General features: G+C 45.1%; 9 protein-coding genes and 1 non-coding gene across 17 annotated transcripts; 6 read left to right on the forward strand and 4 right to left on the reverse strand.

Moving 5' to 3' along the window:
* Positions 1–6,811: 6,811 nt before the first annotated feature.
* On the forward strand, positions 6,812–47,269 carry cbfa2t3 (CBFA2/RUNX1 partner transcriptional co-repressor 3). 4 transcript variants are annotated; one of them, XM_076155729.1, is made up of 13 exons: positions 6,812–7,090; positions 7,419–7,678; positions 28,947–29,102; positions 30,778–31,019; positions 31,255–31,344; positions 32,407–32,588; positions 34,710–34,993; positions 35,549–35,631; positions 36,898–37,183; positions 38,106–38,174; positions 39,088–39,141; positions 40,993–41,183; positions 42,012–47,269. In XM_076155729.1, exons 2-13 carry the CDS (start codon positions 7,474–7,476, stop codon positions 42,393–42,395), a joined length of 2,226 nt encoding a protein of 741 aa, XP_076011844.1. In that variant the 5' UTR covers positions 6,812–7,090; positions 7,419–7,473; the 3' UTR covers positions 42,396–47,269. The 4 variants fall into 4 exon arrangements, with proteins under 4 accessions (XP_076011844.1, XP_076011845.1, XP_076011846.1 ...); XM_076155730.1 differs by having other exon boundaries at positions 6,812–7,036; XM_076155731.1 differs by having other exon boundaries at positions 6,812–7,678; positions 36,898–37,033.
* Positions 47,270–48,120: 851 nt separating this feature from the next.
* pabpn1l (PABPN1 like, cytoplasmic) lies at positions 48,121–51,480 on the forward strand. The gene is made up of 6 exons (XM_076155733.1): positions 48,121–48,435; positions 49,351–49,468; positions 50,048–50,115; positions 50,205–50,311; positions 50,437–50,524; positions 50,766–51,480. Exons 1-6 carry the CDS (start codon positions 48,340–48,342, stop codon positions 51,084–51,086), a joined length of 798 nt encoding a protein of 265 aa, XP_076011848.1. The 5' UTR covers positions 48,121–48,339; the 3' UTR covers positions 51,087–51,480.
* trnag-ucc (transfer RNA glycine (anticodon UCC)) lies at positions 48,981–49,052 on the reverse strand. Its single transcript has one exon. It is a non-coding gene; the product is annotated as a tRNA-Gly (tRNA).
* Positions 51,481–51,555: 75 nt separating the features above from the next.
* trappc2l (trafficking protein particle complex subunit 2L) lies at positions 51,556–52,899 on the reverse strand. The gene is made up of 5 exons (XM_076155919.1): positions 52,807–52,899; positions 52,416–52,588; positions 52,152–52,239; positions 51,813–51,892; positions 51,556–51,722 (listed from the first exon to the last, which is right to left on the reverse strand). Exons 1-5 carry the CDS (start codon positions 52,837–52,839, stop codon positions 51,677–51,679), a joined length of 420 nt encoding a protein of 139 aa, XP_076012034.1. The 5' UTR covers positions 52,840–52,899; the 3' UTR covers positions 51,556–51,676.
* A 379-nt stretch (positions 52,900–53,278) lies between these two features.
* Positions 53,279–70,482, forward strand: galns (galactosamine (N-acetyl)-6-sulfatase). The gene is made up of 14 exons (XM_076155289.1): positions 53,279–53,434; positions 53,585–53,708; positions 54,173–54,247; positions 54,355–54,457; positions 54,898–55,041; positions 55,820–55,886; positions 56,436–56,563; positions 56,639–56,778; positions 56,858–56,961; positions 60,128–60,285; positions 60,409–60,511; positions 64,164–64,285; positions 69,414–69,531; positions 70,239–70,482. Exons 1-14 carry the CDS (start codon positions 53,318–53,320, stop codon positions 70,323–70,325), a joined length of 1,590 nt encoding a protein of 529 aa, XP_076011404.1. The 5' UTR covers positions 53,279–53,317; the 3' UTR covers positions 70,326–70,482.
* A 274-nt stretch (positions 70,483–70,756) lies between these two features.
* cklf (chemokine like factor) lies at positions 70,757–72,554 on the forward strand. Its single transcript, XM_076155292.1, has 4 exons — positions 70,757–70,954; positions 71,368–71,523; positions 71,746–71,841; positions 71,974–72,554. Exons 1-4 carry the CDS (start codon positions 70,895–70,897, stop codon positions 72,085–72,087), a joined length of 426 nt encoding a protein of 141 aa, XP_076011407.1. The 5' UTR covers positions 70,757–70,894; the 3' UTR covers positions 72,088–72,554.
* Positions 72,555–72,628: 74 nt separating this feature from the next.
* Positions 72,629–78,079, forward strand: LOC143004428 (CKLF-like MARVEL transmembrane domain-containing protein 3). The gene is made up of 5 exons (XM_076155291.1): positions 72,629–72,899; positions 76,470–76,625; positions 76,710–76,805; positions 76,931–77,048; positions 77,821–78,079. The coding sequence occupies exons 1-5, from the start codon at positions 72,783–72,785 to the stop codon at positions 77,847–77,849; spliced, it is 516 nt and encodes a 171-aa protein (XP_076011406.1). The 5' UTR covers positions 72,629–72,782; the 3' UTR covers positions 77,850–78,079.
* A 1,160-nt stretch (positions 78,080–79,239) lies between these two features.
* On the reverse strand, positions 79,240–93,072 carry cmtm4 (CKLF-like MARVEL transmembrane domain containing 4). Its single transcript, XM_076155290.1, has 4 exons — positions 91,893–93,072; positions 86,580–86,756; positions 81,899–81,997; positions 79,240–81,761 (listed from the first exon to the last, which is right to left on the reverse strand). The coding sequence occupies exons 1-4, from the start codon at positions 92,076–92,078 to the stop codon at positions 81,597–81,599; spliced, it is 627 nt and encodes a 208-aa protein (XP_076011405.1). The 5' UTR covers positions 92,079–93,072; the 3' UTR covers positions 79,240–81,596.
* A 524-nt stretch (positions 93,073–93,596) lies between these two features.
* Positions 93,597–105,122, reverse strand: dync1li2 (dynein, cytoplasmic 1, light intermediate chain 2). Of its 3 annotated transcripts, none has more exons than XM_076155539.1 (13): positions 104,975–105,122; positions 104,176–104,249; positions 103,883–103,999; positions 103,551–103,781; positions 100,994–101,157; positions 100,067–100,160; positions 99,765–99,900; positions 99,453–99,564; positions 99,280–99,339; positions 99,030–99,074; positions 98,798–98,915; positions 97,965–98,093; positions 93,597–97,134 (listed from the first exon to the last, which is right to left on the reverse strand). In XM_076155539.1, exons 1-13 carry the CDS (start codon positions 105,058–105,060, stop codon positions 97,118–97,120), a joined length of 1,383 nt encoding a protein of 460 aa, XP_076011654.1. In that variant the 5' UTR covers positions 105,061–105,122; the 3' UTR covers positions 93,597–97,117. The 3 variants fall into 3 exon arrangements, with proteins under 3 accessions (XP_076011654.1, XP_076011651.1, XP_076011653.1); XM_076155536.1 differs by having other exon boundaries at positions 93,597–97,139; positions 104,975–105,121; XM_076155538.1 differs by lacking the exon at positions 99,030–99,074 and having other exon boundaries at positions 93,597–97,139.
* Positions 105,123–109,927: 4,805 nt separating this feature from the next.
* LOC143004917 (uncharacterized) lies at positions 109,928–115,086 on the forward strand. Of its 3 annotated transcripts, none has more exons than XM_076156095.1 (3): positions 109,928–110,146; positions 112,477–113,678; positions 113,721–115,086. In XM_076156095.1, the coding sequence occupies exons 2-3, from the start codon at positions 112,485–112,487 to the stop codon at positions 114,363–114,365; spliced, it is 1,839 nt and encodes a 612-aa protein (XP_076012210.1). In that variant the 5' UTR covers positions 109,928–110,146; positions 112,477–112,484; the 3' UTR covers positions 114,366–115,086. The 3 variants fall into 3 exon arrangements, with proteins under 3 accessions (XP_076012210.1, XP_076012211.1, XP_076012209.1); XM_076156096.1 differs by having other exon boundaries at positions 112,477–113,600; positions 113,649–115,086; XM_076156094.1 differs by having other exon boundaries at positions 112,477–115,086.
* The last annotated feature ends 12,535 nt before the right edge of the window (positions 115,087–127,621 follow it).

Genomic DNA, 127,621 nt, shown 5'->3' on the forward strand with positions numbered 1-127,621 from the left:
TCCCTCCCTCACTCACTCACTCACTCACTCACTCACTCACTCACTGTCCTCTCACTTTCTTCTTAAACAATTTTAACTTCCACATGGGTTTATCATGGTACATCCTGACTACACGAGTTGTCCTAACACACAAACCCCACCCATATGGCTCTGAGGAACAATAAACAAAGCATAAAAAGTATCTGCATATACTATTTGACCAGGTCTGTTTACAGATCACATGGCCTTAATTGGAGCTGTCAGCCCACGCTCACTTCCAGCCGATCCATTTCAATACTGAGACAATAACAACATTATTACATCAATAGCTCATACTCCTATGTGGCAACAATATCTCGATCTCTCCTCCTCTCAGTGCAAATCAATACAGTCAGATGGCCTTTGACTTCATTTTTCATCTTTAATATTGATTGCTGTTCTACTTTGGAGTGCACTGTCAGTCCAATTACAGAGAATTTAATTGATTTTTCCTCACAAGCTGGGTTAGATTGGATTGGTTTATGCAAAGCAGATCAAACAGAAGTACTCCCCCGACTCCCTTCTATGTGTAAAATACGGCTCTAATGAGGAAGAGCACCCCAGTCCCTCCCAACACCTTGTAAAAAACCCTGACACACACCCACGCCAGCGCACACTCTACTCCCACATGCACACAACAATATACAAGCATTAAAAAAGGGATGAATACAACAATGTAGCTCATCATCTTCAAAAGTAAATGGATGTCATTGCTTAAAGGAGCCTGTTGTATTTTACCCAGGGAGAGTTGGGCAGAGAGTTGATAATTCATACAATTATGTGTGATGAATAAAGCAGGTGTCTCTTTATTTGAAAATTCTACAATGACCTTTACAGGAAGCCTCCTCTCATGAAATATACATGACCCTGAGCACAATATGTCAGACAGCCAGACAAGGCTAATTAGCTGCAGGTAAATTGTGAGGGCCTCGCACACACACTTTCGCTCTCTCACTCACGCGGAAACACAGGGCTGCATGCAAAGATACACACACGCACACCCATACACACAGGCACACACACATTGGTCAGAGAGCCAGATTCCTATGCACCAGGGGGGCCACTCACCATAATGAAAGTATTGCTGCCTATTATGACTATTTTCCACTAAGTCTTGTAGAATCATGTTGTTGGCTCTGTTTGTGTCGTTTTCATTTTCTCAGGCATTGTAGTATGTCATCACGTCGAGAACATGAACTAAGCAATAAGGCAAAACACACTAGTCACATGTGGAAAGATTCTTGAAACAACCTGAGCTGTAACATCATTATTGGATATTTCAAAGAGAAGACACGATTTTAGGACCCACTAATAGATTACATAGATCAGATACTTATTGAGTCAACTAATACTAATACACATCTGAGTGTTGTATACTCAGGATGGGGGACTCAACCTAAAGCCACCACTGTACCCCCAACTGATTGATAATTATTTGCTGAAAGACAGCAGGCTAATCTTTAATGTATGTGTCTGGCATGTGTTAGTGTGACTGTTTGTTTGGTTGCCATAGAGAGGTGGAAATATGTAGTGCTGTAGCAGTCTATCACTTGTCTCCTCACTTAAATCTCTACTTTCACATCCCTGGAGGCGGGTATTGGAGCTAACACCCCTCCACCTCCATAGAGCCTGCGTGTGTGTGTGTGTGTGTGTGTGTGTGTGTGTGTGTGTGTGTGTGTGTGTGTGTGTGTGTGTGTGTGTGTGTGTGTGTGTGTGAACGTACATGTGTGTGAGACGGAGTTGGCGCTGTCCTCCATGTCGCTGGGTGCCCCCTTGCTGAGCTGTCATCACTCCCTGGCACCGGGTACACAGCACAGCTGCAGGGGAACCACTCTGCAGGGAACCTTCGTTTCCATCTGTCTCCAATTCACAGTGGCACCTATTTAGAGCGGCTGTGCATGCCACGAGCCACATGAGAGGGGAGTGGGTGGGTTTATGGGTGGGGAGGGGGTGGGGGGTCAAGATGAGGGCCATGGATAGACGACAGGTTTGGGTGGGGTATGAGAAGGTGAGAGAATGGGTTTGTAATTAGAGGAATAATAAACCTGTGATACATGACATTATCACATTCATACAGAGGCTCAACACATGTTCACATCATTTCAGATCTATTTTCTTAGCCAAAGCAAACACGATGACACAAATTCTTATTTTACTGCATTTAAGTTTAAAAAGTAATGTAAGCAAAACATTTTAAATCAATTCAGTGTTATATAATAAGGCTATAAATTAATTCAGGAGTGAAAGAAATTACACAAGTACAGTTATTTGGTTTTACCATAGAAACTAACTTCATATTATATATCTATAATACTATTTTCTATCTCTATTCTTCTCATTTACATTTGCTTTAAGTACTATCTTTCTCTGTCTATCCCTTACCTTGATCAGAATGGATATCAGCCTCTATATCAGTTTAATATTGAACATAAGTGAACTTGGGCGTACTTACATGCGTGTGGTTGGGAATGTGTGTGTGTGTGTGTGTGTATACACTGTGTATTCCAAAATTTGTGTCTGCGTGTGCAAGTATGAGAACGGGCTTAATTTAGCAGGTGTGCTTTGACAGTTCTTGAATGAGTGCCAAGTCTGCTGTAGCAGGATAAGAAGAAGGAGGCGCTCAGTGTGCATCTGTGTGCTGCTCGGCTGTGACAGATGGGGACGGTTTAACTTATAGAGTTCTGTTAAGATCTGGAGGTTTTGCTGAAGCTGTCTGTGCCAAACAGGTGTGTATTCTAAACACACCACCGAGAGAAAAGGTGAACAAGCCTCGACTGACAAATTTGTCTGGTAGTGTTGTTGGTAGCGACAACAGTATAGCAGGAGGATACCAGCGGAGGGGCCTCACACTACACTGGACTACTGGAGCTTATTGTTGTCGCTTCAGTATTCCACTTGATGAGATACTAGTCTGATGTCTGATATATATACTGTAGTTGTCTTGATATAAAAAGATATGGAAAAGAATATAAAGATCCGGTCCGTAGTCCATCCATATCCAGTCTATATTAGCTTCTTGCTTAATTCTGCCATGACCTGCTGCTTTCTAAAGCCAAAGACGACAATTATTGCCGACTGACACATCCAACAGACTCGCAACGTCATGAACAACCCACTGAATCAGTCCACCTGATGTATTAAAGTGCTACATTTGGGTTAAATATCTAAAATAGCATTACTTTTCTAGATGATTAACATAGCAGCCGTGTCTCAGTCTTGCGATGGGCTTATCAGAATCACCTCTCTGCATTTTGATGAGTTTATCGTGTATTTCCATAAAGCTGCAGAGTTAAATCGTTGCCCTCTAAGACAAAAACACTTGTACGTTTGTGGTACACTTGAGTAAATGACGTCTTGTGGTGTTATTAGGATGGAGTTGAAAAGTTCATCAGTTAGTAGCGTCCAGGTGTCTCCCAGGCAGACAGGACGCGTCACCATATGGCTCATTCTCAGCACCAGCCGCCAGCCGCACCAGCCGATGACTTTCACATGCTTTCTCTGTAGCTGAACAAGGTGAAAGGTTCCCTCTTGTCTCAGTCCTGATCAACAAGCTGAAGGAAGGTCTGTGCAGTGTGTGTTTGATACATAATGGGAATCTTGCCTTATCGGGATATGACAGTTCACCAGGAAGCAAATTAGAACAAGGAAAGAAGAAAGACCGGCTTGATTCAATTCCCTTTCAATTTTTGAAACAACCAAAAAGTTGCAGATTGTTTTGCAGCTCCCCTGCATGCTGATTATAGTTTTAAAGAGGTAATGAAGTCCTGATGTGTCCTCCTGCTGGGTTCGTATTTAGTGAGGGGTGCCTGTGTGTCGCTGATAGAGGGATCTCTCTGACACGGCTACTCTGGCCTGCTGCATCTGGGAGCCAGGAGCGGCAGCCGCCGGGGGGAGATAAGGCAAGACTAGCCGCTCGCCTGTAACGCACGTTTTGCCCCCCTCTGCCCTGTTCTCCTCTCCTCTCTGCTCCTCCCTCCACCCACCTTCCCTCCCCTCATCCCCCTGACCTTATCTCAGGGGAGAAGGCACCACTGGGTCGCTACTGTGATAGCACCTGCCAGAACCAGAGCTGGCCTCTGGTGATTATGGGGGAGTCATTATCTCTCTCTCCCCAAAAACTCATTTTATACCTGCCAACATCGGAGGGGTGGGGGCCAAAGAGCAAAGGCTGCTATAACAGGTAGCACCGGGGAAACTGTGTGTGTATGCTTGGGTATGTTTGTGTATTTGTATATGCAGGAGGCACACGCACACGGGAAAAGGCAAAAATACAACCAGCAAACCATTTATCTTGCATTTCCTTATCGTCAAGTCTGCTTTGAACTTGATATTAATGTGATAAGTTAGATAAAGATGGCTTCTGTTTATCTGCACTCAGACTGATCTATGTACTATCTACTTCAACGATTATAGTGCAGATACTCCTCTAATGTGTAAAGAGGGGGGGATATAGTTGTCAAGAGAAATAGGATCTTCGCGTAATTTTGGTCATTCTTATTATTTCCATTTTCTCTCTCATTTACACTCCTGACTTATCACTTAATAATCAATATGTTTACTTTATTTACTTGGATCCTGGATCTGTGTAGATCCGTTGTGTACATTCCAAACCACAGATCTACATGGGATGACACTGCAATCTTTTTTATTACAATTACTTTCTGTTTTTATGAAATCAAAACTGAAATTGCTGTGCTGGGTGCTGGGTCGTTTGGTATTTAGGTATATGTTGTGATTTTCATTCAGGTTTTGCTTTTGGTTTTTCAAACCCACAGTGGCAGAAGAAGGTTTTTGTTTAGTTTTTAATAAACATACACAGGTTGTGACCACAGGGGCTTCATTTCCCATTGAGATTGGACCAAAACTCCACAGCTTCACCAGCTTGTGGGCAGTGTGGGTGAGCTTGGGTTTGTTGTTTGTTGTTTGTTGCTGGAATATTTTGCTGAGCAGCTACTGATTTCTTTCCCATAATCAGGCTTTAACCTCTGGCTGGAGCCGGGGCCGGAACCAGAGAGTGACATGTTTAATCAATAGCACTGACTTTGTAAAGTCTAATGTCCTACATAAACCGTACACTTTGAATGAGATCCTGCATATGTACAAAATGCTGAGTCAATGTCTGATGCTTGACCAAAACAAATGTGTAAGTGTGGAAAACCCAAGGGGCATTCCATGTTTAAATGCAGAAAACACCTTTATGCCATCTACTTTGTTTACTGTAAAAAGAAGATTGAAATGGAATCCTCTCACCCTCTCTCTGTCTCTCTCTGTCTCTCTCTGTCTCTCTCTCTCTCTCTCTCTCTCTCTCCCGGAGTAGCAAGTTTCTCTCACTTCCTCTCCGCTGATGACCATCTGTGTGTTGGTTTCAGTCAGGCGCACGGCACATCTGTGTGCTCACATCCCCTCTCACTTCTTTCATCAGTCCATTACTTGTTCCAACACAAATATGAGTATGTGTTTGCATGTGTGTGTGTGTGTGTGTGTGTGTGTGTGTGTGTGTGTGTGTGTGTGTGCGCGCGCGTGTGTACATAACGGCATTTGGGGGGGGGGGGGTTGTTAATGAGTCCTGCAGATCAGAGGTCAAAGAGCATAGCTAGCTTTCAGCTGTCTTTGTTTACTGCATTTTCCTGCCTATACATTTGAATGGATTTGCGTTGTTTGATATTTGTGCCGAGAGATAGACAACATCCAGGGAATACATGTCAAATCAAAGCGGGATGTTAGAATAAAACATCCACAGGAAATGAAGACAGGTAGGAGAGATCATGGGAAATCGCAACACTGGTGAGAGTCAAGCTTATTCTTTAAATATTGGCACACAATGTTATCTCAGAAACATTATGTGTGTCTGTGGAATCCTTTAAGGTTAATGTGAGAGGTAAAGCTTGCTGGAGAGGGGAGATAGAGTGAGATGGAATAGAGGGCAACAAAGAATAGAGATGACAGATGCCACTGGGAAATCTAAATCATTAAAATGATATTCCACTATTATGGCAGTGGGGGGTCATGGTGACACTGTGTTGTGTGATGAGGGGCTTGAATCTGAATGGGACTTTAGCTGCATGTACTTCCTGCTGTGTATCACCCAATATCACACACCAAAAGAAATGAAAAAAAACAAAAAACAGTAATGAATGCAAATTAGAGTACGAGGGCTGATTTTAACCCTTTATACACAGATGGGTCCCCCTCCGGCCTCATTTGCATAATCCAATTTAAATTACTTTAAAATCTATCTTGTCTTTGTTTCTTTATGTTTTGTACATGACACAATTTATCACATCCTTTTAATCTTCTTTTTTAACTTTTATGGTTTGAGTTAATTAAATAGCCTTTAAGTTTGGCTTGTACAGATTGTTGGAGTATAAACCATTATAATGTTTCTATTGCAGCATATAAAGAGTTAAAATGACAACAAACTCAGGAGGGGGTGATGAAGATGCCATAACGGGTCTTATAGGAGGAAAGGAATGCCAAAATCTGGCCTCGGTAACAAGGATGAACAGGTGAAATTTGTAGATATGAAACTACAGAAGGTGTCATTACCACTGGAGGCAGGGTGCACAGAAGCTTCTGGGAAGGAAGGTCGTTGGGTGTCTAGCAAAGGGAGGAGGGAAGGAGAAGCTGCTGGCCACAGACACAGCTGGTTCCTGGTAGAGGAAGCCCAGATGGAGGCCCAGGTCCTGCTGTTTGCCACTATCACCACAGCCAGCAATGCTGTTTGGCCTCCTCCCCCTCCCCCCCCCACCCGAGGCTGCAACCCTGCACACACACACACACACAGGAACGCAACTGTAACATACAAACATAGCGCGGAGCTTCTCTTCTGAACGGCACAGGCAGGGCAGGAGGAGGGTTCAGCCGAGAGCACAGCCCCTCAACCAGAGCCACGAGACAAGCTGACCTGCCACTGACACACACTCGCCCTCTGTTACCTCACACACACTCGGCTGGAGAGAGCGCATGAAGAAACACGCGGAGGGGAGAGGAGAAGGAAATGGAGATGTACATGTGACAGGTACGCTTCAAAGAGACCGCAAGAGAGGCTGAAGAGACTGTTGGACATTAGCAGGTACCATGCATGCTTTAATATGACTCATAGAGACAAAGTTAGAAACTCCAAGAGGAATTCAGGAATAATACGACCAGGAGCAAGATCTTTGTTTGGATTCTATAAAGTTTAACTGCAGTGGACTCCTCACCTGTGATATGGTGGTTCAGGTGGTCACACGATGATCAACGAAGGCCCCAAAGGCAAACTGGCTGAGGCAGAACATGCGGAGCCTCAAGGACAGAGGAAGAAAATCTACCAGTTTGGAGCTAATTGCGCCGTTTAGTGTTTACTGCCTTGTTTATTACAACAACATTGTGTCACCTAATCACCAACCTCCTCCACTCAGATAACCCCACAAACTGGAGAGCTCACTGTGCTCTTAGCGGAGATTCATAGTGACAATGTCTTCCGAGGTCCATTTGAAGCGGCAGAGGACGGCCGAGCTGAGAGGGGAGATGTCCTCCTCTCCGCTGTTCCTTCCTCGCGTCCCTACGGTCACGCTGATCAGTCACAGAGAGCTGAGGGACAAACAAAGCGTCCGCAGACTTCTACCTGTCAGCCTGGATTCAAACCTGGCAACCTGCCGCCTCTACGGATACAGTGAAGGTAGGAGCTCGTCTTTCTTCCCGGGCCTGTTTCAATCTTTTGGCAGTGTGTTAAGGTGGTGAGTGATTGAAAGGTGAGGGTCCCCCGGCTGTCAGGTCGGCTCATTAAGTTAGCCTGAGTGACAGATAATCAGTTTGTGTTGACTTTGCGCTGTGTGCTATAAGGGCAAGGTGAGGTTTCATCATCTTGCTAGTAGACCTGTGATGGAAGCTCAAGTTCTAAGGTCAGAATGAGATCCTACAGTATCATCTTTGTGGCAATTTGTGGCATCTTTAAGTGTCCCCTGTGAATTTCGCCTTTTGTTGTTGTTTATAGGCCATTTGAAGGTCTGAACTGAATCGTTCAATCACCGTGGTTGGGTAGGTGAGGTGTGTGAGGGGTGGGGTTCTTCCTCTGGGCTTCCCCATACAGCTGCAGGGGACAGAACTAGATTCTGGGTTTCACTGTTCAGCTTCTACGGCTCTGCGATGCACTTAGAGGTCGAGGGGTCAAGAGCACCGCAGCCAAGGAAAACTTTAGGGAGCGTTTTCCAAAGAGCTGCAGACAGATAAGGGATACTTGAAAGACATCCAGGAAAGAGAGCAATGTGAAAAAAAATGTAATTGATTCTTAAAGTGGTGAAAACACTGAAGTAGTGCCTTTAGGTAAAAATGGAAAACCTTCACTTAAATCAGCAAAGTGTTTGAGGAGACTGAGATGCATTAAGAGCCAGACATTAAAAGCCTAATTTTATAGACTCTAAATATGTAGGAACTGTAAGCTTGAGAGAGAACTAATACCCAACATAGTGAATTACCTGCGGCGCCTGCCGTCTCTTGGCAGTAATGAGCTTTGTGAACGTTGCAGTGATAAGGCCTCTATAATTAGGCTTAGTCATAAGCATCCCCCCTGTAATTCTGTGATAAAAACCCAGTAGAACTCTGGTGTCGCTGTTCCAACCCATGCGTCTCACACACACACACATACACACACACTCACACGCTGAGGAAATCAAAATGTGTCAACGTGAACTGTAAACACACCTCTTTGTTTCAAGTACCTTACCTGATGTCTCTGTATGTGTGTCAGTGTATGGTCCAGCCATACGTTCACACTGCATGGAGAAGCTGTGTGTGTGTGTGTGTGTGTGTGTGTGTGTGTGTGTGTGTGTGTGTGTGTGTGAGGCGTTGTGAGTTGCAGCATAGGCTTCCTGTGAGGGAGCAGATGTCGCAGAGCTCAGGCACAGCTGCGGTGGGCGATAACCACGGTGGCAAGAATATGTCGGCATGCTGGCTCTTCTCTCTGGGTCTTATCAACCGCACGCAGCATGCAGACACACACACGCACACACACACTCACTCACACACACACACACACACACACACACACACACACACACACACACACACACTCCACAATAAGGAACTGCCACCTAGCACTTGCACACCCTCACAGCAGGCCCAGATAGAGGGAGGAGGGTAGTGAGAGAGATGGAGGGGAGCGAGGACTAAATCAAGGGACTTTGAGGGAAAAGGTGCAGTGAATCCTTAACAAAGCCTTGGCTCATGTCTGCTGTATCATAGACTTCATAATTCTGTGCCAATCCTAATCCTCTATGGCTATGAATAGGCTTCTCTTTACAGTTTTACCGCACAAAAAGGCCTGTAATCACTTCCAGGTATACAACTTTATCTCATAGTGTCACTCTATGCCAACATGTTGCAATATAGTCTTCTCCAGGTTACAAAATACAGATTCACCCTCTGAATTATGATAATCTGACTTCTCTCTTGACTTCATCATGACTTGAATCACACAGCACTGGGAAGTCTGCATTTAATATCACAGTTTTACATCGCAACTGTGAAATGATGATGTCGAGCTCGGTCTGCAGGTCGGTGAGTGGTAGAGACTCGTTTAAACCCTGATCTGATCGGTTGAGCTTCCTCTTTGTTTGTGTAATTGGTGCGTCAGCCCGTTGCTTCGTGCCACAGAAACAAGACAGGGACTTCAAGAACAAAGTTAGAAAATTGATGATGACGACAAACGTGGCACACACAAAAAACGGAGAGACGAAGCAATGCGGGAGAGAAGAGGGGAGAGACGGGGAGAGAGGGGGAGAGAGAGAGAGAGAGAGAGACGGGAGGGGGGCAGAGGATAGAGAGAGCAGTTATCCTCTCTATTTCCTCAGCACCAGCTTTGTGGTTTCTATGAGGAACAGATGTTCACAACTTGATACAGTGCCTCATCCCCCTCTACTCACTATCTCCAGTGCCAGCACCACCAACTGTCTGCACACACACACACAAGCATACACACACACACATCTCTTGGGTAACACAGTCATATCTCGCCGTGACTTTCTCATCTCGTGTGAATGTATGTGAGTGTGTTCACCTGCATGCTGAGGGCTTTTTTTTTTTTACCGCCTGCTTCTCTCTGTGCTCAAGCTGTATAACCTGCTGCTGCTTGTGAGTCAACACTTGATTTAATCAGGTGTCACTTCCTCCTTTGTCAGTTTGCACTTCTGCTGAGCCAATGAGACTCAGCCGATCCCGGTCCAAGAAACCACACACAGACAGACAGACAGACAGACAGACAGACAGACAGACAGACACACAGACACACAGACACAGCCACAGACACAGACACAGACACAGACACACACACACATCTGCCTGCCTATCTGCTGTAAAACTCATTATTATTATTTTATCATTATTATTATTATTATTTCTTATCAGATTTGGCTGTTGCAGATATTGTACCTCACAGTATAGCATTGCAAAAGATCATCCCAAATAAATCATGACTAAATTAAATAACCATAGTAATAGCCTGTGTGAATGTGTATTGTGTATTGTGTCGTGCTCTCACTGTGTTATTGTGTTATTGCTGCTCTGTGGTGAATCGAGTTCTGGAAGTCTGGGTATATCAGGGAACACGATCCTTTGAAAAGAGCACAGATTGAATTTTGAATTCCCATTACGTCCAGATGATACAAACAACTAACACTTTGCGCTCAATTGCAAACAGAATGTCAGGGGGTCTATGGGTGCAATCTGTAAAGCAGCATCCCAGTCAATGTGCTTGAGTGGGCGGGTCGATGATCCGTTACAACACACCATCTTACAGACGTCTCTCATTCTCTCTCAGCCTCTTTAATACCTAATGTTATGGATCAGCTTCAGCGCGTTCACACATTAAAGATGTTAACACACACAAAGTGAGACAGACCATCCTCCAAAGCACTATCAGAGGGAAATAGCAGCGCTTAAGTTTTAATATATATATACCGTGGTTACTCTCCTCTGGTCTGATCAGGTGACTTACACTCCTTAGAGAGGAGCGGAGAGGAGAGGAGAGGAGAGGACAGGAGAGGAGAGGAGAGGAGAGGAGAGGAGAGGAGAGGAGAGGAGAGTGCGGGAACACAATGGGTCTAGCGTTCCTTTCAGTGGGCTCAGGACCTTATCTCCTTTCAACACACTAGCCTGTGACTGCCACTATAGGAAAGGATTTACAATGTGTGAGTGGAGGAAATGCTGCAAACTTATCTCTTTCTCTGTCTCTGTGCTTCTCTTTCACACTGCTTGTATGCTAATAACACACACACACAGACACTCACACACACACACACACACACACACACACAGAAATGGCCTTTTCCATGGCAGCACAATGACCAGCCTGGTTCATGGATCTCAGAAAAAGTGCTCAGACCTAGGAGATACTGTCAACATAACAAAGCAAACTCCATAGAGGAGTCTGTGTGTGTTTGTGGGCGTGTGTGTGTGTGTGTGTGTGTGTGTGTGTGTGTGTGTGTGTGTGGGGGGCGGTATAGAGGGAGAGATAGACTGAAAGGAGGAGGAGACAAAGCTGTTTGTGTCATTAATGCCATCAAAGGGACCGCCAGTCACAGCATTATGGCAGAGAGAGTTCATAGAGGAGAGTTCCCACCTTATGTGTTTCATTGTGCAGCCGTGAGTTTATCAGGCCGGCCACATTGAGTGTCAAAGCTAACCCAGTGACCGCACAACAAAAGGCCAAATTAAGAGCGGCGAGAGGCTGTCGTACAGGGAGGCTGACAACTTGACTGACGGTGTTCCAGTGGAGAATAGCATCCTGTCAATCTCAGAGCTGTCACCTTGACAGGAATCCTTTCTTGGGATGCAACCCCCACCGCTGCGTCTTTCTGTCATTCAAGGCCACACACACACACACACACACACACACACACACACACACACACACACACACACATACAGTACCTCTACCATTTTCAGTGCTCTGTCTCAGTGCCACACAAGAAACAAATAAGCAACCTGACATATTAAGGGGACGCACACATTATGTTGGACGTGAAAAGGATTCAACTAGGGCCATAACTCTGAGAGAGAGAGAGAGAGAGAGAGAGAGAGAGAGAGAGAGAGAGAGAGAGAGAGAGAGAAAGAGAGAGAGAGAGAGAGAGAGAGAGAGGTTCATGAACACTCATCACCACCGTCCTTCCACGTCTCACTAACCCAGCTTGTAATGGCCAATGCATCTGTTTCGTGTGTTCTGCATGTGTGGATTGAGCAGTATGTGCAGTATGAGTGTGTGTGTGTGTGTTACACTGTTACAATGACCATACATTAGCGGTTTAGAGTAACACATTTTACTGCTGTATTGTGGTTGAACAAAAAAAAAGCAATGTCGGCTCTGTTACCTCAGGTGATCCTTTTTATGAGCCAGGCAGGAAGTGATTACGCTGTGATCAAAGTGCACTGGGGCTTCCCCCACACACTTGTTCACAAGGGTTTAATCACTATTGGAGCATTTTTCAAAAGTCCTCTCTGTTCCAAATTAAGGCAGCGTTTGTGGTGGCGGCGGCGGCTGGTGAGGATGGTGAGACAGGAGTCAGGGCAGAGCAGCTGTCTGTGTGTACATTACAAGCTGGTTCTGTTTGTTCTGTAGACACAGGAGAGGTCAGGATGGTGTCAGCTTTGTCTTCTGTCCTTCTCCGTGGCTGGCTGTGTGTGTGTGTGTGTGTGTGTGTGTGTGTGTGTGTGTGTGTGTGTGTGTGTGTGTGTGTCCGGCAAAAGAGATGCAGAGGGGGCAGGTGCAAGGGGCAAAAACACCAGCAAACCAGTACGGCAGGTGGAGGATTCTCAGTACAGAGGAAACAGATGTACCTGCCTCTCTCTCTCTCTCTCTCTCTCTCTCTCTCTCTCTCTCTCTCTCTCTCTCTCTCTCTCTCTCTCTCTCTCTCTCTCTCTCTCTCTCTCTCTCTCTCTCTCTCTCTCTCTCTCTCTCTCCTTCACTCTCTCCTTCACTCTCTCCTGTCCAGCAATTACACTCTCGGAATCTTCTAATAAACTGATGAAGACTACTCTGTCTTGCCCACTTCTCTTAACCCCATCCATCATTTTACACACTTTATGTACACACAGTATATACCTTTACACACACACACACACACACACACACACACACACATTTTTATATATTCAATCACCTGTCATATTCTCTTGCACGTCTCGAACTTGCAAATGAAATAAATAGACTCCAGTGTTATTGACTCGATGGTTTCAGGTCGGACTGACTGACCAGGTCTGCCCCGCTGTCCTCGTCGTCTTGATATGAGGAAACAGCGGCCCCCACTGGCAGACTGCGGGACAGTAAAACAACCCTGTTTCGCTCAGCTCTCCTTTGATATTTGATCAGTTGGGCTCAAATAACGCATAATGCAGAATTCTGAGCTACAAATTGTAATCCATCAATAAAAAATGAATCTGTTTGTGCGCTTTTACGGAAAATGAGACATAATGGTAAAACAAATAATATGTCAACCACATAAACACTCTCCACTGTTTTCTCATTCATATCCATGTATCCTCATGCAGACAGACAGGTTTTGTTTAGTCGTTGGTTTAACTTCATACAGACACAAATGCAGGAAGAAAGACATAATTTTGAACATTTATTACTCTCCAATAATTTAGCTAAATATATAATATAATATGACATAATATGATACAATAGAATAATATAATAATAGCTCTTGTCCTATTGCGATATGTGTGCACTTTCATCTTCACTGGCCTATATGCACAATGATCTTCATCAGTTTATTATAGGATTCCTATAGAAATATTTGTGGGGAGGGAGGACGAGAGAGAGAGGGGGAGGGAGAGAGAGGACGAGAGAGAGAGAGTGAGAGAGAGAGAGAGAGAGAGAGAGAGAGAGAGAGAGGGGTTAGGAGCTCCAGATGGTGTTTAAACGCAGACAGAAGGCTACAGCGCGGAGAGAGAGAGAGAGAGAGAAAGAGGAGGAGGAGGAGGAGAGCGCCGCGGTTACTGCACAGTGGACCCGCCAGCTCCAAATCACTAAAGACAACACAAGACTGAAAACCCTCAAATTGTGAATCGAGTGGCAAAGAAGCTGAATCGTGTCGGGCTGCTGATGTTTCTGGGGAGAAGTGAAGAGTGTCGGTGAGGGATCGGCGCGTCGCGGGAGGACCACAGAGAGAGGAGCGTGTGTGTGTGTGTGTGCGTGTGTGTATGCGTGTTTGTGTGCGTGTGTGTGTGCAGCCTGTTTACTGGCTCCAGACTATTGGTGCGCTGTTGAAAACAAAAAAGGAGACGAATCCATCTGAGCGGATGTGCGCGGACTTGTTCGCGGCATCGCAAAGTGCGTCTGATAAGTCAAGAACATGTTTTAAAGTTGTCACGGGAGGAAGACGAGAGGATCCACGTCTTCATCATCGGCGTTTTTACACGGGAGACGCGGGGGTTTGTGGACTTACAGTAAGATAAGCGAGTCTTACTTTTAGAGAGAGAAAGGACGCTTTTAATTGAACATTTGCTTTTATTTCCTTTCTTGCTCGCTGGGATGTTTGAAAATGAGCGACAGAGCGGATTTATCAAAGTGGGACAAGTTGTGATTTGTCACATCATCGTCAATCCAGAAGCTGTTTGCTTGATTTGAAAACACACAGACTCAGAAAACCAAAGACATCAACGTGCTGAAGGATCCCAGAGCTCCGGCTTTGATCTGTTCTGTCTTTCTTACCGATGAAGACTGAGTGAAGTGAAGAAGAAGAAGAGAAATACCTCATATTTTATTACAAATCCCTTTTGAGCTCCCAAAGGAAAGTTAAACGTCTTCTTTTGTGTTTCCTCTCTTTCAAAAAAAAAAAAAAACAAAGAAAAGGGAATAACACCTGAGTATTTTTTTTCGCACTATTTAGTCAAGGCTTTACCCCCTCGCCCCCCCCCTCCTCAAACGATGAGCACAGGGGCGATATAAAACCTGTTTTACGAAACTCTTTGGTGTGGATTATCACCGCTACTATTACCTCAGCTTGACCTTCACAAAGTAAGTGGCACACATTGTTTATTTCTACTGCAAAACTCTTTAATTAAGTGATTATTTTACCAGAATAACTAGAGTGAAATGGAAAATGATGATTTAATATATTGAACTTTAAAAAAAATAATGTTCTGGAGGCGGTTTTTAATAAATGTCATATACTGAAGCGCACGTTTGTTATCATAGCAGATCAGTCTCAGATAATTGATAAAGGTTTGTAATATTAAAGTGATGTAATGCATGAAGCCGATATGCACCGCGACGTGTTAATACGAGGGTTCATGTTCACACCGACTCCTCTTCTTCAACTTCATCTGCTTGCATTTCTATCATCATGTTGCCCTTCATCACCCGATCTCAGCTCCGGAGAGACTCTCAGTGGCAAAACTGCAAATCGAATAAGCACAGTCTCATCTACAGCCTTATGAGCCAAATGTGACAATGCCAAGGTGGAGAGTTTCTGTGTGTGTGTGTGTGTGTGTGTGTGTGTGTGTGTGTGTGTGTGTGTGTGTGTGTGTGTGTATGTGTGTGTGTGGAAGAGAGAGAGAGGGGGAAGAGGGAGTAAATGATGAGTAACATTTAAAATCTATCGCCCTAATAACAAGGAAGACGAATAGTTTTAGAATTATTATTATTGTTGTTGTTGTTCATCTTCTTTGTTCTTATTTGTATATATATTTTAAATGTAATGGTATGATGCTTTAGTAAAAAGATGGACAGAATGAAAAATGAGAACACAGAGAGAGAGAGAGAGAGAGAGAGAGAGAGAGAGAGAGAGAGAGCACTTGGTTCTTCATGTCAGTCGGTGCTGCACATCAAAGTGATGTTGACACGCAGTGATGACACTAAATCTTTGCTCTGTATGAACCTGGTGTCCACCTGGTCTGGATGGAGGTGATGCGCTCTAAAGGATGAATAGAGACGTTTGCCCCGGCCTGAGGTGGATTGTGCCTCTAGTGAAGCTCTAATTGTCCCATTTCACCTTCCACCTTCTGTATTGTAGTACATCACTACTATCCTCTCTGCCGGCGCCTCACCTGCCCCGCTCTCTTTCTACAAAACCTACAGACTCAGCTTGTAAACAGTAATATTTTTCTTTTTAAAGCGTACTATAAAACAAGAGACTCGTAGACAAACCCTGTATGGTAGAAGGGGACAACCCACATGTACTGAGGAGATGATAAAGCAAGATTGACAAGACAAAAAGTGAGTTTCAGAACAAACCATGTAACTTAAGGGACACTCCCTGTGAACCAACAAGTCAAGCCACTGCGTCTTCAGCCGCAAACTCTTCCGCCTCTTAAGTAGACCAGTAGAACGGAGCCGAGGCCATTTTCTCTGCAGGACGTGTGCCCTGTATAACCGGCGCTGGTAAATATCATCTGAATAATTGAACAGTTGATAATAGTCTCGAACAATAGATGGGAGGTTGCAGGGGTGAAACCGCACTGCAGACACCCTGCCTCACCGCACATTATACCTCCACCACCAACAACAAGCCTCTCTGCCCTCCGTCCCCCGTCCCCCCCGACCTCACGCCGGATGCCCTATAGCTCGGCCCGGCTCTGCTCGGCCAGCCGCCTGCTCAGGCAGATGTCCCCACTTCATCAATAAGTAGCTCTCTTAAAAGGCGGCCCATTCATTATGACCCCCAGCCTGCTGAGTGTTTATTCAATTTCCATCTACCACAGGTGCATGGACGGGGTATGTTGGGTTTTATATGCAGAGGGGGGAAAATACCATGTAACTCCAAAAACAGCCATAAAATGATAGATGATGTCTCCCAGCAGCAGACGTAAGACATAAGAGCAGCGTCTCCCTGAATCTCCCCACAGGTCAGGGGCAGATATAACACACACACTTTACTTCTCTTTGCTTCCTGGTGGGCTTCTCTGTTCTTTGTTGTTTATAAGCCCGTGTGATTCATGGCTGCTATTTTAGGCGCCGGCCAACATTTTAACGTCAAGGTATCTAAGGCACAATATTTTTTGTACTCCGGCGCAGGCCAAAGCTTAGCGGATAATTTGAGAGTGAGTTATGTATCAGGTGATGGACAGCAGCAAGAGCCACAGAGAGCCATTTAGCCGTAATGGAGATGGAAAAGCTCGGTGTCTTTTGTTGTCTCGTCGCCCGTGTGAACTGGTGCAGGTGACACCAGTGGTCGTATACTATGATCTGATGCTAGAGTGTGCAGTTTGTGTGCATGGAAGCGTGTTACGTGTGTACATTGTGTGTGTCTGTGTGTGTGTGTGTGTGTGTGTGTGGGCAGGGTATGAGTGAACATTGTGTGCGTGTGGTAATTATTGTGATCTAAACGCAGGCAGTGCAGGTGAAACTGGCTGTCTCCTAATTAATGAGCGGAGCAGATGGCCTTGGGTGGGCGGGTAGCGGCGAGCACACAGTGAGCCGGTCAGGTGGTCAACACAACACAAACACCTGGGACATCACAAACAAGGCAAGCCGCTCCTGTGCCCGTGTGTGCGTGTGTGTGTGTGTGTGGTTTCCTTACTATATCGACAAATAGAGTGTTACGCCTGATGGAGGGTGGGTGGATGAGAGGGTTAGTGCAGAAAAACCAATACAGCAGATCATTTTACATCCAAGCATTTTAAGTTGCGCGGTGCCTGTGTAACCTATTTGTTTGCGTCTGATTTACAATCCTGATTGTCTTACGCAGCTCTATGCATATATCAGATTAACCTGTCAACCTAATCCCCACTAATGCCCGTGTCCCACAAACTGTACACTAAACACATCCACACACAGGTGGCTTGAGAGTGTGTTTGCAGTAGGTGTGTGTGTGTATTCTGCAGGTGTGGATGTGTTGTTGTTGTTGTTGTTGTTTCTGTCACATCGTCCCCTCAGCCAAGCAGACATTAAACATCCACCAGATAGAAACATGGCGTGATAGAGGGGTTGTCATGGAATGGAAAGGTTCCCGGTTCAACCCCCAACCTGCTCCTGATGTGCAGGTTTGCTCCTGATTGCCTGTTTCAGTGTCGTGTTGTAAAGCACTCGGGATAAAAACACTTTATAAGTAGAGAGTTATTATTGTTAGAAACCAGCAAATGGCTCAATGGCAGGAAACCAAACTCCAAGAAACCATAGAGGTTTGTAATAGGAGTGCTGCTGTCATCGTTGGCCTGCGTGTACGTGTGTTTGTGTGAACGTGTGTTTGTGCGTTTGTGTGTGTGCTCATCGAAGAGGCAAAGCTGGCAGACCGCTAGAATGAGGAGGCCAATGAAGTCTCATCAGTATTATATGGTATTAGATTTAATGTGGAGTGTAATATGTAGTGTAGAAATGTGGGAGTGACTGAATAAGTGTGTGTGTGTGTGGGGTGGGGGGGAGTATTGACGGGATCGGTTCACAATCTCTATGGTTTCACTGCTGTTTGTCTTCATAAACAGTGTGAGAGACCAGTGTGGTTTTGGCCGCCTGCGTCTCTGTCTCCGTCTCCGTCTCCGTCCTGCTCTGCTCCGCTCTGCTCTGCTCTGCCCTGGTCTGTTCCACATGTGTTTGACATTACTGTGACACGGCTGCCCAGCCTCTCAGGGGAGAAGGGGAATGTCAGCGAGACCAGAGCAGAGCAGAGCAGAGAAACGAACAGCTTCCCAACATCTAACGGAATGAGAAACACACTGGCTGGACGGCCGGGCGGCTGACGCCACAGCGTGGGAGCGGAGCAGAGCAGAGCAGAGCAGAGGGTGGAGGCCAAGTGAAACCCCAAATGTGAAATATCACTCTGTCTCTGTCTTCATCTCTCGCTTTCTACTCCATCCACACAGATGCCATACACTTAGAGGAACACACAAACAGATTTTTACTTACTAGTGCGTCACAATACTGATTTACATCCACTGATTCGTCCATTTTCTCTGGATTTCCACGCATGCAGAGCAGGTGGACTGATTTAATCACCATAGCGATGACATTCAACTGTGAAAATTGACCGTTTATGGCTGAGAATCTATGGAACTTCATGCATCAATTTTTGTTTACATTACTTCAACATCAGAGGTCACATCTTTGAATGCAACTGGAGCTGCCACAACGCCAGGCAAACACTTCCTTCCTTCCTTCCTCCTCCTCCCTCCCTTCCTTATTGTCCGTTTCACCTCTTCCTCACCTTTTACTTCCTCACCTGACCACCAGCCTCTGACCTTCTCTTAACCTTCCTTCTCTTCCTTGTCCCTTTCTCCGGGCTCCGTCTCCTCGGCCCCCACCCCCTCCACTTCATGGGACCTCCCGGTAGGAAGTGTGTTCGGATCAGAGACAGACACAGGAAACAGCTGGGCTAATCTACAGTAGCGCCGAGCGCCGTTTTAATCAAGCCCAATGGACAGGCCGGCGCAGCAAATGGGAAGTTCATATCTCCGCGACTACCTGATATAATGATTCCCTCCCTTTCCTCCTGCCCCACAGCGCAACCCTTTATCACAGGCAGGGAGCAAACAGGCACAAAGGAACACAGACTGAAGTTATTAAGGTCTCCATTCCAAAGCAATTCACTCTAGGGACATATTGCAACGGTGCATCATGTAGGCAGAGGCTGGAAAAGCAAAGCATGTCTCTCCTCTCTCAGTCCCCCTCTCTCTTTTTCCTCTGTTCCTCCCCCCCCACGCCCCCCCTCTCTCCCTCACACACACACTCCTTGTACAGTATTTCTGAAATTAAAAAAAAGCTGTTATCTCTTGGAAACAGATCCAGCGCCACACAGATGGTTCCGTCTCTCCTCGAATGGGAGGCTGCGCGCAGTGTCGTTTTGTGTTACCAGTTAGCTCTGCAGACCTTAATCGCGGCTCCAGTCTTCCTTCCTCTGCCTCTTACTCTTACTCACAGGCGCACACACCCAGACATGTTCCACTCCAGATAAAGGCATTGCTCGCGTAAAGTCGTGATTTCACTAGGAATTGGACGTTTTAGTCTCCCGGAGTTATTTGAAGTGCAGAGAGGAAGGGCAGAGATTTTCTTGATGTCATGTCAGGGAGCTGTTGAGGAGGGGACTTACCATTACCATTTGGTCTTCGCTTTCAAGTCACCGGGAGCCTCAGCAGGGGGGTCAGAGCCGGGGTTTGATGGATTTGATTAGACGCTCTTGGATCTGTAGTGTTACCTGAGAGAGAGAACATCATGTCACCCACCTGCTCTCACCTCCATGAGGCTCTACAGAGGCCACAGACGCACAAATATGAACAACAATGCCTCTATGATTGAAGCAAATAGAGTGTAAGCTTCATATTTGACAGATTTGGTGCTGGACAGAGTTGGATTTACAGTACAAACATACATCTTAACAAGCCTTTACACCAAATCATCTTGATTACATCGTCACACAGCTTAGATAGTAGATAGTTCATAGAAATGGATCACTAAGATGTAAAGACAAAGCTGATCACGAGCCGACGGCGCTTCATTAGATCTCAAGGGCGAAGTTTTTAGAAAAACCAAAACAACATTCTGTCCTGAATGCGTTCTATTCTTCAGAAAGCCTCCCTAAGATATCTCTGCAGCATCTCCATTGACCCCCAGCGTCTCTCCTTCATATCTGGAGCAGAAATTGAAAGATTGTGCATTGGCAGGCAGCCAGGAGATTGAATAGATCTCATTTTACTGGAAATTTGAATCAAACGTGAATGCAGCTGGTGTTTGAATGAGCGTCTATCACTCTAAACAGGGTTAACCTTTATGGTAGGCAGAGCTGGGTCACACACACACGGGGTGTTTTGCTTTCCTACGGCAAACTAGACCTGAAACGAATGCATTTTGTTTGAATTAGCAGCGTTAATAGCAGAATATTCACTCTTCTGTGATTTCATGAAAGAGTTTGTCAACATTTGGTGAGGTCGCCTCCCTCCCCTGACATATTTTAATTTCGATTAAACATTTCCATAAGAAATATTGCCGTAAAAGGATATAAAGTGGAAACCTACGAGGGTTCCACTCAAACTATTAAACCACACAATTAATGGATCATTTTCTCCACTGGTGACGCGGTTTGTCAGCGGCGTGCGTTGACTTTGACCACGGCGTGACAGCGGGTCATCTTAATTAGCCAATTAGCTCACATAATCAGCATGTTATCGGCACGGCAGCCGCTCTATTTTCTCGCCCACTCGCTCGGTTTTTCACGGCGGCGTCTTGCAGGCGGCTCCCGTCCCAGAGGAGTGGCTGGTATTTATTTCTGCAGCTTCCAGCATGAGGTGACTGTGGGCTAAATGGAGACACTGTCAAAGCTTCCCCTAACCTGTCACATGATCACACACCCCTCCTCCACCCCATTCTGCATCCCAGTGGATTGTGAGTGGGTGAGGGTGTGAGTGTGTGTAAAAACGGTGGCGTCCTGCAAGATACTACTGAACACCCTAAGCACGCCTGGTTAATGTCAGGAGCTACTGCCGCTGTGCCTGTGGGCCAAATGAAGAGGTATGAGAGCGGCGGCAGTCAGGGGAGCAGTTGAGGCTGCAGACACTGACAGCTCCATGGTGACAAAGCGGACAGTTAACAGTGAATGAAATGAAATACATGACACCAAGCAGGGGGAAGACTAATCTGCTGTTTGTTTCCCTATCTGAGCTGTAAGTGACAGCTCAGTGTCAAGTTCTTAACAGAGCACAAGGCAACAGCGGGAAAAGAGAGGAGGCACAATTCACTCTTCGTCTATTTAACACATGCCAAGAGTCAGGGTTTACAGGGAGGAAGGACAGAGATGCTGCAGTTGCCATGGCGTGCTTGCCTGCCTGCGTTTGTACGTGTGTGTGTGTGTGTGTGTGTGTGTGTGTGTGTGTGTGTGTGTGTGTGTGTGTGTGTGTCGACAGGGTCAAATCGAAGTCTTTTGTGCTCCATAAATCAGCAGGCAGCAGTGGTGACGCAAGAACAAACAGAGCTGCTCTCTGCTGCAGCTGGCTGGGAAGAGGGAGAAACGGAAGAGGAGAAAGAGAGGGAGAGGAAAACAAGAGAGAGGGAGAGAGAAGGAAAGAGAGAGAGGGAGAGAGAGCAGGACAGCAGCTGTCAGGCCTCCATCGCGCACCTGTCACACAGGAAGTGAACACCAGCCACTGTTTCCTGGATACACCTCCTCAAACACGGCTCCTGGAAGAAAACGGAGGAGGGACATCTGCTCTGTGTGAGGGAAAGACGGATGAAAGGATCGATAGATAAGAGACATTTACCAAGTATGAGAAACAAATTGCCAAATAAAGCCGGGGGAAAGCAAAGAGAGGCTGGACTCAGGCCTGGCCTCTGGTGTGCGTGTGTGTGTGTGTGTGTGTGTGTGCGTGTGTGTGTGTGTGTGTGTGTATGTGTGTGTGTGTGTGTGTGTGCTGCTAAGAGGATGTTTGTGTTATGGTAGGACTCTGTGACAGACAGGTCACTCTGTAGAGACTCCAGCCTAACTCTCCCACAAATACAATAAGCCCACATGCCCTAAACTTAACAGCGGGACATTCCCACGCTTGCCCCCCCATACCCCTCCCCCTTCTCCCCGCCTTCCCCTCCCCCGGTCCCCAGTCTCTCTCGTCACTCAGTTCACAGTCTGGGTCTCCGTATCTCAACAGACCTGAGCAGGAAGTGATGTCACCCTGAGAGCCGGGGTGCAGCTGATGAGGCTGTTGTTGTCTCTCGTCCTGCTTCTCCCTCTCTGCCCCCCTGAGCCGCCGTGTTGTGGCTGCTGTTTGTAGAAAGCCTCCTCTTTGTTTGTCAGGCTTGTCAGGTTGGGTCCTCTGGAGGCCCCCCTTGCCCTATTCCCAGGCTGCCCTTCATGCTGCCTGTGTGCAATTAACAGAGTAATTAAAAGCCTGATGAGCTAATTGGTGCAGGGTGAGGCTGCAGGTGTTTGGATCCGGGAGCTTATTTATGGAAGAGCACTCGTTGTGACGACGGGTGGCATTCTGGGCAGCTCTTCCTCCTATTGTCTCCTTGTTTTAGTGCTGGATGAGCGTGAAACTCAGAGGACACAATGCTCTTTATTTGTGGTTTTCAGGCTAATATACAGGCAGTGTGTGTGGGGTCACAGTAGCCTGAGCTCTCAATTAAACAAATTAGTGCACATGGCTGACAGGATGAGCAAAAAGCAGATGAAGATAAGAAGGAACAAAGGAGAGTTATCACGCAGAAGAGGAGCTAAATCTGCTCTCTCTCTCTCTCTCTCTCTCCTCTCTCGCCCATCCCCTGATGTACTTGCACAGTCACTTCCTCAACGAGCCACATGTGTGCCTCTTTCTTGTCTCCTACTTCCTCCCCCATACTTCTCTCTCTCTCCCTCCCCTCTCTCTCTCGCTCGCTCGCTCACTCATTCATTTGCTCGCTCTCCGTGGCAGCTGTGCTGGTGATGGCTGTGTGCCCGTGGTGCAAGCTGGCTGTGGGGTCCCAGGTGGCCCACATGACAGTTATTGATGTTCAGGTGTTCAACTCCTCTCACACAGAGACCCTTGAGCCACACACACAACCACAACCACACACACACACACACACACACACGGATACATAATAACAGACATGCACTGTACTTTAGATGGCATCCAGTGATACTCATGTTCGTGCATGCATTCTGGCACAATTATGCACATATACCACATTCTTCCATTGCCTCAGAGAGAGTGTAAACAACACAGTTAACAAGTACAGCTGAGAATTAGTGCATACAGCTGCTAAGTTCAGTTTTCAGCCTGGCTGTGTTTCTGCATAGTGGAGATACATACAATCTGTCTGATGCAGTGTGGATAGGATGTCTATGGTCTGCTGTGTGTAACCAGAGGGGCTGTATGTTTTTGTGTGTATGTGTATGTGTGTGTGTGTGGGTGAATGTGTGTGTGTGTGTGTGTGTGTGTGCTGTGGTGGAATGGGCAGTGTTGGTACCAGTGCCCAGTGCCGTCCTAACACACTCCAGATGTGTCTGGCTAACCAGGGAGTTGTTCTTGGCGCAGACCGCCTCGGCTGAATGTCACAAATACTTTCCTTTATTTAGGAATGGCTTTGGGTTAGTGGCTGGAGAAAGGGAGAGGAAGGAGGAGAAGGAGGTGAAGGAGGCGAGGATGGATGGATGGAGCAGATGAAAGGAGCAGAGTAAATGATTATGTAGAAGAACGGAGGGGGCTAGAGGGTGGGGGGGGTTACAAATTGAAGGAATAGATGTAGAAGGACAGAAGATGGAGAAGGAGGAGAGCACGAGGAGGATGAGGAGGGAGCGGTGAGGGAGCAGCAGAAACAGCTCCAGTCTAGCATCTGGATTTTATTAGCAGCCGTTGGGAAAATCTGAAAAGGAAGTTTTTTCTCTGCGAGCACGTCGGCAGCAGTGATATGCTGCACATAACCACTTCACTGCCGACGAGAGGAGCCAGGCCCTCCCCAAGGAGAACAGATGGTCGCTGGAACTTCAATACAATTACATCAATAACAGCTTTCACAGATATAAGCACTGTATGACAGGATCCCTGCAGCTCAGAGAGACAGAAATACAACTCCTCTCCCCTTAGCACCTCTGGCTGAAGTGTCTTTAATCCATCCTCACTCCCTGTCTCCCCTCAAGTTAGCCTCACTTCTCCTCCGTTTGCTCATTTTGAAAGTAGAGGTTCTGACTTGAAAAACCTGAAACGTCAGCGAGCTACTGCTGCAGCTAATTTTATTACGTATATAATGTGGCTTTTGTTAGCGCTAATTAGGGAAACTCAACCCCCCCGAGTTTGTTTTTTTTTGTTCCGTGTGTTTATTCAGCCGGCGCATCATGTGTGTGTCACATACACTCTCAAGTAACATAGGGGGAGAACATGTTTGTGTCTGCAACGTGAGCATGTGCATTCAGCAAACTTCTGAATACGGGTGTGTGTGTGTGTGTGTGTGTGCGTACGGGTGTGCATTGTACGAGCCTGTCTCCTACCCTGCCATTAGTGAGAGCTTTAAAGCCTCTGAACTCTAAATCAGCTCAAGATGAAGTGGAGTCTGGGATCTCTCAAGCTGCCTGCATGCTGCACACGCACGCACGCACGCACGCACGCACAAACACACATACACACACACACACACACACACACACACACACACACACACACACACACACAGACACACTCGCTGTCACATCATACCTACGACACACTTTAGAGTTCTTTTGACAATCCAGCATTTTGTAACAGTTGAGTAGGCTCAGATGAAGAGGATGCAGCTCTTCTGTCAGTTGCCTGGAATGGAAGAAGAAGAGGCTGAGGCTTGATGGTGGTTTGGGGGATGTTGTGTCCTGTATTGGTCCCTCGGTGCTGTATCACTCAGTCCTGGGTCGAGGCCACAGCGCTACAGTGCCCATGTTTTGATGTGCAGGCCTGGTTGGGGGCTGGAGGCCATGGGCTCTGCTCTGTTTGTGTGGACTCCTCAACGGCCTGATAGGGAACAGATGTGGGAAGGCAGGCGGCCGGGCAGCCAGCCAGAGCAGCTGGGAGAAATTAAAAACAACAGCATTCCTGGAGACTGGGGGAATTACAGTGGGAGGGAGGGATGTAAGGAGCGAGAGAGACAGAGGGAGAGTTTTAGGGCTATGTGGTCACCGACGAGAGTCCCTGCGGAGAACGAGAGATTGAAGAGACAGGGGGGGATTTAAGGGGACTTTTCTGCATCGGTTAGCTAAAGCTAATAGGTTGCAGCTGTATTTCCAGTGGAAGCTCGAACACTAAAACACACACAACATGCAAACACATACAGTCAAAACACAATCATATGCCAACGTGAAATAAGACTCAAATACACTAAGATGCATTGGTCTCTAGGGGGATTTAATGAAGACATACATTCCTTAAATCTATAATGAGACCACAGAATAGCTGTAGAATGTATGACAAACCTCTGCACAGTGTGTATGCGTGCATGTGCATGGCTGTAGGGTTGTGTGTGTCTGGCAGCAAATTGTTTTTCATCTTGTTTCATCATGACACAAGGGGAAAGAGGAAGATAGAAAGCATTTTTTGAACTCAGACTACAGACTGTTTCTTTGGTGAGCAATCTTTGAGCCCTGATTACGTCAAGCATGCAGACATGCAGCTGCTCCGAGAGTCAGAGGAAGAGAGAGAAACAGGCACAGACAACAGCAGAAGAGGAAGGTAATTACTGCATAATATTGTTTTATATTTAGCAGTCAGCATAATATTGGGTGGAGTGCAGGGGAACAGACAGCACAGTAACAGAATCCTCAACAGATCTATTCTATTCCAGCAGCTGTATTGATCACAAAGTGGCTCCTCTCAGAAAGCCAGATAAAGACCTGTAGGGGGATATAGACAGGGGGATCATGGATCTGGACCTGGACCTGGACCTCAGCCACAGGACTCGCTCGCTCTCTCTCTCTCTCTCTCTCTCTCTCTCTCTCTCTCTCTCTCTCTCTCTCTCTCTCTCTCTCTCTCTCTCTCGCTCTCTCTCTCGTGCCATGACTGCTTCGTCCTTCAGCACAAAGCACAATGGCAGCACAGATGGCCACAGATGGGGTTGCAGACTTCCTAATGTATTAAAAGTGAAATCCAGAGCGTTGTGTGTGTGTGTGTGTGTTTGTGTGTGTGTGTGTGTCCTGTAGCCCATGTAGCTGGTCAGATTAAACAGCTGTCTATAATCCCACGGTAGGACAGACAGGGTAGTTCCCTTCTTTCCTTCTCCTTTCTTCTCCTCTCCTCTCCTCTCCTCTCCTCTCCTCTCCTCTCCTCTCCTCACTGCTTCCTTCTTCAGATTGACGTTTCTGTAATCGAATTTGAATAACATCCACGCTGCAGACCGAACACAAGCAGACGTCATTATAATGCATGTTACCATTTTGTGTTGAGAGCCGTATGCACACGCTGTATTTTATCTCATGCTTGGTGAAAATGTGACAATGTGAGGTTGTAGCAAAGTAGAAGTGAGTTGCAGAGGAGGTTTAGTGAAGCATATGGCCGCCTCCAAGCAGGGAGCTTGTTTATGTGTTTAGGTTTCTTTAGAGGAGGAGAATGGCTGGATCTATTTATATATCAGCTAACCCTGCCCTGCCTGGATCTGCAACCTTGTTGTGTGTTTATGTGCGGAGCATCTGGCGCGGGGCAAACAGCAGTGTGGTCTTCGTGTTATTGAGGATCACTGTGTCAATGGCCCTTGTGCAGCCGACTTCAGAGTGGCACTCTTTAAATACAGACACCAGCTGTTGATCGCTTCTACGGGAGCTTTCAGAAATAGGCCAACGTTAAGGACTGTGCCAACTGAGTTAAGGGTTTAGCAGAGGAAAACACTGGACCCATAATTGGCTGTGATATTAAAAAGTGGGTGCACGAGGGGTGACATGAAAAAGGTGCTAATTACATGGATTCCCCTGTTTTACTTGGTGGATAGATTGTGTTGTTCTAGACAAGGGATTTCCAAACAGTGAGTCCTTTTATATCTTCTGCACACTACACACAAGTGTATGCCTGCAAGGAGGCTTTTTGGTATTTATTCTATATAGTTTATTATATATTATATGATATTATTATATATTATATTATGTATTTGGCCTTGGCAGCATTACTATAAGGGGGTTATTGCTGCTTACCAACCTCATTTCCAGAGGCCCAGTCCCATCACAGGGCCACTTTGCCAGTGACCTCTCTTCTGTCTGTGTGTGTGTGTGTGTGTGTGTGTGTGGTAGGTTGAATAAGGGTTAGGAGATTTAGAAAGGCTCCTAACATAACACATGCAGTGTCCATGCTGGAGAGAGCAGGACTCCAGTTAATCTCTTTCTCCTTCTCTCCAGTCATACAAAGACAGACAGCTGAGAGAGGGAGAGAGAGAGAGAGAGAGAGAGAGAGAGAGAGGGAGAGAGAGAGAGAGAGAGAGAGAGAGAGAGAGAGAGAGAGAGAGAGAGGATCAGTCATTTCTCTGACTGGCTTCCACCTACTATGCTACAGCACAGAAAGGAGTCCTCTCTTATTCCATGCTGTAGTAACAGGAGAGGGGTTTTGCATGGGTCTGTGCAAGGTTTGGTGTATTTTTTAATTTGTTGTACCATCTGCCAAGGACACATCCATGTATCCACATATTGTAAAACCATCTTCTCACTGGCTGCAACAGCGATCGCACCTTTCAGCTCAGGTTTACATTGCGAAAAGATCTAGTTTCAGCAGCTGCATGGACAGATAGACAGATAGACAGATAGACAGACAGACATACATACAGACATAAAGGCATATTTAGGCTGACGGTGTGTTTTGTGCAGGACGTTATGTTTGTGTAGACAACATGAGAGCCTTTGCCACACAGAGAGAGTGTAAGTCAATAGTCCCTGCGTTTGTTTGTGACCATGGCACATCCACCTCATGTCGTGTTGTTGCTCGTGTCCCTCGCCGTCCTGTCCATTCCCTTCATGCTACAGCGTGGCCTTGCCTTGTTTGGTCCTGGCAGGGTGTCTGGCAGGGGACAGCAGGGCCTCTAGTAGCACGATGGAGCTCTGCTGAAAGCCAGTCCACAGTGATGGACAGCAGCAGATCCAGCTGCACTTGTCACTGGCTGTCAAGCCGGCTGTCTGAACCAGGGGATGAGAGGGGACAGGCGGGCAAGAGTGTGTGTGTGTGTGTGTGTGAATGTGTGTGTACAGGGTAGGGGTTACAGTGGAGGGGCACTGATTGGGATGTCAGAGCTACATGGAGTGTGGTGTGTGAAGGAGAGAGAGCCAAAGAGGGGGGGGGGGGGCTCTCAGTCAGCAACAGCTGAGCGAGTGAGCAGGTGTTACTGTATGTCTTCCAGACCCGTGAAGCTCCAACAAGACAGACACAATATAAGTTTTCATTTACTTCACTCCCTGCACTCATTTGTTTTGGTTTGTTTTATGGAAGCTAATGGACACTAAAGCAAACAACTTGTGTTTTTGAAGTGAGAAAGTGGTCCAAGTGTAATGCTTATATGTTTTGGCACCATCTCGATGACAACGTTCTCTTTTCTCTCTCTTTCTCCCTCCGTACTTCAGGTAGCAGAGTGCAGACGGCTGGAACAATGCCAGATTCACCTGCGGATGTAAAAACCCAGCCCAGGTCCACCCCACCCACCATGCCACCCCCATCCCCGGCTGTCAGCCAAGCTACCAATCGCAACGCTTCATTTACTCCTACCACCAGTAAATCAAGTATGGACTCTTTACTATTTTGGATTATTAATAATATAGTGTGTTTAGTGTGTTTATTGAAAAGTTGTGCTGATGAGCCTAGCTGTCTGTAGCACGTTATACGCTGTGGTGAGGGATTCCAAATATCTGGTTCTTCTCTGTTTTGGTGAACAAATGTTGAACACACATGTATGTTAGGTCTGTACGTCCATCCGAGTGTCTCCGGGTAACAGAATGCCCTTGCTGGTGGGACAAGTGTCTTTGAGCACATGTGTGAGTGCCGCTGTGGCATTGTGTGTGCATGTGTGTGTGCGTTTGTGTGTGTTGTTTACCAGCTGGTGGGGCGACGTTAGTAGGGGACATCAGCCAGGGTGAAGTTGCGGTGTGTACACTACTTTCTTCCCTATATAGCAATGACAGGCAATGTTGTTTCACCTGTTGTGGCGAGCGGTCACAGTGTAGCTCTCTCCGCGCACCTCGCTCTCCTTCTCTAAAGCCAGAACACAAGTGCTGCCTGTGGGGATCACATGATTTAGGGCCTCAACCCACAGATTAGCGCAACAAGCGTGCCTGAGAGGAACCACAGGAACTAGACTGTGGAACATCTAGGCTGTATATAGTCCTGTTCTCAAGTGTGAGGGGCAAGAGGTGTGTTACAATCTGCAGTGGCTTGATAGGAGTTCAAGTAAACAGATTGTGAAATGATTGAATATGACATTTACGTTCTGTCAGTTCACATCATGTTCTAATACGACCGTTCAACCAAAACGTAGGAGTTTAGGACATCATGTATAGATATTGTCCCTTGTTTTGTTCATCAGGTAAACAAAAACACCTCAAATTCATTCTTTCAGGTCTGCCAAAGCCTTTTGCATTGCATGTCCACTTGCAGCCTTTGATATTTCTTTTAAGTTTGCTCTGTTGCCCTTTTTATCTGAATTTCCTCTCCGCTTCACCAAAACAGTGACCAACCATCATTATGTGCTGTGTAAGCACTAATGAGGGAAATCTGTATCTGTTACAGTTTCTTAGAATTACTAGCAACAAAATCTACCTCAAGGATTACAAAACAAAAGTTCAAATCGGGTGTTTACATTCCAATTTTGTCATTTTGCCACAGCCGGTCAATGGAAACCCCAGGAGTGTTTGTGTGTCTGTGGGCTTCTGTTGACAGTATTTGTTTGTGTCCACATTAAGCAGCATATTTGAGTGATTATATATGTGTATGAATGCTGCGACTATTCTGAACCCTAAAGCTGCAAATCTACTTTCAGCTGGTGGACATGTGCAGGACTGGATTTAGCTACACACCTGCTATTGGAATAAAAGTAACACAGGCCAGAAGTCTATTTTTGGAACCTCTTTAACAAGTTCCTCTTATAGTTGTGTCCTAGTGAGTGAGGCAGAGGGAGAGGAGCAGGGAGGAACTGACTGATGAGGGGAGACGGGGAGGGTTTGGGGGAGTCAGATGGTCCCACTTGTTGGACAGCTGAGGTTACTGCAAACACACACACACACACACTCTTCGCTCAAACTAGATTTTACCAATGAGGTCTCCATCTGCACGGTGTAGTCGCGGTGTCAAATGTACGTCTCACATCTCATACATACCTTCATTAACTCGATACCCACTGTGTGCCCTGAAATTAGTGTTCCAATTGTCATTGTCTCTCCCCTCTCCCTGTTTTATCTGCAGTGCTGAATGGGAGCAGCCACTCTCCTACGTCACTGAATGGTGCTCCGTCCACTCCTAACGGCTTCAGTAACGGCCCTGCCATGTCCTCGACAGCCTCGCTGTCCAACCAGCAGCTCCCGCCGGCCTGCGGCGCCCGGCAGCTCTGCAAGCTGAAGCGCTTCCTCACCACGCTGCAGCAGTTTGGCAACGACATATCGCCTGAGATCGGAGAGAGAGTGCGCAGCCTCGTACTGGGGCTGGTGGTAAGTCCATGTCTACTTCTTTATTTGTTAAAAGTGTAATCTAGGAATTTGTTATTATTTTACAGAACAGGATTTTATTTTGACAGGGTACAAATTCCAAAATAAAAGCCTAAAACTATGATATTGCTACAACTATTACTGTTATTGCTACTGATATCAACTCACCGGGTGTTAGCCAGGTTCATTTCAAATCCCCTTTCTCAGTCTTCCTCTGTCATTGTCTTGTGTTGGACAGAATTCCACGCTCACAATCGAGGAATTCCACTCCAAACTCCACGAGGCCACTAACTTCCCTCTGAGGCCTTTCGTCATTCCCTTCCTGAAGGTAAAGACCTGTCTATGTATTTTTCTAAGTCTGATATCTTCTTCTACAAACACACACACTCTTCCCCTGCATAAGGCCAGTACACACAACACAAACATATGTAACCTGCATCCAGAATGAGAGAGGTGTAGGGGTGACAGATGTTCATTGGTGAAGCTGAGCTAATACCTCTGTGCTGATGTGCTGATCCTCTTCCTCCTGTTCTTCGTCAACGGCCACACACCAGAGACACAGCGTCTTCACACATACTTGCACATACGCATAGTGATGCCAAAAGTGGGCCAAAAGTCGCCACAACAGCTGTTATCTGTGTAACACATGGGGTAATGTGGCGACAGGGCATGGTGACATGTGGTGTGTAAGAGGTGCCTCTGTGTGTGTGTGTGAGTGTGTGTGTGTCGCCCTGTGTACATATAAGCATGGTCCTTGATATGTGCTCCTACCTATGTGGTCTTCAATCGCCTTGCCCGTTAGTCATATATGTGTGTGTGTGTGTGCCTTTGCTCATAATGATTATAGTTGCGATATGAAGTGTTTATAGGAGGGTGATGTGTTTGTGGACATGCTGGAGGGTGGTGTGTGTGTGTGTGTGTGTGTGTGTGTGTGTGTGTGTGTGTGTGTGTGTGTGTGTGTGTCAGACACCCTGGTGTGTGATGAACCCTCACATCTGGGATGTTGTAGTAATGACTGGGTTTTATCAGCCAGACAGGAATAAGAGAACTATTTGACAGCAGAGCGATACACAGAGAGAGAGAGAGAGAGAGAGAGAGAGAGAGAGAGAGAGAGAGAGAGAGAGAGAGCTGGTAGAGGAATGTGTGGAGAGCTGTCTTATCTCATCCTCTCTCTTCATCTATCACACACTCTTTCTCTCAGCCTAATCGAGCATTATTTCACTCTCACCCGATCTATCTCTCCAGCACCAGTTTCCATCTCGCCTCAACTCCTTCCTGCAGTGCATTGGCTCAATAAATCTATTTTCCTTTCTAAAATGTGTTATAATATAATTTATTCTCATTGCTGATCCACAAATGTCTTTCTTCCTCCTCCTCTTCACCACTGCAGGCGAACCTGCCCCTGCTGCAGAGAGAGTTACTGCACTGTGCCAGGTTGGCCAAGCAGACTCCAGCGCAGTATCTGGCCCAACATGAGCAGCTTCTCCTGGATGCCAATGCCAGCTCGCCTCTGGACTCCTCTGAGATCATGCTGGAGATGAATGAGCACGGGAAGAGGAGGACCCCTGACAGGTACCATCACTCCACATACACCAAGACTTCACACACACACACACACACACACGCGTCGCCGGACTCTCCCACAGACAGTGCTGTAAATGAATTATTTCTGGGTATTTCAGAATGCCAAGCGACAAGGGGAGGCTATAAATCCTCCATGCGGGAGGCGGAAGTCTGGACAGCCCTGATGCCAGGCTGGCTCTGCCAGCTGTCTGGAAGGGAGGGAGGGAGGGAGGGAGAGAGGGAGGGAGGGATGAGATAAATACAGAGAAGGAACAGAGAGAAAGAAAGAGAAACAAAGAGGTGTAAAGGGAATGAAGTACAGTATACAGTACGTCTTCAGCATAACCCAGGGACACAAAGACCAACAGTATACTGTGTTATGCTATTGTCTGACCCCCAGTGCTCTGTTATCCTCTCTCTCTTCCTCTCGCTCGCTCGCTCTCCCTCTCTATCCCTCCCTCTCTCTCCGCTCTCTCTCTCTCTCCCTCCCCCTCTCTTTCTCCTCTCTCTCCATCTCTCTCCCTCTCTCTCCTCTCTCCCTCTCTCTCCTCTCTCTCATCTCTCTCCCTCTCTCTCCTCTCTCCCTCTCTCTCCTCTCTCTCATCTCTCTCCCTCTCTCTCCTCTCTCCCTCTCTCTCCTCTCTCCCTCTCTCTCTGTGCTGCCAGCAGCTGTCCATATGTCAGTGATGTGTCCAGATGGTGAAGTGCTGACCGTAACACTGAGCACATCCTGAACAGGGTGCGGGTGGGTTGGATGGGAACGGGGTTGGAGTTGAACGTGCAATCCCACAGTAATCCGCACACCTCCGCCTCCCGACCTCTGCTTTATGCACAGCAGGCGGGAGGTGCTGGGGGTGGGGGGGGGGGGGGGGGGGGAGGTTGAAGCTCGGGCTGGACCTGTGTCATGCCAGCTGTTCTTGTGATTTGTCAGATACCAGATACCAGAGCCAGGGATGTGTATGAAAATGGCTCACACGCAGAAAACACACTCATATAACTGATTGACTGCACATACAAATACACAAATAAACATATAGTATAGTGTAAATGGGGGAGAGTTACTTTAATTTCCCCTTTGATCCCTGGGATGATAAAGAGTGATTTATGTCTGTCTGAATGCCTGAATGTCCGGCTGAACAGATTAATATCAACACTCATATATAAACCGGCCAGATGGCTTGAAAACACACACACACACACACACCCTCCTGCACACACTTACAGTGGAACACAAGAGCGCCACAAAACATCTGCCAAACACACAGTATTCATAGATTGCTCCCTCGGACAGAGAGAGAGAGAGAGGGAAAGAGAGAGGGAGAGAGAGAGAGAAAGAGAGAGACAGGCAACACTTGCAATCTAAGTGTGGTTGAGGACATTTAGATTAGGAGCCTGAGACACTGGTGTACAGTGGGACTTGGCTTAGTCTGATACATATGGCGTACAGCTGTGCAAAAGCTTTGGAGAGGCACTGGAACTGAACAACAGCAGCACTCAGAAGGGATACATGGACAGGGATGTGTGTGTGTGTGTGTGTGTGTGTGTGGAGGGGGGGGGAGTATCTGATATCAATCATACTAACAAGAAATTTGTGACAATAATCTGAATTATTATGGTACTTCTGTGCAATAGTCATTTATTAATAAGATTGAGACACGACAGTCATAGAATGTTACTGTGTGCTGGAATGATCAATACTAAAGCTCATCAAAGCATAGCAATCTACCATGAAATGAGTGGTGTCTGTTAATATTGAAGTCATAGTATCTCCTTTGCTCAGAGAACAGCATGAACCTTTGCAACACCTGATTGTGTGAACACACTTCTGTGCTGCCATCTGGACTTTGTATTCAAAATGGAGAGGGGAAAAAAAACCTGGTAGCCGTTCTGTAAATGCCCAATTTCTACTCAGCTCTCCACCAAAATACATTTTAGGTCAGAAATAGGCCATGCGAGGCTGAGCTTCCTTTAATTAGCCACAGTGCCTAGCTTCAGATGTAATTAATGAGGTTTGGGAGTTTAGAGAGGCAGTGAGTCAGATCATCATTTAAACAGCACATATCTAAGATGTTACTGAGATGCTCTTCAGTTGTGTTTAACCCATTCTCCTGTCCTCCTCCTCCACATCAGGACCAAAGACAGCTCAGAGAGAGATGGCTTACATCCAGAGCACCTGGCCAAGAGGCCGTGCACCATCAGCCCCAGCCAGCGCTTCAGCCCCAGCACAGGCCTCCCGGCTCACCCGCCCCCAAACGGCCTCCCCACACACCCGCCCAACGGCCTGCCCCACCCGCCCAACCCCCAAATGGCTCCACAGCACTACCGCCTAGAGGACATGGCCCTGGCACACCAATACAGAGATGCTTACAGGCATAACGAACACAGAGATGCCCGGGACAGACACCGGCAGACAGGTAGGCTCAGCGTTCACCACACAAACTGACACCGTGCACCGTCGTAGCTTCAATCCTGAGACTGAGTGACGGTGAATGCATGTAAGTGGGGTATATGTAGAGAACAAAGGCCAGTTGTCAGTCCACCCTGATAATCCTTGTGGCAGTGCATCTATATAAAGCTCACAGCCATACATGCCTATGTGCCGCCACTGTGGCAAACCATATATGCCTTCTTCAGCTTTCCCAAAAGGAAAGAGATTCTCAGCCGGTGTGTCTCAGTGATTAGACACAAAGGCTGTCGTCCGGCACATGAATGCTCACCACCGATTACTATCTTTGAAGTGAAATACGCTCATAGTGCAAGTTTTACTTTCTCAACTTTCTATCCAGGAGTTATAATGTGACACTATTCAGTTTAATTTCATAACAAAAGTTGGTTTTAGGGTCAAAAATTAGGTCATTAGAGATTCAAAGTGTTTCCAGGGTTTTAGCATCGTGCGTACAGCAATACAGTGTAACGTTTACATACTGAGAGGGAGTAACACCTTTTCTTGTGTGCTTGTGGTCAAACAGTGCACGGAACTCGCCAAGAGGAGGTGATCGACCACCGTCTTACAGATCGGGAATGGGCAGAGGAATGGAAGCACCTTGATAATGTAAGCATCAGCAAAGTGTCCGTGTTTAACTGGATGTCAGTCTTCTCTTTGTTTGATTCATAATCACAACACACACCAGCAGATGAGACGTCAGTCTGTGATTAAAATAAGTTTAAGTGCAAAAGATAACATGCAGACAACAGGGATAGGAACTGGTGACAGACAGAAGAGCCTCAGTCGCAGCTGAGTGAGCAGTTGATGGACAGCTGACCTCAGGAGGTCTGCGTCAGTGTGGGGAATTAATGACAGACGGACACCTATCTGCATTCCTGCTCATATATGAGGCAAGGCACTCAAGTTTATGAAGACAAAATTGTGGTAGGACACGTGCACGGGAGAGATGCACGCACACACGCACACACACACAGACACACACACAGACACACAGACACACAGACACACACACAGGGCCCCAGATGGAGATCAGGACCTAGCAGAAAGCAGCTCCAGCTGGGGAGAGCAGCTGAGACAAGAGCTGCAGTCATGGAGAGAAGCGGCCAGGCCTGGACCCGTGCCAAATTAGAAACACTTCACTGAAATAAATATAGCGAACTCAGAGAGGAGGGGGGTTGAGGGTTGAGAGAGAGAGAGCGAGAGAGGGGGGAAGACAGAGAGGAAAGATGAATGAGAAGAACAATATAGATGTAGTGTCAACCAGGCTATAGCCATTTAACAGAGCGGGCGAGTATGGAAACAGTGACACAGTGACACAGTGTTTACAACAGGAGGGGAAAGGAAGGAGGAAAGAAGGGGTAGAGCTGGCAGGGAACAGAGCAGAAGGGGAGAAAGAATTGGCCCAAGTTTTTCATTAGCAGCCCAGCTGTTACATTATCATTGTTATAAAGCTCTTCAGTATAGACATTGAAATTCACTGACAAATACCAAATCTGTGACACACACACACACACACACACACACAGGAAACAGGAACGCACACACAAACACAGGCGTCTGCTAGGTGGTGTGTTTTAGGCAGATTAAAGAAGTGCGTAGGTTTTAGAGAATCTGCTGGTCCCAAACGCAGCGCCACCCTCAGGAGACTTCATGAGCCGGCTTAGGTTGTTTTTAATGCATTCAGAAGAATTTGCTGCACTGAATTGAGTTGAAAATATTCTCTCTGCTGTGTTTCTTCCTGGAGGAGTGTGTGTGTGTGGGTGTGTGGGTGTGTGTGTATGTAACTTGTGTGAGTTGGGTCAAAGTGTCCGTATGTTTATCATTCTAAGCAGATGGTTTTAACTCATACTCATGGCTCGTGTCCCAATGCAGCTCCTCAACTGCATCATGGACATGGTGGAGAAGACGCGTCGCTCTCTGACGGTGCTGCGGCGCTGCCAGGAAGCCGACCGAGAGGAGATGAATCACTGGATTCGGCGCTACAGTGACGTGGAGGAGATGAAAAAAGGTGGGAGCAACGGACAGCACTGCCTTCCTCCTCCTCCTCTTCCTCCTCCTACTCCTCACCACAACTCCTCCTCCAACACAGCTAGCAGCAGCGAGTCACAGCCCATAGGAACTCCCACCGCTGCTGAAAGGCAGACAGGCAGACAGACAGGTAGACAAATACACACACACAGGGCATGTCTGGCAAAGCAAAACACTCACATGAAGGTAGGGCTGGTGTGTGACACACTGTGCTGTCACTGCAGTCAGCCATTTAGATGATGTGTTACCCTCATTCAGTCAGTGTAACTGGAACACTGAGTAGCAATGGAGGAAGTTGTCAAATCCTATATTATTATACTACAATGTTCTATAATGCTATAATATTACATTGGAAATATCAATTACTAGTGAAGGTTCTGCATTCGGAGTCGTTCTTAGAAGTAAAACATGCTAAGAACTACTAATATGTTCCTGGGACACGAGAATGTGTCAATCAGAATCCTTAAACATGGAATTACAATTGTATTTCATCAAAATAACCATTTAACACCAAATGTATTGTTTTGATTGCCATGAATGGCTGCTTCTTCTCTAAAACAAGATAAACAAGCAGCTATATTTCATGATATTAATCTGGAAATTAACCAAACCACCATCTTTAGTCATCATATAGATGTAGTGGAGTAAAGATACCCTTTGATTCATTTACATAGAAGTAGAAAGTAGCAGAAAGTGAAATACTATAAATACTTTAAATGTATTACAAATCTACTCTGATGATTATTTATGTGACTGATTACACTCATTATGTTACCAGCATGCTCATTCATAATCAACATCTGTATTCACATCAGCTGCTCTAGTTGCATTTCTCCTTTAGAAATGGTTGAAAGATGTGATGACAGCTTATTGAAGGATGTTGCCACACAGCCTGTTTACTGTATTTCCTATTGGACCCAAACAGAGATTTAGAGACTGAAAGTGAGACTGTTGATAGCTGAATGTGTGTTTGTGGTGGACTATGGAGTCTGTGTGTGTATCACTGAGACTGAGTGTGTGCTTGTGTGTGTGTGTGTGCGTGTGTGTTTCAGAGATCCACAGAGACTTCTTACACAGGCCTCCCTCAGGATACCTGCCAGAAGAAATTTGGAGGAAAGCTGGTAAGAGCCAAGCATCCACATCCGCTTCTCTCTATTGTCTTCACGTTGACCTCACATGAACTCACACACACAGACATCCAGAGGACCATCAGTCCTCACCGCCCTCACCATGACTACCGAGACAGAGACAACAGAGGCCCTCACAGGCGTAGGTCCATAGGTTCAGAGGATTGGAGGCCGTCTGTGTCGTTAGGGCTAAATGCCCTCCATCTGTCACCAATATGAGAGGCGGCTGCAGTTAAAGCTGCAGTGATAATGCGGTCACCTGGCCCACGGCAGGCCGCAGCAGCGCAGCACAGGCTGGGGTCACAGCATAATTGGGCCTCGTTTTTCTGATACACATGCGATTAAAAGGGATGACTTTACACATCAAATGCAGTCCAGACGTTGGGCAGGTAGAGCGTGGGGAAATAGAGCTTCTGTGATATTAAAGGGAGACATGCAAAGTCTGGAGGCTCTATGATGTCACCATGGAGGATCCTTCTACCTTAATAAGCTTTTATCCTGTTGTTGATGTTGTTACATTGCCAAAGAATTCTTCCCAGTAAACCAGTTTGATGTGTACAATCACACTTTTAAGCTTACTATTTGTTTACCCTGTGGTTTATCTTATCGTGCATTATTCAAGCAAATACAAAGATTTGGGGCGCTTGTATTGTGAAACATCTGACAAGAAGATACCCAAACGGTCCTCAGTGGAGGGGGAGCAGGTGGCCTCTTTGCGTACTGTGTGTTAGATGCAGCCCACCCCAGCAGTGATGCGGCCCGGCCCCTGTCCCAGCACTATTATGTTGCAGTCATACTCCGATACCCTGCGGGGGGGAAGATGCTGCTGCTGCTGTCTGCAAAATACTGTGCTGCATTTTCACCGGCAGAAAAAAATCTTTTTTAATCACGGTTGTTTTTCATGCAGGTACTACAAGCATGCCGCTCTCTCCAGCACTAAAGCATCTCCAAAACAAGCAGGGTGAGTAACATACAGCATCTCACCCCCCACACCTCCAGCGTGTGTGTGCACGCCTGTGGGTGAGTGTATTATATGTGTCAGCTCATGTCTCACCGCTCGCTGCTGCAGGAGCCAGGTAGGCTGCCTGGTGGAGCTACAGCACCTTGCTTTTAATTAAAACCAGACACGTATTCTCTGGTCTGGTTCAGGTTGAGGGACTGCAGTGCTTTTGAAAACTAAGATCTGAAGTGTGAAGAAGCAGACAGAAATAACACGTCTCAGGGACTCGCCAAACTCCCTGTGGGATTAAAACGTTAATATTGCTGCCCCTGTGTTTTCCATTAAGTGCTAATTGCCCCAGCATCTGCTTTGCAGTCTCCTTGATAAGAATTAATTAAATTTGCAAACTAATCTTAGCAGTGCATGCATTAGGCCAGATAATTGAGAAGCACAGGATAATGCAGATAGTGTTTGGATGTGACAGAAGGTGGAAGGGAGGTGGGGGGTGGGGGGGCATAAGAGAAAAGGGGGAAAAAAGTGGAAATGAAATGATGGATGGAGATAAAGATGAAATGAAGGAAATCACTGAGACGTGTGTGTGTGGGTGTGCGTGTGTGTGTGTGTGTGTGTGTGTGTGTGTGTGTGTGTGCGTGCGTGCGTGTGCGTGTGGGTGTGTGTGTGGTGTTGACAGAGCTGACAGAATACTAACTACTTCAGCAGACTGTAAGCACAGAAATCAAGTCTCAGACATACACGCATGCACACTCAGACATGACATACACATGCGCACACACACACACATACATACAGTAAACCCCCTCCCCCCCAGCAAACCAACCAACCACACCTCAGTAGCTTCTTTCTCTTTGCACAGTAGTTTGAAGCGACTGGACTGGAGCGCTGAGGAAAATGTGACAGTTATTTATGAGTTTCCTTTCAAACAAACCCTGACAGGAGGAAATGGAGATCACTCTCACCTCCTACTAGCTTTTTGCCTAACACACCTGGAGAGCCGCTTGTACACAATGCCAGTGTGTCTTTTGTGTGTTTTTTGTGTGTGTGAGTCATTGTGCGTCTGCGTGAGGAGATGGAGAAGTAGCATGCGGATTCTGAAGTGTTATTATCTGTTTTGTCTCTGATGAAAATGGCATTTTAGGAGAAGTCTCTTCTTGTGATCATGACAGGTTAAATGAGTATTTGACTTGCAAATTGTACACATTTGTCAAAGCCTTTGGAATACAGAGACCTATGAGATCGAGAAAATGTGTACAGTAAATCTTCATTGTGAGGACAATAAAGAAAGATGGCAGAATGTAATCACTCCTGCCTCTCACCGGGAAGGGACTGCAGGAAGGTTCTATTTTAGACGGCCATCTGGAACAGAGCCTACACACCTGCCTGTTGTAAATGTGCAGTCGCTCCATTCACACACTCTCTGCTGTTGCTGGTTAAGCAAAAATCTTGTCGGTGGAGAAATTACTCCAGCTTCATTATTAATTCTGTGTAAGATTTCCTATTAAATCACAGTTGACAATCAGAAAAACTAGGGATTCCCAGAACATTGGTTGAACAGCAAAGTCAGTGGCTAAATTTGGAAACATCTGCTGTTGTCAGCACTAGCAGAAATCACCATGGCCAGACGTGTTTGAATTAATTATTGAAGTCTGGCTGTTTTCATATTCTGGCATAAAGTTTTAAATCTTAGATAACGTACATCTGTTCACTGAGAGACAACAAGCAGGCAGCTTAGAAAGCTTTAATAACGGATGGCATAGCAGGCTGGGACAGCGGTCCTAACACGTCTCTCTCTCTCTCTCTCTCTCTCTCTCTCTCTCTCTCCCCCCCCCTCCCTCCCTCTCTCTCCCTCTACAGAGGAGGCGGTGAATGAGGTGAAAAGACAGGCCATGTCCGAGCTGCAGAAGGCCGTGTCAGACGCTGAGAGGAAGGCTCATGAGATGATCTCGGCCGAGCGCTCTAAAATGGAGCGGGCCCTGGCTGAGGCCAAGAGGCAAGCCTCCGAGGATGCACTAACTGTCATCAACCAGCAGGAGGACTCCAGTGAAGTGAGCACCACAGACCCCTCACACCTCCTCACCATGCCTCCATCTTACCTAGCGACAAGAAGCAATGTTACTAACTTAAACAGCTTCCTGTCTTGTGAGGGAAGGTCGGTGATGAGATCTATTATAACTGGTGCCAAGTTTTACTCACACTCAACAAACCTATCCCAGCATCTGCTCTCTCTTCCCCTAACCACTGAGCACATTGGTTGCAATTCTAAAACATTATATTCAACTTGCAAAAGGACATTTTTCTACAATTCTATGATAATTGTTAACAAATTGGTCATTTTCTGTTTTGTATTGAAAGACACACAGATATTTAGTGTTGCCCTTTAATGTAGCTTCAATGCAGCTTTGCTACAGCTTAACTACTCAAAATCAGAGAATCACAGTAGCTTCTTTTGCTCCATTCATCCATCACAACGTTTCCCTGATCCTGCAGAAGGATCCGGCTCCGTGTGTTGCTTCAAACTGTCTGCTGATGGTTTTGCTGTTGGGTGCAGCTGTTCTCTGTTTGGTGCAGCACCTAGTTGTCAGTATTGCAGATCTCTGTGAATAATGGCAGACGGACCCAGATGGTTACAACAGAACGCCTGGCTGGGGTCTTTACAGAGCAATTGACCACCACCTGCTGGCAAAACAAACCAGTGGTCTCAAACCAGGACTTAAAACCTTAAAGTGACACCCACATGCAAATAGTAACAGAATAAATGAATGAAATTAAATGTTGTCAAAGGGAGACATCAGCATATTTAAAGCCATAACAGCAAGAAGTCAATATTCTTTACTTATTTTTACCACTCCATTCTCTCCCCACTGTCTCATCAGAGCTGCTGGAACTGCGGGAGGAAAGCAAGTGAGACGTGCAGCGGCTGCAACACGGCTCGCTACTGCGGCTCCTTCTGCCAACACAAAGACTGGGAGAAACACCATCACGTCTGTGGCCAAGGCCTGCAGGGACTGCCGGGGGGCAGCAGCGTCCCTCTGGGCACCCCCTCCTCCTCCGCTTCCTCCAGCGCGCCTCCCACCCACTCAGAGAGCACCCCGCCAGGACCCCTGTCCCTGGCGGGCCAGAGCAGCATCACAGTCGGGGCCGGCAGCGGCAGCGGCAGCGGAAGCGTCTCGGCCAGTCCGAAGGAGAGCAGCTCCAGCAGTGCCTCTCGCTCCACCACTCCAGCCACCCCCGCACTACTGGATGCCACCTCTCGCTGATGCCTGACCCTTGACCCCTTCTACATACTGATGTGACAGTGCCCACACTCACACTCACACACTCACACACACACACACACACACATACAAAACCAAACTGAGGAATTCTCATCGCTCACTGCTCCCTTTCCTCTTCCCTTGCTTTGCGCCGTGGTTCCCTCTCACCCTGAGCTCTTTTAATTCTTCTCACTACCTGATGAGGGGCTTTCATGTTCTCACCTTCACAGTAGCTGCACATAGAAACACCCAGCTTGAGTTTCGGTGTAGCGTAAAGCGTGGGAAGCACACGGCCTCCTAACCCTCTGGTAAGCAACGGCTCATCACATGAGCTCTGATATGGAGATGTTAGTCACGTCTACGCCCAGTAAAGGCTGTCCAAGATGATGACTGCGGTAAAGCAAGCTTGATAACAGGGGGGATAACAAGACCAATTAGCACTTGGATAGGATTTCCCTTTAATACAGCACGTAAGACAGAATAGTAGTGAACCCCAAGATGTGCACTAGCAGTCCAAACCTTTCACTAATGTGGCACTTTGTCAACAGTGTCCCAGTGGAGACAGGCAAGGACCATAAGACCTTCCTGCTCACGGAGGAGGAGGAGGAGGGAAGGGGATCGAATCTGTGACGCGATTTATTCCTCAGAAACACAGCTTAGTATTTATTAAATATTTCTTTTTGGCTTTAAGGGAATAAAGAAAAGTCCAAATATTCTAAGTGAAGAATAATAGTGATAATGATGACGATGATGAGAAGGATAATAATGATGTGAAAATTAATTTTAAACTGCTAACTACCTTGCTAGTGAGCCAAGAAAGTCTACACCGTACTCACCTCTCTGCACCATTGTGAACCCAAATGAATTCAAAGATGACAAATAACATGATCCAAACCTTTGTATTACACTGCCAAAGTGAGTAAGTAAGCGATAAGGAGAAGCACTCGTAACCAAACGCAAAGCAACATCCACCTCCTCAGCAGATAAGCCAGCCCTGAGAGGTCCGGGGGGCTGCAGGACTCCAGAGACGGTCGGAACAGACAAAAGACTGAGACCCGCTGCGATCTGCCGCCTGGACGAAAAAAACAAAACAAAACAAAACAAAAACAGTGATTCCTCAGCGATGGCCCAGACTAGTGAACACAAGAATGGACAATGCTGTGAACTTGCCTACAAGAAATGACTTAAAGAAACGGATGGAAACCCTGCCACAGTGTGATTTTATATGAACCGTTAACGGAGAGGACAGAGAGAGAAAAAGACAAGAGGGAAGGAAAAAGCTACACGGCCTCAATGGGGAAGAAGAAGAAGAAGAAGATGAAGAAGATACGCATGGCAAAGGAGCTGCCAAAAACCTCAAATCAAGCTTGAAAAACATTGTCCAGTAAAGCATTGTATACTACGGAGAAGAATGGAAAAGTTTGTAAGTTGTGTTCTTTTTGTTTGTTTTTCATTTTGTTTTGAAACGACTCCACCACCAGGAGAGAGAGTTCAAGGATTTGCTGTTACCTTTTCATTCTCTCCCTCCTTTTTCCAAAGCATGATGACGATGAACAGGTGAAAGAGCCGTGTAAAAGGGCAGTGTAGACTTGGTTCTCCTCTCTCTTTCTACCTCCCTCCTAAAGCTCAACCCCACCCCTCCACACCACCACCCCGACTACTTGACTCAACTCTGCCCCCCTCACCCCCACCCTCACCCCGACCCCCGGCCTGCTTTTGGACATAGCGGTTTGCGTGGGGAAAGGGAAAGAACCTCCTTGTAAGATATTGTCGCTCTTTTCATTTTTCAAATAATGTCTCTTGTCTCTGATGTCCATATGTGCTGCCCTTGTGTACGTCCAGGAAGATGGACTTTGTTTTTGTTTTCTATTCTTTCATTTCTCCTCCTTTTTTCGTTTTGAGTTTTTGCGGGCTGAACAGTGAAGTCAGAGCAAGGACAGTCTTGTATGAGAGGAAGCCCCCACATTGTACTTATTGTTTGATTTGTTGTATCTATATTAATGAGATGAAAACCCTCTTGTAGAATATTTTGTATTGCTCGCATTGTAAGACAGTGAGAGGACGGAGGTGCAATATGAAGAGAATTCAGCTACTGAATGGAACCTCAGCAACTGCCCATAGGGTGTCATATAATATAGATACATATAAATATATTTAAAGTAACATCAGTAACTTAATGTGAATGTACATAGTATTTAAAGAGGTCCAAAAATGTGTTTGCCAAATAACAGAAACCTTTAAAGTTTAATGTCCAGGATATGATTTTGTTTCTCAAGTTAATCAAGTTGCTTTTTTTTCTCATACTAAACAAGTTCAATCACCCAAATCAAAGTGTCATGTGACCCTGTGCGGAGGAGACTGTTGGCGGCAGAGGCAGAGTGGCTTTGCGACCGCGCCACACGTAGCTGAAAGTGGACGAGGACACAAGCATCCATCTACGTCGTTCTGAACCGACAGAGACAAACGCTGTGTTTACGTTTGACATCAAAGTCCTCGGTTTGTATGAGATTCTAAGCGAGGTTTATACAGATTCTGTCATGTGCTTCATCGACCCTGTCAGTTTACATCATCCTATGAGGGAGGGGAGGGGAGGAGGGACTCAGGCAGCTTGTGTTGTAGCCTGCTATTAACAAAAGGCCCAAACAGTCAAAGGTCAAATAATAGAAGTGACGTCCCACTTTCACATTTACTTTATTTACATCCAATATTCAAAATGTCAAACCTCCACATGCCTCTTCTGTGTCCGTTAAGTCTCGTGAACCTGTGTGAACCATCCTGGCCCTCTCTCCTGCCCTGAACAACCTGTGTGTGTGTGTGTGTGTGTGTGTGTGTGTGTGTCACCCAGGTGCAGGACGGCCCATTTACTACTGTAGGATTAAATGATGACAGTGTTAAACTGCAGTAAAACCTCAAAGCTGATTTTGACCTCCTGACCTTTACGTCGATCTTCAGTTTGATCTTTTCCCTGAGACAAGAGTTTCACCCTCTGTTGGTCTCCTATTTCCTGGCAAGCTTCCTCACCTCTGGCTGGTGTTTGGAGGCATGTAGCAGCCATTTTACTTTAACATCAGTAACAAAGCTGCCATGTACCCTGCATCTGAGTGTTTGTGTATTTATGTGCGTGTGTGTGCTTTAATCCCCTTGACATGGTGTTGAGTCTTTGTTTGTCATTTGCCCCGCCCCTCCCCTCCCCTTCCTCGGCCCACCTGTATCACAGACCGCTCTTCACAAGCCCCCCTCACACTAGCTACCTCCTGTGACCATACAGCTAAACCACCAGGAGAATTTGACCTGGACGTTGAAAAGTGGGGGCTGATCGCAGACATGGAAGCACAAGTTCAAAATGTACTCTCTGAATTCACGTTGAAAGGAATTGCCATTGCTGACTATTTCAATATTGACACCACACTTTCACCTTCTTGATCACATCCCTGGTAACAAAACCCACAGTTGGAATATACAGATTCTTTATATAACACAATCTACATCTACAGTAGGGAGTATGCATATTACCAAACTGAACCAACCATGACATGTCATTTGTTGTCCAAAACCAATAATAGCACAGACCAAAGTACTCCTGCATTGCCATAGTAGGCTTTGACATGGTGTGTATTGTTAGACCAGAAGGAATAAGGTTAGAGAGCCGCTGTACCAGTTAACCAAAGTGTCTGAAATACACACGCTCAGAGCACAAGAGTAATGAGAGCGCTCGCTCAACCAGCTGACTTTCAAATGCATAGAGCTGTATTCAAGCAATCAAAGCGCTTGATGTCTAAGTAATTAAATGATGCTTCTGTACAAAAACAATGGAGGCATCTCTTTCAAAAAGTGTACCGATTGCGCGTTCTTACAGTTATAAAGCCTTGCAGAGATATAATGAGTGCATGGTGGGTGTGTTTGTGTGTCGGTGTGTGAATGGAGAATGGCGGGTGTGTCTTTTTTTAAATGATCTTTGTGTCTCTGTACAAACTACTTGAAACCTCCAGAGCTTTAATGAAACATCCCAGACAGACTAGTATGGTGATTATGAATATGTAGCAACAGCTGTGTGTGTGTACCATATATATCCAACCAGGCCGCAATGACAGTTCCATTCAACCCCCACGTGCTTTGCTTGTGCTTCCTTGTCTGTATATAAGCCCTCAGATAAACTAAACAAAGCCAAACTTAATAGACCACTTAACAAATGACCAAACTTCAACCAAAACCTACAACTACGTCTTCTGTCTGGACTTCTCTTTGGTTAATGCTTTGGAGTTGCGGTCCAGCATGAGGACACTATAGGGTGGATGGCGTGGGACGCGAGGCTGCTGGAGTCAGTCCCTCCTCTCCCCAAAACAAAACAATGAGTGGCGCTCTAGGGAAGAGAGATCAAACTGTGATGTACTTTCCCTCCTTGTGCCGTTGGACAGGATGGACCAGATCAGATCAAAGTTGTTCTGCTCAACCGGGTGTGACAGATAAAACTAATGGGGTTTGTGCTGAAAGGTTTCTGTGTCATATACTTTTTCTGCACTCTGAAGATTTTGTAGAAACACATAAGGGCTCTTCTGTTGTGAAAACCATCCAAGGGTCTCCGAACACTTTTCATCAGCCGCTTTCAATTTGTTGAACTATGTACATGATATTGGCAGATTGCATGTTTAGAAAAGGCAATTTAAATAGCAGGTTGGCATTTGTCACTCCGTTACCCTACCGATAACTCTACCAATGAAGTTTCCAGGTTCATCTGACTCCATGGTGACATGTCCTTCCTGTGAAACAGGCACTGATGAAAAGCTACAGTAGAAAGCTGAAATGGCAAACGGAGGATACAGCACTTGTTTTCCCAAAGGCCATGGCTCAGGATGGTCCTGTTTTTACCTTTACATGAATTGCAAAAGGTGGTTATGGTTTTATATGTGTAGGGAAGCATTATATACTGTATTGTGCAATACATTATTACAGAAAAAAACATGTTTCTGTAGGAAAGGTTGGCGCTTTGAAGATCTTTCTTCTTTTGATTTATTTCCCTCTTCAAAAGGTCCTTGTTGCCGTTTTTAGATGAAGTAAACTGTGCCAGAAGAATTCAATTCTGATTTGTATTTATTTCTTGCATGCTTTCCTCCCTGTTGCTATAACTGTTCGCTCTGTTGGATGTGTGAAGCTGTAAAACATTCTAATTCAGGTTATTGTCTGTGTTGAACAATGTAACTGTGTAATTAAAACATGATATGAAACATACATCACGTGTTACTGTTCATCTTTAAATGCACTGCATGTGACTCCACGTTCATTTCACACACTCAGACAGCTTTAGAAAGAGTTATTCTCTAAAACAAATACACAATTTTAATGTTTACAATCACGTGATGGCATTTCCACAGAATATTCAGCACCAACAACACAACATTCTAGAAGGTGTAGACATTCATTCAATGGATAAAACACAATTTAGGTGCAAAGTTTAAGATGTGTGTGTGTACATCAGGACACAAACCCAACAAGTTAATTTATGGTGAACTGTAAACAATAGACTTGATTGACATGAAATGATCAGGATCTCTCTCTCTCTCTCTCTCTCTCTCTCTCTCTCTCTCTACTCACCGGCTGAGTGTGTGACGCGTCCTCATTATTAATGTGAGTATGAACAGGTGCGTTAACGCGGCAGACTAGAGGAAGGCGCCTCCTCTTCTACCTGTAAACTGACTGGTCAATCAATCATCTCCTCCGCAGGTGATGCATATCAGGTGATCGCGTGTTTCTCTGTGGATCACTGCACCGTTTCCTTCCTGTGAGCTTCTTCTTCTTCTTCTTCTCCTGGCTGTTTCGCAGACTGCAGACGCCCTCGCTGTGCATTAAGCTAAAGACGGACTCAAGAATTGGACGCTAACGGAATCTGTCTCCATATTGTGCCGTCGCTCCGTGTAGGTAGTTGTGAAGTAGCGTTGTAGCGGAGCTCTGCATGTGTCATGATCACACAGTGACCATGGCGGAGAATCAGGAGTTTTACAACTACCTGGAGTGTGAGTCCCACCGGGAGCATTTCGCCGAGGACCCGGTGAGTGCAGCATATTACACCGCTTGTATTCTCAGTTAATGAAAATGACGTCACGTTTGTTCATCCCGATCGGGCGAGGCGACCATGCGTGGTGTCACTTCAGAGGAAACACCGCACCGTACAGCGTGTGTGACATGATCCACGCAACATGCGGATCTGTCGTGGGTGTGCAGTGCAAGCGTGTGTGTGTGTGTGTGTGTGTGTGTCTGCATGAGAGAAAGACGCATTGAGCCTGGTTCCCACTGTGTTGCAGAAGAACCATAATCAATGCAGATGTCTGCGTGTAAAACTCGGGTTAGCTTAATGTGGAACAAAATGCCGTCTGACAGCTAAAAAAAACAGCTAGGAAAACGAATGATCATATCGGAATTGTAGGACAATTAATTACGTTAAGACTATCTCACAGGGGAAACTCGGTTCACATGAAACGGAAATGGAGGTACATGGCACAGCGTGTGGTTAAAAATGTACCTTTACACATTAAAATGCTTTAAACGCATCCAGTGAGATTTTGAAAAACGTTTTTGGGAGAAAAAAAAAACAGCTGCGTTGGCCGGGAATCGAACCCGGGTCAACTGCTTGGAAGGCAGCTATGCTAACCACTATACCACCAACGCGCTACGGACAAATGTGGCGGTACTGTACCATACATACAAGCTCAGCACTGGACAATGTGTTTATCTCGTTGTAGTTAAGGTTTATTTTAAGTTGTTGGAGCTTTAGCCAAAGATGTTGCTAATATTTTGACCTCATTAACATAAACAAAGCGTTTGCTTACTGGAAAGGCCTCAATTTCATGCCACCCACATTCTGACACTGAAATATGCAGAATTGGCTCCTGGCTGCCAACTAAACACAGGCTTCTGGGAAAAAAGGCAACAATGTGGATATAAACTGCAACTTTGTGTTTTGAAGGAGCTGGCAGCCATCAAGGCCAGAGTCCTGGAGATGGAAGAAGAGGCTGAGCGACTGAAGGAGGAAGAGAGGAGCGACGCTGTGGAGATGCAGCACCTGTCCAGCAGCCCTCAACCTGGTAAGACTGTAGCTCTGATATCCACACACACGCTTGTCACAGTTGTTTGTTCTTGCTGTCGCGGCTAAATACCAATCACGCATTTGGGAAGCTTCGGCAGCGTGTGTGTGTGTGTGAGCCAGGTGTGTGTATGTGAGCGCTGCAGCCTTGAGGCAGGTGAGGTAACGGCAACCTGGGCCATCTGGCTGACACCTGGGACACCTCAGTGCGGTCACGACCACAGTGTTCACATGTGTCTCATCACTGCCCAATGAGACGAAGCGGCGAGCCCCAGAGAACCAGAAGGGTCTCCCTCTCCTCCCCATCCCCCCCTGGCTGCCTGTGGCTATTTCCTGCGTCTGCGGCCCTCATCTCCCCTTTCCCCGCAGACCATCTTGGTTCCTCCTCAGAACAAAGATGGAAATCAGACACAAGATACTTTCTGATTTCTGTATTAAAGATGACGCAAGTAACTGCCGTGTTGCAATGCAACGCAAGTGTTCATTGTGTTGATTCCACCTGGTCTGGCCTCTCCGTGGACATGAATACTCTCTCTACATTGCATTATACAGAGAATCTGATTGTAGTTTCTTACCACAGGGCCTTTCTACAACATGACTCATGAGGAGAGGATAGATGCAGACAACAGATCGGTCTACGTGGGCAATGTAAGTCTTATGCAATTTGCTTGAGCGTGTGTATGTTTTCCTTTTCGCTTTTCAAATCTGCTCTGAATTCCCTTTTCTGCTTATTTCAGGTGGACTATGGAGCGACTGCTGATGAGTTGGAAATCCATTTTAATGGCTGCGGTCTCGTGAACAGAGTGACCATCCTATGCGACAGGTTCTCTGGCCACCCAAAGGGGTAGGTTGGACTCCGGCATGTTGACCCAGCTGGCAGCTTGGCGGTGGTATTCTTTTACCGTAGGAATATTTATGAGCAATTTCAGTTCTCCAATGTATAAATGTGTTTGTTGTCCCGTCCCACAGCTATGCATACATCGAGTTCTCTGACCGGGACTCTGTGCAGATTGCCATAAGTCTGCATGAGACCTTATTCAGAGGGAGGGTGCTGAAGGTGAGAGGGACGTGATCGATGTTAAACACTGCTAAACTACCGATTGCAACAATTGGATCGGTTACATTTATCTCTAAGTGCTGCTTTCAGTATTACAGAAACAATGTTGTAGCTTTCTATCCATTTTATTCTGTAGCTGACATTGTTTGTATACTATTGCATAGACTTCTTCTCACACTTCATTGCTACACCAGCAGGGAGCTCTGGAAACTGCTTTTAAAGTTTGTCCTTTGGCTCCCAGGTAATGCCCAAGAGGACCAACATGCCAGGCATCAGCACCACAGACAGGGGGGGGCAGCGAGGCGGCCGCTCCAGAGGAAGAGGTTTCCGTCCATCCCGATACAACAACGGCTCGCAAGGCCGGTTCCAGTATCAGTCCTCCAGGCCGCAGCATCCCACGCCCCACCCGTATTACAACGGCCCCTCAGCGGGGAAGAGACAGTGGGGACACCTGGATTACCACGAGCAGATGCCAAAACGCTATCCATGCCTCCTCCTCATCACCCCACCGGAGGAGTCGGGAGCGGTCCAGAGCGGACGGCATTACCCCCCGCAGCGCTAGGATACCGGGAGAACGGACCTGATGATTTTGATTTTAAAGGAACAAACGATTCCAGTCTTTGCTGGGTTGAATATTATGATTGGAGGGCCTATATGGAAGTTTGTTTTTGTTTGTTTTGTCTTTACAAGTTTCAACAGCAAAAGGAACACGCGTGTGGAAGTGAATCCTTGTGCCAGCATGTTCCCCCACAGATGTACATATATTGTCGGTGACATGCAAAGCAGCTGAGGCGTTAAAGGGATCTCAGCCTTTGCTACGAGTGCATGGGACAATTCTTAATTCTGCTGTTGCAAATATTACTATTTTTACACATTGATGCTGATGTATTATGCTGCTGCCTGCATTGTTGTATTTATTTTCCCCTAATGTCCGAGTGAGTCAATTTCTTTGTTATGTGTAGTGAATAAATAAAACATAACACCTCGACCCTGAGCTCTCTCTGAGTATTTCCAATAAAGTAACTTAGACATGATTGACACTTCAAATTTATTGTACTCAAGCATTTCAGTTAGCGAGACAACATGTACACAAACGGGATCAGGGATGTGTTTTATATACAATTGAGGAGAAAGGGTGGAAGGGACGAGACGTCAGCCGGTCTGCACCATCATTCCAGATACAACGCTATCAAATGCCCTGGAGACAAGAGTGAAGCGTTATAGACTGTTAGACACACACACACATAGTATAGGGGTTGCGTTTTAGGTTTGATAACGGCAAACCCACTTGGACTGAATTTGATCCCCAGGGTTGTGGAATGGGTTGCACATTACATCAGTGAATGAGTTGTGTAGTTTTCTGAACATCTGAAATAGAATAAGAGTTATTACCGACAAAGATCAAGCTGGAAAAGCATCGCATTGTCACCGAGTCAAATTCTCTACTCTAATACATGCACAGGTTTATCTTATCTTAGTGACGGGAATAATACACAATACATTTGAGCAAAAACCCCAAACAAGTCTAGTTGCGTACCAAACACATTTGGTTTTAACAAATGGTTGCAATAAATCAGATGTTCTGCTTGGTTTGAGTATGTAAACACATCCAACGGGCCCAACTTACACTTCTGATTTCATTATCCCGTAATGATGTATTCGATGAATCCACAACAATGACAAACTTCACCTTGGAGTTTGTCACATAGCCATATCTAGTTCACCTGTCAAGGATATTAGATTTCAAGGTGGACTGACAGCTGAGGAGTTGCCAGAATAATGTAGCTATAACAATGCAAATTCGCTGTCTGAACTCGTGATCCTAGTTTCTGTCCTGATCTCAGTCCAGTTCTGATCTGAACCCTGGCTCCAGCTGGTGTGTGAAGGATACACTTTGTAGTCTTCTGTTGGGTAGAGCAGACCCAGGTACAATTCTCTCTGGTCCGCCATAGCTTTGCCCACCGCCGAGATCTTCTCCTCCACCACATCTAGAGACGTGTGCACCGTGTAGTGGAACTTTAACTCGTTCTGCGTGGGCACACTGCGGATGTACAGCGGGTAGTTCTGTAAAGAAGACATGACAGAGCTGCTTATAGCGACAAGAGACAAGCTAATGTTTTTAGCTTCCGATGTTACGTTTACTTTCCCAGCCTGCTCAGCTCTCTGGTTTATAGAGGAACTTAACGTTTGCTATGAAAATATGACCATACTATCGAAAATATGTTTGTCAGACTAACTGACACAGGTACATGACTGAATAAGAGACATTTGACTGTCATTACCTCTTTTGCGATCACTGCTATGCACACCGCCATGTTGGTGTTCCGCCTAGGAGGTGTCACGTGTCATGGTGCGTTCACAGCTACCGTAAATATCGGACTAAAAAGTGAGTTTAGATGCAGGAAAGCTACAGTTGGACACAATTAGATGTCTCTTTGACACATACGACATGGTTTTCTGTAAAGTAATTTGGACCATCAATAACTACATTTTATAATTCTGATTATCTGATCATTTGATATCATATGTTATCTAGATCTGCAAGAGGACTAATAACGTCCCCTTTAATTTAGTTTTGTACAAATAAGATCAACTGAAAATATTGCATGGCCCTGTATCAAAATGTCTTTAATTGTCTTTTGTAGCCGAGATTGTAGATGTATAGCGCACCAATAGATCAAAGAATCAAAACCACTTTAAACGGACGTATGCGCAAATGTTGCGCTTGATACCCGCACGAAGGCAAAACAAAGCACTTCCTCATTTTGGTGCTCACATGACTCCAGCATAGCGATGCTTGGGAGCTCCACTCAAACTTTGACTTTATTTACTGCGGTAATATGTTGCTGCTGGACGCAAAAGTCACCAAATGTCCCACCACCGAATATTATCATCATGCTTATGGATGACGTGAGTGCACCTTTGTTATTGATTGACATGAAATGATCAGGATGATCTCTCTCTCTCTCTCTCTCTCTCTCTCTCTCTCTCTCTCTCTCTCTCTCTCTCTCGTCTAACAGTCTCTCTCTCTCTCTCTCTCTCTCTCCCCTCCTCTCTTAGATGGGCTGGGGGGACCTTGGTGTTCTGGGTCAGCCCTCTAAGGAGACCCCTAACCTGGATGCCATGGCTGCTCAGGGGATGCTGCTCCCCAACTTCTACACTGCCAACCCGCTCTGCTCCCCATGTAAGGCAGCTGCTCCTCCTCCTCTTCCTGCTTTTGTTTGTTACTTCCTTTTTCTTTCCCTTCATGGTTTCATCGTCATGTTGTAATCATGTCTCAACTCCAGAAGGCATTAATTATTATTTAATGCCTGCAATTTAATGTAATTAAACGGCTGCTAGTATTAGTAGTAGATGAGAGAAAACAAACCCCCAAAAAGTGATGCCGATCTACTAAGAGAACTGCTTCAAATACAGTTTTAATTGGTATAATAAAGCACTACGGTGTTATGTAATATGTTTTAAGAATTGTACCAATATGTAGATTGGACAGATTAATGTGTGTGAGTGGTGCATGACCCTTGAGACTGTTTGACAATACAAAAGGAAGGAGGATATCCAGCAGAGAAATGTTAATAGTAATTTAGTAGTTTTATAAAACACAGAGGGACGCTGCTTTACTTACATTTTCCACCATTTTACTCACAGCCAGAGCTGCACTTCTCACCGGGAGGCTGCCTGTCAGAAATGGTTTCTACACCACTAATGGCCACGCCAGGAACGGTAACGCTTCACGTTTATCCTCCCAGTGCAAATGATCCAGCAGCTGCATGTTTCTCATCGTTTACTGTGGGAGATTTTCCCCCGAGTGACCTTTCACCTTCTTCTAGCGTACACACCTCAGGAGATCACGGGGGGGATCTCCAAGGATGAGATCCTGTTGCCGCAGATGCTGAGGAAAAAGGGCTACGTCAACAAGATAGTTGGCAAGTGGTGAGTGTTTCTACCAGAGATGAGGAAGTGAAGAAGAGGTGGGATGAATCATACAGATCAGATACAGAAGTTAGAGAGGGAAACAGAAAACTGCAAATGTGTTTTCATTCCATATTCCCCTTTTTGTTCCAATTATGTTCGTATCGAAGAGAGAACATATGACACAACAGTCGACACAACAACTTCCCCCGGGCTAAATAAAGTTCTTATCTTATCTTATCTTATCTTATCTAATCTTATCTTATCTTATCTTATCTTATGTCTGTTATTAGTTTGGTCCCAGTTGAGTTGTTGAGGTGTCATGATACAGCAGATCGTGCAGCCTGAGTTCATCCTTCCCTTTGTCACTACACAACAGAAACAGAAGCTTGTCAATAAGTTTTAATGGTAAGTTTTAATACTTTGACATGTGTCTCCTTTCTCTCGATTGGTGCTTCCAGGCATCTTGGCCACCGACCCCAGTACCTTCCTCTGGAGAACGGCTTTGATGAATGGTTTGGCGCCCCAAACTGCCACTTTGGCCCGTATAACAGCAGCAACAGACCCAACATCCCCGTCTACAATAACTCTGAGATGGTCGGCAGGTAGCATCACACACACGCCTGCCCACACACACACACACACCCTTTATGAATGTACATGGCAGCACGCACTGAAACAAAGGCCAGAAATCTATAAAAGTCTCCTTTCCCCATGACTCAGTGGAGCAGTTTGGCTGGCTGCTTCCCTGGATGAGTTGAGTGTCTCCCTCCTCTCTCCCTTCTCCGTACCAGCTGTGCTTGTGTATTCCATTTTCCGCCCATTTGTTTTCCCCCAAACAGCCATATGTGTATTCAGGGTCATTGGAACTGGCAGCCGGCCGTGTTTTTCGCTTAGCCGTGGGTTTAATCAGCACAGCATACCTGGGCTCTGGACAGGCGTACGCACACACACGCAGAGGGCGATACACGCAGAGAGACACACACGTGCACGAGCGTGCGCCCTCTCAGGAGACGGCAGGTTGCGTTGGCTGTGTGCGAGGACACCTGGAACGAGTGAAGCGTGAGAAAGAGAGACGCCTGTCACCGCTTCTCCGCTCGCAGCGCCACGCTTCAGCACCGCCTCATAACGCTCCCCTCTGCTCGGCTCTGCTGAGGCTTCCCAAATATAGACCCCCCTCCTCCCCCAACGCAGGGAAATATGCTTCCATTACTTTAATAACATTGTCTGTGGGAGGTCTGGCATCTAATTAAAACCCTTTAAGTAGAAATAAGATAAACAGAAAGATGTATGGATGGATGAAGTTTGATATGAATGACAAAGTTCTCTTGGTGTTCAATTGTTAATGAGTTAATGAGTCACATCCGCCCTCTTGTGTTCCAGATACTATGAGGAGATTAAGATCGATAGGAAGTCTGGAGAATCAGACCTCACACAGATCTACCTGCAGGTGAGTCAAACCTGATTTGGGCCTTGATCATTGTGTGGTAAAGCAACATTACAGCTACTAAGACACTGATATACTTTACTTTTACACTGGACCATAAGAAGTGTGGACTGTGGTAATCGCAGGGGAATAGGCAATGCCATAGCAACTGTCACCAACTGGTTTCCTAAGATGATGGGAGAGGGGATTTGGAGGACGGACATATATATCTTTAGTTTTCCCTCTCAGGCTCCAACTCAAACTGTCAACATTACAATTACAGTGTACGATTAAACCTACAACTCAATTGAATTCAAGGAAAATTCCAACTTCATTTGATAGTTGATCGTTCTGGCTGAAACATGAACATCAACTTTATTTAATTCATCTTTATTTCTGTAACACAATATCACATGCAGTGTCTCAAAGGCCTATTTTATTATTATTATTATGTTGTATTGTTGTGTTGTACTGGACACTAGACTTCATATGTAAACACTAATAGATAGATAATAGTGGGACTCTTTACTGTATCCAGCCTGGAGACGTCTTAAAGCTCTTCCTCCTCCTCAGGAAGGTCTTGACTTCATTGTGAACCAGACTGGAGCTCAGCGGCCTTTCTTCCTCTACTGGACCCCCGACGGCACTCACGCCCCGGTGTACGCCTCCAAACGCTTCCTCGGGAAGAGCCAGCGAGGCCGGTGCGCTATGACCTACAGGATCATTATGTGTGTGTTATTTGAAAGGGTCTGGATGTGAGCTTCTCTGTGCTGCAGGTACGGCGACGCGGTGATGGAGCTGGACCACAGCGTCGGTCAGATCTTGTCGCGGCTGCGGACTCTGGGGATTGAAAACAACACCTTTGTCTTCTTTACCTCAGATAACGGAGCCGCTCTTACATCTGGCCCTCTGGAGAGTAGGTCACACACACTCACACACACGAGTCTGTAGACTGCCTGTACAGGTTTGTCATGTTGTGTGCTCGTGGGTCTCAGGTGGCAGCAACGGGCCCTTCCTCTGTGGGAAGGAGACCACCTTTGAAGGAGGCATGAGGGAGCCCGCCATCGCCTGGTGGCCTGGAAACATCCCAGCAGGCACGGTGAGAACTCTAAAGCCCCCCACACACCAACCAGATACCCAAGCCCGTCATGGAGATGCCGTAAAGATCCCGTGCCAGTTTTTAGTCTCGGAGGATGGTTGCCGTTCCTAATATTCCGCCTATCAACAGGTAGCAAGAGTTGAAGTGTTGCGTCTGCGTGGAGCTGCGGGCGATGTTCTGTCAAGCAGGTTTAGCAGGAAGGAATAATTATTTCACTAATCCTCTCTCTCTCTTTGGCTCAGTTGTTGGGTTTTTGTTTCAATTTCCGTATCATTTTCCACGTTTACACGCTCAGACTGTCCCACCGGTGTCTTAAGCAGTTAATCTTGGCTATGTTGCAACTTCCATCGACTGATTGAACTCCATAAACAGTTCAGATCAAGAGAGTAAATGCAGCATGTGGGTGATTTCACATTGTTTTCTCAAATCTGCACACAGACAGACACACGCACACTTTTCCCTCACACACACACACACACACTTTTCTCTTTTTTTCCTCTTAATGCAATCACCCACCCCCTCCACCGCCCCCAATTCTACCCCCCCCCCCCCCCCCCCCTTCCAACCCGCCCACACCGTGATCCTCTAAGCCCGTGCGTTCTGCAAATGACTTTTAATTGTATTAGGGGCAGCTGTGACACGGGGCTGTGACGCAGAGGGATTTGGCAGAGGAGCACGCGGAGGCTGCAGTCTGCAGTAAGCCTTGCCCCTGGCTCATCTCACAGGGGTGTGCTGGGGCCTGATAGTGCTGCAGAGGAGCGAGGGAGAGGGGGATTGGGAGCGTCTTAAGCGGCTAATCTGTTTGTGTGTTTGCTGAGGTTGGATTGAGCCGTAATGAGGACTTCAGTATCTGAATATGCCAGGCGCTCAGGATAAAGGAATGGGATGGGGTGTGTGTGTGTGTGTGTGTGTGTGGAGGGGGGCGGGGGGGGGGGGGGGGGGTTATACAGGGAAGGAAGCAAGGGAGAAGTAAAAGAGGTGGCTGGTGTAGAGGAGGGGGCGCCGCTGCTGGAGAAGCTGGCAGTGCCACACGACCAGAGCTGATGTTTTGTTTTCAGGGATTTGTTGGGACACATTACAATTGACCAGTTCAAAATGATTGTGTGACTTTGTATGCATAGGCAAATGCGTGGAAAATGTGTGTGTTTGCGTGCTTGTACATGCATACGTGTGTGTGCCATTTAGTTTGAAGCCGAATGCCAGATTTTGTAATCACATAAGTGTGTGTAGGTGTTGTGGGTAAGAGACACAGATGTAAATAATATGGCTACCAAGCAGAACATCGCAAACCACCTGTGTGTGTGCCTGAGTGTGTGTGTGTGAGAATGGCTGGCAGAATGGGGCTCTAGATCCTCCCTGAAGCTCTCTGGGGTTGCCATGACAAAGCTGCTTTGTTAGAGCCACGATACAGCTCTGCCTTTATCTCTCTCTCTGTCTCTCTCTCTCTCTCTCTCTCTCTCTCTCTCTCTGTCTCTCTCTCTCTCTCTCTGTCTCTCTCTCTCTCTCGCTCTCTCTCTCTCTCTCTCTCTGGCTCAGGGGGGGCGGGCGAGGCAGAGGGTCGCCCGCTGTTATTTAGTGTTGCACTGAGAGATCTGTGTTGATCTGCACATTGAAAAGGCTGTAAGTGTTTAGAGGGAAATAGTGGACATAACAAACAGCCGTACAAGTCTTTGTCAAGAGGCGCTCTGAGGAGGTTATTACTCCAGCTGAGCACAGACATGTCTTACTGTTATGATACACACACACACTCCCTGGCATACTTACCGTCAGTCTGGAGAGAGTATCCAGTGTATCCAGTAGGGGGCAGTCTGAGGCTCGAAACCTGATCATCCCACATCAAAAGCTCTCAAGCTGAACTTGAAAAGTTGGGAACTGACTTTTGTTAAACTTGGTTTAAACTAAGTCGGATGTAATTCAGAGAACAAGCCATTAAAATGTGGTCATGGTCGGCCTGGTGGTGGCGCTGTAACATTCATCCATACAGGCCATATGTGCCCAACTAGATTATCCACCATTTTTAATCATCTCCAGTTATCAGTTTTGGTGTCCATGAGTCCATCAGTCTACTGTAAACACACTGGGTGGACCTGTGCACAGCAAAGGAGGGAATAAAGGGTTAAGAGTGTAAAGTTAACAAAGACAAACAAAGGAAAACTTTAGCTTTTTGGTCATTTGTCCCTAAATATGAGTTTTGCTTCTCCTTGTGTCCTCCTTTTGTCCGGTCTTCTTCATGGTCTGTGTGTATCTGTGTGTGTCGGCATGTGTGTGTGCATACAGTATGTATGTGAAGGCATCTTTAAAAGTGATGTAAACGACTGTGTGTGTGTGTGTGTGTGTGTGTGTGTGTGTGTGTGTGTGTGTGTGTGTGTGTGTGTGTACAGATGGGCCATGGAATGCATTGCAGAGCTCTTTTCTGTGTCTAGTTCTGTGGGTACAGAAGAAAAGGGAATTCATTTCAGTGCTTAGGAGCATGTGTGTGTGTACGTGTGTGTGTCTGTGTGTGTGTCTGTATGTGTGCTGCCTGCCGATAGGAGCAGGACGGCACACGGCGGCGCAGCTGCAGAGGCCTGATAGCGCTATCTGATTGTGAGCGTGCCGTCTCCCTCTAAGGCTCGCTCAGGAGAGAATGGAACGGAAGATCAAGGATGACAGCGAAAAAATGGCATTTTATCTGAAAATAGTTCAAAGTTTATAAATAAAATAAAGCTTTTCACTGGGACTGGGAAGAGGAGATAAAACACCAGCTCGCTCCAGCTGGAGCCGCCTGGCTGCCCGGGCCTCGTCCTCACCCCTGCTTCCTCTCCCTCCTCCTCCCCTCGCCCCTCGCTCACCCCAGACTCATTTAAAGAGGGAGGCATTATTAGGCGGCTTTATAATAAACCTGCATGTGGAGATTAGAGAGGAGTCTGGAGAAATGCACCTCCGTCCAACATGTCTACAAGCACACACACATGCATCCTATCATGACTCTGCATTGTCGCCGTGTCTCCGCTCACAAAGGAAGTCTGCCACAAAGCAGCCTGCACAGATTTCTTCCTTCAATGTAGCGACGTCTTCAATGAGGGAATGAGACAGAGAAGGGAGATGAAGATGAAGAAACAATGGATTTGGTTGTAAAAGCTGAAAATGGAGTTCTTATCCCATTTGTTTCCCTCTCAACATGCAGGTGAGCTTCCATGTGTCCAGTGTGATGGACCTGTTCAGCACCAGTCTGTCCTTGGCCGGCCTCGGCCCTCCTGATGACAGGATCCTCGACGGACTGGACCTGATGCCGGTGCTGCTCAACCACCCACACACACGGCAGAACACTTCCTATATAGACAGGTGAGTTCACAGAGACTGATGGTGCCTTCTTTCAAACCTGAAGAGTCCAGTTTTGTCCAAACCCACCTGAGGAAGACGCAGATCTAAGACTTAGTTCTTCCTCTCACGTTTCCTCCCATACAGGCCCTTCTTCTTCTACCGCGGGAATGAGATGATGGCTGTACGGCTCGGACAGTACAAGGCTCACTACTGGACCTGGAGCAACTCGTGGGAGGAGTTTGAGAAGGTGAGACTCTTGTCTAACCGCACGCACACACTCTCACACTTTTGTTTCTGCACCATTGTTCCTCTTCCCCTCCCCTGCTCTTACTCAAACACTCTCGCTGTTGGTGTTATCTTGAAAATAGCTCATCAGCTGACTGCTGAGTACATCAGAGCGTAATGAATATTAATGAAGAGACCCCATGTCAGCAAACGTACATCATTCATCAGCCAGCCGACTTGTTTGTTTTAACTCCAGTGGAGATTTTCTTCCTCTCCATTTACACAGCGACGTTTCCTGCTGTAAACTTGTTCCCTTGGCACCACAGTGCGCCGGGGAAAGAAAGGCAGATCCCAGCAGCATGTAGCACCTCTCTCTGCCGTGATTAGGCCAACCCCGTGCTGATTAAACGTAGCAGCAGAAATAGGAAGGCTTATAATTTGGAAGCAGGATCGTATTTGCTGCTTTTCTGATCCCTGCGGGGGAAAAGTCGCTCTTTCGCTCTTCTATCTAACAGACAGGTCCTCTCTCTCTCTCTCTCTCTCTCTCTCTCTCTCTCTCTCTCTCCGAGCCCCTCTCCTCCATTGACGGCTTTGCATTTCCAGTGATCCAGTTTGTTTTATGCCCCATCGGTCGCTTAAATTGCTCTCTCCTTCAGGGCCGCTGAATCAATAGCAGCCTCCTTTATCAGCTCATGTGAACTGAAGTGGAACTTCACAAATAATGGCATCTGATTGCCTGTGAGTCGCTTATCGATTGATGGTGAGTGTGTACATGGGAGAAAGAGGAGGAGAGCGCGACGCACACATGGATGCTCTGTTCTTCATACATGCATGTCTGTGTCTGTGTGGGGGGGAAGATGAGGTCCTTGAAGGTGAAGTTAAATCCCCTCCAGTCTGCTTCTGTCTGCTGTTTTTCTGGGTGAATCTCCAAGATTGTGTAACTTAAAATACAAATGTAATATAAATGAACTTCACGCAGCAAATGAAATGTGCAGCCTGATGTTAAGGATCACTCAGTCGGTTATGCATCACCCTAGAAAATGATCTTCACCCTGAGATCATCACACACGTGTCTAACCCAGCAAATAACAGGATTGTTGTTTTCACTGAAACCAAAATCCTGCTTTTTTTCCCTGGCTTTCCGCTCCACTTTGGTAATGCAGTTCTTCATAATTGAGTTTTCTGGGCCTATAGTGAGAAAATAAACAAGGGAAGATGTTCCTGTGTGAAGAAGAATGAAATTACAGGTTAATGGCTGGGAGACGTATCGCTCCGTCCTGCCAGCGCTCATGCAGCTCAGCCATGAGGAAAATGAGAAATTTCACAGGCTTAAATGGCTCCAATCAAAGTTTCTGGAGGTGTCGTCGTGTTGGTATTGAGAAATATATTTTGTGGTGACTGCTGCTTCAGAATGTTGAGTAATCCGATGCTAGTAAGAGAGTAGGAGAGCTGGGATTGCTTATTTTACTTTGTAATTGATATGTTTCCTTAGATAACTTGGCATTATTAAGGTGTGAAATGTATTTGGGGAAATTTTGAACTTTCCATTCTCATCTTTTAGCTCAATTTGTCAAGATTATCCAAAATCTCCCTGACTTTTCCAAAACTTTTTCTGGGTGGAGCAGCAGAGGATGAAGTCCATGTTGGTGGGGCACAAAGGAAAGCTGGATATGAAGTGTGAGGGAAAGAAACTTTCAGTTCCACTCTCCACAGGATTCTCCTGTATTAAGTACAATGTACAGTATGAAGTGTGTATCATGGATCAAACATAGCTGCTGGAGCCATAATCTACATAAAGTTCTCCCTCCAACTCCACCTTTGATACCTCAAAATGGGCACCAAATGCTATACAGCATATTCTCCAAACTCCATCCTGCCACCCTGAGCAGCGCCCTTATCTTGTAACGGTGGCTGCTATGCTCCAGTTTGAAAGCAGCCTGGTTGTATCCATAGCATTAATGTCAGGGGAGATATGGAGTCACACACACAGCACACACACAGCAGGGCTCTCTCACTGCTCCTCCGGGACGAGATGGGGCTTTTTTTTTTCAATTTCTTTTTGCATTTCTAAGACTTTGGCTTCAAAAGACAGGACGAAGCTGAATCATAGGAGAGACCCCCCTCCTCTTCCTCCTCCCTATATCCAGCATGTTTGGAGGTGCTCTGTTGAGCTCTCAGAGGGGGGCAGAAACACTGGCTCACAGATGAATGCTCTCTCAATATTGGTTGTGCTCATCAAAAAAAAGTGTGTGTGCGTGTGTGTGTGTGTGATGGAGAGAATTGGAGGTGGAGGAGGTGGCAGATCTCCAAGGGGGGTTTGTGGAGGAGTGAGTGTGACTCAATCAGCCTGTGATCATTGCCAGGCCACTGAGGATGGGGATAGGGAGTGAGAGAGGGAAGGAGAGAAGGAGCCAGAGTGAGCCTTCTGTTTTGCATGTGACCCTTTGTGATGTGCCGACATTAGCTGCATGAATAACCCGGTGGATTAGACGACAATATATGACGGTATATATATATAGGCCATACAGTATCATAATGAGGTTAAGCTTTCAGATGAAGAGTAAATTAGATCCGGGTCATGCAGAGCCAACATCCAAACACACAGTTCAGTTCATTTTGGTACAAGTTCACACATCTGCCCTCCAAATATTGAAATAAAATGAAATATGGATAATATAGAAAGTCATTGAAAGGACACACACCCACACACACACACACACACACACACACACACACACACACACACACACACACACACACACACACACACACACACACACACACACCCACACACACATCTCTGTCCTTTATCCTTCACAGTCTTCCAGAGTAAATACAGGAGACTGACTGCTATTGAAGTTTCCACAGGGGCCGATTGATGAAGTGTCACCACTGATGCCAAAAAAGCCGATTCTGACCCGAGCACAGACACAAAAGAGCCCACGCAAACTTTTCTCGCCCCGCCCCCTCTCCAACCACAGAGAACTGCATTAAAACTTGCAACAAAAGACTCTCCCGTACGACTCCTTTGAGAACACACACTGCAGCGGCCATGTGAAATGACATCATAATTGAGGGAAAAGGGGAAACGGACTCTGGACTCGCTGCTCTCAAGGGTGAAATAAAAGTCAGGTTTTACTCCTTTTTACGCCTTTAGAGTCGTATTACAGATGTTGCTCTCAAACTACAGCGTGGCAGCATCAGCTCTGGTTATCTTTACGTTCATTAGTCACACAACACTGACTTGATTTTGTCCCGTAGCTCTGTGGAGATATTTTGCGGACCCTGATGGATCCAGTAGGAACACAGGTGGAAACCATGGAAACGTAAACTGTCTGTCTGAGAGAATGTTGCAGAGATATGCATGCTGGTAGGAAGGAAGGAGATGTTACACAGTGTTTGATGAGGTAACAGTTCTATATGTGGATCCAGAAGTTTTATTGAGCTTTTATTGTGTAACTTCTGTCTTTGTGCTGTAGAAGAAAAGGCAACACAGGTCCATTTAAAGGGTTAAGGCCCGGGTAAATGAATACCAAATCTCCCCAGAAAGCTCTAAATGACACAAAACGATCTCAGTGATGTTGTGAATTGTTGTAAATTGTCAGTTTGTTGCTTTAAATGAAGACAGCATGCCCAGGAAGGTTGTTAGAGTGTGTGTGTTTGTTCTCCTCCAGGGTATCAACTTCTGTCCAGGTGAGGAGGTCCCAGGTGTGACCACACACGTCCAGACTGAGCACACTATGGAGCCGCTCATCTTCCATCTGGGGCGAGATCCTGGGGAGAAATACCCAATCAGGTCAGTCACCTGGAAGGAGAAGGTCTGCTTACAGCTGCTTTAAAGGGAGGGAGAGGAGGGAGAGAGAAGACGAAGAACACAGAGGCCACAAGCAGAGGGGTCGTTAAATGAAAGGCGTAGGGGTGAAAGGAGGAAGGTGGTTTGCCTGTCGGAGCACAGAATGTGTGTGAGATCAATGCTGATTCAGTGGCATGAAAGAGAAGGTGGCAGATTGATCTACTCAGCCAGAGCGTGCCTGATTACACACACACACACACACACACACCCCTCTTTGTGATTGCAAACAGCTCCTTAAAGATCACAATCTGGCCCCTCCAACCTGCGGCGCACCGCTGCAGGTTAAAATTGCGAGATAAATTGTCAGGTCTAAATAGAGAAGCGGCTGCTGTTTAATGGAGTTTTGTGTGTGTGTGTGTGTGTGTGTGTGTGTGTGTGTGCTGAGCTGGGGGAGAGTTAAGATCACACAGAGGACAACTGGGAACTCAGACCATCACTAAATAAGAGAGAAAGGATAGATAAGTAGCTGTGTTTACTGTGTGATACCGCCGTTTTGAAATGTATATGATCTTTGAGGAAGAACCGTGCGGGAGGACACACACACACACATACACACACACACACACACACACACACACACACACACACACACACACACACACACACACACACACAGAGTCGTACATTCAGATTAGATCAGCGGCGCTTTGATGAGTGAATATTCCTGTCGTGCATTGTTTTGTTTCTGTTTGTCCTCGTCCAGGCACCGTGTCCTCTTCCTCTCCCTCGTCCTCCTCCTCCTCCTCCTCCTCCTGCTGTAAAAACCTCCTGGGTCGACCTTTCCTTTCGACCTTTCCTTTTCGACCTTCTTCCGCTGCCTCATCTCCTCTTTGTCCCCTTTCAGTCCTGAAGGGAGATTAGAGGATTAAACATTAATGATGTTTTTGATTCGGCCACCCAAGAGGGGAAACGGCCCTGTGTGTGTGTGTGTGTGTGTGTGTGTGTGTGTGTGTGTGTGTGTGTGTGTGTGTGTGTGTGTGTGTGTGTGTGTGTGTGTGTGTGTGTGTGTGTGTGTGTGTGTGTGTGTGTGTGTGTGTGTGTGTGTGTGTGTTGGGGGGGGGGGGGGATCATGGGGTTCATCTACGAGGTCACGTCACCCCTCAGCCCTCTACAATCTTTCCTGCTTTAATCTGTCTCCTCCTGTGTGTCTTACCTTTTCCTTCCAGCTTCTCTCTCTCTCTCTCTCTCTCTCTCTCTCTCTCTCTCCCTCCCCCCTCCCCTCTCTGCTCACACCTCAACACTCAGCTGCTGCCCTCTTTCCCTCCCTCAGTGTAGGATATAACCGGGGGCAACGGCTACAGTCGCTCCTATATTGCACTTTCTTGCCCCTAAAAACAAATCAGGGGGCAGTAAAGGCCTCCTGTATAACTGACTGTAATGTAATCAAGCGTTATGAACAAACTGGTAATTTTAATGACCCAGTGTGAATGACTGACTGAATATAAATGAGACACCGCTCACACTCAACCCTTACAATGCATGTGGTGCCTGATTATGACCCGAGGGCAGGAGTCGGCCTCCGTCCTGAGGAGATGGGGTTCATCATGAGGCGGTGAAGGACCAGGAGGAAGAACAAACAAGTCCCAATAGTGTTAGCAATAACATCAACGCGCCTGTAAGCGTTACAGGAGGGACTCAGCAATGGAGAACTGCAAATTAAGACATATTAAAGGTGGATAGATTGAAAATGGTGACGATAAAATTCCAGGAAAGAGGATGTGCAGGTGGAGATGAAGATGATGAAGAAGAGAAGAAGTGCCAATCTCCCCAAATTTCACTCTGTGGGGGCTAAAATGAAAGATGAAGAAAGAAAAATATTATTTCCTTCCCTGTTGTCCATTGTGTGTGTGTGTGTGTGTGTGTGTGTGTGTGTGTGTGTGTGTGTGTGTGTGCGCGTGTGTGTGTGTGTGTGTTGGCCGTGTGCTCTCCTCGCTCCCCCAGCTGGACTGGGCTCTGCCCCGGCCATCATTAATCTCTGTCTGCACCTAAAGAGCCACTTAAGATGATGTAGAGCCTGTCTGCACACATACCTTCACTACTGTCGCGGCGTGTGATACAGCAAAGAACACACACATATACACACACACACACACTCCCCAGTCCAGAGCAGTCACTCAGCAGCACACACTGTAGACTGTAGAGTTATTATGCACTCATGGACAAACACGGGAATCAGCATTGTTTCTCTTTCCCCTCATCGCTTGTGACAGTGAACAGAGGCCGACAGTCGCTGCCGCCGTCTCAAAACAGCTGTAAGCGGGGCAGCGGTGGTGGCAGCGGCGGCTCAGCAGGATGAGCGGGCCTGTACCGGTGGTCCATCTGGTCCCGGGATGAGACGCAGAGCGCACCGGGTCTGGGCTTACAACCGCGAGTTTAGGAACCCCCCGAGTGGATTTGTTCAAAGCCGCTTCCGTCCCTCCACTTGGCCTCGAGAGCCTGAGGTTAACTCATTTTACTTTCTCGCCTGGCGTCCCCAGAGTGCCGCTCGTCTACAGCCTTGGTCTACAACGGCCCGCCCCCCCCCCCCAGCCCCCTCTACACCGTATGCTCTGGCCTCATCTGCTGCCTGCCGCTAAGCTCTTGTGTCCCCAATCAATAGTCCTCACAGAACTGCTCAATTTCCACTGGGGTGGAGAGAGGGAGGGAGGGAGGGAGGGGCAGGCGGGGCAGATGTATTTGATTGTCTCCTCTACTCCCCCCTCACCCCCCACCTTCTGCTACTGTGTGTGTGTATGTGTGTGTGTGTTCCCGCAATAGTGTTATGAATCAGTAATCAGAGTGGTGACACACCTGAGCAATGCCCCCATCCCCCCTTGGGTGCCATACATTATAAATCAAAAGACTCCATTTGCATACAGCCTGCTTATTATTCCAGATTTTTGCCTCTCCACCAGTAAGCTAAGGGTTATAATCATGATAATGAGCCCTGCTGACTGTGGGCTTTTTCATTATTTGTTTGCAGAGAGAGCATAAACAAATGATATTATTAGTTTTTTGATTTAGAGGTCTGCACTGTGAGAATCTGGGCGCATAGACAAAACAATAGGAAAAGTTGCGGCGTCTCGTTGGAAGCGTCTCAGCACGTAGCCTGGCGCCTCGCTCGCGGGCTGCCGCCGCCGTCGCAATTGAATACTTCTAGGCCGCTTTGATAAATCTCCCTTGCAGTTCCTTGTATTAAGTTGCTATGTCACTTATCAGATAATGAATCGCAACAATCAGTAGGGGGAACGCAGATAATAAGGGAATGAAATATCCTCCGCCCGCCGCCGCCGCCGCGCTGATCCTGATGCTGTCTTCTCAGGAAGTGGGAATTCGGGGATTCTTTACGATAGCTGGAGAAATTTAATCTGGATCTCTGCTTCCCTAACTGGTTTCCCCCTCACAGTCAATACACGGATAGTTAGCTTATGACAAATGCGGCACGCGGGGAAGAGAGACTAATTGCGGCCAGTGCACTACCAGTGGAGTAATTGTGGGGGCAAAAGGAAAGGCTGAGAGTATCAAGGAAAGGAGCAGGTGCAGGCTGATGGAGGAAGGCTTGCCGCCCTGTGGGAGATCTAAAAGGGAGGGTAGGTGTGAGCTGGACAGGGCCCGGGGTTATTACTCTAATTGACACTTCACCTCACACACATGCACCCGGTCCCCAGGGGCCAATCACGAGGCCGGGATCGGGGAAGAGTGTGGCAGTGGAGGGAGGATGGAAGGCTGGCACAGGTGCTGCTGGTGAGTGTATCAGCGGTGTAATTGCACTGCTGATATTTGTCTATGTGTGTGTCACGCCACCCCACGCCCACTGTCCCAACACACACACACACAGACACACACACACACACGCGCGCACACACACACAGCCCATTAACCCTACAGGTCCTATTGAGAGTAGCGTTCCTTTGAAAGCCTTCAGGGCCTCTGTGTTTTACACACTGAATATAATAATGCACAGAGGTGCTGGGGCTCACTGGTGTCCAACAACAGTAATTGAGAGACAGGGGAGGGGAGAGGTTACATAGTTCACCCCGCTGCACCCAAAGGGGGCCGGAGTAAACGCTGTGTGTGTGTGTTTATGTTGCTGTTTTTGTTGTTGGGAGCTATGACCTTACTCTGATATAAAGTGTTGTGTGTGTGTGTGTGTGTGTGAAAGCCTTAAGGGTTTCAGCTCTGTGGCACATTTATGCCTGCTTCTTTTTTATAATAGTGAGTTAAAGAAAGGCACAAAACAAAATGAGGTTAATGAAATAACAAAATACATAACACACACACACACAGCCACACAGCATAACACGTTTACATATGCTGGAAGAGCTGTTGGAAAATGATCAGCTTTATGATGATGTCATACAGGAGGTCAACACTGGATTATATATGTTGTTGTTTCTTTTGATGAGTTTGTATAAACAGATATTTCCATATTGTCAGAAAATTCCAAAGCAGTCTAGGAAAGATTTTGGCTGAAAACAGGATGTTGTTTTATACATACAGTATATTTATGTGTTTATACAGACTGTATAAAGTATGAGTGTTATTTATATGATGATGTTCTTTTGTCTGTTGTGTATTGGAGCATCTTAATGGAAATCATCCATCAGACTTTAGTGACTTTTTATTCCCTCCACCAAGGGTTTATTTGTTTATTTATTTAGTAACTGTGGCTTGTTTGTTTATTAGCAGGATAACTCAAAACTTTATGAATGCATTTGGATGAAACCCGGTGTTATGATGTCTTAAGATTGTGAGGGACGATTCGCAATATTTTTGTCAATTTCTTCATCGGAAACAAACCAATCTTAATGAAAACAAAACTCCAGCGCATTGATCCATTGATCAATAAGTGAGAGATCAAATCTATGCTTTCATAGCGGGCATATTAATTAATCTGATAATTGCCTTGGGTTAGAAACTGGTGTGTATTTGAGATGCTGTGGATTCTGTAGCATTCAATGTTTATATGTTACGCTTCTTCTTTCTTTTGGACAGTATATTACTTGAACAAGACAAATTTGGCCTTGGCAGATGTATTTTGTTATGATTTCATTTATCTATTGTGCGTGTGTGTCTGTGTGTGTGTTTGCAGTGTTTCATCAAACGAGTACGCGGCTGTGCTGGGCAGGATCTCTCCATTTGTTGAGGAGCATAAGAGGACGCTGGTGCCCGGGATGCCTCAGCTCAACATGTGTGACGTGGCAGTAATGGTGAGATCTCAATAACACACACACACACACACACCTGTCATTTACTTTGATGATGCTTTTATTTTGGATTAGAAAGAAGCAGACGTCCTTGTTGTGGTTCACAGCCGACTGCTTCCCAGAGGCGGTGGTCCACAGGCTGATATGAAGCCACGTCCAGTGTTCACAGCAGATCTGCTTCTTTTGAGCCTTAAGGCAGATATAAAGCAGCACATTCTCACAGTGTAAACAAGGCGTCTTCCTTTACACATCATCTCTCTCTATCAGATAAATGACTAAACTACTTAAGCAAAGTCGATAAAACTTGAGAACTGATACACGTCTCTACATAGAGGAGCTTTTCTCATTTCCTGTCAACAACCAGCCTGATGACGAGGATCATTCTTCTACTCCAGTCAATTGTGCTTTTATTGTCATATCTGTTATTTACAGAATGTGTGATCAGGTTTTATGGGACCTTGATGTTTTATCCCCAGTCTGGCTTCTGTGATGACATTTCGTTTTGTATTATAGAAAGAGGCAGAATTGAGCTGTGCTTTGTTTCTTCAAGGTGCTTTCTCACTAATGAAGACTGAGAATCACACTGATGCACATTCATTTCTTTGCCAGCACTGCCCCCTTGTGGAAAATGTACCAAACATCATACAGTTTGAAAGAAATCCCTTTCAGTTTTGATTGATGTGCATACTGTGGTGTTCGTTCTGTTGCAGAATTGGGCCCCTGCAGGCTGTGAGAAGTTGGGAAAGTGTCTCAAAATCCCCAAATCCGATCCTCAGAAGTGTGACTGGCCTCACTGAGATGGGATCTGCTGAAATGAATATTGTGCCTTACTACAGATCAACCAACAGCCCTGTTATGTGAATGAAATGTTTTTAAATGTGTGCACAATACTTAAGAGCAATAAATGACTCAGATGAGCTAAAGGGAAGTACAGTATCTCTGGCAGAACTTCAATGGTTAGGAAAAAGGGTTGAATTATGCTTTAATCACTTAAATTGATGAGATTTGAATCAGGACTCATTGTTGATATGAATGGAATTGTTTTTATTTTGATGAAATTAAAGAAAGTTGAAAGTTGATTCCTGGCTGAGTCACTGGGGGCCGGAGTGAAGCCCAGCATACATCCTCATCATCATCATCACCATTGAACAGATTACAGGCCCATTCAGTGTCCAGCTCTGTGTTTGCTCATGTGCAAGGCAGAACAAATGTTTTGAGTAACGCTGAAGCGGAGGTGTGAACACACTGCATATGTTACAAGAGTCATTTCCTACACAGAACAAAGGAAGTAGTTCAGGAAATGGAGTGAGTTTTGCAAATTCTTTTTCACGAGCTTGTCGAAGAGGGTGACAGTGACAGAAGAAGCATGGAGGTGGACACGGCCTTCTTCAAATCCAGGAGGGGAGTCTTCAAACTCACAGAGATGGTGATACACCAGAACCTTCTACATGTTTCACTTTATACATTGGGCTGTAAGATATGATATGTAGGCTGTGATTTGTATTTTAGAGAGTTAGGGTTGGAGAAATCTGGTTTATTAGATATCAATGCTGACACAATTAGATTGCTCAAATGAAAACAGCATCATTTTAGAAGCTGTAAGTAAAAAAGCAAATGGATGCATTATTTGATAAAGGCTTTATAAAGGATGTTCAGAGAGCTCACAAACGAAACTGCTACATTATTTGTTCCTCTTTCTCCAAAAATACAAGTGAGCGAAATAACTAAAAGGAAATGGAAGTGTTGAGCTCTGATGGAGGATAAGTGAAGTGTTTGTTGTTGCAGTCATTCCTCTCTGATGTGTGTGTTTCCATGTGTGTGTGTGTTTTTGGCCTCCAGGTGACTCTTTTTGTAGCGTTTGTGTGTTTCACTGTAGCATCAAGACCAAAGTACATCGCAGCCACAGCCTTGGAGTTTGTGATCACGTTTCTTCTGCTGCTGCTCTACGTCCTCAAGCTCAACAAGAAGTTCACTTTCTTCTTCTGGCCGCTCATTGTGGGTGATTTGTTGACGCTGCAAAACATCAAATTAGATTATAGATGATAGTTTCTGTAATAAGTCTTTTCTTGTATTGTTGATATTTTGACATTAATGATGATTCTGCTGTATTTAGGTGTAACAGTGACCAAGCATGCTGATATCCTGACTTTATTGTTCTTAATGTTATTAATTACTCCTGCGTTTGTAAAATACTGAATTTGACTCTCTTCTCTTCAGGATGCCTTCAATTCGGTGTTTGGAGCTGTTCTCTTTACCGTCTTGAGCCTGATTGCTTTGTCCACATACTCTGTTAGAGGCACACTGGCTGGAGGGGTGAGATAATATTTCCTCATAATTAACAAACCTCAATTCCACAAGAGTTGAGACAGAGTGGAAAATGCAAATAAAAACCTGGTGTTTGGTGTAATCCCTGCCTTTGTTCTTATATCTGCTCTCTATTTGCAGATAGTGGGTCTCATGTCTGCTGTGGTGCTGTGTGTGGACAGCGCCATGCTTTGCAAGAACATCACACTCAACAAGCTGAGAAGTGGTACCCAGATTCAGAAGAACCAAGAATAAATTAAGTTGGAAAGACCACATCATCATCATCATCACTTCTTCATCATCAGTCTGTGTGTGTGTGTTGTGAGTGGAATGATGTGGACCATTGCTGCGCCTCAGTCCTGCTTGGCTCCTCCCACCTGAGAGCAACATGACTGATCATTGAAGCAGCGACGCCCCTAGTGGTCATTTATGGATTTTTTTGTGCTTAGGGTTTTCCCAAATTCGATTTTTCTTCACTGTTGTATGTTTGGAATTAAAGCAAAATATGTGGAAATGTGATTAAAAGAATTCCGCCATTCTCTGAGCATACATGATTGAAAATAGTTCCTTACTATAGCTTTAAAACTTAAGCTACTGTAAGGAACTTCGAAGAAACTTAAGGAAATGACTTATTACAAGGTTATATGTTGCTATATATGATTGTGATTCATAAAAGATGCATGAAATGTCCTGCATGGGCGCAATAAAGAAGTTTCCTCTGACTTGTGAGTTTCCACCCGGAGGCTCCGCCGCGTCGTGTTTCACATCTGGAGAATGCAGATGTTGCGCTTTTTCTTCGGGAGTGTGCGCTACGTTTCCGCGCTGTCACTATTTCCGTTTCCACCTCCCAACGAGCCTCCACGTATCTGTGGCTGTGTGCGGTTTCCTCCGTCAATCGCCTCCTTCGCTCTGCGTGAAGAGGAGCGGAGTCATCATCTTCTGCTGTAACAATGGGGGACATCGAGGCTCCACAGCCGACTCGCCCACGCCAGAGTGTTTTACAGACCATTCTTCCGAGCAGAGAGTTCGCCTCGTCCAGGAAAGGAATGCTGCTTATTGCTGAAGTGGTAAGAAATGACAGAAGAATCACTTTGAAACTACTTTAGTGCGACTTTATGCTGCAGCACTCTGGATACTTTGTTTCTAAAGTGCTTGTAAAGACTTCAGAGGGATATGATCGTGTAGTGTGTGTGTCACCGCTATGCACACATGGAGTCCATCAGAGTGTAGTTGTTGTCATGTTAGTATATGTCAGTCACGAGGTTTGCATTATAGTGGGAGAGGTTCATAGAAACTCTGCAAACTTTTATTCTGTAGTTTAGATCCTCTATGTAAGCAGCCTGATTCCATCGGTGTCAGAGGTTAAGACAGCCCGGGTCAGTGTGTGTGTGTGTGTGTGCGTGTGGTTGTTGGTGTCTAATTGATCAAAATAGCGTAGAGTTGTTGAAAAAAATAAACAGGAAATGAGACCTTGTGTGTGGGGGTATATGTGTGTGTGTGTGTGTGTGTGTGTGTGTGTGTGTGTATGTGTGTGTGTGTGTGTGTGTGTGTGTGTGTGTGTGTGTGTGCATCATGGCTTGTACAGGAAGGGCCGTCTTCACTCATCTGCTGCTGATTCTCGGCTCTCCACCAAGAACGCCGTGCTATCTGTGCTCTCACCCTTGTTTGGTTTCTGTTCTTCTTGTGAGCACTATTACACAATAAGTTATAAACCGATTGAACAACACAAGTAGATGGGGCACGACTGAGCATTGATCTACATCTAGGTCTCTTCATCCAGGGATTTCTTTTGAAGTGAATGGAGACAGATATTGTCAAGTTCTTCAAATTTAATCCACCGATCACAACGACAACAATCAAGCCACAATAGAACCGTGAGGTGAAAGCAGGTCCAGATCCTTGTCTGCATCTGAACCTGGCACTCTGACACATAGACACAGAGGTATGAGCTCTTACCAGTGACCTTCTGACCTTCTGCTCTGCGCCAACAGCTCTTCATCATCAATAGGAGACCCATTATAAACTCACACTGCTGTCATGTGACATGCAGCTCATGCTCATGTGTGAGAGCAGTTGTCTTCCCCACAGTTGTGTCCTTCATGCTGCAGCCATCATGTGCAGCCTGCAGCACAGCAGGCTTTGGTTAAATACTGACTGTACTTAACACACAATACAGCCTCTTTACTGCTGGATGGCTGAGGCGTTTTGGACATTTGAAGAATTCAATATGTGCTCAAGTAACATGCAAGCCAATGTACCACAACTTACACCTCGTAAAGTTGGAGAAAGCATAACAAAGTGTGAAATTAGAAGACTTGAGGGAAGGTTGTGTTATGGTGTTTTCATACTTTTGCATGTAATTATTCATCTGGTACTTCTAATGTTCTGCCAAGTCCACCGTGTGTGTGTGTGTGTGTGTGTGTGTGTGTGTGTGTGTGTGTGAGCTAACCTGAAAGCCGCTCACTCACGATGAAATGAAGTATCGCATTTTTATTGCGTGTTTTGAAACGATTGAACGCTTACAGGCGGTTGAATGTGAAGCTGAAGCTTTAGACGTGAGGCTTCCAGAGAAAACAGCTTGTGGCTTAACTCTTGTTGGAAGTGTGAGTCAGACACTTCTCCTGCTGCACATGCATTATTACACACAGTGTGTCAGACCACCCTGTTTGTGTCATTAACATTTTTACTCTCAGACACTCCAAGGACAAGCAGATAAGGAATGTTAAATCACAGGGTGCCCCACTTAATATGTTGGCAAAAATGCCTTTGTAGTGTAGTGCAGGGTAAAGACGAGCACCGCCTACGCTTACTATTAAATACACAACAAGGATTAGCTGAATTCTCATTTGCTTTTGTTTTTCTGAGCTCTCTGTACGTTCAAACTCACCTTCCTGCTCATTAGGTCCACCTCAGCAGCACACATTTAAAAAGACACAACAAATACGCTCTAGTTAGAGTTCACCTGACTGAATATTCAAGAACCCCTTTGTTAGTGTAGAACTCTAGCTTGTTGTGCTTGTAATTATTTAGGCAGTTGTTGTTATAAGTCGCATGCTGTTACAAAGTGTTTCTGGTCGTCTGTAAGTGGTTTACAGAGCGCGCGTACCTGTAAATAGAGCTTCACAACCTGCAAGAACAGAGTGGAAGACACGTAAACAGCAAACAGTGCTGGAGGTCACAACTATACTACACTATACAAATTAGAATGAACCTCGTTGAAGGTAAAGTTGCTTTTGAGTCTCTTTTTCCCTGCTAAATCTCAAATATCTACAGAAGAATCTTCATTGTTCTTTATCACTGCAGGTCTTCTGAACGATGTATTATGTGCGATGCTGACTGAATGAGCTTTGTTGAAGGAGAAACGAGAAATATGCAGACAGTGGAAATGAAATATTTACTTGTATTCGTGCATTTGTGGGAACTTTTCTGGTTATTCATGGAGAGTTCCAACTAGTGCCAGCTCTTCCTGTCCTGTTTCAGACATTCACTGTAACACACCTGTCATTCAGGTGGGTGGGCTTTCTCCTTTTTGTTCCCCCCCCCCCCCCCCCCCCCCCCCCCTGTGTCTCCCCTGCCTTTACGGTGGTATGATGTCATTCTGCAAAAACCTGACCTACGAGATCATCGAACTAACTAACACTGATGTCATCTAATACTTCTTGTGTCATTTCAACACAACCTGTGCTGGCTGTGGCGAGCTGCTGTCGCTCTGTTTGTCATCCTATTGTCTTCATTAACGTGAACATTACACAGCCTGGATCTCTTTATGGTTTTATGGTTCATCAGCAGTAATGTTATTATTCCCCACCTGTACAGCCTGAATGTACAAGTCACCGCTGCTTCGTCTCCTTAAGGAACTTCCAGTTCACACGTGTATCACATTTCCTTGGTCTCATTAATATCTCTTTCCCTGTCTCTTTTTATTTACTCCCCCTCTCTGTGTATAAAAAAGTCCCGAAACCTCAAAAATGTCTCGTTGTCATGACGAATGCTTTCTTCTGTAAACATATTCAACCAAAAAACAGCAAAAAGAAGCACTTTGAGTTGAGTCAGGGGGAGTTCGTGCCCTCAGGCCTGTGCTGAAACAAAGACAAGATGGCCGAGTGTGTTTGAGATTACAGTGTCTGGACTCGCTTCCATTTGCACTGATTTGGCGTCCAGCTCCTCCAGTGGAATGGCGCGGCAGACCTACTTTACTGACGTTTGTAGTTTACGAGGCCGCACAGAGACAGTTTAAACATCTTCTTTCATTAGACACACCACATCTGTGTTTGTGGGTGTGTGTGAGAGTACATATGTGTTTGGGATGTGTGTGTGTATCTGAGAACCACAGAGGGAGAGAGAGGGGGAGAGAGAAAGTTAGTGTGACAGTGTACAAGCCTGTGTTAAACATTGGTTTCTCTGTTTGATACAGGAAGTGGGACTGAAATTCTCAAGTGGACATAAATGTTCATAGGGATTCAAAGAAGAAATTTGAAAGAAATACATACAGACACTTAAATGCATTGTAAATGTCATAAAAAGCATCAAATGGCTGATGAATATCTGACATCCCTTTGCTTGAGTTGTAAACACACCTTACACCTTGTTAGGTTTCACTGTGGAGCTCATTTTCTCTGTTCTGTCTGCTTTTCCAGGTTCTGTCCTTCATATCGTTTGTGTGCTTCGCGGCGTCCACAGCAGCAGCGTTCGTCACAGCTCCCCTCATAGAGTTCCTGGCTGCCCTCTTCCTGCTGTTTGGATACTCCACCAAATTCAATGAGAACTTTCAAGGCTTCCACTGGCCTTTGATGGTAAGGACGACAGCGTCAGTCCAGTATAATGAGTGAAGTATGGGATGTGTGTGAGTCATAGTGTTGCTTCCTTCACCCTTAAAGGATTTCCTGAGATGTGTGAGTGCTTCCATCATCTTTTTCATCATATCCATAATTGCCGTCTCCAAATATTTGGACGGTTCCTCCAAGGCTGCTGCGGTAAATGTGACTTTTCAAACTAACAATGTTTGGTGTATTAGAGAACATGCACACACACATACACACACTCTTCGGTCTTCTACATGAATTCCCTGTATTAATATCAAAGGACTTTTTCTTCACAGGTGTTTGGGTTCATTGCCACCATCGTTTTTGCTTTAGATTTTTACATAATTTTTAATGACCTGGCAGATTTCCTCAAGCAAGGAGGGGAGACCATCAATGACACAACCACCCCGCGAGGTAACATTATCCCATACGTACACAATCTAGCCTTTTCTTTCTATTTCTTATACTGTCTAGGAATGAATGCAGGCCTATCCGCCTTTGTTTATTCCAGAGTTAATAGAACTGACACTAATTTAATAGGAAATAAAAAAACGAATAAAATGGGCCGGACTAAATCATTGATACCCCTTTGTTTGTGGAACTTTTAACCTAATATTCTGTAGCTCACCCTTTCGAGGCAGTAACTATAGCAACAATTTTGTCAGTTGAAGAGTCCGTTCTATTAACTCTGGAATAAAGAACGATGGGTGCCAAAAGTCTTCAGGAATTCAAGACAGAAATGCAGGTGCAGTTCAATATTCGTCTCAATTAATCTTTGTTTTTCCTGCACCTGTGTGATAACTGAATGGCACAGCTGAGGTTAATATTTATTCAGATAAGGAGCTTTGCTGTTTTGGCTCATTTACTTTCAAACTGCCGCTTGTCTTACAGCAAATGCTAGAGCACGGCACCAAAGTATTGCATTCAACATTTACACATGCCTAAGGTAGAATTTAGACTGATTTAGATTAATGAGTGATTTCAAACTAATAATGTCATTCCCAACTACTTCAAAGACATATGAGGAATTATTCTCTACTATCAATAAGAAATAGAAATGATGTTTGTGTGTTTTGTTCTGTGAAGAAACATCTAAATTGTGATTCAAGAAACTGTTCTTCACAAAACAACATACTATCAAAACTGATTTCTGTATAAGATGTGTTTTTCCTTTTTTGTCTTGTAGATGATTCTTCAGAGTCAGACTCAGATTGAGCAGACAATTACAAGAACCCTCGCAAGTGCATATATTATCAGCAAACAAGATGATCAGTGGCAAAAGAAATGAGATATGCAGCCAAACATAAGCTGGCATCTGCTAAGACAAATTGTCGGTAATGATACAGTCACATTTATTACTGTTTACAGTCGAAATCTATCATCTCACAAGAAATTTGAGAAAACTTCATGCTGTTTTCATACTGGTGATTGCACATGGCTAGAAATGCAAATGAAATGAAAAAAAAGGTTCATACCTTCCCCTTAAATCCTTCCAGACTGGGAATCAAATGTGTGTCCCATTGTCATTGTGATTCTACTATAAAGCTGTGAAATATATTTGGTCTCATATTAAAGGGTTTAAAGGAGCAGCTGGTTCAAATCTGCATGGAAAGGCTGGCTTATGTGCTGTGATCCTAAATAAGACCCAGACAATGACGTTATGTTAAAGTTGTGAAATGTCAGATTGTCAAACGTCATCAAAATCATTTGTAAAGTTTACATTATTAGAGAAAAAATAATATTTGTGACAGAGCACAGCTGTATGTTGGTTGTTTACAACCTCTGTCCAATAACTTTACACACGTACAGTATTTTTGTAATGTTTTTCTTCCATTAAGAGGCAGAGTTAGCAGGAAACTCTGCTGTTTGTTTTATAAATCTTTTCTGGACTGTCATGCTGTTGTTAGCTTTCAAAATTCCAATGAGCTCATGTGACACATAAGGAATATTTGATATCCTCATTTCAAGTGAATGAAAGGAGCTGAAATCTGCTATCCATCTGTTATCGATCAATACTCCATCTACATTGAAACTCTACTGTTTCGGTTTGTCCCCTGTATGTGCTTTATTGTTTATGATGTATTAGAACCACTTACTGCAGTATTATTTTGTCATATGTAAAGCACTGTGTTTTCTTTTGTGATGTGAATTCCACTTTGCATGTTTTCATGTGTTTGTTCTTAGTTCTTCCACTACTGAGAGATTAGAAGCACTAGAAAGCCGCAGTGACTGTAAAGAATTCTGCTCTTAATATGGCATATGACAGCACTGTGAACTGAAAATGAGCAGAAAAGGATTCTCGGAAGGCTTTCATGTGTGGCCTCTAATTTTTGCGTGGAGTCACAGCTAACAGCTAACAGCTAACTGGAGTATGAGCTACTCCAGTTAGTTGTTGACATTGTTGTCCGTTGGTAAGTGAATATTGCTCATTTGTCGTGTGTGTGGCCTCATTACTAGGATGGTCTGTTGCATTGTTGTTGTTGTTGAATGATGCATTGGGAGAAAATAGGTCAAAGTTGTTATTTCTTTCAACGCCAGACTTGCCAACTACCGGCTAGATGAAAAAAAAGAAATGTTTTGTACAAAAAAGTTTAAATAAAAAATGTTATATGATCAGAAATGTCCAAATCACTTTATTTAAATTGTCACTATAAACTTCTTAATGTGAAATCTATTGAGTGTTTCAAATACAAAAATACAGATGCGTACGCTTCAATGCTGTACAAGACAAACCTCGTCTTCTTTAGCAAAGCTCACAGAATTAGAAAGAGACAGAAAAGCACATCAATTCTCCTTTCGCACATAAAATCAAACTGACCGTGTTGAGACGCTGTTAATGTGGGAAAACAGTGGTAAGCTCGTCTTTTTATCCTCATAAATATACAGTAATTTCAGAGTGACATTTCATAAAGTTGTACATTGGAAGAACTGCAGGGTGATGGTATTGTGACGGTCACTTTCTATCATCAAACATAATCCACTTACATGATTTGCAGCGAGATAGCAGAATAAACTGTACAAAAGGAGTGAATATTGTTACATCACACCCAATAACATCTGCTGACGTGTCATAAATAAATACAAATGTGATTGTCTATTCAAACTACGTCAGTCACCAAACCGAGACAAATAGCAATTGAACACATACTTTAAGATATTTAAGAAATGGAAGAAGAGCTCGATTCATCAAGCAGAGATCGTGGCCGTTTAGGAGATTGAAACAAATCAATTATGATACATTTTTTCCTATTTTTAAATGATGAAATGAAATGATGATTTCTCGTCTTTCAAACAGATTTCACAATCAACTCCTCATACTAATGTGTTCCATCATTGCATCCATTGTAGGGAATGCACTTAAGAGAATGACCAGAAGATGGCGCAACACAGTCCATTTAGTCCCTATAAAAAACAGACTCGTTATATACAGAGGTCTCAAACAATACAGGAAAACACACACACACACATTGAACTGTCGGTCATTTCATCCTGTTAAGACACAAGCAGGTATGATATGATGAGTCAGGCTGAAGGGAGACATTAAAGCAATGACACTTGTTTTGTTTCCTGTCTGGATGGATGGATGGAGGCTTTACCATTTGAAAATACATGACGCGTGTAACATATAATACATTTACAGAAAGTTTGATTCAACCAAACTCAGAGTGAAACATTAGCACGAGGCCTCACCGACGCTCCGCTCCTCACTCTGCTCTTCACATTTCGTCATTTGGACAATTAGAAAAAAAAACAACCAGCTTCCATTCTCTGTGCTCGCCCGACCGTGTCCAGAAATATGGAAGGCATCAGGCAGTACAGCTTTCAGGTTGAGGCACCCGGGTGATTTCATTCCAAATGGTTGTTAGAATCAAAGTTGGAAGGAGGCGTGTCAATACCTGAGATTCAGTATAGAGACTAAGGGAGTGTTTCCAAATGAATCGCCTTATTGACGTACCGTTGTTGTTTATATGTCCATCCTGAAAGCCAGGATGTGTGTAAAGGCATCGTACTCCACCTCATCACTCTCTCTTGGCTCACAGTGTTGTCCTTACAATTTCACTTTGGAATGTGATGGAAGTCTGTACAACCTAAAACCTACGAGTTCGTATTGACATATTTGGGAAACTCCTGCTCTTCTTCTTCTAAAGGAAGCCGCACATGCTTTGATCTCATATTCATGTCAAATCTGTGTTTACAAAAGTCTTCATCACTTTAAATATTTTGATAGATTATTGTACTGTACTCTTTTATTGCAGTTAGACCCTGTACTGCTTTGTTTACTGATGGTAAAGGAAATAACCCATTAAAGGCTTTTAAGGGCAAAAAAAAGAAACAAAGACCGTGTCAGCCTGTGGAATCTTTAAGATAAAGAATAGAGCGTCGGCCTCACTGGCAGGCTGTAGCCAAAGGGCTGATGTCAGTGTGCTGGAAAGAAAAGTAAAGTCATGGCGCCTCTAGAACAAAGTCTGATTGTACTACAGGTTATGTTTCTGGCCCAGCCGCTTCCTGAATCCATCATCACATTTATCAACACAGTTTGCTTGACATAAGCAAAAACACGCAATAGCTCTGACCTTCCATGACTCTGCCTCATTCACAGTTGAACACACAACCTTCTAAAAAGTCAGCACCTCCTTCAGAACAGGAGTTGTTGTAGGGAAGCGGAGCTCCTAATGAAAGTCCTCCTTTATACTGGTTTAGCAAACGACCCAGGGTGAGTTGTGGCGCTTTGGAGAGTTTGTGTGTCACTGCAGCAACAAAGCCAAACGGTAGGTCTGTAGATATGAAGTTAAAGTTGACTGGCAGGGTGAAACGGCTGTTCAAGGCCATAATAAGAAGTCAAAAGGTCAGAGGTCGAGCTTGAGACGGCCATTCCGCTTGAGAATCAAACACAACAAACACAATGTGTCAGTCAGCTGCCGGTGTGTGTGGTTGTTCCTCTGTCTGACTATCTGGCACTTTTCATGCCAGCTCAGGTCGAGCCTCCACTTCTCCACGTGATGCCGTGCGTGCTCGCATGTACTCGCTGGTCTGAGCTGCTCCCTGACACCCGTTGCCGCGGCGCCACCTCCGCACCGCCAGGAAGGTGTTGAGGCCGTACACAGCCGTCACCAGGAAGCCAAAAATCTGCGTGCGAGCAGAGAAAGGAAGCAAAAATGAACACAAGGCTTGGCAAAGGGAACCAAAGTAGTGAATGCAGCCAAAACACATTGTATTCAAGTGAGGCGCGTGTTTGTGCTGCTTGAATGGATCCTGGTACTCACCACCGCTGCTATCTCTGCTCCAGTGTTGTGGTTGATGCAGACCAGCACGAGAGACGACAGGAAGAAGAAGACGGTGCAGGCGGCGGTGTTCACCAGATCCTACAGAAGCACACACACACACACACAGCCCAATATTGCATATGCTGTCTCAAAGGGCTTTACAGGCCCAAAACATGAAGAAGGAGGATTCCCGACCCCGCCCGCAGCTCTCTAGGAAGACGAGGAAACCAATACCAAAGGATAAATGACATCATTCCTTTATGGAGCCAAGCACCCATCTACTGAGAGAGAGCAGTGGTCAACAGTTTACTTCAATACATGGACGTCTGTATTATAATGTATGCACTGCAAGAATTCATACTGTATATACATTTAGGAGTTTAGAACCCAGAAGGACATGTCATTGAAAACAGTAATCACAGTATTTTGAAATCCTCAGCTTCTGCATCAGTAACACCAGTGACTACTCCAGATGGAAGTACTGCTACAGTCTCGTGATCTTAAGCCTCCGATACTTAAAAGCTGCACTCAACCAATCACATATCTGAAGCAGTCGGCCCTCAGCTCTTTTCCCGTTTCGGTTCTCCGCTGCACAGTGAAATATTTTGTTCACACTCCCTCCACCACTTTGGGCTGCAGCCCTGTTGCTTCACCGTGAGCTTCAGCTTCAAACCGCAGGGGGTAAAGAAGCCTAAAGCACGCCGTTAAAAGCCACCTAGCTGCTCCTATTACTCCCAAACACACACACACACACACACACACACACACATTCACACACACACATACACACACACACACACACACACACACACACATACACACACACACGTCTCTCACACATACCTTGCTCCATCCCCCACCGTTTTCCACGTGGGAAGGAGAAAGAGGGAAGCAGGGAGATAATTCCCTTTGATGCTTTACACTCCTGTTTTCTGCTGTGCTCACCATTAGGGGAGAGTTAATAGTGAAAGCGCTCAGCATGACTGGGGCACGGACCCTCGTGATCACATGCCTGATTGAAATCGTTGCAGACGGGGTCTCATATGACACACAAGGCTCGCACAATGGCTGAGTCACAAAGACAAAGGCACTCTCACACACACACACACACACACACACACACACACACACATGCAAAATAGACACAGCAGACACAGCAGGGCATCAAACTGTGATCATCTGTTATGATCCTGGGGTGTAATGGGTAAAGTATTCATATAATAACTTGCAAACTGGCACAACAATGGCGTAATCAATACAGAGCTCAACTGTGGCCTTACGCTCCCACATGCAGGGAAAATGTTCACACACACACACATCTCACCCAACTGGTAAAACAGGAAATGCTACACATGTAAGTTCCTGTGTTCTCTCCAGCAGCAAAAGCTTTCTGAAAGTTATTTGGATCCTAAATTTTCCTCCAGATCCAATCAGCGGTGTCCCTGCAGTTGCCCCCTCGCCTCTGTTTGCAAGTCATTCCCACATTCCACTTTGTAACCAGGCCTGCACTCTGTAAAACCTTAAATAACACAACTGCTGGCACGACGCAGCTTATTATTGGCCCGAGTCGTTTCTTTTAGAGAGGATTCTTTTCTGCGTTGGGTTTCAGAGCATTTTTACCGGCTTAATTGTGTTCAAATATGTGATGTTGCTCCTCTGTTGTGTCTGCTGCTCACACTCAAGGGACTGAAACTAAGGAAACTCCAGAAACACAAACAAGTCACCCAGGGACACGAAGTATCTCTGCCTGATTCCTTCTGAACGGACAAAAAAATAAAGGAGGAATTCAAGTGATTTATGTCTTTATCCGCTTGGGTGGTAAAAAATCAGCTGTCAAAACCAAAGAAAGCTTTTACTGGATTCTACTTTGATGGAAAGTAAATATAGAGATTAAAAACACTCTCTGGTCCGGGCTGATGATAGATTAATCATTCAAGCTATTAATAACCACAGAGCCTCAGCTGTGTGTGTGGAGATGAAGGCTGATACTGCAGAATAACATGGGGTCAAACACAAATTGACGGATTGCCAAACACGTACATGAATATACGGCGTATAACTTGCAGTTAACGATGTAAATATGATGGAAACACATCAAAGGATTACATTCCTGCAGTGTTACCAGAAGATATCGGTGAAAGGCAAAAAAGTTCTTCATGGATTAACTGTAATGAGACACATTCCGTTCCTAGAACTAAACCACCATGATTTACTGGGTGTCCTGCCAGTGCATTCGGTTCAGTTCCTGTCATTTAAAAGGTAGAATAGCAATACTAAGAGCTGTTGTTCTCTTTGTCTCTGCTTCTGACTCCAGGCTCTGGTTGCTCTCGCCTGTTTGTGCCCTCAGGGTCGCCCCGTTTCTGCCGTGTTACCGCCTGACGAGGAGAGTGACAGTTATCGGGTCAGGTGCGCTCGGGAAAACAATGAGCCAGTGATCCGTTGCGTTCCTCTGCGACCAGAATGTCACGCTAAACCGAATCGGCGAGTCATGGAGCGGAGTGGGGCTTCAGGGTGCAGCGTCCAGCGTCTCTCAGGAAGGAAAGGAGGCGAGATTAGGATCTAGAGTTGCTCTGCTTTGCTGCCAAAGACATCATGGAGTGATGGGAATCACACAGAAAATAAGTGTGCGATCAGAAGACTCTGAACCACATTACACAACCAGAGCTCATACCTCTGCCAAGGCCAAGTTGTCCTCTGACTCCACTTTGTTTTACCTTCATAAAGCCAGGCTGCTACTATCGTTCAATGAAATCAGGTGGGGAAAAGATTCATGGTGCAAATTCATTATATGTTGGTATTTCAGATGTCTTCTTCTTCTCCTCTCTATATGCATAACTGTTCTATACATGTGAAAACTGTTCAATTCAGCGGATCAGACATCATCTTAGCTGTTGGTAGGAACATGTTTAACATTCTAACAACCATTAATGTGGCCCCTTAATCCAGATTAATACCAGGACCTGGACTACATTAAATCTGTTTATAGTTCATGATGGAATCCAACCTACAACCTACAACATCTCATCAAAACCTGTTGACACTGTTGAGTCAGTGGCCATCCTGTTTGGAGGCATCAGAGGGGTTAACACACACAGAAATGCTTACTCATGGTGAAATTCCCAAGACTCCAATGTGACTGAAGCAGCTTTGAACTTGACAGACATAAACAGCGTGAGGTGCTGCCAACACTGAGGACAGCAACCAAGCAGCGTCTGTTTGTTAGTCACTAAAGCCCCGGGAAAAAAAAGTTTTTGTCCTCCAAATATGAAGGCCAGATTATTAAAATGCCTCCAGTTAAAAGTTGGATGAATAAAGACTCAATATCTTTGTGCATAATAGCTTGCAATTCCGCAGCATTACTAATATGCCAAGCCACAATTCACCAAAGTCTAGATTCCTTCATGTGCAAACTCCTCTGTGAGCTACACACAACTGTAAGATAGAAACACACTGTATAGCAGATCCATGCAAAGTTAAAATACATTACAACAAAAACTATCAAGTCACAAGTACATCTAATTAAATAATAAAGCTTGCATTTGTTCCGTTCTGGAGAAATCATCTAAAGAAAAATAACATTCATCAGGAACTTTGTATAAACATTGATCTTTGGTTTGGGGGCTTTGTTGTGTCCCAGTGAGGTCATAAGTCAGTGTCAAAGTCAAAGCCGAGTCTTTTTGGATTATGTGAAGTCGAGACTCGTGTCGGCATATTTGTCTGAGTCTAAGTCGCGCAGCTCGTGTGCAGACTATTACACACCTTCATGGAAAGTAATGAACTTGTCAGAGCAAAGGAAACGCTTCATTTCCGAAAACAAACACAGAGCCAACAGAAGGATTTTAGATTAGAGTGACTGTTCTGCTGGATGATACCCACTCAAAGATGCTAAATCAGCAGTTTAAAGGTAAAAAAAAGGAAAATAAACACACAATAAAAGCTTCAATTTGGTTCCATTCTCCCTAAAGTACCGCCGGAATGCGCACCTTTCCTTCATGCTCGAGGTGGAATTACCATTGAGCAATTTGATATCTCTGGTTGGATTTGGAGCTCTGCTTTACTAGAATGTGTATGTCGTGTGGCTTCTGGAAATATAGTTAAACACAGTTTTCCACTCTCAAGGAACACACCAACCCACTAATGTGTATATGTAGGCAAATAGTGCAGGAAAGGAAAGCAGTATCTGCTGGAGGACACCCACCAGCTCATTTGCTTACAGCTGACAGTGCAGATATCTCCTTCAAACACTGAGCATGCCTTCCCTCCCAAACAACCCCACGCCCACTTTGGTCTGCATGGTAAAAACAGAGTGTGTTGAGGTCTAAGCCGGTGCCAAATAAAATGCATAATCCAAACAGAGGCTCCAGTGTGTGTGTAGGCTCGTTACACTATTGTGGAATCACTTTTATACTGCATCTACAGGAGCCCATCACAACAGTAAATGGGCCACAGACAGAGCACGCCATGGGCAGGTCACCAGTCCATCACAGGGCAAGCACACACACACACACACACACACACACACACACACACACACACACACACTCAGGCCCCATCTTTTTCTAGTTTTCCATAAAGGAACTTCCTCCTCAATTATTTTGCTAATATAGTCTCAATGAATTCACCAGACATCAGATTATCAAAGCAAAAAACACAGGCTGTGTGTGTGTGTGAATGTACCTACCGTGAGGCTCCAGTTGACATGGGGCACCTTGGTGTGCAGGTTGAGGCTGAAGATGAGGAGGAGGACTCCTGTCACCACAAAGGCACTGCAGCTGACAAACTCAAAGAAGTAGACGCCTCCACAGGGAGAGCACATCATGATCGTCTCTATGCAGATGAACGCAATAAGTGCTAGGACCTGGAGGGAGGCAGAGGAGAGACATCAGGGTTTTAACGGCAGGAGAAGTAAACACAGAAATTGAGAAGTTAAGATCGTAAATGGTCGTGTTGTGGTCGTCCGATTTAGGCTTTCTGAACTGCAGGTCAAGCTCTTTTCCCACTGGATGTGAAGGTTTGCACGGACTGAAATACTGAGCTTCCCAGATGATGAAGCGATCGTCCTATGAATAGACCCGAGGCCATAAGCCCATCTCATGAGTCTCGCTCCTGGCTGCCTGTGACGATGCCTCTTTCCCGCCAAACATCCATCACTTAACCACAGTATGAGAAGAATTCTGCTATTTAGATATTCTTCTGCCATCTAGACCCCCACAAAACCACACACAGATTACCAACTGGCTCGGAACGGACCACGACCCAGAGACATAACAGAACCAAGAGAATGCCACTGTGACATATTGCAGACCCAGTGCAGCCCAGTTGAAACCAGTTTAGAGCAGATCTTTTTGGTCAGCCGGTATAGGACAGGTTTGACATACATGAATATTTGACATAATGGAGGGATTCAGCTGAGGGATGTTGGGAGGTCACAAAGTCTGTGACACCAATCTGAGCTTTCAAAAGGATGTATGCTTTAGGGACTGACATCATCATTTGTCTGTGGGTGTGTTTCTTTACTTCTACACTCGACACAAAGACACACACTGGCTTATGTTCCTACAAGGCCGTCTGTCTGTGTGTGTGTGTGTGCAAACTGCCACTCACATGAAGCTAAAGAGGTTGACCCGTAAAGAGGGAGGATGATTTGCACATTCTGGATCACCACATGCAAACTAGCACATGGTTTGCATCATAAATGTCACTATGGGATCAAAATGTGGCCAAAACAATTTAGAGGTTGTGCAGAAAACAAAATCTGCAGCAAATATGTGTAGAAGATTTATACCTGAAAAATATCTTTTATATTCAATCATCCATGCATTTGCAGACAGATTTTACCAATGCACATTTTCCACAGGAATACAAAACCTTTAAAAACAAAGCTTTCTGCTCTTCTAACACTGGAATAGTTAGTGAAACCGAAAACAGATTAACTTTGAATCTATGAATGATTACCTAAGAAAGTTGTACCTTGTTACTTGAACATCTAAAGTGCGATTAGCTCAACCTCACCTCTTCTCCTGGACTTCCTGCCCCTTCAATAACCAAGCCGCCTTGGTAATCTAGTTTAATAAGCAACAGGTACTTATTCTGCTGTTGTTTTATGATTTTATCACCAGAACTTCCCTCTCTTCACAGATAACATTATGCATCGGGACAGTATTGCTATTGTTACACGTGATGCCCATCACTCAGACGGACACGTGTGTGTGTACAGCTCTCTGCTCCATACTTCATGGACCAATCAAGTTCCATTTTGTGCAGCTGTCAGAGCCCCTTTACAGCATGTGGCTGGATCGCAGTCTGTCTGTGATTGTAAAATAACCCAAAAGGTTACACCCAAAGAAGAGTGGAGGGCTGCTCGGCCTGTGGGATGATGTCATGTCTCTCGATGAAAGCCTGCTTTCCCCAAGTCCCCGTGCAGCAGGTGTCAGGCCGCCACAGGAGAGAAGGCGGGGATCATATAGAACCGAATGGGCTTATCTTGTAAGTAATGATTTTATGTCAACCTTACACAAGATGTTCATCGTGCATGCCTGAGTGCCTCTCTTTCTCCTTTCATCTCCCAGATACACATTCGTCCACATTGTCTTTGGGATCATGTGCACTGTGAGTTGCCTTGGACTCAGATCGCTTTCCTATGAGCCATCTGTTCTGCACAGAAAATTAATAGAGGAGAAAAGAGGCCTCACTGCAAAGACTGAGCAACACAATATGCTGCACTCCAAGCACTTAGGGACCTCTGGCATAAAACACACACACACACAAAACAACCTAAAACTAAATGTTAAATAGGCTTCATTTCATGACAGCAGCCCACAGACATGGAGCATTTTGCCTTTATGTAGGTTATATTTCAACCCAAACGACAGGGTGTATGTGTGTGTGTGTGTATGTATGCATGTCTTCCCACACACATGCACAGCTCAGAATAAGTAATGTTTCAACCAGAACCGAGTGGAGCACGTGGCGTCTTCCTCGGCGCAGGAAGTGCTCGCTGACATTTGGGAGCGTCTGGTAACCTCATTACACAGACTGAACAATAATATGGACTCATCCCATGTTAGATTACCAGCATTTTACACTATAAGGCCAAGACGCTGTTGAATTTGTAGCATAACAACAAAGAACTTGCTTGGAGTGATGTCAGCCACTACAAGGTGTCAAATTCCATGGATGATTGAAGTGTCAGAGTATAGGGGTAGTGCCTGAGGTGCATATCAGTTGGGCTTTGTTGACCCAGTGACTGCTGAGAGAGACAAAGGAGAAGCCAGCTGTCAGGACAGTAGACACGCCCCGCTCAGGTTTCATTTTATGTCGCAAAGTAAAACTGAGGAGGGGGGGGCAAGCTTCTATCGCCAGCCTGCCTAACCAAGCTGACCGACCATGTAAACCGCCACAAACGCACTTTAGTGTTCCGGTGTGAAACAGCCACACAAGCACCTGGTCCTCTGGCCCTCTGGTCCTCCGGTCTTGACAGAGTGGAACTAGATTTTCTAAGTAAACAGGGGTTAGTGCAAACACTGGGAGTGTTAGGTAACTATTACCTGCGTGTGAGGCTTGCGGAGTGAGGTGGCGTGATAGTAAACATTTCCTCGGCAAAGTCATGAGGAAGTATAAACAGCGGCCGCAAAGGTCGTGCGAGGCGCGACAACAAGCTCGCTATTCAGTGAGGGTTTGCAAAGCTGATCACCACAAAAGCCAAACACTCAATCAAACCGTATCTGAAACAGTGATGTGTGTTTAGATCTTAAACGCAGCGAATACAAGCTGCTGGGTGACAGTCTGGAAAGTACCATTTAGCACTTAGCAATAATATCACTCCCTGCGACTGAATGGTGCAAAGCGATGGTCCATTAACAACACAGATGATCAGCTGCTCTATCATGCAGACCAGCAGCTGACCATTAACGTGGTGGAAAACAACAGAAGGCCCTGTCACGTACTTGTGGTCACTTCTACGTTTCCATCTATCAGCTCCAGGAGATCAACAAACTCATCTGAGACACCATTAGTGGTTGGGAGGACAGAGGACAGAATAGTTCAAGTGAAGGCCGGTGAATGTATAACAGCTTGGCAGTGAGCCTGGCAGGCCTCCTCCTCCTCCTCCTCCTCCAACATACTGAACACAAACTTGGATGACATTCAATTGTTTTGTCCTTGCGGGTAAAGTAGGCATATGACTAACAAGGAAAGCCAGTTATCAGCTGAATAAAGTATTCAAGCAAACAGAGGTTACATAAAGAGAAGAGACCTTCAATATGACAGTACACACATACTAGACTTATTGCACATACTGGTACACAATGATTTATTTTCTCAGTGCAGCAAAGTCAAAGAAAATTAATTAGGTGAAGACTGCAAATATGAATCCTCCTCCTGAATCCTGCCTACGGTTACCGTCTCACACACTGATGGCAGATGGCTTTTGAGACAAACTTCCCACGTATGCAGAGGCAAACATCTCAGGTGTGTGTGCAACGGTGCAGGCGGACTGTGTGCACTTCACTCAGACCACTATAGAACCCAAATTACCTTTAAAACACTATGGATGCTTTCAAGTGCTTCTAGAAATCTCCAGGGGAATAAAAATGCAACAAGAAAATGTTGCAGCACAGCAGCACATTAAACTTTACAGTATTGTGGTATGAAGTCATATTTAACCCTGGCATAAGAGTGCTAATAAATGGTTAACCAGTAGGCCCTAAGATAACACAGAAGGAGAGAGGCTAATACAGAACAGCACAGCATTATCCTCCGTTTACTTCTGCTATCGAAAAGGTTATTTGAGTTAATTGCTAGTTTCCTCAGTTGCATGGTTTTTCCTGTTGTGCACGCAGGGTTTCATACGGCTTCACAGCGCCGCATGAGCGCACAGGCCCGTCTCACAGACTTCTGGCACCAGGACAGGAGAAATGACTCCGGCCCGATAGATATTTCCTCCTCTGGATTGTGCGAGCTTTGGGAGTCCTCACTTTGCTTTGTTGTTGTCTTTTCTCCCTTTCCACACATCTGGTTTAGGTGTATCGGTTTGAAGAAATGTTTAAAATATGTTTTCCAGTGACAAATATGTAGAAAATGCAGATCAGCAGATGAAGTCATTGCTTTGTGTTTTCATTATTCTTTCTTTAAGTGCAGTTCATGACAGTGACATTGAGGCAGAGATGGTGTGAGACAGAGGCCCGTGTTAACTCTCTTCTTACCCATTGACACGTCCACTGAAGTCCCTGCAGGGATATTAACCTACCACAGGAGATAAAGAATGCTTCTATAGGCGGCTGCTGCTGCTGCTGATAACTGACACCAAGTCACAACAGGAATGCTGTGCTGGTTTGGGTTTATCCACTGGGTCTCCTGCACAATAATAGTACGGTTTGGCAAAAGACTCCTAAAGCATGGCTGAACGTCAGAGCAAGACATAAAGATTTAGGATTTTAGATGCTTAATATACATTTATGGGGGAAACTACTTGTTGACACATTACTATAAGACACATCAAATCCAGAGTTTAGGGGACATTTTTTTATACCTATTAATGAATGACGGGTAGATAATATGTTCATAATGAATTAGTAGCCAATAGGGTTCACGTATATAAGTAATTGTTTACTAATTGTGATGTAATGACAGATTCATACTAATAAAGCAGTGTGATGATGTATTTTACTTGAAGGCATAGAAAATAAAATCCTTACTAGGATGTATGATGATGTATACAGGTAATAATTGTGATTTACAAGTTACCTGTCTAAAAATGATTAGTGGTTCATTAGTTTGTTGTGAAATAACTTATCATTAGTAAATAGTTAGTAAGTTCTTCACCATTCATTAATAAGCAGCTCCTACTTTAGTTCTCCCTTCTACCTTCCTTTATTGTTTATAACGCCTGGTTGATGTTGGCCGTCAATGGGATGAGTGGGTTTGTTTTGTCCGCCTTGAGCAGCCTGTACATGGGGTTAACACATCATGAGAACGCGGTCGTGCCGAAACTCACCACTTCCACCAGCTTCAAGATCCCCAAATAGGACTTGAGGTACTCCACGTCACACCGCATCGCTCCCAGGACGCCGCGCGAGTGGACGGGCTCGGTGGTGGGCTGATACGGGCTGCTCGCCCCGGAGATCATGGAGGTGTTGGAGGCCTCGCCTTCAAAGCCCTCTGCCTCCTCGGTGGTCCTCATGGTGATCGGTGGGGGGTGGAGGGGGACGGGGACCCTGATAGAAAGGTTACGGACAACGCCACCCGGGCTCGACTGTAGCCGCCTGGATCTCCCTCACGGCGCAGGTTGCGTGACAGAAAGCACACTTTGTTCCATGCAGGCTGGAAGTGGATGGAGAAAAGGAACCAGACGGGCCACTTTTCATAGCCTCCCCGCGGGGAAAGAGCCGATCAGGGAGGGGGGAGCCAGGCTGAGCGTCCGCCTAATGCCTAAAGCCGTCCTGCGATGGTTACGTACGACAAACGCTGCGTCTCAGATATCCTCCTTCACTTCAACTATGTTAGGCGGGTCACTTGTTCGAGTCCCGGTGTCACTTTACTGAAGACGATTCTGGTTAGTTCGGCGCAGAAAAAACGCCTCTCGGGCTGCGTGACTCGTCGGTACCAGCGAAAAACAGCCTCCCGTCCGGACCGAGACAGATCCCCATCGCCTCCTATTGTAAACTTAATTCTGCTGGTCCACACACTGAGCCAGTCTGCGCCGCTTTACTCGCTATTTGATGCAAACCAGGATTGTCTCCGCCCCTCACCAAGCGGCACATTCTTGTGCAGGCTGCGCACACACGTCTTTAACTGTTCCCGAACAGCCCGCAAACAGCCAGGCGGAACCGCGCCGATCGGACCCGGACACGGACACGGCGCCTTTTCTCGCCCTTCTTCCTCCGCGACTGTTGTGGAAAAGGAGCCCGGCTCTCCGTTCACCATCCACGGGCTGCAGCCTAACAGGATGCATCCGGCAGGGCCTGGAGGAATTATTTCCAGGAATACTCCCACTTATTATATGAAATACACCAAGTATTTCATATGATAAGTAGGAATATTTCACGGAGGTTATTTATCTCTACAGTGTTTAATCGGCTCATCTTTTAATGCGATTACGCCAAAGCGCGGTGGTGTTCCTGCAGCTCTTACACACAGTGCGGGATGCAAAAGATGCAACTTCATGTGGGCTGTGGTTGTTTGCTTGTCAGCTGATCTTCCAGCCACAGGCCTCATTCGACTCATCTGACACACTGGAGCTGATTGAATGTTGTCCCTACGTCGTGCTACCGCCCTCTCATGGATGTTAGGAATCCTTCAATCCACTACAAACTTGGCACAAACCTTGCTCCGGCATGTGTATTGTTTTATTTGAAATGTTTTATTTGCAATAAACGAATTGTGCAAATTATAGTAGTGGGAGCTTGGAATCATGAATGGATGACATCATATATGACGTCTCTCTCACTCTCTCACACACACACACACACAAAGAGAACTGTTGTACTGTAGCATTCTTACTGAATGCCAGAATAAGAAGGGTAAAAATGAATGTAACATTATTTTAATTTCAGCTATTGACACTTTAAGGTTTATTCTCCACATTCATGTGTTGGTGGACGTAGGTGTGTAAGGGAACATTTTCTAAAACTCTTGATGGCGACCCTGTGTTCACTAACATAGAACCCGAGTACACGTTGTGTAAATCAAGACACAGATGTGAAAGTCAAAGTTTGGATTCTTGGTTTAATTGAAGCCAGGTCTGACAGACATGTTTCTTATCTTTGTCAGCGTAAGAAGCTAGAATCCACATGGCAGCTTAGAGGCTACATAATTGTGTTAAAGTCATACAATCAAAATTCTGAATTAATTCAGGACAGAATGCAGCCAGCTGAGTGGTTACAAAGTCTTGGTATCCTGAATAGAAAGGACTGGAAGCAGAAGCTTATAGTCTCCTATGGATGTATAGCATACTGTCAATAGGGGCAAAAGGCAAATCAGTTAACACACACAGAGGGAGTCACTTGCAACTTAGGTTTGAGTAAAAAAAAAAGAAGTTACAATTGTTCATTTAATCTTGGGAGCAGTACTCAAACTTTACAAAGAGCAAGTGCAAGTTTGAAACCAAGCAGCATGAGAGCTTCATCCCACTCGGCTTTACGCCAATTTAGTTTTTTTTACAAATGTGGCCACGGTTTCGTCAATAAAAATTAAAGTGACTGATCAGATTGAAGAGGGAGACGTGTTCTTTGAAATCTAAAATTGTGTCTGGATTCAACCAAAAAGGTCAACGAAACTCACGTCTAAGGAGTAAGTTAACACATTACAGATAATCTTAAATGGGCAAAAAGTCTGAACCTGTAAAACAATGCATTTGTTTGGTGAATCCATTTCAGGATGTCCTTTAAAAAAGGTGAAATGACAGATTTATAGACAACTGTATATCAAATTCACAATATCACAGAGACTCTGAATAGATAACAACCAGGGGGCACTTTTTCCATAACTTAAGCAGCAAATGCAGATAAGGAACACAAGGTTATTGTGTCGGTACATTTGTAAAGAGCAGTTCACTACGAAAAGGTGTAAAAGGCAAGGCGAGAGGAGAAATATGCATTCTGTATCTGAACTGTAGCAACAGGGAATCGATACAACTGTCCAAGGGAAAGTGCTTATATTTCAACATGTGGCGGCGGCGGCGTGGCTCCTGGATGTTCTTGTTATTGTGCTTCATTCATTTCAGCAACAGATCCCCAGACACACACTCCGCCCATTCACGAGACAAAACTAGAACTAAATAATAATAAAGATCTTCATTCTGATCAAAAAGTAAGTCCGGAGCAAGTGTAGCATTATCGTTTACGACAAATGAAATCATGCAAACTGAGACTCTGCACACCAATGTGGTCTTGGTCTTGTGGTTTTTCCCTTACAGAGTAAACAGAAACAGAAAAGAAGTCAACTCCAATTGCATTGTATTCTATCCAGTTTAGAGAATGGACTCTACCAAAAACACAACCCAACTTTAGTTAAAACCACAGATATGCTTGAGTAAGGCATGTATACCCTCGTTTCTTCTATGCATAACTTCGTGTCAGGGCATTAAACCCAAGACTCTATAGGCAGGCCCAACATTTGGAATGCAAAGGCTCCATGCGAGGGAAGGAGAAAATGGCCACTGGTTAATCATATGGATTACTAACAACGACACAAGCAGGAAACAGCGACTAATATGCATCTTTGGTTCCATTTTCCAATTCTCTCCGAGTTACTTTTATGCTATTGTTAGTCGAATAACAAATAGCTGCTCTCTTTACAAGTGCCACGAAATCTGTGAAAGCTGCTGAGGTGCTACATCCATAGGATTAAGTGGGGGCCTTGCATAAGGATCTTAGAATGACAATGTACACTTCATTCATTTTGATTTGACTATGGCCTCGTGAAAACCATAAATAATATTACAGATCATTTGATATGGTACGGTATGTCTTAATTAACAAGTGAACAGAAATGGCATAAGACAATTAGGAAACCCCTTAAGGACACAAAGATCAACTAGTAGCAATCCTGTAAAAGGCAGGGGGCCCAGTGGGGCGCCCTGGGAGCTGGATACTGAAGGCAAACGTCATTATTTTTAATTGGGCACTCAAACAAGATGACAAACAACAAGACCTGACCGGACAAACACCGGACAAACACGATTCCTAGGGAGGTGCGTTTCTACGGCTACATCACGTAGAAGAAGCTGGGAATGTTTTTAACTGACATGCCGAGTACAGTGTGGATACAAACATGTGAAACCAAAGAAGGGCAGTGCTGTCAAACATTGAGGGATATGATAACCCATTTTGTTCAAGCCACGGCAAATCATTGTGTGTGTGTGTGTGTTTGGCCGCAAAGCGAGTGGTTTAAGCCACAGTGAGTGTTCGTGGAGGGGACCCAAAGGTTTCAACATGTGGTTACGTCTGAATCAGCAGCCTTTACAGTTTCTATGAAGGCATTCAATCTATTACTCCATTGAACACTTGTCAACTAGGCCCCAGAACGTTTATTTCTGAAAATAATAAAGAGACCACAGGCTTGTTGTACAAAAAGCAAAAAAAAAATAAAAATGAAATAAATTATTTGGACGACAAGAAATGGACAAAAACCTTTTAAACCGTCGGTGCTACAGTGCATTTCCTCTAATGTAGACAAGCACCTCTACTATGACACGAACAGCTAACTGTGCCAGGCACTTGGGAGTTATAGTAGGAAAGATGCTGCCCAACCCCCTCCCCAAATATACACACAAACACCTGCAGCCAAAAGAAAGGGATTCTGTCGCATCCTCGACGCCTGTCAGTGCCCAACCGGTCTCATTTAGTCAAAGAACCCAATTTGGACAGAATTGCATTTTCCTACAAAATCGAAAAACTAAACCTGAATAGAAATGTTGATATTTGTATTTACAGAATCCTTTTTGAGATGACGCGGGCCCGAGCAATGGGGCCGACGGTACGGTATCCTATCAGCTATCAGGACTTGTTGTGTTAGTGTCAAGACATCTGTGGCGTTTTAACGTTGTGTGATACAGCCGACTGTTTCCAGAAACAAATCAATGGTGCAGAGAAAAACAAAATAAGGAGCAGGACCTTTAGTATAAATACATCAGCATGGTATCCAACCTTTTTACACTACATATTCTTTCAAGTGTTTTAATTATTTTCCTCCTTGAATATATTTAGAGTTTAAATACCGTTCCAAATCGCAACCTAATTCCTTCCTATAGATGAGCTGAACCACAGGACCGGAGCAGAAACTGAGGCGCCTGTAGTTCCAGCACATCTGTCCCACCCTCAGGGAGTGTGCACACGTTACCGTCAGCTGACGTCCCTCACAAAATAACATTTACAGAGGAAGCGAGGGCGGAAATAAAGCCAAGCCGTCAACACGTAACATCTCAAACACCTTCGTCTGCGTTACCTCACTCTTCCCATCTCGCCAGAGCACCTGCGTATCCCGCAGCGTCTGAAAATCATTTTGGCGTAACCACTAAGTGTGCTGAATAAGGTCGATATTGGGAATTTGGTCAATGTTGCGTTGCTAATCATGTACATGTTTGTGAAAGTGTTAATGCGGTGGGGCCATGCAGCCGTTTTTTGTTGCCTTCACGCTTCGTTCTCCGTCGGCGGTGGTGTGTTGTTAGCTGAAACCACGGAGTCTTGTTTGCGTGTCATCCTGTCCAACTCCGCCTGGACATCAGTCAAACCCGGCTTCTGCCCTTGGGAAAATAAAGAAATCGGGACAGAAAAAGCCAAAAGTAATCTCCTGTAGTGTCTGTTTGTGTTCATTTATAAACTTTTATGGCCAGCAAGCGGATGGATGGCGGTTGGATGAGGATGCGGTCCCATGCTGAAGAGCGGTGGCACGCCGCCAGTTAACACACATGCAGTATTAATCATTACACAAAGAGAACGAACACACAGTCATGGGTTCTCTTTTCAGCGTTAGTAGAGATGTTAATGCTGCTCAGGGCTGAAAACAACAAGTACATGTCAATGGACTCAGGCAGAGAGATGGGTTAATGCGACCTTTCACCTCCTCCTCATCTCACCCATTAGCCCAGGACTAATGACTGCTGGAGGTGCGGCTACACATGCAAAAACACTCGAGGTTACTGAAGTGAGATAACAAGAAGGGAACAGCTCGGTTAAAACTGCAGTACATGAATGTGAGTGACTGACGTTCAGCTTGTGATTGCTTCTTTGTGGTCACGTGACACATGCTGCATACAGGCCTGGGTAAACTCCTTGAGGTGTCAGAAGGGTCAGAGTGGACAAAGACGACAACCGGTCTCCTTTTTTAACCTTCTGTCAAGCTGTAGAGATAAACCTCCAGACAGCAGAAGGGTCCGTTTCTACTCCTTCTTATCATCTGATTCAAATCTGCATTGTGCTCATGTGGGCTGTGTGCCATAGATATTAGCCCACATTAATCTATTCCAAATTAAAACAGCTTTGGCTTTTATACAAGGACAACTGGTAACCACAAGGAAAGAGGGTGGAGTGATAGGAAGACTGTGGATGAGAGACCTGGCAGGTCGTACCTGTTTTCTTGGCGGACCCCTGCACTCCCGCTCCAACTGCTCCGCTCCCTGGGCTGCCTGGGGATCCAGTCTTTTTACTCAACAAGCTGTTGAAGAAGTTAGCCAGCACTCCTTCATTGGCAGCCGCTCCTACGCAACAGACGAGATATGTTTGTAATTGATTCCACATATAAATACTGTGGAATAACAAGCAGGAGATCCTCAGGGAGAGCTACAAAGAGTGTAACATTATTATATGCAGGCAATAATAAGAAAGCAGTGAAAAATGGCAAATTTAATGCAAAAGTTGGCAATTTAATTGTGCACAGTATATTATTGTCCTATTATCAGTTCTGCATTTCAGTTGAGTTTAAATGATGTCATCCTTTCTGTCATCACTATTCCCCTGTGTATGTCTCCAGCTGTGATCATTTTTAACATTGAATAAGCCTGCTCCTATGCGGGTTTCATCGCACAGATCTGTTGCTATGACAACGGCTCCTTGAAGTGCTTCCAAGATCAGACAGATCCAGGATCATGCCAAATCGTTAACAATTAAATCCTGCTAACTAATTCATCCTTGCACAGAGAACAGGCCCCAGCTCAAGGCTTCTTCAGGAGCTGTGACCTCCAGGGAGCAGTGTTCAAACACTTTGAGGAGAGGTGGAGAGTTTTATACTACAACGATCAAAGCAGGCAGTGTAACTTTAAGGGTTTATACAAGCCTGTCTACCCCTATCTCCATATTTAATCAAATGATGTAAGCTACAGGGACATCTAAGAACACAGGAATGCTGTGAATTTCTTTTTTCATAATTCCAATATAACATCTACCGCTGTCACGGGGCTCTTACCTTTCAAGTTTGGATCAGGCTTTTTGACAGTTGTCAATGGTGAGCCACTGGTCACATTGGGCTGGCCGGCACGACCCGCAGGCCTGGGGGAAGCTGAGGACGGCCTTGCTGGAGACTCCTGTAACATAACAAGAAGTTATTAGGATGCTGTTGTCGCAAACAAATGGCTGGGATTGTACACTCAAAAAAAGAAGATACAAGGATGAATGTCCAGGGATGTAAACACACTCACTGTTGGTCCTCTTGGTGGTGTGGCTGGCTGCTTGGCTAACAAAGACTGAGGGGGAAAGTTAAAAATGAGTCCTGGGTGTCGGTCTAGCAAATATCAACCATATATGTCACTGTTTGAGCGATCTAAACAAGCATAGGAAACACAACACTCCCTGGAAAAGACTTTCTACTGCTACACTGTGGCATAAACGAATGAATGTGGCTACATCAGTAATACCGTGAGATACATAACGTGGTGAAGAGACACTTACCTGTTGTTTCATTAGGAACACCTGCTCATCCTCTGCATTTATCTCTTTGTCATGAACAAGCTGTGAAGAAGAGCAATAGAGAAGAAGAGCCATCAAACAATGTGAGCACAATATAATACAATATTAATGAATATTGACAAGAATGAATAATTGTTAAACTCTAAGTTCTGTACCTTTCGTACTGGAGGCCTATTGATGACGTCTTCAAATTGATCTTCAGGTCTTATTGTTGAAAAGTTTTCATGCAAAATTGCAATTTTCTTCTCATTATCCCATCCAGATGGACTAACAGGAACACAGAGACAGATTTAAATATTTAGTACTTAGTTATGGCAGTGAATATGGAAAAAAGGGATTCAAAGATTTGGGACCGGCGGTAAAAACAAAGAAACTTACTGACATTAGTAAAAGAAAACACAAATCTGGAACTGTTTTGGCAATTTGCCTCATCTCCTTAAGATCATTTTCCTCAGGACTTCACTTACATGAACACTGCATCTTTCTCCACCACTAAGGCCGCTGTGGTGAACTGGAACTCATACACTTTATGTACTATATATTTGTAAAGCAGATCCAGGTTCTTCTCCTCTTTCACTGAGGTGTAGATCAGACCCGCTCCATCTGTTTGCTTGTGTTAAGGCGGCAGCAGTAGAAGATAGGATTAACTTGAAGTGACCATTGGCTGGCTCCTTTGTAATAATGTTCTCAATTCAATTTAGCAAATGATATAATGTTTGATGTTGATGTGGGAACAATATACATGCATTTCTGTGCAGCAAGAGGATACACTGTAAGCAGAACTGCCTGATGTGGGACTGGATGAAATCAAAGTGCTCGTCTCTGTAGTCATGCTCCTTCTCTAATACGCTGATGGCGTCACACTGAGGAGGAAAAAGAGAGACAGATTCATGTCAAATGTAAGAAAGTATCAGCACTCGCACAGACTACAATTTCAAATGTCCCTGTTTTTGGAGCAGCATGTGAGCCCAAACAAACTAAACCCATCTCATTCGATCTCGTTCGTTTGCTCCCGGGAGGAAAACAATGTCAAGATGCAGGCCACAGAGCCCCACCCTGCCTCTGAAAATGTGTAATTCTTCATAGTGACCACAAGAGGGAGAGGGCTGATCACTGAGTGCTGTTCACCCCATTTTAGTATTAATCTGAGCACTGAGCAGGCATTTCCTCTAATTAAACATGACCGTGCCAGTGTCTGATTAACAAGGCAGAATGCAGTCGCACAAAATAAAGAGGAACCCCGTTTTCCTCTATTGATTTATCATGCACCCTTTAAAAATGCAGAGAATGAAAGATAACCATGGGCCAAATGTAAATGCTCTGCAAGAAGCAATGGCGACAGACAAAGCACAATCGACCTTTCCTAGTCCCAGCAAGCACATGGAGCACTGCTGAGGGCAACATGCTGTTCTTCTGCAGACAAATGTGCTTAGAGCAAAGTATAGCTACCAAGCAAGTATAATGGTGGCTTTTATTAGAGGATGTGAGCTGGAGGACACTGCTGAAGCAGCACAGACAACTTGTTCATTCAATAGTACAATCAAAAGTGCACAATGTTCTCTTCTACACTTCAGTTAAGAGCTTTACCCAGTGCATCATGACTGAATATCATGGCTCTCTGTCTGACCTGCCTGACCGTCAGGACTCTGACCATGTATTCACGCTCCATATCCTGGAACCTGTGTGAAAACCTTACCTTTGTGCAAACTATTAGCACTGGAATGCCCAGGTTGTGTGTGAGTGTGTTGTCCCCGAGGGGCAGCACGACCGCCTCGTCCTCCCCTCCTGCTGGGGCCCGTCGCTGAGGGGAAGCTGGGGTGGCATCCTCCGGCTCCGAGTACTCTTGGAACGCTTTTACCACTAATGGACGGACAGGGGAAGGGAAGTGTTCAGACCATTAGTCCACCTACATACAGCAATTTGAAAACGCTTACTTGTTCTGTTTACAATTTCCATGGACGAATGATGGCATCGATTCTAGCCACTGTAGGTTTTGGATTATTTCACTATTGTATCATCGTGACACACACCTAATAGACAAAGTGAATGAATCCATGCTGAGCCCTTAGAGGAAACCCACACAGCCTGGCAGAGGCCAAGCAAACTGCACCATGGTGGCCCGGGGCTCCGAGCAAGGTGCTTTGATTCTGTTAATGTTTCTGTACTTTTACTGCTGTGGCAAAGGGAAACCATTACAGACTAAATGAAAGTGGGAAAGGACAAAGACAACGACTTTAACCCCACAAAGGTCTGGTTATCTGCTCTACAAATAAAGGTGAGGTCAAACAGCACCGACACACACAAAGACCATGTCTGAAATGTAGATTATCAGTAGGAAACCTTCTCAGTGGCTGCATTCAACATTGATCTCAAAGACCTTTCAGTGATACAGATAAGATATAAGGTGGCAGCAGCTATTTGAATGACAGTAGTCCAGCTGGAAGCCTGTGTTTAGATTGGAAAGAGGCTTCCTGTTCTGGGCAGAATGTAGTTTTACAGGAGGTTGTAAAGAATGCCGGCCTGGTCTGTGCAACTCTCCATAGGATTAGCACAGCAAAAACAACTTCCAACAGCTGCTAGGCAACTTTCAGTGACAAAGACTCAAAACAAAAATACTCATAAAGCTTGCCTGCATACCTTCCCCATACATTACAGCTAACAAAAGACTTCCTGTTTTGTCACAAGCCACAGCAGTCAGACTGACATGTTGTTCTTTTCAGTGTGCGGCCCAGTACTAAGTTAATCCTGCAGACAGCTCCGGCAGCCAGAGTCAGAATGTCCAGCCCTCTTAGAGAATTCTGAGCGCCTCGGTTTACGTCCCTTCCTTCCCCTGACGCTGCAGCTGGAGGGGGAGGGAGCCATGATGCAAGATGCCTGCAAGAGTGCCTGGACAACAGCCACTCACACAAACCTCTCACTCAGTCTATCTCTGACTCTCTGTGGCTGTCTGTCCCTCTTACTCACTCACACAAATTCCCTCACTTCATCCATCTGCTACCGCTATCACAAATAAAGGAAGATGTTTCATCTAGATCAAATGCATTACGCTAGCTGGAAGGCAGGACATGTCACTGGGTGGGGTCCAAAAGAGGAAGAGGAGCAGTTGCCCTAAAAACGTTGGGCCAACAGTCTCCAAAATCCCCAGCTGGGTCTCAAAAACTACCCAAAGCATCAATAATGTCTTATTTAAAATCCCTTCCATAATCAAAAGAGGGTCATGGCTGCTACTTATGCAAACACACAGCTACTGATCACATGGTAGTGTTGATGTTTTACAACTGGGACACCTCCTCCACATAGATCTAGTCATGCTCATCTAACACAGCTACTTGAAATGGAAAACTATGAGACAAAAACCAGCAAGAGTAAAGCAGTTGCTGCAATAACTCCTACTTAGTCATTATCATCTAAAATTGGCTCCCAACTTCCTTTTTCTCTGTCCCACGTTTCAAGAGGCACAACACAATGTTTGAACATATTTAACAGACATGATCGAACCAATCAAATGAGTTAAAGAAGCTGATTTCTACTAGACTACTAAATGAAATGGCAGCAAGCAGGGGAGGACAAACAAAACACTATCAACCCCCTGCAGGCTGAGCTAATTTGTCTGAACAGCCCGAATCGTTCAGAGCACAAAAGAGTCGTTTCATAAAGTCAAAGATGAGCCACTCGAAAACCATCAGGAGCCCCATCATCTGAGCGCAGCGTCGCAGCATCGATCTGGACGACTCGCCCGCAGTCACAACACACACACAGCTGAGGATCACGGGAGCTTTCTGACCATGACCTAGAAACATTCATGACAATGTGTAATGTTATATGGTCGCCTTCAATGCTGCGCGGTGGAACAACCTTCTTATCCTTTCAGCAGTCAGTCCAGATCTGATTACGCAAGCCTCCTTTTTCTTCCTCCCTGGCTACTTAAGACGCCTCAGAGAGAGTTATTCATACGTAAGGCCAGATTCAATTAGAGCCTGATATTATGAAGTCAGTCAATTGCCCTGGATTAAGTCATATTTGATGTAAATGAAAAATAATAAGCATGGCTCCAAATAAGAAGGAAATTCAATGTGATTTATGTTGATATTCATTTTTTCTGTATCAAACTGTTGAGATCCAATTGGCAGATGTTCTGAGGCGCTATAGTAAAATCAGCTTTATAATGTAATACGCTCAAACATTAACAATGAGCTGTGAGCTAAATGTTTATTTCTCAGAGTAAACTCCATTTAGAGTCAAGCAGTACTTACTATTCTGCTCCATTTGTCTCATCTCCTCTGGAGGGATCCTGAGCTTGTCTAGGTGGTCACGGAGCACACTGGCCCATTTCTGCAGCGACTCCATTATGGTCCAGGGCCGTGACATGTCCACGACAAATACAGCCAGGCAGTCGTGTAGTGACTGAGCCGACACAGCAAACTTCAGCAGGCCTTTGTGATGCAGGTCCCCATCCAGGATCCATACGTTACATCGAGTAAGGTCTGCAACAGAAAAGCACAGGGCGAGGCTGTTATCACTTTCTTCTGACTATTTTCTCAATTCTGGGGTGGAACAATAAGAAGCTGCAGCTATTTAACTTTACCATCTCTGTCCTCATCATGGACGCTTAAGTACAGATACTCCAACCCCCTCCCTTTCTTGTTGTGATCAGCTCCTTGAAGTTTTGCCATAAGTGTTGTCTTTCCTGATCCATCCTCCCCTGGAAAGACATCAGGTCATCGTTGTTATTAATATTTTTATTGTTATCATTGATAGCAGGAAGCATTTACAGTTGGCAATAAGAATAATATCATGGCGACACCTTATCCTGTATATGTATGCATGTATACAGGTGAAAACAAACATTCTACCTTACTAATTTTCAAAAGAACTTACCAAATACCAGTATATTCTTTCCCGATGGCAACTTTGAACTTGACCGAGTTGAGACTTCGCTCAGTATTGACGTCCTACAAGCAATAACAAAGACACAGACAGTGAAGTAGAGCGAGAGAAAGCTGGACTGCACCTCTAACACGATGACAGCTCTTATCTCACAGCCCGATCTCACAGCAATGGTGACAAGATATACGATTACGTCATGGCATTCTTAAAGCAGTGGCAGTTCACTCTTGCAGCTCTGCTAGCCCATTGACAGTTAGCTCAGTGATGTGTCCACCTCACCAACAGGAAACGATCAGTCAGACAGAAGCCATAACCGGCAGATTACAGATCAGGATCTGAAACCGCGGAGCCCGTTTCATTTAACATTTTCTGAAGTATACCGAGTGGTTATTTCTGTCTAAACCCGCCTGTTTTTCTACAATCTATGTCTGCATAACTTAGCCGTTAGCTTGCTGTATCCTGCTGAAATAGCTCAAGTATTTAGATGTAGTCGTGGCGTGAATCATTTTAACTATGAAACATTGCGAATGATCGTCTTCATTTAAATCTTTATTTACGCAGTTGACATTTAAACGGAGAGATTATATCAGCAAAAATCACTGCTGGCAAACCTTTGGCTAACTACAGTGTAGCTAAGCAGTAGCTTTAGTTGAGCTAATGTTCCAGCTAGCCGGGCCGGTGCTTGGTGAGGAGGAGCCGGCAGTGACAAAGCACAACCGCGGCGTGTATCGCTTTCCACAAAGGAACTCAAAGGAAGACAAGACGCCGTTAAAGTCAAAGTTAAACTTGCCACAGATTTTGCCCCTCTTCCTCTTCATTGTTATTGTCGCCTGCCCCGGCTGCGCCCGAGAGCTGTTTCTCCAATACGGGAGCCATCTTCTCTCTCTGTAGCCACAAAGGCAAGGCCCTGCTGCCTGGCCAACACAAGCGCCGCCCTCACAGGGGTGCGTTACATTCACTGCCTGCTGCGTCCCGCCTGAGCCCGCAGAACACCGCTTTCACAAATCCAGCATCTTTTCGACCTTTTGGAAAACAAATTGTTATAATAAGTATATTTTTAAAATTGTAATTGTAATTTTTTGTAAATTGTAATTTGATTTAATCTAAATGCCATTTGATTGATTGTATAAATTTAAGAAAATATTCAATAATTATAATATTCGCCTATACTCTTAATGATTTGACCTGATGCTGTTTCATGGCGTGTAAATAAAGTTCTTAAAATGTTCTTCTACCTTGTGAGCACCTGTATATATCCGTCCTATCAAAAAACATGACCACATTAACATTAACAACATTACCTTCAACAAATAAAGATCAAAGCCCAATATGTTACATGTGTCATGGAGTGTTTTGGAATTCCAGTTAACTTTAATCCGCAGCACTGAGTTGGTATAGTTCAGAAACGGGATATTTTGTCTGTCAGTAAGGAGAGGAGAGGGAGTTACCTCTATTATTGTAGTAATGTTATTTAATACTCGGTAACTATATTGGGCAATCTCAATATTGTTTTGAGTTTGTTCAACACTAACTAAAGGGTAATATTGTATGTACCCTTTATTTTATTTTATTTTAGTGAAATCCCCGCTGCACTCAGTGCACAGTGGTACGTACTCGGGAGAACGTGTGTGGGTAGAGCTGAGCGACACAGGTATGTCGATGGAGCATTTCGCTTTTAAAATGCACTTCAATGTTTTATTCACAGTAGAATTGCTTTGTTCTGAGAGAGTGATGCAAGAAGTTTGGAGCAATTAAAGCCGAAGTCTGTAATTGATGGTATTTAGAAGCTAAACAAGAGATAATATCACCTTGTTCTGAACTGTTTGTTTTTTGCCGCGGTTGGAGAGCTGCATTGTGGGTAATGAAGTTCTTATGGGGAAACTAAAATGAATCTAAAGCGTATTGTTTCTTTTCTAATGCTGTGTGTGTGCGCGCGTGCAGTGTCGCTGTATTCATCCCGTGGTGGTTTAGACACGTGAAGGTGGCATATTTGTTTTACTTTACTTTGCTTTTGTTTTATATTGTTATTTCATGTTTCCGTCACTGTTTTGAGAAGAGGGTGTGAAGTTCACCGATGCAGTCCCCGTCACATGTTGTATCATTACAGGACAATATATTATGCTATCATTGCAATTATTAGATTTTGTCAGCACCGAATTAAAATGTTAAGATATATTTGCCGTGTAGATTTTATTTGGGTTGTGTAAATGTTTGGTGGTATTCCGTTTGTATTTGGAGCTGAAAGTGTTTTGAGAAGAGGGTGTGAAGTGAACTGATGCAGTCCCTGTCACATGTTATATCATTACAGTGAGGGAACCCAGAGAGCTGTGGTGTTGTGTTGTGTCCCAAGTCCGCCTCATATGCATGTTTCCTCTTTTGGCAGAGTTTTGCACTCGGAGTGCTTTTGAGTCATTCGTAATAGTTACCGGTGATTGCCCCCGGTAGATGGCGCTCATGTCTTCCTAAAGATTAAATTGATGAAGACTGGCCTACAAACTATACAGAACTAATTGGAGGAAATGTGCTTTCCTCTTTTGATATTATAGCATATCCTTATAAACTATTGTTTGTTATAAAGATAAAGTATATCCATCTATCTTATGCCCTCCTCATCACCTTCAATGAAAGCCTTCACACTGCTGCCTCTCTTACCCGTTGAGAAGGCTGTGTAGAGCTGGACAGGAGTGACCACAGGCTGAGGAAGATGCCACCTCACTCATTCTCTTGATCCTGACCTTTTAGGGAAGATCATCATGGTTCTGCCGTTGTGAGGAAGGCTTTCCTTGACACATATTGCTTTGGCTCAAGGTTGCTTAAATCATTTATGATGCCACACTCCCACTCTGTAGTTCATCACTATTGACATGCTGTCATTTTCCTGCAGCTATAATTGTGACGTCTCCCACTACTATAATTTAGCAATGCCAATAAAACACAACCTAGAAATGGAATCCTGAACAATGTTTCTGGCAGGTTTGGAGATGATTGGAGGAATGTTGTGTGTTGTATTGACGTACATACACACACACTAGTAGAGGAAATTATCAAAGCACTATCAGAAGATATAGAAATATGAAAGTTCTGTGTAGACCTCACTCTTGTCTTATATGTATTTGTTATAGCCTCTACCTATAGATAGTCAGGTAAAGTTTATTTGGTAACACATACACTATATCAAAGAGCTTTACAGGCCCACAACAACAAACGGTTCCCGACCCAGCCCAAAGTTCTGTAGGAGCACAATGATAAAGACGCCACCCAAAAAGCATAGCAGAGATGTGTACACAACTCTGCCCCTCTGCTGTCATGAGGGAGCTGACAGATTTTGTTGATGCAGATTCAGAATTAGCAGAGAACACCCACATGTTTATAGCCACATCACTGAGCTGACAGGGAAGTGTGGGCTGGCAACAGAGAAGCAAGAGGAGAGGAGAGCCCAAGGCCCAGACAAAAGGAGGCAGTGGAAAATCTGTTCAAAAATATTAGATAGAAATCTTGTGTATCACAGCTGCAGTTAAAGTCAACACTGACCGACATCTATGTGAGTCACACACACAGGCACACACATTTTTTGGCAGTCTAATCTTACATAGCACCATTAAAAATCAATCTCAGTTTAATTTTTCTAACCCTAATGGTCTTTTGATCATGCATAAGGTCACAACATGCAGCCACATAGCAGCTGATTAGCACGCATGCACACACAAACAGACACACACACATGCATACACACTAATCAGTTCTGTATCAGGTCCAATCAGTTCAGAAAGTAATATTTAATGAAATCGTCTGTACTGTAAATGCCCATAGAAAGTTAAATAACAATCGTGACAGCAACATTAAATAGTCTATGAACACATTCTTGAATCAATTGATAAAGCTGATAAACAGGGCTAAGATATACAACTACTACTCTGATGTTGAGCACCCACAACCTTTTTTTACACCTCATGGACACTTCTAGACTTGCAGCCAGTTGAGCTTTGAACATTGGCTTTAGGGGGCTTTCCTCAGGCTCCCCCATATGTCTGAGTCCCTCATCTGAGTGAAGTCGTTGGTTGGGATGCTTGTTATTCCCATGGGAGTGCATACCAGACCTTTCACATCATGTGAAACCCAACCTTTCCTGCCCCTTTGTCACCATGGAACCCCGCTGCCAACTGGGAGAGCAAAATAGTTTGACCTTCTCTCTCTCTCTCTAACCAATAAACCAGAGCCTTCTGCATGAATCTCACACTTGTGTTGTGTTTTGGTTCATTGTAACAGATTAAACTCCCCTGAGGGTTATTATGTGAGATGTTCCTAATGGTCTTCCATATGAAGTGTGTTAAACATGTTTTGCTTGCAGTCCCTCATTAGTATGTGTTAGATGTGTGTGTAGAGTGACAGTAGAGGGTGCTGTCCTCTTAATAATACTCCAGTCTCAACATCTGCAAAACTCTGATTGAAACAAATGCTTATTTAAAGAATCCTGAAAATCAACAGAAAGCAAATCCATCCAGTAAACAGTTTAATATAATATAACATTATATTCTATATGGTCCAGGGCCCTCTCATATATAAGGTAAGGTAACATAATAAGCATTCCTAAGAAGAATGCCTTACTGACAGACAAAGTTTGACATAATCAAATCATCGCTCAAACTAATTTGATTTCTCGTGGCTCCATTTCACAAAAATAAACAATTTGGAAAAACGTGTTTGTGTGCACAATCAGGAAAAGATAAAAATCCCATCCTTCCTAATGCTAGAAGACTACAAGTAGGAATGAGCCGAGCCGTATAACTCTGCATGCATCATATCTCATTAATGTAGACGCTTTGATTGGAGGAGATAAATGAGCTGTCTGCTGTCTCCACTGTCCCTCTTGGGTTAAATTGCAAGGGCCGGTTGTTGAATTTCATTAAGTCTCACAGAGACCGAGCGTGGCCCATTAACACGTAGAAGGCAAATAGCAACCAGGCACAATGCATCAGAATAGAGAGTGAGAGTAACACTCCCATCCTCTTCATATAGCTTCACAGTCATGTATACATTTAAAGCCAAGCACTGGATAACACACACACACACACACACATACTTCAGACTGTTTGTTCTTGTGTACATCTATAATGGGATTCATATAAATCACTTTTTGTCATCATGTAGATTCAATTAAGCACTTCTGTACCATTTAAATCAATTTGCTTAGTGCAGTCAGTATGCTTTTACATGGCTATGCATGTCTTGACATTTGGTACATATGATGTCACTTTATTGGTGTGTGTGTTTGCTACACAAGAAGATGAGCAAGCATGTTACTCCACTGAGAAAAATGGAAACGAGGAATTCAAGGAATCACTACGATTTTCTATGGTGTGTGTGTGTGTGTGTGTGTGTGCAAACAATGAGTGCCTCTGTTCAGTGTCGAACACACAGTATCATTTATAATTAATCACTATATTAATCCATAATTGATAGAGCTATGATACTGCTGCTTGGATGCCGTCTCGTACTGTCATCAATTCTAGATGATCTAATAGACAGAGAAGAGGAGACGGAATGTGAGATGAGCAGAATACCGTTCAAATGTAATATAAAATCCACTACCTTTACATTCACACCGCATCCTTCTCTCAAATTGAATTTGTAGCACAGAAAAATCTTCAGCGTGATCACACTGTGGTGGGTGTGTGTGTGTGTGTGTGTGTGCAGGAGAGGAGGGGTTAAGGACTGGGAGGGTATATGCAGAGGGAGCAGCAGTGGGGTAGGCTGGATTGTGATAGCGACAGATGTCTGGATCAGTGTGAGGGGCACTCCTCAGCTACAGCACCGGGGCTCAGGCTGCACCTCACAGAGCAGAGCAGGGGCGGAATCTGTGCAGCTGTCTCTCTCTCTCTCCAAAGGGGGCTTCTACCGCTATTGTGACATCCATCCGGAGCTCGCAGAAGAACCCAACAGATCTCTCTCTCCACACACACAGGTCAGTTACATCAGACTGGTTTCAACACCTTTCATTTCGTCCATTTGAATTTTATTCCGTTTGACTTCATTAAGAAGAAGTAGTACAGAAAATAATGGCAAAATGAGTAAATGAAAAAGAGAATTGAAGTAGGATTAAGTTGAAAGAAAAGATGAGGGAATGATACTTCTATGTGCTGCAGTCAATCGATTGTTCTCTCGTAATCTTTCCCAAAAGCAAATGTGTACATTTCGAGGCTATACAGTTCGATAAACACCAGGTGTAGTCTTGTCGTCTTTCACACTGCTTGTATTTGCTCCGGGAACACCGCGTCTTCACTGTGTGATCTCCCACGTAAAGGCCGAAACCATGACGGACCCCCCTCGTGGAATAAAAAAGCAAAAGCGTGGAGGAGTAAACTTGCGAAAGTGCGTGTGCCAGCTGCGCGTAAACGCGTCGCCGCGGCCAGCTGAGTCTCTCATCTATGTGCCGGCGTTTAAAAGTCAAATATAGCGACGGAAAAAGGGCTGAGAGGGAGAAGAAGGAGGAAAAAGTGGCGGCGGGGGGGCTGATATGGGGGATGGAGCCCCTCTCCAGCCTTTATCATTCAAGTGTGCATGGGCAGCAGCAGCAGCAGCAGCAGCGTGCAGTGCAGCAGGCTCATTCTGTCGCACCTATATGGCTCAGCCCACTATAGAATCACTCCCCGCTGCCAAATTACACCAAGCCGATCATTTTGTTCCCACCAGAAACCCGTAGGAATCTCGTTCTTTTGTCTAAATCGCGTCTCGTTTTTCCTGTTTTTTTTCCTCTGTCAAGATGCAAATCTGCCCACCTCGACTGTAATTAGTGTCGAAATGTCAGCGAAAGTGCGAAATTATCAGATCTCACCGTGTGGAATCTGCTTTGTCTCATATGAAGGCTGGAGTACCACCAACAAAAAAAAAAAAGATGGAATACTGTACAAAATACGATAATAAGACGACGATAAAAGGGTTAATTAGTAAGAATTCGGTTTAGAAACTGGAGTAATAGTGGTTTAGATGTAGCTGTATAGCGCATAGGATCGCCTGTTTTGCCATTGGACCTGTCAGCAGACTGTTAATGGGCGTAATGGACGTGCAGCCTATCGCAGCCCGGCGTGTGGCGCATCCCGTCTTGATTGTTCTATTGCAGCACTATGGACAGTTCCCAGTTTGTTCTCGACGCTGCCCGAGGGCAAATGGACAAAATGTATCCATGCATTTTTGATATTGTAAAAAAAAATGGTACAGAAATAATCCAATTGAATATTTTCTAACCCGGAGTGTAAACCAGAAGTGTGTGTTCAGATTAGACCATACAGTGTTCTAAGACCTCCTCTGAGACTGTAACAGGTCACTGAAGCTGTGACACCTATTTTCAGGCTCATTTTACATAAAGTTGAAGTTCCAGTTCTCTATTTTGTCACTAAAAGGAAGTCGCATTCTGTTGTAATCTCAAACTCTTCCTCTGCCACCACAGCACTGAGAACACTGTGGCCGAGAACATGCATAGAACATACGAGTCAGACTATTGTGCTTTTCTATTGATGTAGATTTCTCTGGATTTGATCTCCTCTACTCACTTTGTCTCAAATGTAAATTGCAGATGTAATAGTTTGCCTTTACTGAAGCAAATATACTGTAAGTTTACTAAATACACAGCAGAAGAACGTAACAGGGAGCTTATTAAACAAGAGATTTTCATCAGACTTGTTGAACCAGTGGAACACTATGAAACAACTACCTTTCTTAACTTTCTCACACCTCCTCCTGTGTGTATCTAACACATCCCGTGGTTTGTACATGTGTGTTTTTCTTTAACCTTCATTCTGTATCGCTTAAAGCTTGTTGTGCTGAGAGAGAACACGAGGAGGAACTGTTGTAGATGTAAATGACTAAAGGTTGAGAATAGTGCAGCGATCTGGCACAGAGCCTTATCCGACATTCCTGAGAGGGTATTGAATGCACTGCAGTCCTTAGATCTCAGTGAGCTTCCCATGCATTGTGTTTTTGTATTCGAGGAAAACTGTTCAGACTGGGCTTCTCTCAGTTCTCTCCTCTGATGGAATATGGTTTTATATTTGAAGGAACTACACTCTTACTCCCATTTGAAGGCACTTTGATGCCTCCCTGACATTAGATGGTTGTATTTCTGGTAGTTTCTATTTTATTGCAGTTGTCCTTTATTTAATGTCGTACAGGGGAAACTTTCAGAGAAGACAATGATGCTTTAAACGTCTTATTTATTATTCAACAGATCAGACTAAACAATCTTTACGAACTAAGAATCTGCTTCAAATGACTTTACCATCATTTTCTTTTTCCTAGGAGACACCATGGGAGGCAAACTGAGCAAGAAGAAGAAGGGATACGATGTCACTGACCCCAAAGAGCATAGTGATGAAACCAAAGCAGCAGCTGAGGGGGAAGTTACACTGCAGAGCTCTTCCCCACCCTCAGGAGATGAGGTGGCAGCTGAGGGAGACAAGGTGGTGTCACAGGTAGTGGAGGAAGCTGTACAGTCATCTGTGGCAGCAGTAGCTGAAGCTGCACCGGAAGTAGTAGAGGAGCCCCAACCTGCAGCCATAGAGGAATCAGCTCCAGTACCAGAGGAGCCACCTGCTGCACAAGTAGCAGAGGCTGTTTCAGTCCCAGAGCCGACACCTGAAGAACCGGCACCAAAGGAAGCTGCTCTAGAGGAGCCTGCAGCAGAAGAGCCGGTACCTGTGGCTGCAACAGAAGAACCTGTGCCAGTTGAGGTGAAACCTGAACCTGTTGCTGCACCAGAAGAGCTCCCTGCACCGGAACCTGCTGCAGCCCCAGAATGTTTGCCAGAACCAGAAGTCCAAGCAGAAGCTCCACAGGTTGTTTCTGTCAGCCCCATGGAGATGGCTGACACTAAGCCCACAGAGCCTGAGCCAGAACCCATTGCAGAGACTGTTACCGCACAAGAAGCCACTGTGGAGGGGACGGCAGTGCCTGTGGTTGTGCCTGAACCTGAGCCAGAACAAGCACCAGTACCAGAGCCGTTGCTAGAGAAAGCACCTGAGCCAGAGACGGAGCAAGTACCAGAGGCAAAACCTGAACCAGAGGCTGAACCAGAACCAGTGGCAGAACCAGAGCCAGAGGTAGAACCAGAACCAGTGGCAGTGGCAGAACCAGAGCAAGAGGAAATGGCAGTGGAAGAGCCAGAGGTAGAACCAGAACCAGAGCCAGTGGTAGAGGCAGAACCAGAGCCAGTGGCAACGGCAGTGGAAGAGCCAGTGGCAGTGGTAGATGCAGAACCACAGCCAGTGGCAATGGCAGTGGAAGAGCCAGAGGTAGAACCAGTGACAGTGACAGTGACTGAGGCAGAGCCAGTGGCAATGGCAGTGGAAGAGCCAGAGCCAGAGGCTCAACCAGAGTCAGAGGTAGAGCCAAAGGCAGAGGCAGAAGCCAAAGCAGAGGTGCAAGTGGAGCCAGAGCAGGTACCAGAGCCAGAGCAGGTACCAGAGCCAGAGCAGGTACCAGAGCCAGAGCAGGCACCAGAGGTAGAGCAGGCACCAGAGCCAGAGCAGGCACCAGAGGTAGAGCAGGCATTAGAGCCTAAGCAAGCACCAGAGGTAGAACCTGAGCCAGAGACTGTTGCAGCTGCAGTTGAGTCCGAGCCAACATTAGCTGCATCTAACTCTACAGAAAATGAGATGGTGGAAGCAGTGGAAGCAGCATCTAAGGTTTCAGAGGAGGTCCCAGCTGAAGTGCAGGCAGCAGAACCACTTGAGGCTGAAGCCCCGGCCACAGAGGAAGCAGCTGAGCCAGAGGCAGCCGAACCTGTCCCTGAGATTATCATCTCCGAGTCCGTTTCTACAGATATCACTGCTGAGTCTGAGGTGGAAGTCGAAGCTTCTGTGGCAGATGTGCCAAAACCAGAGGCCGAGGAAGAAATCAAGATGGAGAACGGAGATTCTAAGAGCCCTTGTCTTGCGGAGGATGTGGCAGAGGTAGAAGCAGCTCCTACTGTTAACGGAGAGTGCGCACAATCCAACGGTGTCACTGCCGGTACACCGACAGAGGAATGTGTAAATGGTAACGGAAAGCCTGAGGAGACACCTATCAAGCAGCAGAATGACTTTGAACTGAAAAAGAATGTGCTCCTGGGCGGGGACGAGCAGGAAGCTCCTGATGCAGTGTCTGACATGATGGAGGCTATCGGCACTGAAGTCACCCAAGCAGTTTGAACAGAAGCTGATCTTTTTCAAATTAATGTGAATTCAGTTTATTCTTCTGATGGTCCAAGAAAAGCCGTCTTAATAACACAAACACAGCTAGGCTCTCTGAATGCTAATGTTGTGGTAACTCAGGCAAATGGATGTTTTATTTTGGGTAACCAAAACAAGAAATGCAACCACTTCAGGATAGAAATGAAGAGAAAGAGCTAAATATCGAGTGTGATGGTGAAGTATAGAGTGGAGACGTGACGGACAGACAGACAGACAGGCAGACGGCAGTAACAGTACTGGACATAGCAGTGAAATTGGGCGAAAGAAATCAATCTATCCGTCTCTATGTGTGAGCCTGAGCAACGTTACACTGGGGTTTATTGGAACAGTATTCAATATTAGTATATTATCTGATTTAGACTTTCATATATCCTTTCCATTACTATATGAAAAATACATTAATGACATGTTTGGCCTTTTATAATAATGCTACCTGTGAGGAATGTTCATTTTTAATTGATGGCTTGGTGTAGAGAATTAAAGAGATTGTTATAGCCTACAGAACCCTGATCCTCTTTTCTTCTCATGCCTTCTCTCAGTCTTTCAATATCACTGTTTCAGGATTGTCTGAGACACTGGGTTCATAGTAAGATTGATATGTATTTCACCTGCAGTCTATTTATTTTACTCTAACCTATGGAACAGACTTTCTTGCTAATAAAGATGTGGATAATCATAACTGCTTGTAAGTCTTAACTAATTTCACAATTCCAAAAAATCCAACCTCATGATTGTGACTATAGTTTCAGAGGAAGCATTGACACAGCATTATTTATTGAACGCCTGGGCTCTGTGAAGCTCAGACCACTTGTTGACAGTATAAACCTGTACGGAGGTCAGATTTGAACCAATAAGAGCAACGTCCTTTAGGCCACTGTGCACATAGCTAATATTTTGGATGGTGGAACGTGGGTGACGTAGCCAACGTGTCGAAATCGCTCAAATAACGACATAACGTAGTGAAATGTGTGAATATCCTCATGTAATCACTCTCACCCTCACATCGCCGCTGAAGCTCAAAGCAACGGCTGCACACTCTGCCAACATTTCACAGATCCAAAATGGCAAGGGGAACTGGAGGGGGAGGGGCAGGAATGCTTGCAGGAGGAAGAGAAAGCGAGGAGGAGGGGAGATTTCGAGTGAAGGAGATGGTGAGGGGGGTTGGGTAGGGATGGGAGGGAGGGAGATGAATGCAAGTGCTGTGATGCAACACAGAGGAGGAGAAGAAGACGCCGTCCATGGCAAACCTCATGATCTCGCATTTGAGTTACAAAGCAGACAAATAATGTGGATTGAATGATACGGACAGCAATTGGGTCATAGTCCAACATGTATTTGATGCTTCCTTGTAGAATTTCGCCAAGTCTGCCGTTCACACCTATGTCAGAGAACAGAGTAGACGGCCTCTGTCAAGCAGGTGTTAATGCAGATACATTAGCATGGGTGAGCTAAATGGCATTTGAGCTTCTGTACATGTGTGGACACTATGTCTCTGAGGGTATGGCCTGTGTGTGTGTGTGTGTGGTGGGCAAAGGACTTGTACAGTATGGCCATCCAACCTTGAAATGACTACTGAACCGTGGGTCAGAACATGAGAGGAGATCTGATAGTGATAATGGACGGCTCCTGTGCGAGTAACTCCAGCTCTATAATAAGCCATCCAAATACCTGCTCTCTCCAGTTCCTTAAAAAAAAAAAAAAATACCCCAGCCCGCACATTTATGAAAGGAATGTTGTGCAGAGGGCTCGGGGGCCGGTAGGATGAACTTCCTGGCATGTTTTCTTCTCTCTCCGGCTGCACAGTTTTCAAAATGTCTCCCTTTTTATTCACGGGAGTCACTTACAGGCACAGGTTGATGATTATACCATTTTCTTTTAAATGTGATAGTCACATACCTAGATCTAATGACACAGCAGCCCGTATGTTGGTACAGTAACATCAGGCAGGACAAATTGCAGTAGGATGAAAGACTGGATATGTTATTGATTTGCTCCTGGAAGAAGAACACAAATTATGCAAAACAGTACTGACACAAGCCACACAGAGACACAACAGTATCTACACAAGTAAAGTCTTGTGTCAACCTCCTTGTTATTGTATTATTTGTTTTAGTGATCATCAGTGTTTGAAGTGGCGCAGCGGAACGTCGGGAGCAGATGGTGGGAGGCTGTGACATCATGTTTTTACAGTAAATCATCTTGATGTTCTGAATTAATGCGGCGATCACTTTCATCAGCCTTGTGGCCAGAGTGCAATAAATTACCAAATCTACCATCTTATGTCCTTCAGTGCCGCCTGAGCAGAGGCTGGGAAGAATCGCAATTCTGATTCTAATCAGTGTAGAGATGGTACGATAATAAACGTAAGACATTACGCGGTCATGTTTGTAATAAAGCCTGACCCCCTTAAAAATAGAATACTAAACCTCTACTTAATGAAACGTTTATATTTACTGGAAACTCGTACATATTGACAATAATAACCCTGAACTATACTGCTGTGCTGCGCAACTTTATAGATTCTGATGCTTCCATTTTGGTTTTATTTTGAAATAGCTAACAGGTGAAAGGGCATCATTATTTATAGGAATGCATTTCTGAAAAACTCAGTTAGGCAGCATTACATTGATTCAGCATTATTGATTCCCTGCTCTCCTTCACTGAATAATAGGTTTAAGGGGACAGAAAGGGAAAGGGGGAGGTTGGGGGAAGGGCAGACCAAACCGAACAGAGCTGTTATGCAATCAGCGGTAAAATGCAGTTGGTGACCCCTGGGATAAAATATTAACTTTTTGCCATTTTCCTTTTTTTTTTACTCATGTCCTAATTTTAAAACCTTTTCACAACACTGTTTCCCTCCTTTCCTTTTTTCTTCTTCTTTAAACGTAAACTCCTTTCTTTGACATGTTGTGTGTGTGTATGTGTGTGGTGTTCCTCTCTTTTGGAGCTTGATTTAAACACTGCCTTAAAGTTGCATAGTTGTGAAAGGCCAGCTGTACTGCCTGGTAACCCTAACACTATGTGCTCTATATGCAAGCTCCGGCACAAAGCTCAGCCTGTGTTCCAGTTCCCTTTTCTGCTGTGTGAATATCGGCCTTGGAGCGTTCCCTATCCCTGACTGATGCCTCTCTGAGAAGCAGAGAAAACGTGAACCAAATCCAAAGGCTATATTAGGAGGACATGTGTGAGATACTGACCTACCGGGTCAAGTTTTCAACTTTCCTTTTGGAGACGCACAGCTCTATAAATGATTGCTTATGTCTTTTTAACTCACTCGTTCTTGCACATAAAGTGTTGTAATGGTTGATCTATTGTCGTTGTCTGTCAGGGGGCGTAAATGCACAGAAACAGGAGAGTGAGAAGCGGAGCAATAAAGAACAGGAAGGTAAACCAATATCTGACTGAACATCCCCATAACACTGCACCAGCGTACATGAATAGTTGTATAACACTCAGCATGTTTACGTCTTTCAGTACTGAAAACCAAATCATTTTCACAGTTTGTTGTTGTGAGGAGATCTGGAGAATTGCCTGGTTGCAACACAAGTGTTTCCCTATGTAAAGGCCTGTGTCCTTCTGGCAAGATGTCCTTCAGACAACAAAAAGGACAATGTGAGGGAAGACTGCCTAGACTGCTGATACAACGTCTGATACAGAGTCCGTCCTTCGCCTTGTCTGCTCAGCTGCTGGGGGAGACAATAAGAGACAGGCACCCAAATTATCCAACCGACAATTGGTAACTATTTATTAATCCAGAAAGAGGGTGTGAGAGCAGAATGACAGTCTTCCCTTTAGCTTTCTCCCCTCCCACACACACACACACACACACACACACACTCTCACACACACTGACGTCAAAATGCTTTTATTATGATGGCTGTGAGACTTCCTCTCTTTCGCTTTATGTTCAGTCAGGAAAAGATTCTGACATGCTGATAGAGCAGAAGAGGGGTGTTTCTATGAATCCGCCCCCCCACCTCTCTCTCTCTCTCTCTCTCTCTCTCTCTCTCTCTCTCTCTCTCTCCCTCTTTCTCACTTTCTCTTGCATACATTATCTGAATTACTGTCTGCTCTCTTCTCTACTGTCTCTACTGTGAATCTTTTTAGCCTCTTTATCGCTCTCTCTTTCTTGTTCTGGCTCAGGTTTTTGGCCCCCAACCCCCCAACCCCATCCATCTGGATGCGTGCACTAATGCTGTCATTGTATCGGGGCGAGCAGAAGCCTATTAGACGGGTCTTGGTGGTAGTAAGAATCAATATTGATCCACAGGGTTAGCCTAATGGACACTGAGAACAGCAGTGATTCCCCTTTGTCTGTTCAAAGATCCCATCACCCATAACTCCTTACACATGCGCACTCTTTCTCTCTTTCCCCATACACACACATACACATACACACACACAGGCAGATACACATGTGCACAACAAAGATACTGCTCCCCATTCTGCCTCACTCTGCTGATGCAGCTGCCGAGCTGAGTGAGCACTTTACAGATGGCCACTTTCACTCTGTGCCCTGCGTGTGTTCGTCTGTGTATTGATGTGTATGTGTGCAAGGGGTTAATGCGGACATTTTTGTCTGTTTAAACACAAACGGGTCTGTGGATACTCAGCCTTAGCTATGTGTGTTTACTCCAAAAAAAAGAGAGAGGGATAGAGAGACCGACTGACTGAGGAATGGAGATGCGAAGAGACGGAGAGAGAGAGGACAGAGAGAGGCAGACAGCGAGAGAGAGGACAGAGAGAGAGAGAACGACAGAGGGAGAGAGGCAGAGAGAGAGAGAGAGAGAGAGAGAGAGAGAGAGAGGGAGAGAGAGACAGAGAGGGGGGAGAGAGAGGGAGAGGGAGAGAGAGAGATACACAGAGACACAGAGAGAGAGAGACACACAGGGAGAGAGGCAGAGAAAGAGAGATGCTATTAAGTCAAGAACACCCAGAACCTGCAATGGCAGTTTCACTTTGAGTCGACACTCTCTTTATGTCTCCATTAATACACACGCACACACACGCGCGCACACACACACACACACAGTATAACAAGTATTAATATTAAATAGAACTGATATGATATGAGAAAATGGTCCTCTCCATTTTCATTTTGGCTCAAACATCGACTCTCCTGTTGTCTCAGCAGCTTCAATGTCAAAGGGAGCTGCAGGGGTTTGGCCATAAGAGAGTCGAGTCAGCAGCAAGATTCAAACTTAACTATTTGGTCACTTCCTGTCTACCTTTTGTTTTTGAGTGTAGTTCAACACTAAACCCGTGAGCACACACACACACACACACACACACACACACACACACACACACGCAGTCATTATTTACACAAAGTTGCACAAATGTTCTCAGTCAAGCTCACAACAAAGAAACAATCAACAGACAAAGCTGCACACCAAGCAATTATAATCTCACACACTCTATTACCTCAGGTAAAAGTAAAAGAATTCGGGGGGGGGGCAAAGGCAGTGTGTACATACAGTGTGTGTTTTAGATTAGAGTCAGAAACTCCTTCTGTGTGCAGTCACCTTCATCAAGCCTCCAGGCCAAGAAAACATTGAGTGAAAAGTTCATTCCTCTCCAATAGGTACACTCCGGTGTGTTTGCTTTAGTTTGAGATGATATTGAAAGGATGACATATAAGTACAGCGTGTGCAAAGCAGCACGCTAATATCCAGCTAAGGGAGCGGCTACACTGTGGTTTCCCTTACTGAGCCAGTCACCTTTAACACTTTGCACCATTAAGCCACAATAACTTATGCTAAACTTGGCAAAGTGCAGAACACATTACATCTTTACTGCATTTCCTGTTGTTTTTCCTAAATGGAAAATGTGCAGGAAGCTGTGGAATGTTGTCATTGAATTGCTATTGTTGAAGATGTATGATCTTTTGACAGTTTACATTCAAAACCAAACCTTATATAACCTTATAATACTTCACAGTGATTATTTACAGCACTATGGCCATGACAGGGTTGGGGTTAGATTAGATCTTTGCATTTAGCTTCTGGTATCATGGTATAGCATTAATTTTAATTAATAAACACACAAAACAGCGAGCGCACAAGTAGACATGAAAGTGTGAATGTGTGCAGCAAAGGGCACCGGGGCTGCGGAGGCGTGTCCATTTGTGAGAGATGACCTTGGCTGTGCCGCTGATGACTGAGCTAAATCAAAGCTGCCGCTTGTTTAAGACAGCCACACACACCCGCTGCTGGCATGGCCCCCGGTGAATTATTTATACAGGAGATGAAATGACCTCTGGAACTTTGAAGACGACGGGGGACAGGGCAAGGACAAAAGGGACACGGGAAAAGGTGGGGGTGGCCTCAAGAAAGTTGTAGAGACAACAAAGGGTTATCTGTTAGTACACACGTGACCCAAAGGAGGGAGAGAGAGGGAGAGAGAGAGAGAGAGAGAGAGAGAGAGAGAGAGAGAGAGAGAGGGGAGAGAGAAACTGACAGGCCACTCTCAGGAGTAGCTTGCAGGGGTGTATGTCAACTTGTCAGAGCAACAACTCACTATCTGTGTGTGTGTGTGTGTGTGTGTGTGTGTGTGTGTGTGTGTGTGTGTGTGTGTGTGTGTGTGTGTGTGTGTGTGTGTGTGTTGTGTGGAACATAAACAAGAAAAAGCAGCTGTCTTCTTACAATCAGAGCAGTCCACTCTGATCACATCCACCTGAAAGCTATTCAAGCAGGGCTGTTGTATAGGTGACACACACATCCTCTCACATGCACACACACGTCCTACAGGAATGACTGAATAAAATGTAATGTATGGTCGTTATTGTGGAATAGAGGCTGTGTGTGTACGTGTGTGTGTTTTCAGGTAGTGATCAGTAGGAGTGCAGAGTATTGTGCATGTTGTGTAAATTCAACACTGATAAGGTAAATGACAGTTTGCAGAACTGAATTTCCCCCTAGTTTTTGTTTATTCATGCGTCCCTTTCCTCTCCGTGTGAACCATCCGAATGAGCGATTGCTTGTCAGAGTGGCCGGCTTATCAGCTGTTTGGTTGACCTGGCTGGGTGAGTCAAAGACTGCTGGCTTAGTGGTGTTTACCAGAGATAGTTGCTCAATAGTTTAAGTTATTAGTCAGTGGTTCTCAGTCCTGGTTCTTGAATACCGCATCACTCCATATTTCTCGGTATCTCCCTGAGAAGATCTGGGGCCTCCCAGCTCTTGATATCTGTGTGTGATGTGATTGAGCCAATCTGGTATGTATGTAGGAGGACCAGGTTGAGAGCCACTCGTCCAAGTCAACACAATACCAGAAACTCACTTCAGAATGGTCCTAAATTAATACTAAGGTTAATACAAGTCAGTCATTATGGGAATTTTAAGTAGCGAGTACAAAGGTCAGGTGCTGTGGAAGGAAGGTTTGCGCCGTAGTCCAACATTACATAGAAGCGAGCTGACACGGGACTGTCTGACTGGAATGGCAGCTTGAAATGCTTACTTACACAATACACTCACGCACCCATGCATGCACACACAAAAAATGTACAGGTTTAGCACGTCTGTATATGTATAAACACAGTTAACAGTTTACATACGATATGCACACGCCCGCACACTCGCTCTCACATACACACTAGTACTCCATGTAATACTTGTGTGTGTGTATGAAGTCACATGGTTGTTCAGTAGCAGGGCACTGTGAAGAGCAGAGCGGACAGAGGTCTGAGGACTGGCAGCCAGTTGGAAATAGCAGCCCTAAGCATGTGTCACCTACAGTACAGCTTCTGAAGGAACATGGACAGTGAGGACAGATGATTAGTGCGTACTGGACAGGAACAGGGCCCTGATTCTGATCAAGCTTGGGTCAGATTTAGGTTGAATAGAGTAAAGAAACAAAGTGTGATGTTTCTCTTAATCTCATAAAATCAAGGTAATTAATTTCCTAACCCAGATGTTAGAGGATAGAGGAAGATATTGCCGACTGCATAAATGAACTCAAACATGGCATTACATCAGCTGTAGCGTGTCTTTCGTGTTCTTTTTGTTTTGGCTTGTCAGCATTTGTTTAACTATAGACGGCTCTAAACTGCTGTGGCAGGTCCTCATCCTGGCTTTTCACTTCCACTTATGTCAACAGAAGAGAGAGAGGAGAGAGAGAGAGAGACAAGGAGAGGATTTCTATTCATTAGTGACAAATAAGCATTTATACTCTAATAAAACTATTAACAGTTTCTGCATTTTTGGAAAATAACATGTTTACCACCATAACTATAAACAAGCACATTGTGTTTTTTCTCATGGGAAACAATGGTGGTGTGTTCAGTAACACTGGCACTCCTTTCTCCATATGAACATGCCATGTTAAGGCAATTTCCAACAGATGACCATATAAACCATTCAATGACTTTCTTGCTTACTACAGATGAACATGTGTATGGCTCATTTTATTAAGAGTCCATGGAGTTTTGTTTCTGAGAACGAGACAGACAAGACTCATGAAAATGGAATTTGTACATCTTGGATGCACAGCACACACAAACACACATGTAAACATGTAGCACATAATGTGAACCTGGAATTGCTTGATAGAATTATTTAGTAACACATGTTGTAGATGGACTCAGGCACCTTTGCTTGCAAAATTAAGAAGTATATAAGCTTCAAATCAACAGGAGGAACCGACTGAACCGGGAACAACAGGCACTTTTGACCTTTGCACACTGCGTCTCCAACACATATATACTGTTTTGATGTTTATACCAACACAAACCCCAATTCTGGAAAAAGTGGAGACAGTGTGTAAAGTGCAAATAAAAACAAAAAGAAGTGATTTGAAAATGATCTTTCAACAATGCTTTTAATTTAAAAACAGTACCAATACAAGGTAATTGATGTTTTAAATAATCAACTTGATTGGTTAAATTCTAAATTTGATGCCTGCAACATAAAAAAAAAACACTTTTCTGTCATGATCTGTGTTTGGTTTTCGTTTCATTTCCTGTATTATTTTGTAATCACCTCCCTTTTTCCTGTTACTTTACTTCCTGCCCTTGTATTCCTCGATTGTCTGCTCATTGGTTTCACCTGTCTGATTATTTTCTTTCTGTTGGCGTCTCCCTCACCTCCTGTCACGTCTCTGTCCTCTAATCATTGCTGCTAAAGCAGTTTAACTCAAATCGGTGAACCTGGAGCCATCCTCCTCGTAAACGGCTCAGCCTGTCATGGATGCTCACTTGATACTCAGTCATGATTGCGTCACCTGTTAGGTATTAACCTGTTTACCTTTGGAACATTACGCAACATTCCTAGTCTCACATTGGCCCCAGTGCGTGTTTGAGAGCATGTGTGTCTGCGAAAGGGAAACTGAAGTGAAGGCAGGGGGACAAAAGAACTGAAACTGGCCCCAGAAAGTGTGGGGTGGGGTGTGTGTTCGGTGTGTGTGTGTGTGTGTGTGTAGGGGTGCAGCTCATTGTGTTGGAGAAACAAGGACTTCAAAATGGCCCCTCCTTCTTGTGCACTTGTAGAGAATCACTGGGCGGGGGCCGAGGACCTCCTTCTGCCCCTGACCCCCTGTGTGCATCACTGAATCCTTTAACTCTGTCATAGATTCTCCTCCACACACACACACACACACACACACACACACACACACACAGACACACACGGCCCTCTGCCTCCTCCCCCCACAATGCCCCTGGCCCACAGCATTGCCATATGTCCACTACACAGTCTCTGGCAGCTTGTCCCTGCTTTGTACTCAGCGCTCACACTCCATCCTACTGTAACTGTGAGAAAGGGACGTATATGACTGGCAGGCCACCACCAAAACCCCTCACCTCAGGCTCTGATGGGAGATGGTGAGGAGCCCAGTGCTGTTTCCGTATTCATCCTAGATACTGTATAACCAGGCGAGATCTGATGTAACATGTACTCAGTAGAGATACTCAGAGATATGAGGAGGGCAGCATTGGAGTGACTCAGCACAGTTGTGACCCAGATCCATGACGGCCAGTTTCTGATGGAGACGTGTCCACCAAAGCTGCCAACATCCTGTTATCATCACTCTAAAGCATAAGTGACATTCAGATGCTGGGAAGAAACAGCTTCCCCGCCGCTACTTAGCAAAAAAAGCCAACTCAGCTCCAGCCCAGGGGAGGTCGGAGGAGGGAGAGTGTGAGGAGGAGAGTGAGCTGTACTCTGTGTGTTCCTTTAAATAAGAAGCTGGCTACCTCCTGGGAAGGTTCCCAATAAGTTTCGCTCTAAAAAAAATAACAGAGGGTTATCCTTCATAAATGTGCTGTACAGCCACAGTTCAAGCTGTCTGCCTTCGTCCTGACCTCTGCTGCACTGCATATTGAACACAGAGGCTTAGGGAGCATGATAAGATTATGTGTGCCTGTGCAAAAAAAGAGCATTATATAGCAACAATATGAAAGTCAGAGGCATCATTCTCTCAACGCACCAAGGGCGCAGGGGCGCAATGTTTTTGGGGTGCAAAATGATTCAAATCCTGCACAGCTGATGCGACACACAAAACCAGTTGAAGTCTTTGGGCAGAGATTTAAGTCAGGGGGGGGGAAATCAGGTGATTTAGGTGAACGGTGAACGGGTTCAGAGTCAGAGTCATTAGAACAAGAAGCAGTGCACACAGTGAATTTTACTCCAGGTCGTCTGCTTTGTCCATTTTGTAGGATTCTCATACAGATGGATCCCTCAGGAACTAGTAAGCAGTGGACATCAAACATACGCAAATATCAGATTTATTAGTACGTGTAAGAAGACCTGAAATTCATGGAGAAGGCTCATAACTTATCAGTCAACCCTCCTATATGTTCTTTAAGCTCTCTCTAAAACCATCCTGATATGGGATTAGAGCTGGTTAACCTGCTTAGCTGTTCATAAGATCTTAATGTAACAATCTCCATAAACAATGTCCCATTGTCCTCAGGAGTACACACAGCCTGTTGCACAACATGGAATGTAACACACTCCTTTGAGATGTGGCGTCCTGTGTCGTTCTTCAAAGCATGCCTTGCACGGGGGAGGGGAGGGGGAGGGGGGAGAGAGAGAGAACGGGGCAGAGATTGTTGGGGAATATTGCTTGACGTTGGTTGACTTAAATATTATGACTCTCCAATGCTCTCAAGTGGCCTCTTTTCTTTATAACCAAAGCTTTCCCAGAGATTTCCTTACAAGGGCAGAGTTCAAAGTAAACTGGAGAGATTCTCTGGCTGATTGTACCCTAACAGTGTGACTGGGTGAGTGGTTACTCAGGCTCGGATTTTACAAAGTAGCTGTGGGCAAATACTGATGAAAAATCTGCTTTTGTTCCAGCGGATTAGTGAAATTAACAAAGCTCACAGCAGTGCTTGAACATAGTTTTCAACCCTGGGAGAGAGAGGGAGAGGGAGAGAGGGAGAGAGAGAGAGAGAGAGAGAGAGAGAGAGAGAGAATTTAGTTGTCTGCCGTCTTGCTTTCACCTATTCATAAAGCAAGAGCAAGGGACAAATAGATCTAAATTCATTTATTCATTTTAACTTGAGTGCAGCTGTGTGTGTGCATGTGCGTGTGTGTGTGTGTGTGTGTGTGTGCCTGTGTGTGTGTGTGTGTGTGTGTGTGTGTGTGTGTGTGTGTGTGTTAATATTCTCCATCTTCTCTTGCACTCTGCCAGGCTCCAGTCTGGATGAAAAGTCAAAGAGGAAAACAAAACACTCTGCTTTTATCCAATTGCGCCACACGCCCCCTGCTGTCTTACAAAGGGAAAAGAATCTCCATATTTGTTACAATCCCCTGTTGAGGTTATCTCCCCTCCCCAAACCAGTCTCTCTCTCTTCTCTCTCTCTCTCTCTCTCTCTCTCTCTCTCTCTCTCTCTCTCTCTCTCTCTCTCTCTCTCTCTCTCTCTCTCTCTCTCTCTCTCGCCCCTCCTCCACTCAGGAACACTGCTGTGTTATGGGCCTGTGTGGTTTAATACCAGCAGCAGCATCTCCCAGCCTGCTGACACATGCAAAGCACACATTCACCAACGTGCACAGTACATCCTGCATCCACCTCCACATGTGGGCACATATTCACATGCATACATTCACATACACAAACACGGGCCACACACCGCAGAGCAAATATTTATGTTCAGACTGCTATATGCTCTTAAACAGGCACGGTGCACTCCCCTCACAAGCTGCTTAGTCTCAAGGCAAAGGGAAAGGTGTGTTTGGTGTGAGTGTGCGGCAGACAGAGATGGTTCAGAGCATGATCAACACCAGCGTCCATGTTTGTGGAAAACCCATATAAAGCTACATCAGACCTGCCAGTGTAATTACAGGCAGGAATCTGAAGAATGCGGTGATCTGAACGGGGCCTGACACCACGTATTGGGCCCCAGCAGCTGATTTACCCACAAGCAGAGTGTGTGGGTGTCATTTTGAACACGGTGTGGTGATGTCATTTGTTATGAATTAGTGATCAGTCCATTTATTCAGTGATAAGTATGTTGACAGCTATTTTAACAAGTCTCTCACTTGCCTTTAAAGCCAAAATATGAATGTCGTTTGACTCCTTGACCTTGAAATCCTCGCCATAGTAACCTGGATGATGGCTCAGTAACGGCCAAATGGATGGATGGAGCTCTGTAACTACTGAACCAGCTAAATCCCAACTACACGGCGGTGGTAGTTGCATATTTGAGGCACCCAGCTATCCATGGATAAATAAAGCTGTTTATAAAAATGGAGCGCAGATCTTAGTGATCTAGATCCAGATCCGACACTGGCGAGAGTTTTCGTTGAAATAATGGCTGTACAGTCTTCAGACTCTGCTATCATCTAGTGGTAACCTAGCATTAACACAGGTCAAGCTATCTGAATGGTTGTCTATGGTTTGTTGTTGGCTGTTATGGACCTTATCAAACTTTACTTAAAACATTTTTGTGACATCATGTGTATTATTCAGTGGTGTCCATGAGGTACAAGAAGACGTTAACAAGTTTAAAATAATTCCTGCTTGGACTCCTGGAGCTGGACCGTAAAGTAACTCTGCCATTGCCCCACCCTTACACCATGTTTCATCAAATTGACTCAGAACTTACTTACAAACTGACTGGAGTGAAAACAGAACCCCCCCTGGGCAGACCATTACTTTCCCTCCTATCATTAATGACACATTCCTGTAGGATGCTGCAGCTTGTTATAAAGCAGAGACCCACACTGCAACAGTTCTATCCCACTAAAAACACGACTGTGGCCTCTTCTCCTGTCCCC

Source organism: Genypterus blacodes, unplaced genomic scaffold (genome assembly GCF_046128005.1).
Source record: "Genypterus blacodes isolate CSIRO-AG114 ecotype Tasmania unplaced genomic scaffold, CSIRO-AGI_Gbla_v1 ptg000067l_1, whole genome shotgun sequence".
NCBI lineage: Eukaryota > Metazoa > Chordata > Actinopteri > Ophidiiformes > Ophidiidae > Genypterus > Genypterus blacodes.

Bases quoted from the DNA above. Each gene is read 5' to 3' on its own strand.
- cmtm4 (XM_076155290.1), bottom strand. From the start codon at position 92,078: ATGAGGACCACCGAGGAGGCAGAGGGCTTTGAAGGCGAGGCCTCCAAC. The intron at 86,757-91,892 runs GTGAGTTTCGGC...GCCTCCCTCCAG, and splicing joins TCTTGAAGCTGGTGGAAGTG to GTCCTAGCACTTATTGCGTT. The intron at 81,998-86,579 runs GTAGGTACATTC...GTGCTTCTGTAG, and splicing joins ATGTCAACTGGAGCCTCACG to GATCTGGTGAACACCGCCGC.
- pabpn1l (XM_076155733.1), top strand. From the start codon at position 48,340: ATGTGTCATGATCACACAGTGACCATGGCGGAGAATCAGGAGTTTTAC. The intron at 48,436-49,350 runs GTGAGTGCAGCA...TGTGTTTTGAAG, and splicing joins AGCATTTCGCCGAGGACCCG to GAGCTGGCAGCCATCAAGGC. The intron at 50,116-50,204 runs GTAAGTCTTATG...TGCTTATTTCAG, and splicing joins GATCGGTCTACGTGGGCAAT to GTGGACTATGGAGCGACTGC.
- LOC143004428 (XM_076155291.1), top strand. From the start codon at position 72,783: ATGGGGGACATCGAGGCTCCACAGCCGACTCGCCCACGCCAGAGTGTT. The intron at 72,900-76,469 runs GTAAGAAATGAC...CTGCTTTTCCAG, and splicing joins TGCTGCTTATTGCTGAAGTG to GTTCTGTCCTTCATATCGTT. The intron at 76,626-76,709 runs GTAAGGACGACA...TCACCCTTAAAG, and splicing joins GCTTCCACTGGCCTTTGATG to GATTTCCTGAGATGTGTGAG.
- LOC143004917 (XM_076156094.1), top strand. From the start codon at position 112,485: ATGGGAGGCAAACTGAGCAAGAAGAAGAAGGGATACGATGTCACTGAC.
- cbfa2t3 (XM_076155729.1), top strand. From the start codon at position 7,474: ATGTCTTCCGAGGTCCATTTGAAGCGGCAGAGGACGGCCGAGCTGAGA. The intron at 31,020-31,254 runs GTAAGTCCATGT...TGTGTTGGACAG, and splicing joins GCCTCGTACTGGGGCTGGTG to AATTCCACGCTCACAATCGA. The intron at 31,345-32,406 runs GTAAAGACCTGT...TCACCACTGCAG, and splicing joins TCGTCATTCCCTTCCTGAAG to GCGAACCTGCCCCTGCTGCA.
- trappc2l (XM_076155919.1), bottom strand. From the start codon at position 52,839: ATGGCGGTGTGCATAGCAGTGATCGCAAAAGAG. The intron at 52,240-52,415 runs GTATCCTTCACA...CAGGTGAACTAG, and splicing joins CCAACAGAAGACTACAAAGT to ATATGGCTATGTGACAAACT. The intron at 51,893-52,151 runs GTAAGTTGGGCC...ATTCTATTTCAG, and splicing joins GGGATAATGAAATCAGAAGT to ATGTTCAGAAAACTACACAA.
- galns (XM_076155289.1), top strand. From the start codon at position 53,318: ATGCTTGGGAGCTCCACTCAAACTTTGACTTTATTTACTGCGGTAATA. The intron at 53,435-53,584 runs GTGAGTGCACCT...CTCCTCTCTTAG, and splicing joins TCATCATGCTTATGGATGAC to ATGGGCTGGGGGGACCTTGG. The intron at 60,512-64,163 runs GTGAGACTCTTG...GTTCTCCTCCAG, and splicing joins CGTGGGAGGAGTTTGAGAAG to GGTATCAACTTCTGTCCAGG.
- dync1li2 (XM_076155536.1), bottom strand. From the start codon at position 105,060: ATGGCTCCCGTATTGGAGAAACAGCTCTCGGGCGCAGCCGGGGCAGGC. The intron at 99,565-99,764 runs GTAAGTGAAGTC...TGTTCCTGTTAG, and splicing joins GAGAAAGATGCAGTGTTCAT to TCCATCTGGATGGGATAATG. The intron at 97,140-97,964 runs GTACGACCTGCC...TATTTTCCCAAG, and splicing joins GGGGTCCGCCAAGAAAACAG to GGCAGAAGCCGGGTTTGACT.
- cklf (XM_076155292.1), top strand. From the start codon at position 70,895: ATGGAGGTGGACACGGCCTTCTTCAAATCCAGGAGGGGAGTCTTCAAA. The intron at 70,955-71,367 runs GTGATACACCAG...TTTGGCCTCCAG, and splicing joins TCTTCAAACTCACAGAGATG to GTGACTCTTTTTGTAGCGTT. The intron at 71,842-71,973 runs GTGAGATAATAT...CTCTATTTGCAG, and splicing joins GAGGCACACTGGCTGGAGGG to ATAGTGGGTCTCATGTCTGC.